Source organism: Schistocerca piceifrons, chromosome 7 (assembly GCF_021461385.2).
Source record: "Schistocerca piceifrons isolate TAMUIC-IGC-003096 chromosome 7, iqSchPice1.1, whole genome shotgun sequence".
NCBI classification, from domain to species: domain Eukaryota; kingdom Metazoa; phylum Arthropoda; class Insecta; order Orthoptera; family Acrididae; genus Schistocerca; species Schistocerca piceifrons.
This window is the reverse complement of record NC_060144.1, coordinates 185183515-185327693: the sequence shown is the minus strand read 5'-3', so window position 1 is coordinate 185327693 and position 144179 is coordinate 185183515. Positions and strand designations below refer to the sequence as shown.

At 41.6% G+C, this 144179-nt stretch overlaps 1 protein-coding gene across 1 annotated transcript; it reads left to right on the top strand.

The window, feature by feature from the left end:
• The first annotated feature begins 27208 nt into the window (after positions 1–27208).
• On the top strand, positions 27209–104899 carry LOC124804865 (zinc finger protein 330 homolog). The gene is made up of 7 exons (XM_047265228.1): positions 27209–27552; positions 27633–27652; positions 83029–83179; positions 84775–85006; positions 89996–90160; positions 94013–94114; positions 104695–104899. The coding sequence occupies exons 1-7, from the start codon at positions 27433–27435 to the stop codon at positions 104829–104831; spliced, it is 927 nt and encodes a 308-aa protein (XP_047121184.1). The 5' UTR covers positions 27209–27432; the 3' UTR covers positions 104832–104899.
• Positions 104900–144179: the final 39280 nt, after the last annotated feature.

Sequence of the window (144179 nt, the reverse complement as noted above, 5' to 3'; positions counted from 1 at the left end):
TCTATCTGCCTGGCTTATCCCACTCATTTTTATACAAATAACATGATTGATATCAGTTGTTATTCTAAGTCTTTGTTATTTGTTCTTCATCATTTGTTGTAGATTGAAAACATTTGAGGACAGCCATGTGGACTGAGATCATGTGATTTGACATGATGTGACAGGCTTTGTGAATACACCATGATCTGACAGTGTCATGTCATGACAGTGCCATGATGGCCAGTGTGAACTGCCTTTAAAAGAATCTATATGTATCTATTCCTGAGACAGTTCCATTTGTAACAAGGTGTTTTGGTTTAAAGAGTGATAATAATAGCGCTAAGAAATATTGATCACAGTCATGTGACAACATAATTAAAAGAAACAGCAAAAAGGGAAATATTTTCTAAAGGAAGAAGAAAAATACACGCGATATTCTAGCTATGAAGTAAATCATAGTATGAGCCTGCGGTAAAATTATTCACAGACATATACTAAAAGTAAAATTAGCATTTAATAAGACATATTGAAGATAATTCATGAGACCTAAATGCATAAGTATTTCATCTAAAACAAAAGACTTTGAATTATCATGGTCTCATAAATATTACTTTTGTTGTAGTAAAAGTCTGTGAAAACTAATGTCTTCTGAGAATTCACTGAAGACCTATACTCATATTAAAGATTTCATAATCAAATATGATTCAGTGCTGATAAGTACTGTTGTACCTGAGGTAATTATAGAAATGAGAAGCAATCTGTCCAATCAAGAATACTGCAGTAGGATATTTTGTAACTATCATCTCTAGTAATGAGAGACTTGGTGCATAGAGAGCTAGAGAGGAGTTACAAACTGGCGAACCTGCCAGAGGATTGTTAGAAAATATATCAAGTGGACAATTCTTATCTCAATACATGGATGGTCTGTACAGAAAGGAGGAAGCCGCGAGCTGAACCTGACCATGAGTGGGGGACATCTGTATAACATTGTGACAGCCAGTACGATGTGACAAGTCAACAAGCTATCACTCCAGTCATCCCACTGATAAGAACTCAGTCCTAGGAATGCAACTAGATAAAAATCTATCATGGGGATCACATATATAGCACCTTGCTAATAAATTGAATAGCTTAGCATTTGCAGTGAGGATATTGTACAATGCTACCAAATGGGCGTAAGAAAAGTAGTGGGTCACAGCTACTTTGAGTCAGTAATAAGGTATGGAATTGTATTTTGAGGTAACTCAAACCATATGTGTCAAATACTGAAACTTCAAAAAACCGTCATTAGAAATATGCACAATGTAGGGCGAAGAAAATCATGTCACTCTCTCCTAAGCAGTCTAAGTATATTAAGTGTTCCCTCACTATGCATATATGAGCTGATTATCCTTCTACACAGTAACCCTGATTTATTTGTAGAAAATCATTTTCAACATGATTACAACAGCAGAAATTAAAATAATTTTATGCTGCCCACTCGCTGTTTAAAACTGTATGCCTAAACTCCACATTATATGGGTATGAAAATTTATAACAAAGTGAAAGGAAGAGAATTGCTCAGCATAAATTTAGAAACACTGAAAAAATCCTTATAAGAGAAACTAGTGCAGAAATTTTACTTACTGTTCGGTAGAAGATTTCATAAATGACAACCTGAAAATTTGAGCAGGAGAGAGCAAGTACTTAGGACTCTTAACTTTTAAAAGTTTGCTACCTTTGAAGAAAAATTATTAATTGCTTAATTAAGTAATTATTCAGTACTGTATATTGTATTACTGGTATTATAAGGAAAATTGTAAACCAATTTTTGTTTTTTGAAGAGTCTTCTGTACATTAAGTCAATGGGTTGAAGTTATATGTTACAAGACAATAAACTTCTACTCTATTCTATTCTAAAACCTTGTGCATACATAAAGTAGAGGAGTGGATGTGAATCGATAAGTGTACATTGCAAAATGATCCCCGGTGCAGTTATTGATTACCTGTAACACTGAGTTGTTAGAGAAATCTGCTGCTAGATTAATCAGAATCTTTGGAAAACCATTATTATAGCCCAATGGTGAAATTAACAAAAATATAATTAGAAAACATAAATAGACAAATATCAGAATATACAGGGAACATAAAAGAATCTGCAAAGGGACAGTCATAAGGTTTTTCTCTTTAGGAGATGACTGTACAGGAGCTATAGTTATACCTGGAGTAAGTAACCAGAGGAATATAATATTAAACAAGATAATTTCAATTGGGGAACGACTGTTTTGAACTGTTCCATACATACCAGTTGTCAAGTCCGAGTAGTGTGAGAACTTGAGGCACAATGGCTCAAATGCTTTCCATAGGCAGTAATTTGATTCTTAGATGTGACTCTCAAGAGAGGTAAAGTGTAAAACTGATGAAGGATTAGAAGAAAAAGGCATAACATTCAAGGACGGATAAACAGGTGAAAATTGTGCTGCAATATAAGATGGTAGGAAGCAAGGAAATGGTCCTTGTGGTTGCAGTGACTATGGACAGGAGAATGCATTGGCTTAAGCAGTTTAAGTTGGCCAGTCGGACAGAATACGAGTATTGAGCTTTGTGGGCCAATCGGTCTAATAATCAGTTACAGATTTGCTCATGGGTTGAGCATAGGAGATTGCAAGGCATTATTTTGGAGCAGGTGTGTTTATTGTGTAAATAGTAGACTTCGTTTTAAGGCCTAGAAATGGGGTGATTGTCATCAAATCTCATATTTGGTAATGGAGAAGGAACAGCTACAGTAGCTGTTTGAAGACTAATCCATTCCTTGAGTTTTTTTATAGTAAAAGAGATCTATGTGATTGGAAGATATTCAACACAAAGAAACAACAATCTATTTGAAGAAATTTGAAAATCTTTGTTGTACCTGCAAAGTTTTTTGGAAAAGGTTTTATTCATAAGGATGATGGAAGAACTTTTAAAAAGATGAAATTTGTATGAAGTTATTTATAAGTAAGTATAAGTAATGTATAATTTAGGGAAATAAGTAAATCTTCTAGAACAGAAAAATAATATTGATATGTTACTTGGAACTGGAGGAGGTAGGGATTGTTACATTTATGTTAAGGGAATGGAATGCAACATTTTTTGAAAGGTGCTTGTGTGTAGCCTTTGGATCCCTTATGTTGGATTGTTTGGTCCTACAAATTGCAGACACAATTTCCTAATACCGCTTAATTTCTTGAAAGTGCAAAAAAGGAAGTAAACAATGATTTTATAAGAGTTGTGGGAACTGCATGGGAAATACATATCTGAATTTACCTAAGTATGTATTAAATGAAGTATATATGCTAAGTATATATTATAGAGTACTATAACAGGAAGGGTAACAAGTTACAGTAATGGAGGGTGGCTGGAAATGGAATTGTACGAAGAGGCTTTTCAATGGCCCAAAGTAGGAGTACCACAGTCATGAGAAAGAACTGTTGCATGATCTAAGCTACAAATAAATGATAAATGGTTATTGTTATGCTAACATACTTATGTGATGGCATCACTCTGAGATTATGTCATCTGTTGAGTTTCGCCCTCACCTTATCTAGCACAACAGATGGCATGGGGCAAGCTCGATGGAACTTAGAAATTGCTGATGGTCTTAATGTTATGTGGGCTTCAAAATTAGTGGCTCTACCCAGAGACCAACAAAAAATTGATCAAAGGACTTCAGCAATTCATCCAAGGTTTGCAATGGTACTGCCTGAGAAGCAAGGTTAATTTTATTGGCTGCTTCAAATCCAAAAACAGTGAAAGCATCATATCTGAAAATGTTTTCTGCCCACAGTTAATTTACAAACAAAAGCATGAGTTGGCATTCTGCATTTTTGTATTTGGCCGTGACTAGTTGTCCCTGTAAAGGAATCCACTGCCCTATTTAAGATGCAACTTGACACTGAGTGCTGTAAGGGGTGAGAGGGGGTACCCCAAATGGTGATAAGTATGTAAATTGATCACACTGACTGAGGCCTCTGTGTCTAACTGAAACTTTGCATTACACCCAGCTATCTCCAAGTCTACTACAGTATGATGCGGCTGTAGGTGCACTGACATGCTCATGGACTTGATTGAGAACTCAAGAACATTGTCCTGTGGCACTGTTCACCATTGTTTCCTGCACACAGATGCTAAATATCTTGGCATAAGCAGGCTCAACATATTGCAAAGAAACAGGGGCATTGTCTCCTCACACATAATGATCAACAGTCTAGGTAAGACTGCTGTGCCTGCGGGGGCAAGTCTGATGCCTTGGAAGGACAGCACTCTGCACCTGCTACAAACTCTGTGGGCGACTCTCGTGGCAGAGAGCAGTCTGCTGCAGCCCTCAATTTTGTAGCTGGCTGGCACCAGGATGCAGAAGAATCCATTCTGTTATTATGATGGACCGAACACCTTGATGTCTGAACAGCCTCGAAAGGGCACCTGTCCCACTGGTATGACTGATCAAGTTTTGTCACCTGCCATTCATGTGCAAACACATTTTGCACTGCAGCTTCACAATTTTTGCTACCTCATCTAACACCAGACCCAAATGTACTAATGCTTTAGTCTGTACTGCTCTTCTGGCACCAGTCCCACCACTGCTCCGTGAACTATGGAATCTGCATATAAGGTGCTACATTGTTTACGCTCAAAATTACATCTATATGCTAACCTCCATAAGTCAGCTCTCTAAGCTGCATATGACTGCTCAGGATACTTATGGTATTGATTAAACTATAAATGGGCAGCTACCACATGCATTTGCTCACTGTTGTAGTGCATTACTAATCTACACAGTGCTGCAAATCTAACTTTCTCAGAGTCTGTAAGTCAACGCCATTTCTATACTACCTGATACAAACTACTAATGGTCAAAAGTAACAAAGCACTCTGATTGACAGGCTCAATGATTTGCCTTACTGGAAAGTACAGCTTAAAATGATGGAAATAATTTTCCTACCTTTCTGTGGTCTCATCAAAACCTGGAAATGAGGCTGGTGGCAATGGTTGCTCAGCAATTGGATGAACTCTTGCATCTACTCCTGTTGCCATTTGTGCTATTGTTCCAACTACTGTTGCTACTGTTTCAACTGTTGTTATTGTTGTTGCTGTTTCAGCTGTTCCTCATGCACTTGCAGTTGTTGTCGCCAACACTCCAAAAATGATGTGGCCCTGATGGCCACAATATACAGCACTAACATGGAAATGAATGTACTTGTGAGAACAAATTCTCATTGTCAACTGCTACTTCTTACATAGCAAGATGATAGCAACTACAAAAAATGACTGGTAGTAGCATGGCATTCCACGATACATGGTGCCTATGAAAACACTGGGTGTCAACCTAGCCAGAGTGTCCAGACACATGGTCAGTGACAAACACAGAAAGTGTAAGAGCACAAAGAATTCACATACTTATGTAGGGTAAGGATAGGCTAAGTAAACTAGATCCACACTTGTGCAAGCATGCTGTGAAATTACCTACAAGATCTGTTCATAAAATTCCGGACCTTTGTCCACAAAATTTTTCTGTGCTTACCTTTTACTTATTGAGTATGGTCTCCCTTGAAATACTCTCCTTCACAATTGATACACCATTCCCAATGCCATTTCCACTTCTGGAAGCAGCCTTGGTATGTTTCTCATTGGATTGCATGTAGCTCCTTCTGCAAATTTTCTTTAATCTCATCTATCCTTGCAAATCTTTCTCTTTAGTCCTGGGTTTTCAACTCTGGAAATAGAAAAAAGTCCACAAGACCAGGTCTGGAGAGTATGGAGGAAGAGGCAGCACAGTGATTTCGTTTTCTGTACAATAGTCACACACCAATAGAAATGAAAGTGCAGGTGCATTATCACCATGCAAGAGCCATGAATTGTCTCACCACATTTCAGGCCATCTCCTTCTCACATTTTCTCGCAGGCATTGCAACACATCTCAATAGTACCATCAATTAATAGTTTGTCCCTGTGGCATGAATTCACAATGAATTAATCTTTCAGGCTCAAAGAAAACTATTGGCACGGCTTTGCCATTTTCCCTGACCTGTTGAGTTTTCTTTGGTCTTGGGAAACCTTTTCCAACCCAAGATAATAACTATAGACCCACATCTAGTCACCATTTATGATTCTCTGAAGGGACCTTCCATTCTCATTTGTGCAGTCCAAAAGCTGTTCACCGATTGCAAGGCGAAGATCTTTCTGGTCTTGACTCATGACCCTTGGCACGAACTTGGCGGCAGGGCTGTGCATTCCAAGATACTGTGTCAGTATTTCACAACATGATCCAGCTGAAATGTTACATTCTTCTGCAATCTATCGGACAGTCAGTCTTCGATTGGCCTGCACAATTCCATTGATGTTGTTGACATGAGCATCATCAGTAGACATCGAAGGGCATCCTGAACAAGGGTCATCTTTAACTTTCTTCTGGCCATTTTTAAACTATGTGAACCATTTGTAACATTGAGTACAGCTTAAGCAAATGTCACCATAGACTTCCTGCATAATTTGGTGTGTTTCTGCAAAGGTTTTCTTGAATTTCACACAAAATTTAATGTGGACACTTTGCTTCTCTAGCACTGCCATCTCAAAATCCAGAAACTGTGCAACACAATGTTCTACTCAATAGAGCACTGAACAATAATAACAGACATACAACAATGAACTTTCCAGCAGGTATGCATTAAACACAGGCATGTGCAGGGATGCCAACTGCAATACATCATTGGCGCGAAATTATGAATGTTCTGGGATTTTTTGAACAGACTTTGTACCTGAAAACTCGTATTCTGCACTTGGTGTATCATTGATGAATGTTTGTTGAATTGCTGTAAAACTAGTGTTACAGAAAATATTCCAATAATGTGTACCATAAAACTTTTAATTAATGTGACTTTTCCTGCATTTATTGTCACTGTAGAGAGTGTGATGACCAGTTACAGCTCTCACACAGGCAAAATCTTCATCCTACTTCTCATCAGTGGTAGTGGTCAAATACACACAGTCACAACTAAATTTCAGCACAACAAACAGCTTACAATAATGGCTTCAGTTTATGTATGTGATGGATATGCTTCGTCTTTTAATCAATGGCACAAATAAATGAGTGTCCAAGTTGACACAATACATAGTCAGAGTCAAAATTATTCACATATTTATTCGAAAAAGTTTTTATAAAGGTTAATACCAGTCGTTAGTTGTATTTGATACATTAAGTAAGTCACACAGATACACTGAATATGTGAGGACTGGTGACAGATGTACGTATGTTACTAGGATCTTACTGGACACGTTGCATAGATGTTAGCACAGTCCTGGCTAGGCACAGAGTTTACTTTGCAGACTTGCTACATGATGCTGCCGCTAACATTTCCAAGACTAGACTGAAGATTTTAGGGAGGCGTTGGCCTCTTAAAGACTGGCATATGAACATCTTAGTACTGGAGAAAGTATATAATAGTTTGAAAAACTGCTCACGCAATTTTTTTTTTAGTTTAGATTAGTTTTATGTTACAACAGTAATTGGGATTACAAAATACAGAGTGGGTTAGTAAAATGTAAAAGATTATGGGACCATTTTGCACACCTACACTGGGAATAATACATTTACGAGTACAGTTGCCATAGTGAAAATTATTAATTAATATTAATTATCTATTAAATTAATAGCTTTGAGGAAAATCAAAACATGTTACTGTAAAGTCTAGATGGCAGTCTTTTTAATGAGTAGTATCATTATTTCTAAACTGCCCATTAGTATTACTGGCTATAGTAATAATTTCAATTCTCAATTACTTTCGATTAATATGGTTTCCAGCATCTGAATAATAAATCTACATGAAGCACAACCTTATTAATGTTTTGAAACATTCAGGCACTAAGTAGATAACTAGATGAAACTTGAAAAATAAGAAGGAAAAACTTAATTATTAACAGAACGTGATCATAGTACATGGGGTGGTTCCAGTTTGCTATGTTATAATGCTGCTGACTTCAGAGTTTGTGTCAGCGAACCAAGAAAGCTATGGTTCCAGAAGAACTGCACACTGCAACACTAATCTCACTTACAGTGGAGTCACATGTCATTCTTACTCTCAACTGTGAACAACTACTCTTCTGCTGTACATGAGTCTGACAGGGATACAAAACTATTAAAATGCAGTAACAGCCTAACAAGGCATTATGTGAAAATATGTCTTTCAGTTACAAGCTTAATGTGCAGACTTGTTGCCTAGTACACATTGTATAAAACAAATCTGAATTGAAAAAATATTTTCCTAAATACATTACAAAGTTCTAAATTTATTATTACAACTGGAATAGTTTCTCAAAATAACCCACCATCTAACCCCTTACAAGTAAATTTCAATAGTTTTGAATTTATTATTACAACTGGAATAAGTTATAATAATAACCCACCATCTAACCCCTTACAAGTAAATATCAATAATATATATTTGAAATGATCAAGTTGGCATCTCTCATGTCACTGACAGCGCCAATATGTGGCCAAAATTTCTTTGTTTTTTAGCTTCAGATGGACTACACATGCAAATTATCAAAAAATTCCGGTGTTACATAGCTGTCTACAGGAGCTCATAACGTATCTCAGTAGTTCTCAGAATGGACCTCTGTATTATGGTATGTCGCAAACCAATTACTGACAATTAATCAAAGGAATAATGACATTAGCTGCTAGTGAACATTGAATTAAATCAATGGGGAAAGTTGAAAATTCATGCCGGACCAGGACTCAAACCTGTATTTTCCTGTTTCTCCCAAACAGTTGCCTTGACCACTTTGGCTATACAGATAAATTTTTGTCGGACCGAGACTCCAACCAAAATTACTCAATTTCCTGTGAATACTTACCCTGACCACTTATCCACACACTACTGCTGTAGTGCCCCTGCCAATTACCTGCAATACTTGCAGTGATTGCTGATTCCCATAGCAATATGGGCTTGTTTGTGCATTCTCTCTCTCTCTCTTTTTTTTTTTTTTTGACTTGTCTCAAAGCAAAGAACAAACACCACATATATATGACCATATGAGTGTCATCCTGGCTTAGATTCAAATATTTATACAATATTTATTAGCCCCTCTGACTTTTTTGTGTCATGAGCAAAACCAATGTACAAATATCCTTAACCCATATACAAATCTCCTTATAATTGCAGGTGCTTTGGCAATACATCTTCTGGGGGGACAATGGTTTTATATCTACAGGTAATACTGAAGGACAGATTTTAGTGTTAATGGGAGTAAAGAAATGTCTGTGTCAGCAGTACAGGAATGACAGATTATTAGTGTAAATTTTGAGATATGTCCATGAAGAAAGATATCAAGAAGTGCAAAAGACCATCCATAGTGGATTATTTCAAACAGCTATTCTTTTGTGTTTGAGTATAAAATTATTTAGCAGATGTATGTAATGTGATATTATGAGAGTCTTGTTAAGAATAAGCAAATAGAGATGGGATTGAGTAACTGTACAAGAACACAAGATTTTGTTGATAGCTGGGAAATGGATGTTTCCAAATGAGGTGTCATATGATTCTACAGTGTACGACTGTTAATGTGTGCAGTCAAGAACCAGCATCAGTACACATAATTTTTGAGGGAATGTAACTGGGTTTTATAGAGATGCTTGCTCTGTACAACCTTCCCTCAATCTAACATTATATATAGTTCCAATAAAAAGACTACTAAACAAATAAGCTTTCAGCCAGAAAGCTTTCTTCTCAATTAGAAAACATGCACACACACATTCACACAAATGCAGTTCACATACACATGGCTACACATCTAGCTGCAAGACCTGTCCCATACATCCTCTCACCACTACCTACTCCAGTCCAGTTACAAGCATCACTTATCCATCAAAGGCAGGGCTACCTGTGAAACCAGTAATGTGATCTACAAGACAAGCTGCAACCCCTGTTGTGCGTTCTATGTGAGCATGACAACCAACAAGCTGTCTGTCTCCAAGAATGGCCATTGCCAACCAACTGGTTGCTTAGCCTGCTGCCTAATACAACGTTCTTCGTTTCCATGACTGCCTCATAGCCTGTGGCATCTGGAGCCTTCCTACCAACACTATCTTTTCTGAAATGTGCAGGTGGGAACTACATTGCAATATATCCTACATTCCTGTAACCCTCGAGGCCTCAACCTTTGTTAGTCACTGTCCTTCATCCACCTATCCCCTCTCCTTCTCCCACTTCAGCACTACACAGCTTTCTATTCCAAAAGTGCATCCACAGTCTTCTTACTACTCTCCCTCCCCCCCCCCCCCCCGGCCCCCGCCCACTGCCTCTGCCTTACCTCCTGACTGCACCTAGCTGCCCTACCCTCTCTCCACCCTCCACCTCATCCCTGTATGCTCCTAATTCAGTTCAGTTCTGTTTAGGCTGGAGAGCAACATATTTGTAAAGTAGTTGGGGTGACAGTAAAGTATTGTAAAGGTGACTCTGTATTTACAGGTGCAGATAATTCTTTTCTTTCAAAAAAATATCAGAGTAAACAAATATACACTCCTGGAAATGGAAAAAAGAACACATTGACACCGGTGTGTCAGACCCACCATACTTGCTCCGGACACTGCGAGAGGGCTGTACAAGCAATGATCACACGCACGGCACAGCGGACACACCAGGAACCGCGGTGTTGGCCGTCGAATGGCGCTAGCTGCGCAGCATTTGTGCACCGCCGCCGTCAGTGTCAGCCACTTTGCCGTGGCATACGGAGCTCCATCGCAGTCTTTAACACTGGTAGCATGCCGCGACAGCGTGGACGTGAACCGTATGTGCAGTTGACGGACTTTGAGTGAGGGCGTATAGTGGGCATGCAGGAGGCCGGGTGGACGTACCGCCGAATTGCTCAACACGTGGGGCGTGAGGTCTCCACAGTACATCGATGTTGTCGCCAGTGGTCGGCGGAAGGTGCACGTGGCCGTTGACCTGAGACCGGACCGCAGCGACGCACGGATGCACGCCAAGACCGTAGGATCCTGCGCAGTGCCGTAGGGGACTGCACCGCCACTTCCCAGCAAATTAGGGACACTGTTGCTCCTGGGGTATCGGCGAGGACCATTCGCAACCGTCTCCATGAAGCTGGGCTACGGTCCCGCACACCGTTAGGCCGTCTTCCGCTCACGCCCCAACATCGTGCAGCCCGCCTCCAGTGGTGTCGCGACAGGCGTGAATGGAGGGACGAATGGAGACGTGTCGTCTTCAGCGATGAGAGTCGCTTCTGCCTTGGTGCCAATGATGGTCGTATGCGTGTTTTGCGCCGTGCAGGTGAGCGCCACAATCAGGACTGCATACGACCGAGGCACACAGGGCCAACACCCGGCATCATGGTGTGGGGAGCGATCTCCTACACTGGCCGTACACCACTGGTGATCGTCGAGGGGACACTGAATAGTGCACGGTACATCCAAACCGTCATCGAACCCATCGTTCTACCATTCCTAGACCGGCAAGGGAACTTGCTGTTCCAACAGGACAATGCACGTCCGCATGTATCCTGTGCCACCCAACGTGCTCTAGAAGGTGTAAGTCAACTACCCTAGCCAGCAAGATCTCCGGATCTGTCCCCCATTGAGCATGTTTGGGACTGGATGAAGCATCGTCTTACGCGGTCTGCACGTCCATCACGAACGCTGGTCCAACTGAGGCGCCAGGTGGAAATGGCATGGCAAGCCGTTCTACAGGACTACATCCAGCATCTCTACGATCGTCTCCATGGGAGAATAGCAGCCTGCATTGCTGCGAAAGGTGGATATACACTGTACTAGTGCCGACATTGTGCATGCTCTGTTGCCTGTGTCTATGTGCCTGTGGTTCTGTCAGTGTGATCATGTGATGTATCTGACCCCAGGAATGTGTCAATAAAGTTTCCCCTTCCTGGGACAATGAATTCACGGTGTTCTTATTTCAATTTCCAGGAGTGTATATTAACTTACCAACAGGAGACCCACACACACTGGACTCACATTCAGGAGGACAACAGTTCAAACCCAACTCTGGCCATACAGATTTAGGATTTTTCTCATTTCCCTAAATTGTTCCAGGCAAATAAAGGGATTGTGCCATTGAAAAGGCATAATCGATTTTCTTCCCCATGCTTGACATAATCCCAGCTTGTGCTCCATCTCTAATGACCTCAATGTCAACAGGATGTTAAACCCAATCTTCCATCCTTCTCTTTAGGAGGTAAACTGCAACAATTTAATACAACTGAGTGGCAGCTTCTTTTCTAATTTTCTAGGTTAAATTTTGTTGTATCTGTCTGACAGTTAATTCCTCCACATACGAGGTAGGCAGTGTGGGCAGCCATCCACCGGAATGACATGCATAAATGGTTATCAAAATTTCCCTGTATAGCCTGGGCTGTTTGCCACGGAGTTAGTCACCTCCACAGCATCTGGGGGCACCAACTTCACAGAGAGCAAGTGTGCCTGTTGTGGCAAAGAGCACTGTCTGCAGGGCACTATTTTGCTACATGCTATCACAGCACCATGTGGATATCCATCCACTCCCGACTATTTAGACCATGCCAGACCATGTGAAGTCAGTTACACCCTACAACTCAAGTCTTCAGTACTAGAAGTTCCATCTGGCCGCATCAGCATTTCAGTCACAGCACTACAATTTGGCAGTATCAATAGTTTCATCTCATTGCTCCCCAGTGGCAGTACTTCTCCAGTCTGGTACAGGTCATCTCATGCCAGACAAGTAGACATTGCTCTCAACGAAACCTGCAGGTTGATCACAGGTTGCTTAAGACCTACCCCAACTGCTAAGCTCTACTGCCTGGCTGGAATAGCGCCACCATGGATACACAGAACAGTGGCTGCCAACAAGGAGAGACTGAAAGTGGAACAGGACAGTGCCCATCCACTGCATGGACATAATCCACCACAGCAACGACTGAGATCGTGAAAGAGCTTCCTGAGAACATCAGAGAAGCTCACCATTTCACCAGAGAAGGCAAGGCTGGAGTTATGGAAGAAGTCGACGCCTCACCTGCAGACACCAGAAGCTGAAGAACTACCACCTGGACACAACGAGAGCTGGCTGGTGTGGAAATCTTTAAACAGATTATGATCAGGAGTTGGACGATCCAGAGACAACCTGAAGAGATGGGGCTTCATAACAGAAAATACGTCCTGTGATTGTCGACAAGAACAAACCACAAGTCACATGCTCCAGTGCCTTTTGTGCCCTACATCCTGCATGAAGATTGATCTCCTGCAAGCCACTCCAAGCGCCTTGGAGGTTGCAAAGTACTGGGCACATGTAATATAAATATAATTTGTGTATATATATGTACATATTTATTGATGTGTATGGCTACTGTAAATTTGTATGTTTCTGATTCGAGAATAATAATAATAAGTGGCAGAACTGACCCGTTCATCGTGTTCTTCACTGGCAGCACATCAGCCATCATAAGCTGGCAGCACCAGCCCAATAGTGTCACAGATCTTTACACCACTGCCTCATGACTATGGGGTTTGTTCTGTAGGCACATCACATACAACTCCTCAGGAGAAATATTTCTGTTGTATGTAGTTGTGTGGATATTCATCCAAGGACATTGTAATTGAGTTTCATTTTTTTAGTAAAATTATTCTTTTAAAAGTGTCTTTGATCACTACTCAATACAAGGATGCTTTATGGCAGTGAGGAAAAGGGTTTCATGCAGTGTTACTATGTTTTAATGTTTACAGGACTGCTGTTTTTTCCTCCTTGTCTTGTCTGCCACAAATTATTGGTGATGAGTCTCTGTCCACATGTGTGAAAGCAGGATGTTGTTGTTGTTGTTGTAGTTGTTGTTGTTGTTGTCGTCGTTGTCGTCTTCTCTCCTCTCATCTGCGATACTTGAATGGTAACAAGGTAAAAGTGCGTTTTGACATTGTCATCTCTCACAGGTTTTATGTTTCAGCTTTCTTTCAGTCTGTTTTCAAAGTTATTCTGTGTATTGGCTTCTTTGCAGGAGCAGGTTTTGTTTTCATGTTGCTCATCATGTGCTAATTAGTTTTGCTGGGGCAGTGTTTTCACATTTATTTTGTTCCCCCTGTCAGAGAGCAGTGTTCCTTGCATTCATGATTCTTACACCTGGGTACAGTTTTCCACCTCTGTGGCAAGTTTATTAGTAGTAGTTGTCTTTCCTGCTTAGTTCAGGTGGTTCATTCAAGTGTATCCCAGATTAAAATCTCTTTCATGCTTTAATAAAATGTCACGCTGTTGGTCTACATTGTTTTCAGTGTTGAAAGGTTAAAGCTTCTCATTTGCTAGCAGTGTTCTCATACAAAGTTTGTATGTTGAAGTGTATCAAAGTGTCTGTCTCATCATCAGAGCTGCTATTGTCTCAAGTTGTTTGCTTGCAGGAACAGCAGGGCATAACTCAGCTCACTGAGGTTTTGGCTACTACAGCCACATCTCATCACACCACTTGTGCATCTGCACCAGTTTTTTGTGTGTTTGATGGTCTAAAAGAGGACTGGGATCTGTACTGTCAACAGTTGGAGCTGCACTTTAAAGCCTACAGCATACAACTTGCACATTGCAGTGCTACTTTTCTTGCCAATGCAGATATTTTTATTTTGCGTTGTCAGTTTTTCTCCGACTCATGCCTGGAGAATTTAGACTATAATTCATTAGTGGAACAGTTACATGTATATTTTCATTGTGTCAGTCACCTCCAGCCAAACAATTTGCATATAATTCCCTTAGGTAATATCAGACAGTCTTTTCCACAGTGATCAAGTGAGCTTGTTCCTGAACAGAGTTCAGACAGCGCATCCAAGTTCTGTATGTGTGGCAAGCTGGGCCCCCTTCAGTCAGGTTGTTAACAATGTTGTGATGCTATGTAGCATGCTGTATCCTGTTTGCAGAGTTCTATGGTGGCAGTACTGCCACTCTTAGCCCAGCCTGTGCCTGTGACACCATCATACATTGACTTTCTCATTGTCAACATCAGTCCTGTCAGTGCTGGCCACGTCACTGTCAGCTCTCCTGTCAGTGCCGTTGCTGTCACGGACTGCTCTAGTGCTAGTGTCGTCACCAAGTCTGTGTGCAATGATGTCAGCCTTTCACTAGTCCGGAACTCGCTGATCCTGGGCTGGCTGACCTTGACCCGGCCTGCCATCCTATCATCACCACTTCTGTCTGTGATGACATCAGTCTTCTCGTAAGTTTGTCCATTGCCAGCCCCATCCTGGCCACACCTCATGTTTTTGACTGTCCTGCCAAACGGCACTACCAGTCATCTTGTCCATAAACTGTCTGGCTGGCTCTGTCATCACGACAAGTCTGCCTGCAATGACATTGGTCGTACTGTTTGTCCATCTGTCACCAACCCTGTCCCAGCTGTATCTTGTGTCATCACTGACTCTGTTCCAACCAGTCCTCAAGCTGTCGCCAGGCCCCATCTGTTCATCAGTTTTCTCACTGCTGCCCCTGTTCCGGCTGGCCCTCCTGACACTGTGAGTTCAGTGCCGACCCTGTGGCAGCTGTCCTCTCACTGCTGCTGTCACCACCACCATCCCTGTGGCCAGCCCGTTTGTTCCCACTAGCATTGCCACAGATGCTCCTGTTGTTGTTGTTGTTGTTGTTGTTGCTGCTGGCCTAGTCACTAGTTCCACCATTTGCACTGTCACTATTGATCCTGTCATGAGTTCAACCAGGCCCTGCGTAGCATCTTCTTGGAAGTTTCATTGAAAGCCCCGCCAATGCCTGGCCCTTTCCAGTCACTGCCTGAAGTGGTGGCCAGTCATTCACATCTACACCTGCATGGATACTCTTCAAATCACATTTAAGTGCCTGGCAGGGGGTTCACGGAACCACCTTCACAATTCTCTATTATGCCAATCCCGTATAGTGTGCAGAAAGAACAAACATTTGTATCTTTCCGTGTGAGCTCTGATTTTCCTTATTTTATCAGGGTATATTTTCACATTCAGAGGAGAAAGTTGGTGACTGGAATTTCTTGAGAAGATCCTCCACAATGAAAAACACCTTTGTTTTAATGATGTCCATCCCAAATTCTGTATCATTTCAGTGACACTCTCTCCCCTACTCCACGATAATACAAAATGTGTTGCCCTTCTTTGAACTTTTTCGATGTACTCTGTCAGTCCTGTCTGGTAAGGATCCCACACCGTGTAGCAGTATTCTAAAAGAGGATAGACAAGTGTAGTGTAGGCAGTCTCTTATTGTGCTCCATGGGCATGGCACACCTGTTTTGTTGGGATCATTTTCTTGTATTAATTAGTCATTCAGTTTGGTATTTCATGTGTGTGGTGCTGAGTTTTTGCAAAGTTTCTGTAGTATTCTTGTGTATCAAAAGTCATGGGGCCTACACCCCATGCTCAGCAGTCTTTTTAGTTGTCTCTTGCATTCTTATTCAGTGGTTATGTACTTTCCTATGTTCTTATAAACTGCCGGGAAAAAAATTAGTACACCTGGAATGACTATGTTGATTTTGATCCAATGATGGCATAAGCCACCTGGTGATAGCAGATGGGCTAATAATGGTTTCAACATCATCCACCAACAGATAGCATAGTGGCATAGCTACCAGAGTGCCATCTGTGTATACCCTTTAATAGGGAATGCTCACAGCTAGAAGGCTCAGTGTGGTGTAAACATCTGAAGCAAGGAGGCAACCATGCCACAGAAATGTCCTTGTGCTTCGTACAGCAAATTGAGCGAATTTAAAAGGGGTCAAATTGTGACCTTCTGAGTGGCGGGATAGTTCTTTCAGAGAATTGCCATCCAAGTTGAATGTACTGTGTCAGTTGTGCAACAATGTTGGTATCAGTTATCGCGTGAACATTCATACACCCTTGCGTAAGGTTCTGGAAGTCCATGCAGCACAGATGCCGGCCCGGATTGTCATTTCATAAGGGCAGCAGTGGTAGATCATGCAACTACCACAGTGAGAAGAGGACTTGCGGGACCAGGCATGTCAACTGTTGCAAACCAGTTATTGGCAGTGGGACTACAGGCATGTACACGTAGCCCATCTTCCATTCACGACATGGCATTGATGTGCACAGCTTGACTGGTGCCATCAGAGGACCACTCAAAAGATGGAATGGTACACTGTGGTCTTCGGCAATGAAATCATATTCTGCCTGCATTGAAGCAATGGTCATTTACATGTTTGATGTAAACCTGGTGAGCACTGTCTTGTAGACTGCATTCGTCCAAGACACACTGACCCCACCCGAGAGCTTTTGGTCTGAGGTGTGGTAAGCTATAGCTCTTGTTCACCTTTGGTGTTTCTGGAGGGGACACCCACTAGCACTCATTACATGCAGAATGTTGTTAGAGTGTTAGAGCCCCTCTTTTGCCATTCAGGCAAGAAGAAGGTGATGTGTTGTTCCAACGAGCTGATGCTTGCCAATACATTGCCATAAAACTCAACATCTTCTGCAAGCCATGCAGCAATCCCCTGGTGAGCATGATCCTCGGACTTGTTTCCAATCGAGCACATGAGGTATATGATGGGACAAGAAGTGACTTGTGTAACATGTCAACTAACAACTGTTACAGAAATACGTGAACAGGTGAAGCAGATGTGGCATAAGATCTCCCAGGAGAGTATTCACCATCTGTATGATCAACTGGATGCCAGAGTCAGTGCCTGCATTGGCACCCATGGAGACTACACTATGTACTAATATCAGTGTTTCAGTATGGGTAGATACCTGGTACCTCAGAACTGTTCACGCTATTGATCTGTAAATGTAATCATTTCATGTACTCCATATGCATGTTGCAGCAATAAATCTTGAGTGAATTGAAACCTCTAAACGGGTGTACTAATTTTTTTCCAGCATTCATATTCATATTATTTTTCTTCAGTTCACTGCTCATGGAATGCAAGTTTTAGTTTTTTTTTTTTATTGTCCATTCCCAGGTACACGTTTTCCTTTTGCTAACTTAATTGTAGATCATTCCATTTACAGAGACAGCACTGCTGGCGGGCGGCCTCCCGCTATGTGTGTGATGCATCTTTGAGATGGCAGTCCCATCTCTATTCAAGGAGGGAGGGGTGTTGCATCTGCCTGGCAGTCAATTCCTCCAAATGCCAGGCAGGCTGTGTGGGGAGCTGCCGCTGAGAGGATGTGCATAAATGCCTCTCATAATCTCCTTGATGGCCTGGTCTGTTTACCACAGAGTTACATATTCTAGGGGCACCAAACTCACTGACAGGCAGTGTTCCTGTCACGGCAGAGAACACTGTTGGCAGGACATTATTTTGTTATGCCATGTCACATGCCCACACAGTACCACATGGACATCCATCTGCTCCCAACTATTTTATATACAGTGTGAACACTAATAAAACCAACAAACTGCAAGGACGGATTTCTGACTGCAAATGGAGGAAAAAAGGTCCGATGAACATATGTCCGGAAATGTATCATTGCCACTGTAGATGGCACTGATGAATGACAGTTCCTCTGACCACATGCCATGTGTACCTTGCATGTTGCAGGCTGTACGATTGATGCAGCATACTGTAAGCAACAGAATGGTCTGGTATTCATGTCGGGAACAAACCGAGATGATGTTTGTGTATGGCTAAGCAGATGGAAACGGTTGAGAGGCAGCATGGTTACACCAAAAGAAGTGCCCTCACAGACACCAACCACATCACACAATATTTCAAGCCCTTTTTGGGCATTTGTGCGATTATTGGTCCTTTCAGATAGATGACCATGCAGCAGGGAGGCTGTGGACTGAGCATACACCAGATCTGGAGCGTGTACTAGGGTTTGCCTCAATATTCTGTAGAAACTGGTCTTCTGAAGCTGGTGTATGCATAGTCCACCTCCTCCCTGCATGTTCATCTGTCTGAAAGGACCCATGGTTATGCAAAATCTCAAAAATAGCTTGAAATGTTGTGTGATGTGGTTGGTGTCTGTGAGGATACTTGTTTTGGTATAGCCATATTGCCTCTCAACCATTTTCCATCTGCTTGGCCATACAAAAACACCATCTTGACTTGTTCCCAACATGAATACCGGACCAGTCTGCTGCTTACAGTAGGCTGCGTCAGTCACATGCACAAGGGACAGAAGACACATGGTCAGAGGACCTGTAAATTGTCAGTGCCGTCTACCTTGGCGATGAAGCGTTTCTGGAAATGTGTTCATAGGACATTTTTTCCCCCTTTACCAGCCAGGAATCTGCCCCTAGAGCTTGTTGGTTTTATTAATGTTCACCCTGTATTGTAATATTTGTAAGTGACTTGCACAACAACATGCATTGTAAATCTGTACTTTATGCAGATGACATAATACTCATAAATTCTGAAAAAGATGTGAACAAAGTGACACTAAAAAACAATGAATGTCTTAAATTTTCAAATACATGGTTGAAATTAAGGAATTCTATACTAGTTTTGAAAAGACTGACATATTATTTTCAGTTTATCCATTGTTGACATTGAGTGCACAACTGTTAAACTCCTTGGTATATATTTGAAATCAAAATTACATTGGAACAGTCATACAGAATATTTATGTAAAAAGCTGTGCAAACTACACACATGTGTTTCTGAAAACTGTTGTTTAGTTTCAATAATACTTCCTTTCATTGCCATCTGAGACATGGGACTCTTTTGTCGGAAGTTTTTCTGGGACAAAAAAAATCTGCCAGGAGGAGGCCATTAGGTGCTTGTCTGGAATAACATATCTTGGAGACCTTATGGTAAACAGTTAAATATACTAGCAGTCCCATCTCTCTTCATTTTCAGTTGCCTTTTCATATAAAGGAAACCCAAGAGGTGTTGCTTAATACAGTAGGTACATCAATGTAACATTCTTCAGACATATAAAATAAATACAGGTACCCACAACTAGATGGAATGAAACAATAATGTAGTTATGAAAACAATAACAAATTAAATTTTGTCTTGAAATTAAGTAGAATGCTGAGAAATAAGTATAGCCTTAGACTCAATATGTTACAGTCAATGGAATTATTACATTGTTCTTTTGTGCGAAATAATGAAGGCTTCTTCTTCTGTCTCTATAAGTGTAAGACTGCCATTTTTGTACGACTAAGTTAACTGTGAATAATAATGTTAATATTGGGTTAAAATGAGTTATTATCTTATTGAACATGCACCTTAACCATTACTAATTATCTGCACAGATTTATTTTACATTTCAGAAGCTTAATTCCACTGGGAATTGAAAGTTTAGTGATGGCTCGATTACATGCCATCAGCGTGCTATCACGTGCATGTTTGTATCCTTGCTATTAGAACCTAGTCCAAACTATTTTCTGTATGAGGTCCAATCATTCTTACTGTACACTGCGACATATTTTGTCACATCATATTGCATATTAACAGGGTCAACCATCACACAACCTATTGATGTCCTATAGCATTATCCACAGCCTGTTTCACCACAGCAGGAAATGTAACAGGTAACAATGTGCAGCTTCAGGTTAATGGTGGAATTTGAATCCAATTATAACTGCAAACTAAAATGAACAGTTTTACTCCTGCTATACCCTTTGCATTTTATCCCACCACTGAACGATTAGCTTTCTAGGGTAAAATGCAATTTAGCTTTCCATCTATATTCGGATCCTTTGATTGGATGAATCACAATAACTAGGCCTACATATAAAGCTTTATAAGATATTACCTTTGCAGGTACACCATGTCTCAATAAAATTCTTCTAAAATAAAACCCAAAAGTTACTCAAACAAAGGAATTTTTACACATTCAAAGGATTTGAAAACTGTTAGAAACTTTAACTGAATTAATAATTTTTTTGTAAAAGTGATTATACCTTTGTGGAGACAGCAGACTGCAAAGCAGTCAAAAAACACTGTAGTTACACTAGTTACACCTGACAAAGCAACCACTCCGACATTGTCCTGAGGTAGGTTAACATAGACTTCTTTGCTTCCAAAAGTTAGACTTTGATTATTAAGTTATAAATATGTTCTTTCAGAGTGTGCATGTTACTAGCAATAAAGTATCTTTTGTCAACAATCATTCCAGGTTGGTTGATTTGAGAGAGGGAACCAAACAGCAAGATTATTGATCCCATCAGATTAGGGAAGGAAGTCAGCTGCGCCGTTTCAAAGAAACCATCCCAGCATTTGCCTGAAGCGGTTTAGGGAAATCACTGAAAACCTAAATCAGGATGACCAGGCGCAGGTCTGAACTGTCATCCTCTCTAATGCGAGTCCAATGTGCTAACCACTGCGACACCTTGCTCAGTTCATCTCAAGTTCACGCATTTCTATTAACTTCCCTACAGTGATGATAACAGTAATGACCCAGGAGTACAGCAAATTTTGTTAGTTTTTTACCTATGAAGTGCATATGACAATGCTATGCTGTGCTCGAGAGTGCACCAATCACAAAGATAATGGAATTTTGGACAAATCATGCAAAATGCTGATCTTCTGTGCAACCTATGAAACATTTTTACAGGCACAGATGCAAGACTAAAAAGTGAAAGTGCAACCTCGATGTGTTATGTGTCCAATACTGTCAGTGGTTATCAGTGGATGTGAATGTTACATATAACAACAAGATTTACATGGTGATTTTATACCATTCAATCGAGATGCATCACAGCAACAGAGTTTATTCTTGTAGTGCATTTTGGTTGCTTATGATGGACATTCATGCACGTTATCTGGTCCATTCATGTTGGTCACTGGATATACCAACCCATTCGCAATTAATTATGAAGCCCAACCAGAAATATGTAATGTGGTTCCTATGAAACCGTGAACAACTCATGAGCTTTCACCTGACGAGCTTGAGCCTGTGTGTCAAGGACATAATACCCATGGAGTTCAGCTCAGACATGGACCGATCTCCAAACTACCAGTTTTCCAACTCGACCATGTGGCAATGGTTCCACATTGGCGACATGATCCTACAGGGTCACGGCATTACAGAAGTCACATCAAAATTTGCAGCATTATTGAGCAACTTCTCAGAGTCTGTGTATTTGGTAAGTGACATCATAAGTGCACTGCACATTACCAGCAGATATGATGCAATTAAAGCTGCACTCTTTCAATGTTTCGCTGAAGTGTGGAAACAACAGCTATGCAATTTATTTAATTTTTATTTATTTATTTATATTTTTTAAGAAGATTGACCCACAAACACCTTCACAATTTTTGAGACATCTTCAAGTAACACTAGACCATAGCTTCATGCCAGAATTTGTACTGTGGTCTACTTGGATGCTACGATTACCTCCCTCACTACAGTCGGTGCTAATTTTGAGAAAACAGGACCCTGATATTAAGCTAAATTTGGCAGATGAGCTTTATCCATTTCAACAGAGACAACAAGAAGTACCTATAAGGTTCAAAAACGCCATGGATTTTAAACCAGCTGCCCTGCGGTGGCAGCCACAGACTACGCAACAACACTGGACACCAAGCCAGCACAAGCACAGCCAACAACAACTGACTGCAGGATGCCAACCCACAGATACATGCGACACCCCTCCCACTGTAAACAATAACAGTATGACAGCTGAAGGGGGAAGGGCGTGGCCTTGTCTTTGCTATTTTCACATACACTTTGGCAGTAGAGTGCTCAACTGTTCAACTCCTTGTGAGTTCCCAAATTCCGGCGGTGTCCCATGATAGGCACACTGGATCACACAATAAATCAAGATGCTTACACAATGAGAAGAAATTCCAAACCATTTTGTCTACGTCTACGCTCAACACCCATGTCCATATCTTTGCTCACATGTCAAAGAAGTAATTCTCAGTGGATACAGGATTGGCAGTCAGTGTCATCCCAGGCAGAGCACCACCAACAGCAGGATCTTCACATACACAACTGAAAGCAGCTAATGACACAATAATGAGACAGCTTGGAACTGTCAAATTAATGGTTGAGCTCAGATTGGTGACAAAGTGCACATGGCAGTTCGTAAAAGCAGACATGTGTGAATCAATGTTAGCAGTGAATTTCCTTCATCATCTTCACCTTGTGCCAGATCTAATGATAAAAGTCCTTAGGTAAATGACTTCAAGTGAAATCGTAAACGAAAATGCTGATTTCATGCATTAGTTTCATCCACAAAATCTACCGACTTCTCCTCCTGCAAGAAAACCGAACCGCATACTGTCAGATGCAATCATGAGATACAAAGCAGTCAAGTGTGAAAGAATTCAACTTGCAGAAGGAGAATGTAGCACTTAAAGCTTCAACAGACAGCAGAAGAAGAATTGTGTAAGGTGCAAGCATGTCTCATGATGCTACAATGCAAACAGCAATAGCACCACAGACTTCAGCATCAGCAGCAACGTTGTACATCACAACAGCAACTGCAAAGTCTGTAATCCAGCACACTGTATCAAGAACAACAGCCATTTTGAATTTTCAGGTCAGTCAGTACCATATTCAGAGAGTGAAAGTGGCTCCAATGTGTGACCTTACATCAAACAATCACTTCAGGGTCCACAGCGTGTAGTCAACGATGACAGTGTGCATAATGTACACACTACACCTGGACCACCAAAGCATTTTAAAGTGTGGTGCCTAGTGCCAGTTAGACTTTGTGTGGTTAAAACTGTGACAGATGAGCGACTTCACATGGGAATAGTGTGGCCATTGGACAGCTCATGGGCTTCACTGACATATTTATAACCATAAAAGGGAGTTCATACAAACTTTGTGGGGCTATTGGTCTCTTAATGCTATACAGTACCAAATAGATGTCCAAAAATTTTCCCATATGTTAGCAGATGCCACCATTTGCAGTGTAATAGAGTGCAAGAAAGCATATTTGCAAATTCCTATGATGAGTGAAGACATGTCAAAAATGACTGTGATCACCCCATTCTGACTACAAGTTTTTGGTTATCTCATATGGATTAAAAAAAAGTGCCTCACAAATCTGGCAGTGCTTCATTGACAAGTCATTACTCCAATTTTCATTTGGCTTTTCTTACTCAGATGACATCCTAGTTTTCTCAGCTTTCCTGGGTGAACATGAGGATCATCTTTGCATGGTTTTCAATACACTAGAACAGCACAGCATGGTAATAAATGAAGACAAGTGCCAGCTCTGATAACATGAACCCATTTTCCTAGATCGTCTAATAAATCAGGCACACATCCACCCCATGCAGGAATGTACAGAACTTTTGGAAGCACCACCTAGACTTTCCACTTCTCAGAAACCGAGGAGATTTTTAGGGGCAGTGAACCTCTACAGGTGTCATTTGCTTCAGGCAGCAGCACTATTAGTACCTCTCGCTGATTTCCTTGCAGGAAAAAACAAACAGGAAAAACAACCATTGAAATGAACCTAAACAATGCAATATGGATTTGATGACATCAGGCTGTGCTTACAGCACAATCACATTAGCAATCCCTGAACCTGATGCTCAACTCTCTATCACAGCTGATGCAAGTAGGCTAATACAGTCATCAGTATGGTGCTGCAGCAGTTCATAGATGGTAAGCAACAATCAATATGTTTTTTTTATAGAAGTCCACACACTTGCAATGCAAATGGCCAGCATTCTGTTGAGAGTTGTTATCAGTATTGTTATTAGTATATTAAGTAATACACCATTTTAGGGTCAAATTGGAAGGTAGACAGTTGACTATCTTCACAGATCACCACCCACTAGCAGAAGCAATACGAAAGCCAGGCAGTGACTGTTCACCAAGGAAATTTTGACATCTTGATTATGTTCGTCAGTTTACAACTTATGTAGAGCATCTCAGGGGCGCCAAAAACATGGTGACTAACTATCTGTCATGAATTGGCAAGTGTAGATTATGAGGATCTTGCAGTGGTACAGGAACAAGGCCCACAAACTCAAGAACTTTCGCAGAACACAAACATCAGCCACAAGTTCAAACTTTGTACACTCCATGGTTTGGAGAAGCAGATTTGGTGCAAAATTTTGCAGTGCAGGGCCCACCCTTTGGTTTATTTGATTATGCGGAAACATGTCTTTGACTGCTTGCATTGACTGTCTTATCCAGGGGCATGACCCTCAACTAAAGTGATAACAGACAGAAGCATGTGCAGCATGTCAGAGAAGCAAAACAGGATGTCACACCACCCTCACCCAAGACCAATTTGAGGTCCCAACAGGCAGATTACAACATGATCACTTAGACTTGGTTGGGACCCTTATAGGGCCAAATGGTTACAAACACGTTCTCTTGGTGACTGATCATATGACATGGTGGCTGGTGGCAGCACCATTGGCAGACATTACCACAGAATCAACAACTAAAGCATTCATACAGTTGTGGATTTCTAGATTTGGTTGCCAGGATGTGATTACTACTGGCCAAGGATGTCAGTTTCAGTCATCACTGTTCACAGAACTATTCAGACTTGTGGTTTCAGGTGCTTTCACATAACTGCCTACCACCTCCAAAGCAACAAGCTGGCTGAGTAGTGGCATTGCACTCTTGGGGCAGCTTTAAAGTGCCACATGGGAAATAGTGCAACACACTCCCCTTGGGTGATGTCGGGTGTACACACTTCCTTCAAAGAGTATTGCATGGTGAACCCCTACAGCTCTTGGCAGCATTTGTTGAACCTGTTATCCACCAAATGCACTGGAGTTAATGGAACTAGACAGCAGAATATGAAAACCTATTACATGGGCCTGCAAACAGCTGCCACAATGACACAGTGCATCAATACTTTTCATGAAAAGGCTCTTGTACATTGTGACTCCATGATGTTAAGAGATGACACCATGCATCTGGCACTGCAGCATCATATCCAGGGCCACATAAAGTTCTCCTAAAGGGAGACAACATGTTTATCATTTTACTGTATGACATCTTACAATGATCTCCATTCACCATTTGAAATTAGTTTGGGTCCTCAACAATGATCCTCTCACACGCACACCAGACAATGCCATGAACCTGCCGGAGGAGCCTTAAGCTCCTTCACCACACTACATCAAACAACAAACATTGCTCCTAGCTGCACTCACATCCATGTGTTCGGACGATGAACAGCACTCCTGTTTCGGTTCCCTCCATCATCTTCTGTGGCTTTCATGGGATTACATTCTGGGCTCACCGAAGGCAAAGTACATTCTCCCTCAACTGTACTCCATACCATGGGGGGAGGAAGGGGAAGGGATGGTGGAGGAGGGGGTGGGGGGGACTCTATGATTACTGCATACTGTGAAACGGTCACAAAACATTACAAATGAACAACCTCTGGCGAAGAAACTTTTCTGATGTATGCCTGAGTCAGGTTAATGCAGGCATTCTTTGTTTCCAGCAGTCTAGCTCTGACTATTGAATTGTAAATATGTGCTTTTAGCTTGTGGAGGCTTATTACCAATAAAAATCTTTTGTCAACCATCATTTCAGGTTTGTGTACTCCTATTAACTTCGCTATGGTGATGATTACACCTCCATGAAAGAAATGATGTACGTTTTCTATTGTACTTTTCTGTATCTTTGGCTGTGTATAGTTTAGTGTATAAGTTGTAGGCCTATTAGGCCTACTACACGCTAAGTGCACGCTTTCTCCGACACGTCACTCCCCAACGTAAAAGTTATTTTTAAAATTAATCATGACAGTATCGATTGCATTAATTGTTTAAATTTATCTGAAGAAATAACTAAAAAGAAATTGAGCTGTAACACTCAGAAACGAAGGGAATACAAACTGAATTCATGAAACGACTATTGACCTCGATTTGGATGCTTGTGCAGACTGTGACTTGGGTCCTTACTTATCGATATATATTCATTTTAAGTAAATTATATCAAAAGTATGACAGAAGGCAAATATCAACTTCTCGGCTCCCTGCAAGCGCTAATTAGAAATGTATGTTGCCATTAACTTCCGCCTGCATCACATTTACCTTATTTGCAGCAGATCGCGTGAAGACACAAATTTAATTCAGAATTTTCTCACGGCCTCCATAACACGTAATGGAAATTAAAGGAATCAAAGTAAGCAAACAACGGTACTAGTAAAATGATGTAAAGTACAATGCGGAATATAATTTGAAACTGCGCGCCGTTAATTATGTTAACTCTGCTTAGGATCCGAAGCTATTCCACATCAAAAGCGACAGCCTAATATCCATGGTAATATCACAGGTAATATTTCTGGACAGGAATTTGCCCTGTGCACTTATACACTACTGCGGCTTTATGACAGTTACAGCTGACATAAAGTCGGCAGTTTTGTCCTACCTAGTATTACAACCGAAAAAGTGGGCTGTGATAGTACAAACCAAATATATAGCTGCACAGTTTTTGTAAAGGAAAGAGGTTCCGCTGTTGAGGAAACTGGGACCGAACATCTTTAAAGAGGAACAGCTGTGGATTTGGTTGACGTTGCTTTGGTGCGACGTAAGTAATCGTTCACTCGCACAGTAGAAAGTCGAGTACGTCTGGTGTAGTCCAACATGCCGAAAAAGAAGACAGGTCAGCGGAAAAAAGCCGAAAAGCAAAGGATGAGACAGAAAGAAATCCGAACGGCAAAAGATAATATGACCTTGGCACAGTATCCGTGTAATGCCGCGATGGTGCGTTTTAATTGTTTAATACATGTTTTACAGTTTGATCCTGCTAGTTACCAAGTATTAAACAGAATTTTTAATTTCAGGAATGCGACAGGTGCAAGAGGTATGTATGTACTGTAATAACAACGCCATTAAGTGTTTTAGCAAATTAGGACACTTGGCATGAGTTACCTAAACTGTTGCTGTTAAGTTTAGCACATAAAAACAACGGTAACCTCTTTGTATTTACATTCGTTGGTGTCATCATCTCAAAACAGTATTTTTTCTCCTACCGCTACCAATATTTTGTAGTGTGCACTATCACACTGAAACGAAAGATTTCAGTGCTGAAACAAATTTTTTCAGATTATTCGTGGTTATCGTTATTGAATGTATCCTAGGATTGCGGATGCCACAGCTTTCGTATCTAGATCTATTATGCAAACCACTGTGAAGTGCTTTGTAGAGAGTACTTCAGTCCTGATTACTAGTTTCTTTCTATTCCAGCCCGGTAATAGGTTACAAGAAGAATGATTGCTTAATTACTCCATTGTGTGCTGTAACTAATTTAATCTTGTCTGCAGGAGTTGTGCAAAGAATATCTCTAGTTTCTCAGGGTAATGGGTGTCTAGCTTAGACCGTCTGTTAATTCAGAATTTTCAGCATATCTGTGGCATGCTCCTGTAGGTCAAATGTGTGACCATTCATGCTAATCTTTGTATATATTCAATATCTCCTCTTGGTTGTATTTGGTATGTATCCCATGCACTTGAACTATATTTTCAGACGAAAACTCCAAGTTTGAGTTCACCTTCCTAATTTTCTAAGATGGGATGCTGCCTATACTTGGCTTATCTAGTACACAGTCTGTGGTATTCATTCCATTTTGTATCTGTACAAACTATTATATCCGTATATTTGAGTGGCTTGACTGATCCCAAATGTATTATTTTAGTGATGTAGTAGTCATTAGATCTTACTTTTTGGCGTAATCCGTATCACTTCAGGCCGGAGGATTACCTTCAAAGTCTCGGATGTTGTTAAATTTAGCATATGTTAAAATTCAGGGGTAAGAAAGAAAAGTGTAGTATTTTGTTTTCTCAACCCAAAAAAACAAAAAAAGAATCCTGCACCGAGATACAGACCTCCAAAGATGACACTGTGAACACCATTTTGAAGATGTGAATATTGAAAAAAAAAAATTAAAAATGCTGTATCTTAACAGTCCTAGGTTTTTTTTTTTGAAAGATTATGCTTTATGATTACAGTTGTATCCTCCGTTTAGACATTTCTGTCAAAGTTTGAAAATTTTTTTTATAATTTAGTTTTTTTTTTAAATGCCAATCCAGAAAAGTTGGATTTTCTTCTGTTGATCAGTACCATGTAGTACTATATCCTCTATAAAGGAGAGCTTCCATCTTTAAGTTGGACAGGTTTTATTTTTAAAAAATCATTCAAGGGTAATGTGTGTCTTCACTGAAGTTGTTTCTTACTAATTTCTTTGTTTCAATGTTTATTTCTATTGTCTTTGTTGCAGTCATTTCTTTTCATTTTCATTGTTGCAAATATTTCTTACTTTGTTGTAGTTTCTTGTCATTTTCCTTGCCATGGTTGTTCATTGTAGGTTTCTATATTGTAACTATTCAGTGCTAATTTGTTTACTGATGAGGCTTCTAAGAAACCTGAGACCATCAATGAGTTCTGTGTTTTCGTGATGAATTTGCCAGTTGACACAGTTTTAGTGTGTTTTGTGAAAAGGAGTGCTTGAAATGTCCTCTGACTGGGGCCACAGGAGAGTGAAGTGTGCTGACTATTTGTATATCCATAAAAGAGTGATATACAAAGCAAACAAAAAAAAACTTTGTTCAGGTTGGGAATAAGAGTTCTCATTTGAAGACTGTTTCAAAGTGAAGATGTTTCTAGTGACGACTTTTTGTGTTCTAAATGTTTGACAGAATAACAACAATGATAGTATCTGAACAAGGTGAAGCCTCCCATGGTGCAGATGTTGCAAATTTTGCATCAGTAGAGGAAGAATTAAATACCCTGAATCAGTCAACTACAGAGGTAGGTGTTAGTCCTGTTAAGAAACCGTGGTCAGTGAAGTCGAGTCATAAGCTTTATGTATCAAGAACGTGCAGAGAAATTATTAAAGCTGTGAATGAATACACTACAGCAAAACCGACCACACTCTTCAAAGTAGAAATTCCGTCTTCAGAAGAAAATGAACCAAACCACTCTTGCACCTCTTACCAGGAATTTTTCACAAATATCAATTCAGCTGTTGAATATTGTGCATCCTACAGTGAAAAGGTGCAAGTTTTAACTATTATTCCAGAGACATTTTCAAAGAAAACTATGTTGATCCACATTCCATCAGTATAAAAGCACATGGTAGACAAATCAAGAAATGTGAGGTCTGTAAAAGGAGTCTTTGGAAGACCAGATCCCTATTATGGTCATCCTGTAGAAGCAGCTCAAGTTCAAATAGTCCTTTCATTTTATCTAGAAGATAAATGGGACTTTTCTCACCAGAGTGCCAACAAAAAAGTACCATAACTGTAACAGTTGAAGGTCAAAAAGTTGTGAAAGTGAAGAGGTACATGACTCACAGTATTAAAGAACGTTTTGCAATTTATAAGAGCAACTATACAACTTCACATATTGGAAGCTCAAGATTTTATGCACTATGACCTAAGTGGGTAGATCCACACCCACCTAGAGATGTCTGTTTGTGTGTGTGTACTGCGTGAATTTTGAGAATTGTGTGGTAACTTTGAAGAACTTGCTGGAGCACATGGCATATGACACCTTGGTTGAGCGTGTGAAGTCATTAGTCTGTGACGTAAAGTGAGAGACTTGTTTGTTTCAAGAAAGTGGTGACTGCCCTGGAAAGGGAGGACTGTCTTTACAGACACTTGGCCTGGAAGACATAGCAGATAACTCTGCAGAAATTGCATATGCGACATGGGAGGAAAATAAACTAATTAAGAAAACTGTTGCCTTTGACAGTTTCATTGATGAACTTGGTAAATGGTCAGTGAAAGCAGTAACACACTAGTATCTGAAGAAATTGCAAAAACATCATGTTGCAGAAGTGAAAGGGTGTGTACAGGCTGAAGAACTGTGTTTAGTGCTTCACTGTGATTTTGCTGAGAACTGGTCTGTAATTCTCCTACAAGAAGTACGAGGATATCATTGGAGTAATGACAAGTTTCAGTTTTACAGGAGTGACATATTTTCAAAAAAATACCACAAGTGGTGCTGTTATTAGTGATGACATAGGACATGATGCAGCACATGCTTTGCTAGCAATGGGCAAAATTCTTCGGCTGCAAAAAGTGTCAGAGATGATCATCATTATTTCTGATGGTGCTCCTAGTCATTTTAAAAATCATTATCAGCTGTTTGATTTGAAAAAGTTGCTTGTGCCAAATGACTGCGTATACAGCGCTACTGGTCACGGGAAGGGGCTTTGCGATGGTGTAGGCGGCTTGCTGAAGCACCATGCTACGAAACATAATCTTTCCAGACCAAATACAGCTGTGATTCAGAATGCTTAGGATTTTACGAGCGTCGTGAAATCTTGCACATCCACAGCCCTCATTCTTTTGTCCAAAGAGGAAATCGAAGGATTCTGTGAGCAGAAAAAAGGAGAATGGTCCAAACAAACTACTCCTGTGAAAGGAATTCAGAAGACACATTTTTGGACTCAGTGATGGGTGAACTTATATTGCACGCAGGAAAGAGGAAATTTTGTTTGTTCGGCCAACACCTCAGAAACAGCAGGATAATATTCAGATTCATAACCTCTGTGTGTGTGTGTGTGTGTGTGTGTGTGTGTGTGTGTGTGTGTGTGTGTGTGTGTGTGTGTGTGTGTGTTTGGTGTGGGGGGGGGGGGGGGGCAGTGACTGGTGGATTGCAGAGATTAGACACCAGTTATGAGTTAAACGAAATTGTAGTGAAGTATATGCTACCACATGGACCAGCTGCTGGCTATAGATTTCCAGCTGAAGGACACCAACAATGCCATAAGTGCTCGCTTCCTGTTCACAATGTTTTGAAAATTGTAAGTGCTCCAGTTCTTATTGGTTCAACAGGACGGCATCATTCTATATCAAAGGAAGATACTGAAGCAGTGGGACACATTTTTAGTTCATTGACTGGCTAATTTCAATACAAAACAGAGTGCACAGAAGTTGTATAAATGGAAACCTTTAAGTCTTTGGACCTTTCGCATACATTTTGGAACCATTTACAATGCTTGAAAAATGAGTGTTTTACTCATCTTTCAAAAGTAAAATTATGTTAAATAAGGCTAGGTTTTGATTTTTATGAGCCTGTTATGTGATAATAAAACAGGTTTTATGTATGGCAGAAATTTCAGTTGCTTAATAAACCTGTTCAACCTAAAAGTGGAAGCTCTCCTTTTCAGGGAATGTAGAACTATATGGTACCAATCAACAGAAAAAAATCAAAATCTTATGAATTGGCAAAAGAAGTTCAAAATGCTATAGTAAAAGAACTTTGACAGATAAGTTCAAATAGAAAATTTCTTTGTAATCGTAAATCAGTTATCTCTCAAAAAAAAAATCTAGAACTGTTCCAGAGATAGAGTATTTAAAATTTTTTCTAAAATTTGCGTCTTCAAAATGCTATATGCGGTGTCATCTTTAGAGGACTGTATCTCAGAGCAGAAATTTTTTTGGAGAGAAAAAAAGAAGTATTCCTTACTTAGTCCCTTATTTTGATTATTTTAACTTAATGTTAAATTCAATAACATCAGAGACTATGAAGGTAAGATTTTTTCGTAGCCTGGCTGAGTTGATATGGACTATGCCTTTCTTCGTTTTGTTAAGTGTGCAGTTTTACATTGTGCATGTTATATCTTTGTACCACTTTGAAATGTTAACAAGATCTGACTAGATAGTTGCACAGCTTTTATCAGATAATACATCATTACTTACCATATAACCATACCATCTGCAAAAGTTCCAGTTTATTAAAATATTGTCTGCCATATCATTAACATACAAAAGGACTCTCAAGGCTCCCAAGCTCTTGAAGCATGCCTGAAGTTATGTCAACTTCTGAGATAATGTGCTTTGATCTCCCTACCAAGCAATCCTCAGTCCAGTCACAAATTTGTGTATCAGATACCATTGTATTTTCATTAATACTCTATGTAGGCATTGAAGGCTTTTTATAACTAAACACATTCAACCACTTCATAATCACTGTTACTACTTTGTTTGGAGACCCTCAGAGGTGAGTCTGTTGTTACCGTTAGATCTAACATATTTCCATCATGAGTGGGCTTCTGAAATATCTGCTCTAAGCACTTTTCAGAGAAGACGTTTAATCTTGTTTTGTGAGCTGTTTTGTCTTGCCCTCCACATACAAAACTGTAAGCATTCCAATCAATTGTTCATTGATTAAATTGTCCTCCAATCATGACAGCATGAATAGAGAACATACATACTAGTGAATTGACATTTTTCTGTTACATCTGCAGTTGAGTTTGGCGGTTGATAGAATATCCAATTACATGTCCACCCTTGATAATGAGTCTTGCCCTAACCATTGCACATGCAGACTTCTATCTCAGTGGATTTTATATTTTTGTCTACTACATAAATTTATTGGACACCACCTCTGTTTCCAGTTAGCTTGTCCTTTCAATGTACACTTGTATTTACACCAAAAATGTCACTGCTATCAATTTCAGGTTTTAACCAGATTTCTGCATCTAGTGTTACAGGAGTTGCACTGCTTTTTAGGACTACTTCAAACTCGTGCAACTTTGCTGCAAATGCTCCACTTCATGGTTTCACGTTGTGCACCCCTGACCCATTTAGGTCACCCCTGCAATCCTCAACCCTATGGCATAAATTCTGAAAGCCGTAGTCTAGCTTGTTCCAAATTTTCATAGTCTCTGGTTCCAGCCTTCCACTCTGCTCAGAACTAGCAGGCCATGATCAATTATGGAGGACAAGGGTGCAGATTGAGAGCTTTGCTGAAACTCTGCCCACAACTCTGGTCTTCTCAGTCCTCTCTAGCAGTTGCTGGAATGATGAAAGTATGAATTCAGACCCCAGATGACAGGCATTGATCATTCAGATGTGTGCCACAACCTGCAGGTGGTTGCACCTTCTTTCCTCAGTAGCTGCTGGGACAGTCCCTTCAGCATGTTGAATTAGGCTTCCAGGCTTACATACACTGTGCATAGTGTGATCCCTCCTATCCCTTCCTGATATTTCATTAAGGTTCTGTGACAAGACTGATCCTTATTGTAGCCTGAAGTCTCAAGTTAGATTGAAAGGTGGTTATTTGGTCGTATGTTGTAATAGCCAACAAATTTGGAATTGTGTGGAGAAAACATGACTGCAGTTGCCTGAACAGTCCAGGTAGTGAGTTTTCTCTATATCAAGTGCCACAACATTACTTCCATTGTTACGTCAATTTCAATGGAAGCCAGCAGGGAAGATGGCAAACATCTACTTCTACATCAACATGAATACTCTGCAAATCACACTAAAGTGCCTGGCAGAGGGTTCATTGAAACACCTTCACAATAATTCTCTATTCCAGTCTTGAACAGTGCGTGGAAAAAAAACAAACACCTCTAGCTTTCCGTGAGCTCTGATTCCCCTTATTTTATTATGATGATTGTGGCTCCCTATGTAGGATGACATCGAAAAAATATTTTCGCATTTGGAGGAGACAGTTGACTGAAATTTCTTAAAGATTACACTGCAGCAAAAAACGCCTTTGTTTTAATTATGTCCATCCCAAATCCTGTATCATGTCCTTGACCCCCCCCCCCCCCCCCCCCCGCCCTTTTTCATGATAATACAAATTGTGCTGCTCTTCTTTGAACTTTCTTGATGCGTCTCATTAATTCTGTCTGGACAGGATCACAGACTGTGCAGCAGTACCCCAAAAGAGGGTGGACAAGTGTATTGTAGGCAGGCTCTTTAATAGATCTATTACATTTTCTAAGTGTTACACCAATAAAACACGCTCTTTGGTTTGCCTTCCCCACAGCATTTTCTGAGTGTTCTTTCCAGTTTAAATTGTTCGTAATTGCAGTTCCTAGATATTTAGCTGAATTTACAGCCTTCAGATTAGACTATTTTATCATGTAACCAAAGTTTGATGGATTCCTTTTAGCACTTATATGGGTGACCTCACACTTTTCATTATTTCGGGTCAATTGCCAATTTTTGCACCATTCAGTTATCATAGTCATCAGTCCAGTCCAGGTTTGATGCAGCTCTCCGTGCTATTCTATTCTCTGCAAGCCTCTTCATCTTCAAGTAACTACTACAGACCACATCCTTCTGAATCTGTTTAGTGTGTTCATCCGTAGGTTTCTCTCTAAGATTTTCACCCTCCACGCTTCCATCCAATAGCAAATTGGTGATCCCTTGATGCCTCAGAACGTGTCCTACCAACCGATCCCTTCTTCTAGTCAAGTTGTGCCACAAATTTCTCTTCTCCCCAATTCTCTTCAGTACCTCCTCATTAGTTGCATGATCAACCCATATAATCTTCAGCATTCTTCTGTAGACCCACATTTTCAAAGCTGCTGTACTCTTCTTATCTAAACTATTTATCGTCCATGTTTCACTTCCATAATACATGGCTACATTCCACACACATACTTTCAGAAAATACCATTCAGATATCTTTTCTAAATCTTTTTGCAATTAGTTTTGACCTTCTGATGAATTTACAAAATGATAAATGACAGCATCATCTGAAACAACCTAAGACGGCTGTTCAGCTTATGTCCTAAATCATTTATATAGATAAGGAACAGCAGAGGGCCTGTAACACTACCTTGGAAATGCCAGAAATCACGTCTGTTGTACTCAATGATTTTCAATCAATTGCTACGACCTGTCACCCCTCTGACAGGAAATCACAAATCCAGCCACACAACTGATATGATGTTCCATAAACACACAATTTCATTACAAGCTGCTCGTGTGGTACAGTGTCTAAAGCCTTTTGGAAATCTAGAAATGCAGACTCAATTTGAAATCCCGTGTCAATAGCAGGGGTCAAAATATCTTGTGCCATGATGAGATAATTTAATACAGAGGACTAGCTCTAATCAAGGTCTAAAAGTACAAAATTCTTCAGCATGTGATAGAATGACAAGAAGCCGTGTCCTATGCACAAAAAATTCAAAATTAGAAGTACAAAGCAAAGACAATTTGGAGCATTATTAGACATGAGATGATAAACTCAGTAATGCAAATGAAACCTAATGGCAGTAGGAGTGAGCACAGATGAGTTAAATTTAAACTCTTGGTCACTACATTCCATGAATTCTTCCTAATAGCCGCTAAAAACACGGGAGAAAAAATATACCAATGAAAGTAGGCCCATGACTGGCATTGCATACTCCTCCACCAGTTTTGCCAAATCATCTGTTAGAGAGGCTACAAAAATCATTAGCCACTGAAACGCAGTAACTCTTCTGTTTATGATGGTATTTGAACCAAAGTACTGAAACCTTGTGCTGAATTGATAGTGCCCCCTCAAGTGTATCTTTGAACCAACCAATGAGACAAGGTGTATTTCATGAAAAATTGTAGATTGTGGTAGTATCACGTATCTATAAAACTGCAGATGAGCAACTTGCCTCTAATTATCAACCCATCTCCCTTGTTCCAGTGATATAAAAATTTTTGAGAGTGTAGCTTAAAATGGGAAAACTGAACCACATCTCTGACAACAGCATTTACAGAGTGGCTCAGCGTGGCTTCTGTAAAGGAGTCTTTACTGAAAAAAAGCAATATATGGTGTTGCTAAACGAGGAAAATTACCCCATTGGTATTTCCTGTGTTCCTGCCAAGTCCTTAGATTATGTATGTCACAAAATTTTGCAAGGGGAAACTAAACTAAATCTACATAAATGATTTAGCCAAGACACCGAGGGACTATTCAGAAAGTATGATATTTTCTGATGACACAAATATAATTATAAAGAGCCCAAATACACCCATGCCAGAGACAGCCAAGACAATAACAGAACAAGCTTACAGTTGCCTAGTCATTAATATGCAAATTAATGACGAGGGTCTCAACAAGTTTTCCTGGACACACCTGAAGTTACTTTTACTTTTGTTACTGAGTTTTCATCCAAGATAACATGCTGCATTCTGCCTACCAAGTAATTCTCAAGCCAGGCACAAATTTTGTTTGACACCCTGTGTAATCATAGTTTTGTTGATAAACAATGCTGCAGTACAGAATAAGATGTTTTTTGAAAGTAAAAAAATACTGCATCTACCTAATTTCTTTGAGCCATGGCATTTAGGATGTTGTGATATGTGATTTATTCATCTCATTACATACCATTTTCAAATCATTTGATTTGTTGTACAGGAGACATGTCAAGGTTTACAAAATAAACTTTTTCACTTTTTTTAAGAGAAATACAAAAGTTTACATTATATTTCACATTTCTAAGTTACAGCTACACATGTACATAAAATAATACATTTAATACAATCCCTGTGTTCAGAATGTGAAGCTGTCCACAATGACTTCATCGACAGAATAACAAGACTTTTCCACCAGAAGAGTAAAAAGCAATCTTTTCAGTGAAGCAAGCTCTATCTTAAATATATTGCTGCCTTTTGTTTTTTTTTTAAATTTTTAACCCCATATACTCTGGCATTTGGGCGTAAAGTTTTAAATGATGTGTTGGAAGTTTGAAGTTATCTCTGTGGGGCTCGCCACTCTTTGGCAGGTTCATGCTTGGCTACCACGGGGCCCCAGCCTTTGCAGCATTTTTTCCCTTCAGTGCTGCATGTCAATCCTCTTGCTATACTTTTACTCCTCCCTTGGGGAACATGTCTCTGGTGTTATTCGGAATCTTCTGCATTGTCTGTTGCTGACGTAAGGACAGTCCCACCTTTGTTTTTTGCTCCATTTTCCTTTCTTTGTTTCCCTTCTTCTCTTGTTCCTCTGCTTCGGTGTGTAAGGTCCCTCTTTTTCTTCTTCCTCCTTGTGCCCTCCTGAAGGCCGGCTCATGTGTCTGATACGTAACAGGTTACTGGGTAACATGTAGTCCCAGCCCCGGGTCAACAGGTAGGGTTCGCACATACCACGTAGTATAGGCCAGGCCCAGGAAGGGGTGATTGCCTGAGCTGCAACCTTCCCAAATTGCCGATTGGTCCCTCTCTCAGATATACGGAAGGTGTGACCTGAGGTGTGAACAATCACCTAAGGTGGGTGCACCCCCTTGTGAAGGGAGCCCCAAGTTGGAAGGAGTGCGCCATCAGAGATGCTGGCAATCGTGGGGATTTTCTTGCAATGAGTCAATCATACACCCCATCGATGTTGACGAAATGTAAACGTAATGAGGCTAATGATTCAATGACCCTTCCTGCTGCACCACGGTTCCTCATGCTCTCATGTACTGAAGACAGTTAGTCCTTTGCCACAGTCAATACATTTATTATTCAGAAAGGTGTTGATGCAATTGCTGGCCCTGTGAAATCCTGTTCTCATTTATGGAATGGCACTTTGCTTTTGGATGCTGCTTCTGATTCTCAAGCACAACTGCTTGCTGCCTCGCTTCTCCACAGCAACCCTGTCTGTATCGAGGCCCATAGAACTCTGAATTCTTCCCATGGTGTAATTTACACCAGGCTGCTCGATGGTCTAACCGAGGCCAACATCCAATCTTACCTCTATGATCAGGGTGGCATTGCCATTCATTGTGTAATGAAAAAGGTAGATTCCTCCTTAGTGCCCACCCACACTCTTTTCCTCCCCCTTGCTGTCACCCAAGATCAAAGCAGGCAGTGAAATTATCACAGTCTGGCTGTACATCGCAAACTGCTACCAGTGTCATCATTTCAACACACCAGAACGTCTTGTTGACACCCAGCCCAACATGTAACCTGTGGTAGGGATGTGCACAAGGGCGATTGTCGCCTCTTTCTCCTCACTGTATCAACTGCAATGGCGGCCATGTCGCTTCCTCAGGATTGTCCTGTGTATCTTGATGAGCGGGCAGTCCAAGAGATTCAAGCAAAGTAGCTCGCAAGTTATTGGCTAGTTGCAAACCCTGTGTTCTTCCGTCTGGCACTTAATAGTTCTGTTCTTGTTACCCCTCGCTGCACGAAGGACATAGGCACGCAAACATGAGACTAGAAGTTCGGCTCTGAGGTTGTGAAATCGCCTAGTGTCAAGGTGGCATCGCCACCCCCCCAGGACTCCCAGTGCTGGAAGTTCGGCCATATGTCTTCCCGCTGTACTTCCAGCCCCACCTGTAGAGATTGTGGTAGTCCATCGCATCCCAATACTCCACGTGCCCCGCCTCCTATCTGTGTCAACTGCAGAGAGCATCATTCACCTTGCTCGCCAGACTGCAGGATTTTACAGAAAGAGAGGAAAATCATGGAATATAAGACCCTGGACAGTCTGACCTTCACAGAGGCCAAGAGGAAATGTAAGCACCTGCATCCTGTGGCTATGACCCCTCCAAATACACTGCTGCTACAAGAACAGTTCTCACATCAGTTCCTCCAATTCCTGTCGCCTCTCAGAACTGGGAGACTATTACCTGCCTCCTTGATGGTGGGGGGCACTGCCCTCCCTGTTGCTCCCGCACCACCTACTTCTGGAGCAAACCCCCCCCCCCCCGCCCCCCCCCCCCCCCCACCCACACACACACACACACACACACACACACACACACACACACACACACAGTTGGGGATTACAGTCACCACTTCTGAGACAGAGAAGCGTAAGGCTTCTTCGGCTCCTCTCGATAGGAAGGGGTCCCTTGAGTCACTCCCTTCCCAGGTTTCTGCTAGTGGGAAAGATGACACCTGCCAACAGCTGAAGAGCCCAAAAGCAGCTGGTCGTAGGGCTTCAGGCTCATCCTCAGTCCCGGAGACTGAACCAGATAAGTCCTCCCAGCCAGGGACACCCAAGGAACACTGAGAGAAATCCAAAAAGAAAACCCCTAAGAACAAGGAACTTGTGGTGGCATCCACACAACCGCTACCCACAAGCTCTGTGTCTGAGGATGGGTCGGAACTTTGGCGTCCACTGAGGACCTAGATCTCACCGGACCCTCAGACACAATGGATGTAGACTGCTCTGGCAACAGGTGACCCTGAGCTGTAAACTGCCTCATTGAATGTTCCATGCGTTCCCAGTCTCACGATATCATCATCCTCCAGTGGAATTGAGGCGGTTTTTTTCACCGCCTGGCTGGGCTATGGCAACTGTTAAGCTTTACACCTGCTTTCTGCATTGCCCTCCAGGAAACCTGGTTCCTGGCAATGTGGACTCCTGCCCTCCGTGGCTATAAAGGATATTGCAGGAACCGTAGCGACTACAATAGTGTGTCAGGCGGAGTTCAATACGGACAACGCAGGAAATAACTGTCTGCAATGTATATCTTCCTCCAGATGGTGCAGTACCCCTGACTGTATTAGCTGCACTGATTGACCAACTCCCTAAACCTTTCCTACTTCTGGGAGATTTTAATGCCCATAACCCCTTGTGGGGTGACACCATGATTACTGGCCAAGGCAGAGATGTTGAAACTTTACTGTCTCAGTTGGACCTCTGCCTCTTAAATACTGGGGCCACCACACATTTCAGTGTGGCTTATGGTAGCTACTCAGCCATTGATTTATCAATTTGCAGCCCAGCACTTCTCCCATCTATCCACTGAAGAGCACATGACCTTTGTGTTAGTGACCACTTCCCCATCTTTCTGTCACTGTCCCGGTGTCAGGCCCATGGATGCCTACCACGATGGGCTTTAAACAAGGCGAAGTGGGGAAACTTTCACCTCTGCTGTCACCATTGAATCTCCCCCTCACGGTAACATCGATGTCATGGTTGAGCGGGTGATTACAATAATTGTTTCTGCAGCAGAAAATGCGATCCCTCGCCCGATGCATAAGACAGTCCCTTGGTGGCCACCTGAAGTCAGTGAAGCAATTAAGGAGCGTCAGCAAGCTCTACAGTGGCATAAGCGGCACCCTTCCCTGCCGCTCCGTGCCCGTGTTTGCCAACTTATCAAACGACGGAAGCAGGAGTGTTTACAGAGATAAGTTTCGACTATTGGGTGTCATACGTCACCTTCCAAACTCTGGGCAAAGATCAAATGTCTTTTCGGATACCAGACCCCAACAGGTGTTCCAGTTGTTTCCATAAATGGCGTGTTATCTACCAACGCAAATGCGATTGCCGAGACTTTGCTCGAGCCTTTGTGTTGGAGAATTAGCCCCCAGCCTTTCGCACTCTCAAACAGCACCTGGAAGGAAAAGTCCTCTCATTCACTACACGCCACAGTGAATCCTACAATGCCTCATTTACAGATTGGGAGCTTCTCAGTGCCCTTGCACATTGCTCTGCCACAGCTCCTGGAGCTGATTGGATCCACAGCCAGATGATTAAACATCTCTCATCTGACTACAAGCGACATATCTTAGTCATCTTCAACCAGATATGGTGCGATGGTGTCTTTCCATCGCAATGGCAGGAGAGCACCATCACTCCAGTGCTCAAACCCGGTAAAAACCCGCTTGATGTGGATAGCTATCAGCCCATCAGCCTCACCAATGTTCTTTGTGAGCTGTTGGAACATATGGTGTGTTGACGGTTGGGTTGGGTTGGGTCCGGTCCTATAGTCACGTGGCCTACTGGCTTCATGTCAGGGCGGCTTCTGCCAGGGTCGCTCTACTACTGGTAATCTTGTGTCCCTCAACTCTGCCATCCGAGCAGCCTTTTCCAGTCGCCAACACCTGGTTGCTGTCTTTTTTAGACTTACATAAAGCATACAACATGACATAGGAACTTCATATCCTTGCCACATTGTACGAGTGTGGTCTCCAGGCCCCGCTCCCGATTTTTATCCAAAACTTCCTTTCACTCCGTACTTTCCATTTCCAAGTTAGTGCCTTCCATAGTTCCATCCATGTCCAGGAGAATGGCATCCCACAGGGCTCTGTATTGAGTGTATCTCTATTTTTAGTGGCCATTAACAGTCTAGCAGCAGCTGTCGGGCCCTCCGTCCCACCTTCTCTTTATGCAGACTGCTCCTGCATTCCATACTGCTGCTCCAGTACTGGTGTTGCTGAGCGGCACCTACAGGGAGCCATCCACAAGGCGCAGTCTTGGGCTTTAGCCCACGGCTTCCAGTGTTCAGCCGCAAAGTCGTGTGTCATGCTCTTCTGTCAGCGTTGTACCATTTGTCCGGACCCAGAACTTTACCTTCATGACAATCTACTCACTGTAGTGGAGACATATCGATTGTTATGAGGTGCAACAATAAAGTAATGAGACTGATTTTCTTTGCAGGATGTGGCAATTCTGCAGGCTTGTGTAGGCACAATATCTTTGACCCTGGTCTATAAGCTGCTTGTAGTCCAAGCGGCACATCAATGCAACTGCTCAGTCGTGAGTTGCGCTGTAATAAAACACGTGTTTGTGACTCTCATAATGGAAATTGAACTGCATAATATTGCACAACTGTATGCCATTTCTTTTTGCGTTAAATTGGGTGAAAACGCGACAACAACTTACGGTAAGTTTCAGAAGGCTTTTGGAGAGGAGGTTATGTCAAGAGCTGAAGTTTTTTGTTGGCATAAAATGTTTAGTGAAGGCAGAACGAATGTTGTAGATGAAGACCGCAGTGGGCAACCATCAACCTCACGGACGGATGTCAACTTGGCCAGGGTGCAGGCACTTGTACAATCTGATCAAAGATTATCCATGATAATCATTGCAGAAAAACTCAACATCAATCGAGAAACGGTTCGTCTAATAATAACTGAAGATCTTGGTAATGAGAAAGATTTGTGCAAAAATGGTCCCCAAAAATCTCTCACCACAACAGCGAGAAACATGTTAAAATGTGGCAGCCGATCTGTTAGAGCAAATGGAAATCAGTCCAGAATTGTTGAGCCATGTTATCACTGGTGATGAAAGTTGGTTTTTTCGGTATGATCCAGAGACAAAATGCCAAAGTTCGCAATGGTACTCAAAGGGATCACCCAGACCAAAAAATAAAAAATGGATATCATAGTCAAAAGTGAAACGCATGCTTGTGTGCTTCTTTGATTCCGAGGGAATTGTTCATAAAGAGTGGGTGCCCCCTGGACAAACAGTTAACCAATATTACTACAAATAAATTTTAGAAAGGCTTTGTAAAAGAGTTATTCATGTCCGTGCCAACATTGCTGATAGTTGGATTCTGCATCACGATAATGCGCAATCCCATACTGCTGTCAGTACAGAAATTTTTAACCTCAAAACAAATTTCAGTACTACCACAGCCACCTAATTCACCAGATATCACTATGTGCGACTTTTTTGTATTTCCAAGAGTCAAAACAGCGGGCAAGGCATTGTTTTATTAGGAACAAGGGACCGATGACCTTGTAGTTTGGCCCTTCCCCCCTCTTTTAAACCAACTATCCAATCCATTTACATTTTTGTTGCCCTTCATCGTTCTTGTGATTTTTCCTTTCATTCGGTTTTGAGTTGTCAGTCTTATTTGTTTTATTCTCACACTTGTGGCATTGTTTTATTTGGAACAAGGGACTGATGACCTTGTAGTTTGGTTCCTTTCCCCCTCTTTTAATCCAACCAATCTCGCCTCAAGGGGCGAAGCCACCATCTTCTCAACCGGTAGGCAGGAAAGACAGGAGGAGTACTCCCTCCGTCCCTACAGCCAAACACCAATTGAGCCTTCCTCCAACTGGAAAGGCTCAAAGTAGTCCACCAAAGGCAAACGGTCTTTTCCTTCGCCAACTTGAACATCCTCTTCGACGGTGTCACACCATGGTACCTTAGTCCAGCCACCCTCCGTATCGCTGGTGCGCACCACCAACTGTTTTTCAGCTTTGGTCTCCACAGACTCCGCACAAGCAAGCCAAAGCTTCTGTGGACCCCATGGAGCGGGATCATCCTGCTTCTGTGCCCTGTAGTAATGACTCTACACCAGCTGTTATTCGGTGGCCATCGAGTTGACATTCTTATGTCTTCCTCATCATGTCTGTCCTCCAATGGAAGGTTCACAGCCTTCGGTCCCACAAAGAGGATTTACAGCAGCTTCTAGCATGACAGCATCCCCTTGCACTCTGCCTTCAGGAAATGAAATTGCGCTCTCACGACCACTTTGAGCTTTTGCATTTCTTACCGATTCGTTTTGACCTTCCTCCTGTGGCCGGCATTCCATCTCATGGGGGCATCGTGCTGCTCATATGGGATGACATTCATATTCAACCCATCTCCCTGACTACCCATCTTAAAGCTGTTACAGTTCGCCTTCTCCTTCCCCACCTGATTTCTTTTTCCCTTGGTACCATTTATGTCCCTCTGTCATTCGATGTCGCCAGGGCAGCCTTCCTTCAGCTTATTGGGCAGCTACCTCCCGCATTTTTGCTACTCAGTGACTTTGAAGCACATCATCCACTTTGGGGTTCTCTCAGGACCTGTCAGAGAGTTGCCCTCTTGGCTGACCTTCTTAACCAACTTAACCTCTTCTGCCTAAACACTGGCACACCCACCTTCCTTTCCAGCTTCTCGAACACCTCTTCCCATTTGGACCTATCCTTTTGCACTGCCCAGCTTGCCCATCGCCTAGAGTGGTCCGTTCTCTCTGACACCTACTCGAGCGACCATTTCCCATGCGCTATCTGTTTGCTGACTCTTATCCAATGCACATGCCCTCCCAAATGGCAGCTTACTATGGCTGACTGGTAGCCTTACTCGTCTCTGGCAACTTTCGATGAACAAAATTCCCCAGTTGTGATGACCATGTGAAATGTCTCACAAACATTATCCTTACTTCTGCAGAATGTTCCATTCCTTGCACTTCCTCTTTACCAAGTCGTGTCCCAGTCCCTCGGTGGACTGAGACATGTCGCAATGCAATTTGCGCATGGAGGTGTGCTCTCCACGTTTTTAACCATCATCCTACAATGGCAAACTGCATTAATTAGAAACAGATGCGTGCAAAGTGTCATCGCATTCTTCAGGACAACAAAAGAGCCGGCTATGTGGGCCAACCTCCAACTGCCGTCTGGGACCAAGATTGTTCCCAAATTTCTGACCTGACAGTAGCAGACGATGTTATTGTGGACCCTACAACACCTTGGGCCACCATTTTGTGGAAGTTTCGAGCTCTTCCCACTGTCACCCTGCCTTCGTCCGTCGAAAACGAGCGGAGGTGGCTCGGGCGGTACCCTTCTCTTCTCTGAATCATGAGTGCTACAATGCCGCCTTTACTATGAGGGAGCTAGTTCATCACAATCCACCCCAGGGCCAGACACCATCCACATTCAGATGTTGCAGCACCTTCCTCTTGCGGGCAAGCACTTTCTGCTTAACACGTACAACTGCATCTGGGCAGAGGGCACATTTCCCAGATGCTGACATGAAGCCACAGTCATACCCACACATAAGCTCGGTAAGGACAAAACCCTTCCTTCTAGCTACCACCCCATCTCTCTTACCAGCTGTGTTTGCAAGGTGATGGAATGTATGATTCATGCCCGGCTGGTATGGTGGCTCAAGTCTCGCATTTACTGATGAATGCACAGTGTGGATTTCGAGCTTAGCGTTCTGCAGTTGACCATCTCGTTACTTTGTCCACCCATATCATGGATGGTTTTCTGCGGAAATCGCAGACTGGCCACGTTTTTCGATTTGGAGAAGGCCTATGACACCTGTTAGAGAGCTGGTATCCTCCATACTCTTTAGATATGGGGCTTCCATGGCCACCTGCCCTGTTTGCTTCAGGCATTTTTAAAAGATAAAGTTTTCAAGGTGCATGTTGGTTCTGCCTTGACGGACACCCATATCCAAGAAAACGGTGTGCCTCAGGGCTTCATTCTGAGTGTTGTCGTCTTTGCTATCACCATTAACCCTATAATGGCTTGTCTCCTGCCTGGCATCTCTGGCTCCCTTTTTGTTGACGATTTTGCCATCTATTGCAGTTCTCCATGGACCTGTCTCACTGAGCGGCGTCTTCAGTGATGCCTTGATCCTCTTTACTCCTGGAGCATCGACAGTGGCTTTCGCTTTTCCACTGACAAAACTGTCTTTATGAATTTCTGGTGACGCAAGTGGCTTCTCCCACCATCTTTACGTTTTGGGCCTGTTGCCCTTCCATTCGTTGAAACTACAAAATTCTTGGGGCTCATGTTCTCTCTTGGTCTTCCCAAGTGTCTTACCTGGCAGCCCGTTGTACACGGTTCCTCAGTGTCCTACGTGTCCTCAATGGTACTTCCTGGAGTGCCAATCGAACCACCCTCCTCCATTTGTAGCTATCCTTTGTCCCTTTGAAACTCGACTATGGGTGCTTTGCTTATGCGTCTGCATGTCCATTCCTCTTACACTGTCTCAACACTATCCACCATCGTGGCATCAGTTTGGCCACAGGTGCCTTTTACACTAGGTCGGTTGAGAGTCTCGATTCTGAAGCTGCTGAACTAGCACTGTCATAGACAGCCTCGGTCTATTACCTTGAGTTTCACACCCTTCTCATGGAACTTCGTGATAGTGCCTTTGTATACACTGTTGGTTCTCGGACTGACTGTGGGGTCGGGTGTGCCTTTGTAATTGGCACCCCTGTCTTTCAATATCGGCTTCTGGCACACTGCTCAATATTTGCAGTTGAGCTCTTCACCCTGTATCAGGCCACGGAGTACATCCAGCGACACAGCCTTTTCGATTGTATCCTCTGCTCAGACTCACTCAGCACCCTTCAAAGTCTGTGTGCGCTGTACACCGCCCATCCCTTAGTGCAATGGGTCCAGGAAAACTGTCACTTGCTCACTCTTGGTGGAGCCAGCGTTATGTTTCTGTTAGTTCTTGGTCATTTCAGTCTGCCAGAAAATGTGCTGCCAAGGCTGCAGTCCTCGTACTTCAGCCTGTGAGTTCCTATATTCCCTCCAGTGATATCTGTGTTGCTGTCTGTCAGGAGATGGTGTCGTTTAGGCATCGCCAATGGTCCTCGCTTCATGGGAATAAGCTCTGGCTTATTAAGCCTCTCCCAGTGGCTTGGATGACCACCTCTCGGCCCTCCCACTGGGAGGAGGTCATTTTAAGTAGGCTGCATATTGGGCACTGCCTTTCTAGCCATTGTCATTTGCTGAGTGGCGCTACCCCACCACTTTGTACACTTTGCGCCCAAGTTTTACTGTCTGCCACTTCCTGATGGAATGCTCATTTTTTAACCGTTTATGTTCCCGCTTGGGTTTGCTGTCTGAGTGATCGGCCGTTTTAGCAAATGACGCATGGGCTGTCGACTGCATTTTACTTTTTATCTGTCAAAGCAATATGGCGAAGGTCATTTAATTTTTGGTTTTGGATCTCTGTTTCCATATGATGTCTTTTTTTTAGCCCTTTTCCACGTGTCTGTTTTTAGCGGTCTTCTTTCATGTCCATTGGGACTGATGTATAGTCGTTTTATAACTCCTCTCTGTCTTCGTGTTCTATAGTTTTGACTTAGTTGCTACGACCCCAGTTGTTTTTTGCTCCCTAAAACAAAACCAAAAACAACAAGACCTCTAAACAAGTGAGCTTTTGGCAAAAGGCTTTCTTCTAAAGTAGACACCACACACATGTGCACACAAGGACAACTCGCACAGACATGACAACTCTGTCTGGCTGTTAAGGCCGGACTGCGATCAACTGCACGTGCTGGGAGAAGCAGTCTGGGTGGTGGGGATAAAGAGGAGGCTGGGGTGGGGAGGGATAGAAGTGTAAGGATGGGGAACAGAAAGTGCTGCTTGTAGTAGCATACAGGGAAGTGGTGGGGACAGGGTAGCACAGCTAGGTGCAGTCAGAAGAACAAAGGGGGGGGGGGGGGGGAGAGTAAAGAGACTATGGGTGTGTTGGTGGAATAGAAGGATGTGTAGTGCTCTCATGGGAGCAGGCAAGGGGGGTAGGTGAATGACGAACAGTGGCTACAATGTCTGAGACCAGGGGGATTACAGGAATGTAGTATATATTGCAGGGAGAGTTCCTGTCTGCGTAGTTCAGAAAAGCTGGTGTTGATAAGGAGGATCCAGATGGTGCAGGCTATGGAACAGTCATTCAAGTGAAGAACATTGTGTTGCGCAGTGTGCACAGCAACTAGATGATCTTGCTTTCTCTTGGCCACAGTTACACAGAATGCAGCATTGTGGTGTCAGCTTAGCTTGTAGAACACATGACTGGTTTCACAGATAGACTTTGACTGGATAGGTGATCGTAGTGATTAGACTGGACTGCGTGGTAATGGGAAGGACAGGTCTTGCATCTAGGTCTATTACAGTGATATGAACCATGTGACAAGGGGTGGAGTAGGGCTGAACAAGGATCTTGAATCTCAGGGGCTCAGCATTGATTTGCTGGGTACAGGCTTGGTGACCCCAGGGTTCCTGAGCTGGGAATTGATAAAAGCCACCAATACCCTGTCACTGTAAGCTCTGGGCATGCTTCAGTGAGCATCGTGCGGTGTGGTGGTGGAATGTTATGTGTCTCAGGTAACGGGGATCTTGGCTTGACTGCCTGGATCGTGAGAATGGGCTAAACCTCTATAAAAAAAAAAAGGTCAATCACAAGGTGGCTGCCTACTGATGGGATGCATGGTTGTTGAGGTGGAACAGTCATTAGCGGGCAACCTCTGAGGAACTAGCTGCACCTCAGTTGTATAAGGCTTACTCAGACACATGGGGCTCTGTCTGAGTGGACCCTTATTTCTCTAGCTGCTTGTGGGACCCTCGAAACCTACTTCTCCTCCTCCTCCTCCTCCTCCTCCCAGCAGGGAGGGTGTACCACCTGGAAGTATTCACACCCATTCATCCAAGAGAATGAGAGGGGCAAGTCCTTCTGATACTAAGAATACTTTGGACTGCAGTAACAGGACCCATTGAGTCATGGATAACTATATGTTTCTGGTGATAAAGAGGAAGGAGGGCACATTTGAAAGTGTCCCCCTTTTATATCCATAAGGGTTTGGAAGGCCTTGCTGGAACATTAAAATCTATAAAATGATTGCGCAATGGCTCGTTGTTGATCGAAACTAGCAGGTCAGAGCAGCTACTCCTTCTTAACAAATCGCAGAAACTGGGTGGCTATGATATCATTGTTGAGATGCACACCTCTTTCAACTCCAGTAAGGGTGTTGTCACATGCCGAGATATCAAGGGCATGGACATGGACTTAGCAGAACTGAAGCAAGTTGATGTGGAGCAATGAACTCTAAGGAATAATGGAGCAACTGAAAATACTGCCACTTTCATTGTCACGTTCAGTTTTCTGACACCGCCTGAACATCTTATGGGGGGTTCCTTTGTCTTAATGTTTGGCCTTACATTCCAAACGCTATGCAGTGCTGTGGTGCTATAAATTCCAGTGTTTCAGCCATACACCCATGAGTTGTGGAGGTGAAGCAATCTGCGGAAAACTGCTTGTGAAGCTGGGACTGACTACTCATCTCCAGCGATCTGCATCAACTGCTCTGGGAACCACCCAGTCTGGAGCAGAGACTACCCTGTTTTTGCTGAAGAATACAGGAGATAAAAGTGAGCAAGCGAAGCTCCTATGCCGAAGCCAAAAAAGAATATAAGGCGGCGAAACCCCGTCATTGCTACCTCATTTTCTTCTATGGTGCAGAAACCTATTCCCAAGGCGGACGCTTCCACACAGACGATGCCTAGTGTGCTTGTATCCACCACAAGCACCAGTACTTGAACGTGTACATGTCAAGGGAAAAAGAACAATCCAGGCAGCTGCACCAGGAAAGACCAACAACAGTTCTGCAGCGAGCATCCAGAAGGTACAAGAAAAAAAGTGTACCTCTCAATGCCCCTTTTCCCCCTCATCCTCAGAGGGACAAGGTCCATGGAAAGGCTCACAATGATAGGTTCAAAAGCTGTCCTGAGTGTCGTGAGACGTCATTCTTTCCCATTTGACTGGTAAGGATATCATGGAGTTAGGTGCATTGGGTCCAGGCAGCCCCTCCTCTCCCTCGCTCATAAAGTGCTTCACCTCCCTGGTGCAAAGTAAATTAAATCCGTACCGATGACATGGCTTCCATACCACAGTGGAACATGAATGGGTTCAGTACTCATGTGGAGGAATTGAAACTCCTAGCACAGGCACGTCCCTTGTCTTTTGTTTACAAGAAATGCATTTTTAGGATACAGCTGCGCCTGTGCTACAGTGATATAAGCTATACCACAAGGATGACCTGTCGGGGAAAGAGCCAGTGTTTGTCACTAATGTGCACCACTCCTCTGCTCTCCTCTTGGCTACTGACCTGCAAGTGGTTGCTGTTCAAATTCATGTGCGTTGAAAGATCACTGTTTGCTCACTCTATTTACCTCCGAAAGATGCAATAGACTCTGAGGTTCCCACAGATCTTATCACACAACTCCTGTGGGAGACTTCAATGCTCATCACGTTCTGTGGGGCTCGACCAATACTTGCCCTTGGGTTCAGGTTTTGGAGGGCCTCCTGACATCTCACGAGCTGTGCATCCTCAACATGGGTACTCATACACGTCTCTGATGCTACTGGGTCATTCTCTGCCATCGACCTCTCTTTCTGTTCTCCTGTCCTCACTGACTTTGTTCAGTGGGAGGTCATTGGCAACCTTCATTCCAGTGATCACGTCTCAATCTGCCTTCACCTATCCTACTCCCTGGTCGTCTTCTGTCTTCAGGAAACAAAACTACATCCCCATGATCCCTTTGTCTTCCCTCATTTCCAATTGATCTGTTTTGATCTCCCCTCTGTTGATTGCACTCCGGCACACAGAGGACTTACGTTTGTTCTCCATGATACTGTACATTATTACCCAATCCCCTTAAACAGCTCCTTACAAGATGCCACTGTATGTCTTTCCCTTTCTGGATACAACTTCTCTCGTTGTACCTTATACATTCCATTGTCCACACCAATGGCAATACCCAATCTCCTTCATCTCCTTGGTCAGCTCCTGCCCCCTATTTGCTGGTAGGGGACTTCAATGCCCACCACCCGCTTTGGAGAAATTCACATCCTTGTGCGCAAGGCTCCCTATTGATTGAACTCTTCCACCAAGCAGTTCTTATTTGCCTCATCACTGGGGAACCTACATTTTTGTCTGCCTCTATGTCAAACTTCTCTCATTTGGACCTTTCGGTTGCCACTGTTCAGCTAACTCGGCGCTTTGAATGCTTCACTCTTGCTGATATACACTCAAGTGACCATTTTCCATGTGTCCTTCGTTTACAGCCACAACTGCCACCTCCCAAGCCGATTGAACACTTCTCCTCTCAAGCAACATTCAATGACCATCAATTTCCTAGCATCGATGATCAGGTCACTCACGATATGGAAGTTATTCTTACAGCTGCGGAACATTCAATACCTCGTACCTCCTCTTTGCACTGGTGTCCCCCAGTTTCTTGGTGGAACGAGACGTGCCGTGACGCAATACGTGAGTGGAGACATGCTCTTCGCGTCTTCCGCCACAATCCTACGTTGGCCGAATGTATCCGCTATAAGCAATTACGTGCGTGATGATGTTGCATAACCCGTGACGGCAAGAAGACAAGCTGGGACTTATTTACCAGTTCCTTTAACGCTTTCACTCCCTCTTCTGTAGTTCGGAATCGAATTTGACGGTTATCCGGCATATCTAGTTTCTCCCTGATCTCTGGGCTCACTGTCGCACATGGTACCTTAGTGGACCCAGTTGCAATTTCTTACTCATTGGGTCGACACTTTGCTGAGATTTCGAGCTCTTCAAATTACCTGCCAGCCTTTCTCCCAAAGAAATGAGCAGCGGTAGTGCAACCTCTTGCTTTCTCCTCTCAAAATCGTGAAAGCTATAATACTGTTTTCTCTGTGCGGGATCTCCAACACACACACACACACACTCACTCACTCACTCACTCACTCACTCACTCACTCTCTCTCTCTCTCTCTCTCTCTCTCTCTCTCTCCCTCTCTCCCTCTCACTCTTTCTCTCACTTTCCCACCCCCAGGACTGGATGGCATCCACATCCAAATGTTGCTGTATTTATCATACTGTAGTCTGCATTACCTCCTTCACCTTTATAATCGAATTTGGATTGATAGTACCTTTCCCAAAAAATGATGGGGAACTATCATCATTCCTGTTCTGAAACCTTAAAAGTACAAACATCTCCCCCCTCCCTAGCTATTGCCCCATATCTCTCAAGAGTGGTGTACGCAAGGTCTTTGAGCGTATGGTGAATTGCTGTTTAGACTGGTGGCTGGAGTTCCGAAACCTTTTAACACCTGCCCAATGCAGTTTCCAAATGCATCATTCTGCAGTTGACCATTTTGTTGCTCTCTCCACTTCTGTCATGAACAGTATTCTCAGGAAACGCCAAAAGGTAGCAATATTTTTTGATATGGAGAGAGAGCATACAATACCTGTTGGAGGACAGGTATCTTCCGCGCACTGTTTTCTTGAAGCTTTCGAGGTTGGCTACCCCCTTTTTATTCATGAATTTATGACAAAGCGCACCTTTAAGATGCGGGTGAACGCTACTCTCTCCCGTACTTTACCGAGCGAGGTGGCACAGTGGTTAGACACTAAACTCACATTTGGGAGGACGACGGTTCAATCCTGCTTCTGGCCATCCTGGTTTAGGTTTTCTGTGATTTCCCTAAATTGCTCCAGGCAAATGCCGGGATGGTTCCTTTGAAAGGGCACGGCTGACTTCCTTCCGTAATCCGATGAGACCAATGACCTGGCTGTCTGGTCTCCTTCCCCAACCCAACCCAACACTACCCTCTCCCGTACTTTCTCCCAAAAAAACGGAATGCCCCAGGGCTCCGTGCTAAGTGTTGTACTGTTTGCCATCGTCATAAATCCAATTATGGTTTGTCTCCTTCCCATTGTCTCGGGCTCCCTCTTTGTCGACAATTTTACAATCTACTACAGCTCTCAACAGACCAGCCTTCTTGAACGACGTCTTCAAGGATGTCTCGATTGCCTCCACTCACGGAGTATCGAAACCAGCTTCCGCTTTTCTCCCAGTTAGACCATCTGTGTAAATATTTGGCATCACATGGAGTTTCCTCTGCCTTTGCTACACCTAGGCCCTGTTCACCTTCCATTCGCGGTCGTTGCCAATTTCTTGGGACTTATGTTTGACAGAAAACTGTGCTAGTCTTCCCACATTTTATATCTTTCAGCTCGTTGTCTGTGATCCCTCAGCACCTTCTGCGTTCTGAGTGGTACCTCCTGGGGAGTGGACCGAGTGGTTTTCCTCTGCCGCACCTTAGTGTGCTCGAAATTGGACTATGGAATCACAGTTTACTCCTCTGCACGGGCATCTGTTCTTCGGCATCTCGACTCTGTCCACCACCGTGGATTGCGTTTAGTGTCTGGAGGTTTTTAACACCAGCCCTGTGGAGAGCCTTTACACTGCGACTGCTGAACCTCCGCTGTCCAATCAACGAGCTGTCCTAGTGAATCGTTAAGCTAGTCATCTGTCTTCCATGCCTGCCCATCTGACCTAGCCATTTTTTTTTACGCCTCCTTGGATTTAAGGTATGCTGGCCGCCCTTCCTCTCTACTACCACTGGGTGTCCGCTTCCGTCAACTGTTACATTCTGTTTACTTCCTCTTTCCTCGACTTTCTTGACAGATGGGGGTGTGGTGCCACCTTGGCTTCATCCCCGGACCTCTCCATGATGTTTGTCAGCTTCCCAAGGATAGTAACCCCCCCCTATAGTTTATCGTCGAGCATTTGCTGCTCTATGTGCCAAAATGGAGGATACCACATTTATGTATACTGACGGCTCAAAGACCACATTTGGTGTTGGGAGTGCCTATATTGTTGGTGACGCACTTAATAGATTTCAGCTTCGGTTTTTACTTCGGAGCTTTATGCTGTTCTGGCTGGTGGCCATATCTCGTGCTCTTGAGTACATCTGCTCATGCCCTGGCGAATCATTTCTCCTGTGTACTGACTCATTTAGCAGTCCACAAGCTATCAACCAGTGCTAACCTCACCACCCTCTGGTAGCATCCATTCAGGAGTCCATCTATGCCCTGGAACAGTCCCACCGTTCCGTGGTGTTTATGTGGACCACGGGACACGTCAGAAACCCCGGCAACGAACTTGCTGACAGGCTGACCAAACAGGCGACATGGAAACCGCTTCTGGAGATAGGCATCTCTGAAGCTACCTGTGTTCTGTTTTACACAACAGGGTTTTCCGGCTTTGGGAGACGGAATGGCATAAAAGCATGCACAACAAACTGTGCGTCATTAAGCAGACTGAGTGTGTGGAAGTCTTTCATGCAGGCCTCTTGCAGGGAATCAGTTGTCCTCCGCCAGCTCCGCATTGGCCATACGTGGTTAAAGCAGGGTTACCCACTCCATTGCGAGGACCCACCTCAGTTTTGCTGTGGCTCCCAAATGACAGTTGTCCACCTCTTGCTGTACTGCCCACTTTTAGGTGCTCTGTGGTAGACTTTTAACTGTCCCAGCACCCTGCCTTCAGTGTTGGACGACAATGCCTCCACAGCAGCTTTAGTTTTACTTTTTATCCGTGAGAGTGGGTTTTATACTTCTATGTAGGTTTTAGTGCGTGTCCCTCTGTGTCTTCCACCCTTGTGCTTTTAGGGTGGTGGTTTTAATGTGTTGCAGAGTGGCTGACTTTCCCTTTTTATTCTCGTGGTTGGCCAGCCACTGTAATCTGCTTTCATGTTTTACTCTCCTCTGTTTCTACTGTCTCTGTTGTTTTCTTGTCCTCTTTTGTTCCTTTTAGTGTTCATTGCCTTCCCTTCATTCTTGTGGTTTTTCCTTTCTTTCCGTTTTGTGTTATATGTTTCGTCTGTTTTATTCTCACACTTGTGGGATTGTTTTATTAGGAACAAGGGACCAATGACCTCATAGTTTGGTCTCTTCTCCTGCCTTTAAACCAATCAACCAATAGTAGTTTTCTAAGATTTCCTTCCATTTTTAATTTCCCTCCTTCTTGAGTTTCGCTCCCATTTCTGCTGATTTAACATTCGGTTTTTTTACCCCTCCCTAAGCCATAGAATGGGCACTTATGACTGTAGCAGTTTTGCACCCTAAAACCATAACAAAAAAGCCTTCACCTACTAAATGACTCACCACCCGAAGTTAAGCCCTCAAAGTGGACGGTCAGCAAGGCTAACTGGACATGTTTCAGCCATCTGGTTGTGTTCAGACACTGAGACAGCGTCCAAGGATGGGTGGACCACATCACACAAGTGATCCATCATGCCACGGACCTCTCCATCCCACAGTCCTCAGGTCATCTTAGGAGGCAACCAGTACCTTGGTGGACAGAAGAGGGCCGTCCCACGATCCAGGAAAGGTGTGCAGCTGTTCGACATTTAGTCGCGAGGGCCAAGTCTCAACGCGTCATTAGGGAGATCAAGAAAAGGTCATGGCAAGCTACCCTCGACTCAGTCAATTGTTTCACTTCCTTCTATAAAAGTATGGGAAGCCATCCAGAGGATTTCCAGTAAATGCAGCCATTTACCAATAGCAGTAGTGCTGAAACAGGGGTGCCTCCAAACAACACCCAGAGATATTGCTCAGATGCTGACTGAACATTCTGCACGAACTACTGCCAATGCAAGCCAGGATCTGCTGTTTCGTCGCTATCGTGCGACTGTAGAGGGCAGAAAAGTTGGTCTTTAGATCCAACAGTTCTGAGGCCTACAACTCCCCTTTCTCCATGTGGGAGCTCTAATCGGTACTGATTGAGATCCATGACACTGTACCCAGTCACTACCAAATCTGGTACTGCATGCTTCAACATTTGCCAGCAGCATCAAAGGAAATCATCCTTGAATGTTTTAATCTAATATGGCAGACAGGCAACTTCACCAACTCATAGAGGGAGGCAATTCTGATCCCTCTCCTCAAACCAAGAAAGGACTGCACATGCCCCAGTAGTTATCGGAGTGTCGCTTTAACGAGCTGGGTAGGAAAAACGCTGGAGTGAATGGTTAACCATCATCTGGTCTGGTTGTTGGAGACCAGGCAACCCCTTAGCCACTCTCAGTGTGGATTCTGAAGATTTTGGTCCACTGTTGACAATTCTACTCTCTTCTGTAAGCAGCACTGTATTGGCATATTCTTAGATATGAGTAAGGCATATGATACTTCTTGGAGACACTATATTCTCGCCCAACTACATCAATGGGCTTTCGTGGCCACCTTCCCATCTTCATATGGTCTTTCCAGTCTCAGCGGTTCTTTAGGACCCACGCTGATAACACACTGTCTGATCAATTTGAGCAGGAGAATGGTGTTCCTCAGGGCAATGTTTTAAGTGTTACCCCCTTTGCCCTAGCCATCAACAGTATCACATCTACAGTAAGGAGTCCTGTATAGTGCTCTTTATTTGTAGATTATTTTGCTGTTTTCTGTTCCTCCTCCAGTGTTGCAACAGCAAACTGTCAGTTGCAACTTAGAGTGTGGAGGTTAGAGGAGTCGGCTCCAAAGATGAGTTTCCAGTTTTCTGCAGATAAATGTGTGTGTGTGTGTGTGTGTGTGTGTGTGTGTGTGTGTGTGTGTGTGTGTGTGTTCATTTTAATCCTTCTCATCATCCTTTCAATTTGTCTGCCTTGAGTATGGGGGACACCATCCTAAATTTTAGAGACACAGTGAGGTTTCTGGGCCTCATTCTTGATGCCAGATTGCCATGGTTACGTCATCTGCAAGACCTGAAAGCAAGGACCCTGAAGGCACTGAACATCATAAAGTACTTAAGCCACAGGTCTTGGGGAGCAGACAGCATGCATCTCCTTGAGTTTTATTGGGCTTTTGTGCATTCACGGCTGCACTATGGTTGCATGGTGCATCGGTCAGTGAGGCCCTCTAACTTGTGGATCATCGATGCTTTCATCATGAGGGGATTTGGCTGGCCATGGGTGCTTATTGGACCAGTCCTGTACTTATTAGCATCTGTGCTGAGGTGGGGGAACCACCACTTACCATATGGCACCAGCTCCTCATGGTACATCTGGCTTGCAAGTTCCTTGCAGCGCCAACTTCACCCGCACGCTGTACTGTTGCTAGTCCACCTCTTGAATGCTTTTTTCCCAACTGTACATGAGCCACAATGCCATTTGGTATCTGCGTGCAGCGTGTGCTGGAATAACTCAGTTTGGAGCCAGTATGACCCCAAATCCAGGGTTTTAATCGGCTGCTGCCCTGGTTACTGGAGTGACCCAGGGTGCTGTACAAGAGAGATAGCACTACTGCTTTCATTTTTAATGTGATATTCTCTGATATTTTAACTTAGTATCAGAACCATGTAGTTGTTTTTTATGGATGTGTGTAAGCAGGGGAACTCTGTTGGTTGTTCTGTCATTTTCCTGGCTCATGTCCTCAATGTCAGACTGCCTCCAGAGTTTACCGTCTTCGACGCAGGATTATGTGTGATCTTGTGAGCACTGGAGCAGATGAGATGTTCCCCTGGTGTTTGTTCAGATTCTCTGAGTGCCCTTTACTCTCTCTAATGTTTGTACCCAGCAGATACAGTAACCCAGAATATCCAGGATGCCCTCCTACAACTATGACGACTAGGGAAGGAGGTGTCTTTCTGCTGGGTACCTGGCCACATTGGAATTGCGGGGAATGAAAGGGCAGATCAAGCAGCCAAGGAGGTGTGTCGTGATCCTCTGGTATTTCTGTGTGCTATCCCCCTACATGCTATCACCTCGCCATTGAGGTACAAAGTCAGGTGTCAGTGGGAAGACGAGCAGCTGGCAGTGACCGATAACAAACTCCGTGTCATCAAGCCCACAACTCGGCCTTGGAGTTGTTCCTTCCAGCCACATTGGTGGGACAGGGTCCTTCTTACTGTCTTTGCATAGGCCACAGCCCTATGACACGTGGATTCTTACTCCAGCAAGAGGACCCTCCAATGTGTGATGCTTGTGGTGTGCAGATCACGGCGCACCAAATTTTATTGGACTAAATTTTATTTGCCGACAAGTGTACTGTGGCAGATTTGCCGACGGATCTGATGTCTTTTTTATGTAATGATCAAATGAATGTGGAGAGTTTTAAAGTTTTGTGAATTGTCCAACTTTTTAACAAGATTTTAGGGAGATATCCTTAATGTGTCAAAGGGTGGCTGGCTCACCCTAATTTTTTTTTGTAAGTGGCCAGCCAGTCATGTTTCCCTGAGCTTTTCTTTTAGTCCTCCTAATTCGTTTTAGTGCATGTGCGAGTGCATGCAGTACAGAGTGACTGTGTTGTCATTTCCAGTGCATGCATGTACAACACTTTCAGTTCATCTCCACATTCGTTTGTTTTCATAAGTGTAAGGGTGTTGATGACATCACTGCTGGGTGCCCATCAGATCCAGACACACATACATTATCGGTTGTTTTGTAACATTCCAGCTTTTTCTTGTAGTCATTATTTTACACTATGTTTACTTCAGTGTGTGCGCACACACACACATACACACACCAGGATCTTGTGTAGATTTGGTGAGCAGCAGAGTACCACTGTGGGAAGGGTGGGAAAGATAGGGGTAGTATATTTCTCATTTCAGACCATGAGAGATAGTCAAAATCCTGTGGGAGAATGAGTCAGTTGCTCCAGTCTTGGGTTGCATTGAGTCATGAGCAGACTGCTCCTTTGCAGCTGGACTGTGGAACTTTGGGAGGTGGTGCATGGCTGGAGAGAGGAGGCACAAAAGACCTGTTTCTGTACGAGGTTGAGAGAGTAATTTGTCTGTGAAGGCCTCAGTGAGGCCCTTGGTATATTTGGAGAGGTCCTGCTACACTACAGATGCAACAGCCACAGGTGGCTAGGCTATATTGAAGGGACTTCTTGGTATGGAGTGAGTGGGAACTGTTGAAGTGGAGGTATTGCTGTTGGTTGGTAGGTTTGATGTGGATGGATGTAGCCATCTTTAAGGTGGAGATCAACATCAAGGAAGGTGGCTTGTCGGGTACAGGAGAACCAGGCGAAGCAAATGGAGAACATTTTGAGGTTCTGAAGGAATGTGGATAAGGTGCCTCACCTTTGATCCAGATCATGAAGATGTCATAAGAAAATTTGAACCAGGTTTGGGATTCTGTATGGTAACGATGGGCTCCTTTAGACAGCACCTGAGTACATAGGCATAAAATGATGCCGTGTGGGTGCCTATTGCCCTACAATGGATTTGTTTATAGGTATGCCTTCAAAGGTGAAGTAATCGTGGGTGAGGATATAGTTCATTATAGTGACCAGGAAGAAGGTTGTAGGTTGGAATCCGTCAGGTGTTGGGAAAGATAGTGTTAAATAGTGGCAGAGAACTAATGTTAGGGATTCTCTCAGGGGTGGAACAGCAACCAGCCACAGTGGGACATCCTGGGTGGTTGGGTTTATGGACTTTAGGAAGCATGTAGAAGGGAGAAGTTCAGGGAATTTTAGAGATGAGGAGAAAGAGCAAGAGACATAGGAGAGGCTATACTGCCACAGTGACCCTATTCCATAAATCCAACAGGATCTCCAGTCTGCTGTCATATCCTTAGGCCCATCCCAGAACATACTAGTGGCTGAAGGCCTGACCACACTGGCTTACATACAGTTGTTTGCTGCACTGTCTGTGCCACTGTGAGACAGCCTCTTTAGGCTTGTCATGGAGGCACACGCTGTCAATGATGCGTGCTCACTGTATAGGGTTGGGCTACAGCACTCTTTTCCCCCTTGAGGAAAACTGTTCACAGTGGAGATGTCCATGTCTTCATTGGAAGGGGACCACTGCTGGAGCAGCTGCCATGCCGTTGCAGGAGAATATGGTCTGAAATGGTGTATATATGGACAGGCGTGGTGTCCATTTCCCCATCAGAGACCTGATGATTGAGGCGCCACATCCAGGTCCACCTCCAGGCAGGCACTCAGCGAAGAAAGCAGCAGAGGAGACAAAGGCAGCAGTAGGAGAGGCAACAGTGACAGACTGTGAAGATGGAGGCAGCCTGTCACTAAATATTCCACCCGACAGGTGCTCTATGGGGGCCAGTGCGGATGAAAGAGGCAGCCGTAGCAAGTAGTCTGTCAGATGTGGGTGGAGCTGGTTGCAGTGCCAAGACACGGAGCCATTGGAAGTGTGTACGATGCATGGGTGGTGGCCTCAGCAATGAGGGATGACCACTGATATCCACTTACAGTGCTGGCCAAACCCTATGTCCAGACAGCGGAGCCTGGATGGAACTGTTGCGAGGTGGGTGCCAGCAGGTAGCTGGGTGTTGGGTGAAACAGATGAAGCAGCATATAGGGCTATCAGCTGTGAAGCAGCTCCACTGGGCTATGGTCTCCAACGGGAGTGAACCTAGTGAACCTAGAGGAGCTAAATAACCTATTGAGAGCTTCCTCATTAGAAGATTGTCAGGTGTATTTTTTGGTCTGAGTTTTGAGAGTACAGACCAGCCCCTCCACATCACCATTTCACTGAGGATGAAATGGAAGGGCTGTAATATGCTGAATACTACTCTTTATAAAAAATCTTCAGAAACCTGAGACACAAGTTGAAGGCTGTTATCCATCGCAAGCGTATATTGTTATCCTTCCAAGGAAAAAATCTTTGCAGGGACTGGGACCGTAGTCACTGTGGATTTGGACAGACTATGAACCACATAAGAAAATTTTGAGAAAGTGTCAGCTGGAAGGGACACTCAAAATCTGCATGAGTATGCTCCCAGAAGTGTTGGAGTGGTGGGCCATGGGGAAAGAGAGGACTGTGGTGCCACCTGATGGGTGGCATACTGCGGGCAGGCCGACACAATATGCGTGAGCTCAGTGTCTGTACTGGCCAAAACACGTGGCAGCAGGCCAGCAATATTGTATGAGAAGCACTCCACTGATCCAGGCGGAGAAGGTGCATAATGTTCTGCCACTATCCAGATGGGATCACAACCCTGGGTGCCGACTCTTCAGTACCCAAGAGTACCACACCATCAAAAACTGAGAGGTGGGGCAGAGAGCATAATAATTAAGCAGAGGATCTGACACTCAGCATGATGATTTATCCAGCCAGCTGTGGTGGACAAACTGAACAGACTGACATAAGACAGGATTGGCCGCGACAGCCACCAAAATCTGAGAACTAGTAATGGGGAAAATCATCCACAGTGTTTCAGGCTTAGACATCTAAATGGGAAACATAGCAGTTCATCATAATCAAATGCTAGATTGGGGTCAATTGGCAACTAAGAAAGAGCATCTGTATTAGCATGTTGTGCTGTGGGGCATAAGTGAATTTTATAACGCAACAAAAGCAGAGCCTAGCATTGCAGGCAATGGACTGTTTTGTCTGGAAAACACACTGAATGATGGAATAGAGAAACTAGAGATTTATGATCAGTAATCAAATGAAATTTAAAACCACAGAGGAAAACATGAAATTTTTGGAGTGTGTACACAATAGCAAGGGCTTCTTTTTCTGTGTGGAAGGGCTGATTAACAGTTTTGCAAGTGTTTGCAATAGGGCATTCGGAGCTGTCCACATTTTTGTGTGCAAGAACGGCCCCAGGGCCATACCAGCAGGTGTCTGTGGGCAAAACGAGGTGTTGGCCTGGTTGGAAGGTAACCTAGCAATGTGCTGAGTGTAATTTGGACTTCAACAGGGTAAAAGTATGCTTGCAGGTGGGCAGCCAGTGAAAAGGAACACCTTCACATAAGAGAGCATGAAGGTGCTGAACCACCATGGCCACATCAAGAAGAAATTTATGGTAGTACACAATCTTTCAGAGAAAGGTGTGCTACTCCTCGACATTGGTAGAATGTAGCAAAGCTGGTGCAAGGGCATGACACCAGCACGAGAGACTTCAAAACTGTGATAGACAATTGACACCTGAAAAAATAGCAGTTTATCTAAGTTACATATCAACCCGATGGCCTGCAGCACCGTGAACGAGGTAAGAATGTTCCACAAGTGTTAATCTGTTAAAGAACTGGAAACCACAATATCATCCAGGCAGTTAGTGCATCCCAGCGCAGAGTCCATGAGTTGATCCAAAAATCATTGGAAAATAGCGAAGATGCTAGAGAAACCAAATGGCAAGCACTGCTGTTGGTATAACCTGAAGAGGATATTCTCTTCAAAGATACATTTCAAATTATCATCCAGAAGCAGTTGCAAATAGAATTGACATGTCTATTTTGGAAAAATATTGGCTCCTGGAAAGCTGTGCTAAGAGTTCATCCTGGCAATGTAAGTGATAGGTATCAATAACAGAATGCGAATTTACATACTTCAAATCACCTCAGAGCTGAAAGTTTTACAACAATTACCAATGGAATAGACATTTCACTAGAGGAGACAGGCGTGACAATACTGAAGGATGTAAGTTGATAAAGTTCTGCATTGACTAGCTCCCATGAAACATTGGGATTCAGCAGGCACAAAAAAAGGGGCACACCATCATTTTATGACGTTAGCCTTGAAATTGGTAGCACAGCCTAAGCCATCTGGAAACAGTGAGGAATCTTCCAACAAGAGCACATCCAGTTGTTAGTGTGGAATTTGATGTGATACCAGATGCATTTCACCAGAAAAAAATAATCCAAAAATTCTGACTGTGTCTAACCCAAGTAAATTTTCAGTGCTGGTACCATCTACCACCAAAAAAGTTAAAGGTCGAACAAGTGCTTTATACATTATAGGAGAAGTAAACAGTGCCAGTATGGGTATATGTAGTTCGTTGTAACTCGAAAACTGACAAGAGATGGAGGATGATGAGTGATCAAATATCCACATAGGTTTGAGAATTTAGCTGTCACTGCCACACCCGTGTCTACTTGCATTCTCAGCAGCTTGTCTATAACACGTACTTCAGTATAAAGTTAGGAGCTACCACCACTTGGGAAACTAGTGACATCCATGTTTGTCTGGTAAATGAGATTGAGAATTGTAAACATTCAATATTCCTTTTTTTTTTTACATTGGTTGTGCGTTGGCCAAAGCTTTGGGCACATGGCCCACTCATGTTGAACAAAGCAGTAAGGGCATGATGGGAGATGAGCACAGGGCCGCTGATGCAACACTGAGTGCTGTTGCTGTTAAACAGGGTGTTCCCCCATGTGGCACAGAGACTGCGACTGTGACTGTGTGGCTATGGGTGGGCTGTGATGCGATCTCCAGCCTTCCCTCGCTTGTGGCCGATGTAGAGAAGCAACAGCAACTATCACAAACCATCGAATCAACTTAAGAGTCCCAGTGAGCTTCAGTAACAAACTGCCAACTATGGCTAAGTCCATGCAGTTCTGCTGTCTAAGCTCTGTACGACTGTTGCAACCACTTTTGACAGTGGTGTAACTCAATGCAAGCACCGATAATATAAGTACATTTGCAATGATAATAGAGAGCAGCTGACACGTTTCGTCAAAAGAGAGACTGCCAGGTTCCTACACAAAAGGTGATAAACACAAGGAGAAATCAATGACTGAAACAAATCCTTATACACATTGTTATCAGCAACACCAAAAGCTTGGAAAAGATTGCCAACGGCATTTTTCACATGTGTCCAAATCTTCTGCAGTATCATTTTATGGAGGAAGCAGTGGAGATTGTGTCAACAGCAATTAACCCTGGTGTGTCAACAAAGCTGCCAATTTGTTTAGTGCCACGGAAAGAGCCTATTGCTGTCTGGTGAGAGCTTGCTGCTATTCAACAAGAGATCGAAGAATTTCATCCATCAACATATTGGCCGTAGCAAACTGTGAAAAGAAGCATGCTGAGTAGAATACTGCACACATGGTCAAAATATTGTAATGCTGCGCGCGCGCACGCGCGCACGCACACACACACACACACACACACACACACACACACACACACACACACACACACACACACACACAAATATCCTACAGGGCTATTACAAATGATTGAAGCGATTTCATAAATTCACTGTAGCTCCATTCATTGACATATGGTCACAACACACTACAGATACGTAGAAAAACTCGTAGTTTTGTTCGGCTGAAGCCGCACTTCAGGTTTCTGCCGCCAGAGTGCTAGAGAGCGCAGTGAGACAAAATGGCGACGGGAGCCGAGAAAGCGTATGCCGTGCTTGAAATGTATGCGCAGTTTAAAGCTTCTGGATGCCTCTGTAAGGGGAAATCAACAGGTCGGCCTGCAGTGAGCAAAGAAACGGTTGAACGCGTGCGGGCAAGTTTCACGCGTAGCCCACGGAAGTTGACGAATAAAGCAAGCATGGAGCTAAACGTACCACAGCCGACGGTTTGGAAAATCTTACGGAAAAGGCTAAAGCAGAAGCCTTACCATTTACAATTGCTACAAGCCCTGACACCCGATGACAAAGTCAAACGCTTTGAATTTTCGGCGCGGTTGCAACAGCTCATGGAAGAGGATGCGTTCAGTGCGAAACTTGTTTTCAGTGATGAAGCAACATTTTTTTCTTAATGGTGAAGTGAACAGAGACAATGTGCAAATCTGGGCGGTAGAGAATCCTGACGCATTCGTGCAGCAAATTCGCAATTCACCAAAAGTTAACGTGTTTTGTGCAACCTCACGGTTTAATGTTTTCGGCCCCTTTTTCTTCTGCGAAAAAAACGTTACAGGACACGTGTATCTGGACATGCTGGAAAATTGGCTCATGCCACAACTGGAGACCGACAGCGCCGACTTCATCTTTCAACAGGATGGTGCTCCACCGCACTTCCATCATGATGTTCGGCATTTCTTAAACATGAGATTGGAAAACCAATGGATCGGTCGTGGTGGAGATCATGATAAGCAATTCATGTCATGGCCTCCACGCTCTCCCGACTTAACCCCATGCGATTTCTTTCTGTGGGGTTATGTGAAAGATTCAGTGTTTAAACCTCCTCTACCAAGAAACATGCCAGAACTGCGAGCTCGCATCAACGATGCTTTCGAACTCATTGATGGGGACATGCTGCGCCGAGTGTGGGAGGAACTTGATTATCGGCTTGATGTCTGCCGAATCACTAAAGGGGCACATATCGAACATTTGTGAATGCCTAAAAAAACTTTTTGAGTTTTTGTATGTGTGTGCAAAGCATTGTGAAAATATCTCAAGTAATAAAGTTATTGTAGAGCTGTGAAATCGCTTCAATCATTTGTAATAACCCTGTAGAATTACCACCAACCAACTTTTAATGTGTTTCCACATAAGGGAACACACACACACACACACACACACACACACACACACGCGCGCACACGCACACGCACACGCACACTGAACGATGTGATGATAAGTAACGACACACAAATTGGAGAATAAATAAGGCACAGTCTAATAGTGAAGCATTCCATACCCTTGAAAACATTAGAGCGGCGAAGGGCATGGCGCGCCAGCTTATATAAGGTGTTTGCACATGGTGCAGAGCTTGCTGCACTGTCTGTGTTGCTGTGAGGTGGCCTGTTTAGACCACACATGGAGGGTCATGCTTTTGAGTTATGCACCGTGTAGGATTACAATAATTATTCCTATAGTTCACTCTCCAGTTCTTGCAATACTGTTCAGTAGGGAGTAGCTATCAAGTGATATCATTCCATTCTGGCTCCATCTCTGAGAAGAATTGTGGGAAGTGGAAAGATAAACATATTTGAATACTGAGACATCGTTCAGATCTGGGTGAAAACAACAGTGGTGGAAATGCCATTCACACGAAAATTGTGAGGACATGCTGTAAGGCGTCCTATGACAGGATGGACTGTGTTCCTCTACATTGTAAATGGTATTCCACAGTTTCAGGTACAATCAGTTGGTCAAGAACCTCACACCCTGAAATGATTAAACCATTGTACACTATGCTCCGAAACATGAGAGATTCCGAATTCCAGGAATGTAAAGGTAATTCCACTGATTGCTGAGTGGAACTGTTGAAGACAGAAAAAGAAGTAACTGAGACATCATATGACTCAGAGCAAAGAGATTTCTTTATGCCCCACAATGTGACAAAAAGTGAGTGATTTCTTAGGTTCCAGCAGTGTTGAAATTAAAAAAAAAAACTGACCCTTTTTCATGGTAAATCACATATTACATTGTCTTTGCTTAAGGTAATTTTTCAGGGCCATCTCACTCTGTCTCAGTACCACATTTTGTTTTTCTGTCCGTAGTTCAAGGAAATCCTTCTCCTCTGAAGTAACAAAATCTCGTGCAGTGGGCAATATCTTGATGTATGAAAGAAACTTTTATGATCCCTGTACTCAAAACAGGAAAGTGCTATATGTGTTCTAGTAGCCATTGCAGTATAGTTCTGAGTAGTTTTCCATTAAGATCCTAGGGCACACGATTAACCATTGTCCTGTTTGAAGTTATGAAACAAGAGATAATATCAACTTACCTCCCACCCACATTCAGTCAGTACCATTCCACTCGTCACTCTTATTCGTTATATCAATGTGGCTATCCTATCTCCAGCCTTAGGTGGCTGCACTTCTCTCTTAAAGAAAATACCTAAACATTCTCAGGAATCTGTATTTGGAAATTTCTCAAGAGAACCGTGTCCTTCACTAAAATGTTTAGATATCACTTTGTTCATTGTAGACATGAATATCTTATTTGCAGTCACAAGTAAAATCATCGGTTGTTTTGTAACATTCCAGCTTTTTCTTGTAGTCATTATTTTACATGATGTTTACTTAAGCATGTGCTTAAAGAGGTTGGATTAATGGAGTGGAATAGGAAAGAAAGAAAGAAATTTATTTTTATTTTAACATTCACCAGCCTATTCCCAATTTCCAACAGTTCAGTTGAGGAATATATTCCCTCATTTAGGAAGGTGCTGACATTCTTACACTTCAGATTTGGTGAAAAGCTATGGCTGCATCTAAGAGTATATACTGCAAACCACTATGAAGTGCATGGCAGAGCATACTTTCCATTGCAGTTTTGTTTTGTTCCATTCGCATTTAGTGATTAGAAGATTGGGTGTTTTAATGCTGCAGTGCACACCATAATTAGTCTTCTGATCTTCGTAATCCCTATGGGGTACATTCATTGAAACATTGTAAGTAGGCTTTCACTGGACAGTTGGCATCTGACTTCAAGCATTTGCCTTTTCAGGTTTTTGAGCAGCTCAGTAATTCTCTTCCATGGTTCGAATGAACCTGTGGCTATTTGTGCTGCATGCCCCCCTGTTAATCCTATACTCACTTGAGCAAGTATTTTTTAAGCAATCTCCTATTGCATTTTTGCAATATCTTACTATTGAACTGAACTGAAATGTACCACCTGATTTGTGTATTACTGATCCTAAGCAATCATTCCGATTTGTATGCCTACAGATTGTCCAACACAGACATTTGCACAAATTTACTTACTGCAGTTGTGGCTGATCATACCATAGACATGTCATACAACATTTTTGCATTTTGTAAAGTGTAAAATTTTGCTTATTTTGAACATTTAAGGGAACTTGGCAATATTTGCACCATCTTGAAGTCTTAAGAGCTGGCAGAATATTTACACAGCTTCTGGCATTACCAGCCAATTACAGATCTAAATAATCATATTAATTATTTGATATAAAGATTGAGTTTGTAACTTTATCAGAACAGCTAGCCAACTGGCATTACTGAATGATGATAGCATAACACGGTAACATAAAACAAAATAAGTTTTATAAAAATACTTATCTTTGAGGTGTAAAGAAATCGTGCTGTGTGTTTTTCAAGTAAATTAATAACCTGATACAATACTAGAGAAGGAAAGTTGCTACTCACCATATAGCGGACATGCTGGGTCGCGATAGGCACAATAAAAAGATTCACACAATTAAAGCTTTCGCCATTAAGGCCTTTGTCAGCAGTACACACACACACACACACACACACACACACACAGTCTCAGAGAGCTGAGACCACACTGCGAACAGCAGCACCAGTGCATAATGGGAGTGGGTGGCGACTGGGTGGGGGTAAGGAGGAGGCTGGGGCGGGGAGGGGGAGGGATAGTATGTTGGGAGTGGCGGACAGTCAAGTGTTGCAGTGAAGACAGAGGGAAGAAGGGGGGGGGGGGGGGGGGGGAGTGGATAAGTAGTGGAAAGGAGAGAAATAAAAGAAATTAAAAGACTGGGTGTGGCGGTGAAATGACAGCTGTGTAGTGTTGGAATGGGAACAGGGAGCGGGCTGGATGGGTGAGGACAGTGACTAATGAAGGTTGAAGCCAGGAGGGTTACAGGAACGTAGGCTGTGTTGAAGGGAAAGTTACCACCTGCGCAGGTCAGAAAACCTGGTGTTGGTGGGAAGGATCCATATGGCACAGGCTGTGAAGCAGTCATTAAGATCAGGGATATCATGTTTGGCAGCTTGTTCAACAACAGGGTGGTCCACTTGTTTCTTGGCCACAGTTTGTCGGTGGCCGTTCATGTGGACAGACAGCTTGTTGGTTGTCATGCTTACATAGAATGCAGCACAGAGGTTGCAGCTTAGCTTGTAAATCACATGACTGGTTTCACAGATAGCCCTGCCTTTGATGGGATAGGTAATGTTAGTGACTGGACTGGAGTAGGTGGTGGTAGGAGGATGTATGAGACAGGTCTTGCATCTAGGTCTATTACAGGGGTGTGAGCCATGAGGTAAGGGATTGGGAGCAGAGGTTGTGTAAGGATGAACGAGTATATTGTGTAGGTTTGGTGGATGGTGGAATTCCACAGTAGGAGGGGTGGGAAGAATAGTGGGCAGGACATTTCTCATTTCAGGGTATGACGAGAGGTAATCGAAACCCTGGCGAAGAATGTAATTCAGTTGCTCCAGTCCCGGGTGGTACTGGGTTACAAGGGAAATGCTCCTCTGTGGCCGAACTGTGGGACTTTGGGAGGTGGTGGGAGACTGGAAAGATAAGGCACGGGAGATTTGTTTTTGTACAAGGATGGGTGGATAAGTACGGCCAGTGAAGGCTTCAGTGAGACCCTCGGTATATTTTGAGAGGGACTGCTCGTCACTGCAGATGCGACGACCATAGGTGGCTAGGCTGTATGGAAGGGACTTCTTGGTATGGAATGGGTGGCAGCTATCGAAGTGGAGGTATTGTTGGTGGTTAGTTGGTTTGATATGGACGGAGGTACTGATGTAGCCATCTCTGAGGCGAAGGTCAACATCTAGGAAGGTGGCTTGTTGGGTTGAGTAGGACCAGGTGAAGCAATTGGAGAAGTAGTTGAGGTTCTAGAGGAATCTGAATAAGGTGTCCTCACCTTCAATCCAGATAGCAAAGATGTCATCAGTGAATCTGAACCAGGTGAGGGGTTTAGGATTCTGGGTTTGTAGGAAGGATTTCTCTAGATGGCTCATGAATAGGTTAGCATAGGATGGTGCCATGCGGGTGCCCATAGCCGTACCATGGATTTGTTTGTAGGTAATTCCTTCAAAGGAGAAGTAATTGTGGGTGAGCATATAGTTGGTCATGGACACTAGGAAGGAGGTTGTTGGTTTGAAATCCGTCAGGCGGCGGGAAAGGTAGTGTTCGACAGCAGTAAGGCCATAGGCATTAGGATGTTAGTGTACAGAGAGGTGGCATCAATAGCGACGAGCAGGTCACCGTGTGGTAAAGGGACAGGAACTGTGGAGAGTCGGTCGAGGAAATGGTTGGTATCTTTTATATAGGAGGATAGGCTCCGGGTAATAGGTTGAAGGTGTTGTTCTCCAAGAGCAGAGATACTCTCAGTGGGGGCAGAGTAACCGGCCACAATTGGGCGTCCTGGGTGGTTGGGTTTATGGACTTTAGGAAGCATGTAGAAGGTGGGAGTGCGGGGAGTGGTAGGGGTAAGTAGAGAGAAGGACTCTGGGGAGAGGTTCTGATATTGGCCTAAGGATTTGAGTAGTGACTGGAGATCCTGCTGGATTACTGGAATGGGATCACTGTGGCATGGTTTGTAGGGGGAAGTATCTGACAGCTGACAGAGTTCTTCTGCCACGTAATCCTTGCGGTTCAAAACAATGGTGGTGAAGCCTTTTGTCAGCAGGTAGGATTATAAGGTCAGGATCAGTTTTTAGGTGGTGGACTGTGGTTCTTTTTGTGGATGTAAGGTTAGTTTGCATGTTGAGGGATTTGTGGAATGATGTTGAGGCAAGGTTCGAGGTTAAGAAATTCTGGAAAGTTAACAGGGGGTGGTTTGGAGGCAGTGGGGGTGGATGATGGTTGGATGGAGGAGTGAACTGAGTTAGGCAAGGTTCAATATTGGTCCTTGGTTGAGTCTGATTGGTCGGGTTGGTAGTGAAAAAGTGTTTCCACTGTAGGGACCAGGAAAAGGTCTTTAACTAGGCCTGCATGGTTGAATTTGGGAGTGGGGCAAAAGGTGAGGCCTTTGGAAAGGACTGACATTTCAGTGGGACTAAGGCTTCTGGAGGAAAGGTTCATAACTGTGTTGTGGGTCTGTTTAGGTTCTGGGTTCTGTGTAGTGGTGGGAGGGAGTTTTGGAGGGTAGGGTAAATGTAGTAGGTCTGCGAGACAGGGTTTGTCAGCTATGAGGGGTCGTGGGGGAGGTTTGCAGGTGGTTGTAGAAGTGGTGGACAGTGGTACTCGGAGGCAGGAGTAGGAAGTGAGTAAGGTGGAGATCTTTTTGATGTGGGGTTGTGCATGTTGTTAAAGTTCCTGCAGGGCATGAGTTTCAATGTGTGTTATAGGTTCCAGGAATTTGGAATTGCATAGCAGGAGAATTTTGTGGATGGAGAGAAGGTACTGCAAGGAGGATTGGGCTTGGTTGATACGGTTTTGCAGGACTATGCTGGTGAGAGCTAAGGATTGGTGGAATCTGAACAGGTGGAGGTCATTGTGGAAGGAGGGGTGGCAACCAGAGATGGGTAATTTGATGGTAAGGCCATTAGGGGGGATTTCATGAGCCAAGCAACAATGCAGGAACAGTATGTGGGACTGGGATCTGGCTAGGTGCTACTCACCATATAGTGGAGATGCTGAGTCGCGATAGGCACAATAAAGAGATTCACACACTCGTAGCTTTCGGCCATTAAGGCCTTTGTCAGCAATAAAAACACACACACACACAGAGAGCTGAAACTACAGTTTCTACTGTTTACAGTTTCTGGTTCTACTGCAGACGTGTGTGCAAGTTGCGTTTGTGAGAGTGTGTGTGTATGTGTGTCTACTGCTGACAAAGGCCTAAATCTCTAACAACTTAATATTCTTCATAGTACCTTGAGAATATTAACTTAGCCAGTGGATCTTAGAGTAAATTCTAAACCCATTGTTTGTGCTGAGGCAGAGAAGTCGCGTGCCATCAACTCATAGCATGTAATACCAAGTTCTTACAAATTCCAGTCATTACCAGAATTTTGTCCTTTCCTGTAATTATTAAAGTGCGCAGATGTTTGCGGTATTTTCCAGCACGATCAACATTGCCATTTTGAGTTTGAGCAGCATAGCAGCAGTTCATTAGTTTCAACCAAACACATAAAAACACTAACACCTCCACTGGTTCTACTGTAATACGTGATATTTTGTACACAAAACTACTTCCGTGTAATGGTAGTACTGTTCAGTTTACAGAAAGTTCTTGCACCTAAATATTCTCTATATTATGATAGTAATTAATGCGTCGTTACTCATGTATATTGTTGTCACATTGTCCCGTGTTAGATTTTTTCTAACAATGAGATCTTGCACGTTTTTGCTCTCTTTATACCAGACAAAGACGTGTTATACACTACTGGCCATTAAAATTGCTACACCAAGAAGAAATGCAAATGATAAACGGGTATTCTTTGGACAAATATATTATACTAGAACTGACATGTGATTACATTTTCATGCAGTTTGGGTGCATAGATCCTGAGAAATTAGTACCCAGAACAGCCACCTCTGGCCGTAATAATGGCCTTAGTACACCTGGCCATTGAGTCAAACAGAGCTTGGAAGGTGTGTACAGGTACAGCTGCCCATGCAGCTTCAACACGATACCACAGTTCATCAAGAGTAGTGACTGGCGTATTGTGATGAGCCAGTTGCTCGGCCACCATTGACCAGACGTTTTCAATTGGTGAGAGATCTGGAGAATGTGCTGGCCAGGGCAGCAGTCGAACATTTTCTTTATCCAGAAAGGCCCGTACAGGACCTGCAATATGCAGTCGTGCATTATCCTGCTGAAATGTAGGGCTTCGCAGGAATCGAATGAAGGGTAGAGCCACAGATCGTAACACATCTGAAGTGTAACGTCCACTGTTCAAAGTGCCATCAATGCGAACAAGAGGTGACAGAGATGTGTAACCAATGGCACCCCATACCATCACGCCAGTATGGCGATGACGAAGACACACTTCCAACGTGCGTTCACCGCGATGGCGCCAAACACGGATGCGACCATCGTGATGCTGTAAAAAAAAAAACCCTGGATTCATCCGAAAAAATGACGTTTTGCCATTCGTGCACCCAGGTTCGTCGTTGAGTACACCATTGCAGGCGCTCCTGTCTATGATGCAGCGTCAAGGGTAACCGCAGCCGTGGTCTACGAGCTGATAGTCCATGCTGCTACAAACATCATTGAACTGTTCGTGCAGATGGTTGTTGTCTTGCAAACGTCCCCATCTGTTGACTCAGGGATCGATACATGGCTGCGCGATCCATTACATCCATGCGGATAAGAGGCCTGTCATCTAGACTGCTAGTGATACGAGGCCGTTGGGATCCAGCACAGCATTCTGTATTACCCTCCTGAACCCACCGATTCAATATTCTACTAACAGTCATTGGATCTCGACCAATGCGAGCAGCAATGTCACGATACAATAAACTGCAATCGTGATAGGCTACAATCCGACCTGATAAAGTCGGAAATGTGATGGTATGCATTTCTCCTCCTTACATGAGGCATCACAACAACGTTTCACCAGGCAACGCCAGTCAACTGCTGTTTGTGTATGAGAAATCGGTTGGAAACTTTCCTCTTGTCAGCACATTGCAGGTGTCACCACAGGTGCCAACCTTGTGTGAAGCTAATCATTTGCATACCACAGCATCTTCCTCCTGTCGGTTCAATTTCACGTCTGTAGCACTTCATCTTTGTGGTGTAGCATTTTTAATGGCCAGTAGTGTACAATAAATAATTTCTTTATTATTACCAAAGCATTATAAATTAGTATAAACATGGTATGGAACATGTAATTTGCTAAACTTGAAAATATTTCAACATGCAAAGATTACACAAACTTTTTTGATTAGTTACACCTTTGTGAACAGCAGTTCTTAATATTTATAGCAAGTGATGAATTAAGGTTAACTACACTCCTTTGTACTCGTCAGATTCAGATATGGCTTTTTGTGACTTACACTCCTGGCAAATAAGAACACTCGATGCTGTATGTTCTTTACAGATAGGCGTTGGAACAATGATGGCAGCGATGCTGTGTGAATCTGGTTTCCCTGTAGGGCAGTAGTGGCATCTTGTTTTTTTCATTTGATTTATTTTCTTCTTTAGCTGGCAGTAGTTTGCAAATGTGTACAACACCTTTTATTTTCTCCTTGGAATCAACATGCATTTCATCCTGTGGGCTTTTTGTAAGCATCACAATCAATTCTGTGATGAATCTTCTCTGTGGAACTAAGTCATTTGTGTTTACCTTATATATTATCTGAGCATTTATTGCTTCGAAGTTCAGCAAGCTGAAAAACAGTGTAAGAGGCCAGCAGTTGCTTATTCCTGAAACAGAATATTCTGATTTCAAATGGTTGACAACATCTACACTTCCTTTTGTGAGATTGTAAAATATAATGACTTCAGATTTGTTCACTTCGCCACTGCCAGCATCTGCAGCATCGTTGTTGTGCATGGTTGATAACATTAGAACTTTTTTTTTTAGGGGGAAGGGGGACGTATGAGCAAATAAAGTCTTTGTTGCTTGGTTTTTCTCCAAACGTGAATATGCTGCTGTTCAGTTGCCTACACTTTATGTCCAGAAGTTCCGGTGGAATTTCTCTTTTGTTCTTCTGTAGAGTACATACTACTGTGAGTTGATGATAGGCGTACATTTTGTTAGCCCATGGTATAGATGTAAAATAATTGTCCATCGTCACGTTTCTTCCTGTTTTGTACATCGTTCGAATCCATCGTAACACCACATTCTCTGCATCATTGGGTACTTGATATGGCCCAATAGGCTGTTTGCCTGCACATACTTCCATATTTAGCGTATAAAATGTTCTGGCATCACGGAGCGCATATACCTTGATGTCATATTTTGCAGGCTTGTTTGCTATATACTGCCTGAATTTACAATGTCAACGGAATGGTTAAACATCTCATCTATCATTTCCAATGCACCAGCACCATGGCTCTTCTTGCAAATATCCACAAATTTGCCAAATATTTCTCTAATAGGTGCCAGATTATCTGTTTCCTTTCTCTGAGCTCTCGTAGATTTGTCATCAAAACATATAGCTTGGAGAAGTGTGTGGCACCTTCATTTGCTCATCGATGCAATAAAGAAATCCAGTGCAGTCCCATCAGTAGCCCATAGTTCATCAGTATTGAGATGCTGTGCCATTTAACTCTTCAAAATCTGTCTGTGAGCAATCTCAAGCACTCCATGAATAAGATGCTGCCACTCTGTCAAGTTCTTGGTTTGTCTATTCCACAATGCAACCAATTACACTATCTGGAAAAAATAATTTCCAGCATTCCAAAATTGTTTTTGAATTGTTTGCAATGCCCTCCACACCTGGAAGCTGTTACAATATTCTGACAGGCAGTTTTTGCTGGAGGAGCATGTTGCTTCAGCCATTGTGTTATTCCACCCTTACCAAGAAAGGTTTCACGATCTGTATATTGAGAAAGAGCTGTAGCAGAAGTATCAGATTTTCTGACTGACTGATCTGTTGCAGTATTGATCTCTTCATGCTCAGAGGGTGCATCAGTATCTGATGACAGACCCTCTATGTAAATATCCTCGTCTAGTGGTTCATCTAGCCACATCAATATCTGTTCCTCTGACATGACTTCTTCCCTGAAAAGTTTTATATATTTTCATATCTGACAGAGAATGTCATGTACTCTGTATAAACAATTGCTTCAATTAAGTTCGTAAAACCCAATAAGAATACTTAGAATACTTACTTTTTGTATAAAAGATGTAACATACCACTTTCAGGAGAAAACAAACGAACACAGCCACATATTACAAGTACAAGAAACAGACTAAAAGTGAAGCAAGGTGGTATTCTACAAAAGGAGAAGTAATTGTTACATAAAGACTTCCGTGTTAGAAAGAAATCTAACACTGCGCACAACTGGCCAGCTATTTTTGAAATTTGACTGTCAAGCCACAGATTAATTGAAGCACGGGATATGAAAGAAAGCATTTATAGATTGTCAGTTCATTACCTTTGAAATGTGCTGGAATATTTAACTAAAATCATAAATGTTAGATATTTTCTAGCAACGCGAGTGATCATGGCTTAAACACGTAGCTTCTAATAATGTGGTAAATACAGAACAACCTCTGTTTTTAATGTGAAAAATGTTTGGATATGAATATTAAAGTCTGTACCTCTGATAACTCTGCTGAGGTTCATTTTAAAGCATATCACAGTCCATAGTACAAGGCTCAAAGCGATCAACGGAACTATGGGCTGGATACTGAAACTTAACAGATTAATGACCATTTAATATGTCTCAAAACTGAAAGTTGATGTACATAAATTGTAAATGCACTGGAAGGTAGTTAGAAACTGTAATTTCAGTAAATGAACCAGTGTGTTGTGTTGTATGTTGTTGCAGTAATATTTCAAGGTGTTGTAACATCATGCATAGTTAAGTGTTAGTGCGATTACAGAAGTATATAACAATTTTCTATGGAATATTTTGTTACTAATTAAAAATGTATCAGATGAAAATGGCAGTAATGTTTCCTTATTTTTTAGTGTTATTTCTTCTTCAGAACATGCAAATAGGTAAAAGTGCACTTACAGTGTCAGTGGCTTTTTCGCTTCCGCACTGCTGTTGGTTACAGTTTGCATGATGAATAATGGGAATCCAATATGAAGAACTGAGAGATATGTAGTTAGCCAATTGGATTCTTGTTCATAATTTCTTATCATTTATCTATGGGTAGAATTCAACCACATAGCTGGAATTTTTGGCAAAATCTAAAATAAAACATACAATTAGGTTGCTGCAATGACAAATGCATATCTTGGGCTGTGCTACACATCTATCTATTATGGCAATCTTATTTTCGTGTTGAGATTCGTTACTTTTGGTAACTCGTAAGCAGATTGTTGCATTCCAACCTAACCTAGGTCTTGGGCTGTTCTATAGGTCAGTCTTCCACCACAACCAGGGTTTTTGATACGTTCACTGGCTTTGGCATCCCACAACAAGATTGTCTATTTCAATCTAATCTGGAGCTCAGGCTTTGTTACAAATTAGCCCGACAGCACACCTTGGTTTTTTCAGTCGCCAAAGGAATATAGGAATCAATAAGTGACCGGAAAGTTCTTAAGGAGCAAATCAGGAAAAGTTAGTCTGGCACTCTGTGTATAAAAAAAAAAGTCATTTTGTATTTTCTGCTGAAAGAAATATTGAGCTTCATCAATTGTGTTTGGCTATGACCACCATCAATGAATTGTGAACATCTACATGTGACACAAGAATTGCAGACACTGGAAGTGCACTTTAGCCTGTAAACATGCATATCATGTCCTTGTAGTCCTAGAAATAGAATGAAACTGTCCCTTTCACAAAAGACTGAACCAAATAAGTTACAATATTTCATCTCTGAGAAGCAGTATGTCAATCTTTTTTTACAATCCCTGTAATTATACTAATCAGGAAATATACTCTGTGGTGTCACCGCCAGACACCACACTTGCTAGGTGGTAGCCTTTAAATCGGCCGCGGTCCGGTAGTATACGTCGGACCCGCGTGTCGCCACTGTCAGTGATCGCAGACCGAGCGCCACCACACGGCAGGTCTAGAGAGACATACTAGCACTCGCCCCAGTGGTACAGCCGACTTTGCTAGGAAAGGTTCACTGAGAATTACGCTCTCATTTGCCGAGACGATAGTTAGCATAGCCTTCAGCTAAGTCAATTGCTACGACCTAGCAAGGCGCCATCACCAAGTTATATTGAGATGATAATAGGACCTCACGCCCGCCTGTGTGAGTTTAAGCGCGTGCCTTTCAGCTTCCTCTCATTGTGTCTAGGCTGTCTTGCCTAGACACAACATACTCCCTTCATTTTACATCTACATCTGCTCTATGCAATCTGTCTTACAGTGTCTAGCACAGGGTAATTCAGGTACCACTATCTTTTCGACCCGCTCCCTGATGCGTGGGAAGAATGACTGTTGATAAAATCTGTGTCAGTTCACATTCTCTTACTGTAAAGAAGTTACATCAAGTTGCAGACAGGCATGATTAAAAGACCCTCACATGTAGCTTTTGGCCACAGTCTTAGTCAGTAAACACACACACACACACACACACACACACACACACACACACACACACACCATGCACACATGACCACCAACTCCAGCATCTTGGGCCAGAATGCAACATCACGTGGGATGCAAGCAGCAGTCTGGAGGGGGTGGGGAAGAGGAAGGGATAGTAGTGTACAGGTGGGGAGAGAGATGAATGCTGTCTGGTGGAGTGTACAGGGGCTAGTCTCCAACAGCCGCAGTGTGAGGATGTTGTGGAGCAGGGAGGTGCGTGAAAAAAGAACAAAAAGTGAGAGGAGCGGGGAAAGGTGGGTGGATGCGTGCATTTGCAGAGGGCTGCAAATAAACAAGGTGGGAGATGAGAATGAGGGGGAGTGATAGGATATAGGGGGTGGAAACTGTTGGGTGGAGGGTGTGGGGACAGTATGTTACTGTAAGTTGAGGCTAGATGGCTCGGGTAGTGAAGCAACCATTGAAATCAAGTGTGTTATGTTCAGCTGCATGTTGTGACACAGGGTGGTCTTACTTTACTCTTGGCTACAGTTTGGTTGTGGCCATTTATCCTGGTGGGCAGGTGGTTGGTAGTTACACAATATAAAAAGCTGTGCAATGATTGCAGCAGAGCTGGTAAATGACATGGCTGCCTTCACAGGTGGCCCAGCCACTGATTGGGTAGGATAAACCTATGACAGGACTGGAATAGAAAGTGCTGGATGGGTGGATTGGGTAGGTTTTGCACCTTGGTCTTCAACAGGGATATGATCCTTGTGGCAAGGGATTGGGATTGAGAGTGACATACGGATGGACTAGGATGATGTGGAGGTTGGGTGGGAAGTGTCTCAGGTGGAATGTCCCCCATTTCAGGGTGCAATGATAAGCAAAGGATGTGGTTCATTGGTGAGACTCTCGGCATACTGCAGATTAACTGTCCCCAGGTAGCCAGGCTATACAGGAGGGATTTTTTGGTGTGAAGGAAATAACAGGTGTCAAAATGCAGGTACTGTTGGTGCTTGGTGGGTTTATTGTGGACAGAGGTGCTGATGGAGCCATCAGTGAGGAGGTGGTCAACATCTAGGTAGGTGGTACCTTGGGTTAAGGTGGACCACATGAAGCGGTTGGGAGAGAGGTTGTTGAGGTCATGAAGGAACAAAGATAATGTGTCTTGGCTCTGGGTCCAGATCATGAAGATAGCATCAGTGAACCAGAACGGCTGCCCGGTGTGGCCGAGCGGTTCTAGGCACTTCAGTCTGGAACCACGCGACCACTATGGTCACAGGTTTGAATGCTGCCGCAGGCATGGATGTGTGTGATGTCCTTAGTTTAGTTAAGTTTAAGTAGTTCTAAGTTCTAGGAGACTGATGACCTCAGATGTTAAGTCCAATAGTGCTCAGTCATTTGAACCAGAACGAGGGTAGGATTGGTGTTTTGGGAGGCTAGGAAGGTCTCCTCTAGATGGCCCATAAAAAGTTTGGCATAGAGGGGTGCCATGTGGGTGGTCATAGCTGTGCTGCCAATTTGTTTTTATACCTTCCCTTCAAACGAGAAGTTGCTATGGGTTAGGATAAAGTTAGTAAGGTGTAAGAGGAATTGAGGTATTGGATTTGGAGTCCAAAAGATGTTGGGAAAGGTAATATTCATTAATGGTAAGACCACGGGCATAAGGGATGTTGGTGTATAGGGAGGTGATGTCAACAGTGATGAGTGGCGATCCAGGAGGTAAAGGGGTAGGCATGGTGGAGAATCAGTGAAGGAAGTGGTTGGTATCATTTACATGGTAGGCTAGATTACAGGCAGTTGGTTGGAGGTGTTGGTCAATGAGTGCCAAAATTCTTTCAATGAGAGCACAATAACCAGTCACAAAGGGGCATCCAGCATAGTGGGGTCTGTGGATTCTGGGGAGCACGTAGGAGAAGGGCATGTGGGGTGTCATAGGGGTGAGGAGGGAAAATTCAAAGGAGATGTTCTGGGAAGGGTGTAAGGTGTTAAGCAGGGATTGGAGGTTTTGTTTGACTTCTGGAAAGAGATCACTCTGGCAAAGTTTATAGGTGGTGGAGTCAGACAATTGGCAGAGGTCTTTTGCCAGGTAGTCACCATGATTCATGATAACAGTGGTGGAAGTCTGCAGATAGGATGGTTAGGTCAGGATTTGTTTTGAAGTTGTGTATGGCTGTTCTTTCTTCTACTGAAAGGTTGGTGTTCTCAGGAAGGGACGTGGGGAAGGATGGTGAGGTGAAGTTGGAGGTTAGGAATTCCTGGAAGGTGACCATTGGGTAGTTAGGTGGGGAGGAGGAGGGGGGAAGGAGGATTGTGGTTGGATGGTGGTACGAACTGTAAGAGGCAGGATTCAGTATTGGAATTAGGGTGGTTTTGGTTGGAGGAATTGACAGCAAAGAAATCCATGGCACAGCCATGTGCACCTGCACGGGACCCTTCTATGCCAACCATTTTATGGGCCATCTAGAGGAGACCTCCATAGCCTCCTAAAACACCAAACCCCTAGTCTGGTTCAGGTTCATTGATTATATCTTCATGTTCTCGACCCAGGGCCAAAACTCTATCTTTGTTCCTTCACAACCTCAACACCACTTCTCCTGCCCACTTCATATTGTCCTTCTCAATCCAGCATGCCACCTACCTAGATGTTGACCACCTCCTCTCTGATGGCTCCATCGGCACCTCTGTCCACATTAAAACCACCAAGTACCAACAGTACCTGCATTTTGACAGCTGTTATTTCTTTCCCACCAAAAAATCCCTCCTATATAGCCTGACTACCTGGGGACGGTGAATTTGCAGTATGCTGATGGTCTCACCAAGGCATGCACAGAGAGGCACTATTCCCCAGGCCTAGTCCACAAATAGATCCCCTGTTCCATTTCCCTCACAATCCCAATCCTCCCACCACCCCCAAAAACCAGCCACAAAGGAGTTTTCCCCTTTGCCACCCAGACTGGAACAACTGAACCACATCCTTTGCCAGGGCTTTGATTACCTTTCATTCATTGCACCCTGAAATGAGGGACATCCTATCTGAGATACTTCCCATCTCTCCTACAGTGGGATTCTGTCACCCACGCAACCTCCACATCATCCTAGTGCATCCCCATGCTACTCCCAATCCCAACCTCTTGCCTCAAGGATCATATCCCTGTGGAAGACCCAGGTGCAAATCCTGCCCAATCCATCCAGCACTTCCTATTCCAGCCCTGCCATATGTTCATCCTACCACGTCGGGGGCTGGGCGACCTATGAAAGCAGCCATGTCATTTACCAGCTCTGTTGCAGTCATTGCACAGTTTTTATATTATATGACTACCAACCAGCTATCCACCGGGATGAACGGCCACAGCCATACTGTGGGCAAGGGTAAAGTAGACCATGCTGTGGTACAACATGCAGCTGAACACAACACACTTGATTTCAATGTTTGCTTCACTACCCGAGCCATCTGGATCCTTCCCTCCACTACCAGCTTTTCTGAACTGTCCAGATGGGAGGTATTCTTACAACACATTCTCCGCTCCCGTAATTATCCTGGCTTCAACCTGCTGTGAGATACTGTCCTCACATCCTCCACCCAACAGTTTCCACCCTGTATGTCCTATCATCTCCTCCCCATTCTTGTCTCCCACCCTGTTTATTTGTAGCCCTCTGCCACTGCATCCAACTGTCTTTACCTGTTTCTCTCATATTTTGTTCCCTTTTCCCTCACCTCCCTGCCCCACAACCTCCTGACACAGCAGCTGTTGGACTCTGCTCCCTGCACACTCCACCAGACAGCATTCGTCTCTCCCTACACACGTATACTACTATCCCTTCCCCAACCTCTTCAGATTGCTGCTTGCATCCATTGCATTCCAGCCCGAGACGTGTGTGTGTGTGTGTGTGTGTGTGTGTGTGTGTGTGTGTGTGTGTGTGTGTGTGTGTTTTCCTACAGTCCATTGCGTGAGCTCACATTCTCTGATTTTTATCATTATGGTTATTTCACGAAGGTGCATTTGGAAGGAAACGGTATGATACACGATTCTTCTCGAGTCATACTCATTCAGAATTTTAACAGCAAGTATAATGGAAAACACCTGTCTTGAGCTGTCTACCACCGGAGTTTGTTGATGATCTCTTGCGATTATGACAAAATGTGGTGTTCTTCTTTGGATCGTCTCTATCAATCCTAATTGATAAGGGTCCCAGTTTTGTGAACAGTGTTCAAGAATCAGCCAAACAAAAGTTTTGTGAGCTACCTTTAATGTGATTGAATTAAATTTTATTAAATTCTTTCATCTGCTTTCCCTACAACTGGTTTTATGTGGTGCCACTTAAGACTCTGCAGATGTGTACTCAGAGATATTTTACAGTTGTTACAATTTCTAATGATGTTACATTAGCATTAATTTACTTATCCTGTGCACTAATTCATTTCAAAGTACTTTGCCAAATCCTTACTCTATGGATGCATTTGTCTTGGTAGGTGTTCTGAGTATTATTATACTATGTAGGTAGGGGTAAACGAGGATAATGGAATGTAGTCGAGTTAAGTCGGGTGATGCTGAGGGTATTAGATTAGGAAATGAGACACTTAAAGTAGTAAAGGAGTTTTTCTATTTGGGGAGCAAAATAACTGATGATGGACGAAGTAGAGAGGATATAAAATGTAGACTGGCAATGGCAAGGAAAGCGTTTCTGAAGAAGAGAAATTTGTTAACATCGAGTATAGATTTAAGTGTCAGAAAGTTATTTCTGAAAGTATTTGTATGGAGTGTAGCCATGTATGGAAGTGAAACATGGACGGTAAATAGTTTGGACAAGAAGAGAATAGAAGCTTTTGAAATGTGGTGCTACAGAAGAATGCTGAAGATTAGATGGGTAGATCACATAACTAATGAGGAAGTATTGAATAGGATTGGGGAGAAGAGAAGTTTGTGGCACAACTTGACCAGAAGAAGGGATCGGTTGGTAGGACATGTTCTGAGGCATCAAGGGATCACCAGTTTAGCATAGGAGGACAGCGTGGAGGGTAAAAATCTAGAGGGAGACCAAGAGATGAATACACTAAGCAGATTCAGAAGGATGTAGGTTGCAGTAGGTACTGGGAGATGAAGAAGCTTGCACAGGATAGAGTAGCATGGAGAGCTGCATCAAACCAGTCTCAGGACTGAAGACCACAACAACAACAATAGGTAGGGGTAATAAATCCATTATTATTATACTGATTTCATGTTCAGTACATTGATGTTTATGATGAGCCAAATTTTTATCTAAGAAGCAAAAGACAGTTCCAGTTGCAACTATGTATCATTCAGCACAGAAGGCTTCAACATTATGCCCTTATAAAGTGCTACATTTGACCTCCTGAACATAACCAGTAGCAAACAGTCTTACTGTACTGCATTTAATAAGTGCTGCAGCTGGTCTGTATGACATTCAGCTGGTGAGGCTGATTGCTCAGTTATGTTCTGGCAATGAGGCCTAGCACTTGATGTTGGCATATTGCGAAGACTGGCTTCGCTACATCATAAAGCCTTGAGACCAGAGCTGTCTTACTTTTCTTATATTGATACAGTTGGTGTTTATGCTTGTGCTGTTCTCAGTGGACAGATTTATAAAAAGCAATCATGTGTTCCAATATACGAACTAGTTTCCTGATTTTTCTTTGTGATCACCGAAAGAATGTTTTGGTGGGGTATGTATGTTCTTTAGTGACACACTTCCAGAACCACAGAGACATACTTTTATGTGATAAAAATAATGTATTTGATATTAGTTTTTACAGTATGTGAACATCCTTACAGTCCTACAAACTAACAAACGTTAAAAATTTTATCAGATCTGTTCCTTTAATAAATTTGATGTTTCACCTGAGGTTGAGTGGAGGAAAGTAGTTAGATGGTTTCATGCCATTGTATTTCTGTTTGCTACAAAAACAGGCATAACTCCAGTTAAAGAACTGGACTGCTGAGTTTGCAGAGTCTGTGTGATAATAACTTCAGTGCTATGTGATTGAGAAATTAAAAATGAGAATGTATCGGACCATAATTTGTCTAGAATGAGAAATTCTTGCTTCTGCTAGTGAATTTTGAATTTATGAATTTGCCTTTTTTTTATAGGAAACAGAAAAACCGTGCATTTTGCTACTTCTGTCAAAGTATCCAGAGACTACCCCAGTGTGCCCAATGTGGAAAAGTAAAATGCATGCTCAAGACTGGAGATTGTGTTGTACGTCACGCAGGAGTTTTCACAACTGGCCTTGGCATGGTGGTAAGTTTTTCTGTTTCTCCAAATAACACAATGTCCTATGGAACATTTCATATGTTGCTTAATTCTCAGAGATTCCTAAAACTGTTTTTTACTGGTCAGTCCTTATATTCTTTGGTTAAGTTATATACAATGTTAAAATTCAAGAATGAGGTCAGGCATATAATTTACAAGCAACAGCAAGATTAAAAGTGCAGTGAAGGATGTCACAGTGTGTGCTTCTTGACTGTATCTGCAGCTTATAGGATTAGTTTCTTGTGCTTGAATTAATGGTCATAGACATCAATTAGCTCACATAAATTGAGGCATATCTTTACCTATTCTGCAGCCTGTCGGACAAATACTGTTACTTCTAATTGAAACATCCTAGTGACAAGTGCTTTCCTTGTTACCATTTTCAAAATGATTGCTTTGTTAGGAAGTGTGTTCAGGTGATATTGGACCTCCAGAGAGGAAATTTCAGCAAGGAGAACTTTGCGTGTATCTTTCAGGCAGAACAAAAATGATAATCTTAGGAAGTTGTTAAAAGACAAACAGATGAAATATCTTTGTAGAAAAGTTTAGTAGAATGTAAATACTGTGGTGTAAAGGGACCACTCACCGAAAACCAGAATCATTGACAGGCACACACAAAAAGGAAAGAAAACTTGCTAACTTTTGGATTAATCCTTTTTCGAGATAGAGATTGTGTGTGTGTGTGTGTGTGGGGGGGGGGGGGGGGGGGTGACGAGAGGCCAGAGAAAAGGAAAGGGAAACTGTTGTGTAGATGGTGTGACAACAGTGAGTTACCAGCGATTGAGGCCAGGAAGATTAAAGGAGCATGGATATGTTGCAGGGATAACCCCCATCTGCATAATTCAGAGAAGCTGGTGGTGGAGGGGAGGATCCAGATGATCTGGGCTATGAGGGAACAATAGAAATTGAGCATGTTATCTTCGACTGCATGTTGTGCCACCAGATGATCAACAAAGCTTCTCTGAAATACACAGATGGAAATTATCCTTGCAACTCACCTGTTCCTCCTGTAATCATCCTGCTCTGTCTTCAGTAACCAAGTGACACCACCCGCTTCACCCAACAATTTCCCCTTCCTCTGTCCTGCCAGCCCCCCCCCCCCCTCCCCCTTTTCCAGTTCATTTCCTCAACTCATCTTCAGTGTGCACTGCTCCCCACCGGCTCTAACAAATGTGCATCACATGCCTAGCCCATGCACTTTTCATCTCTCTTGCACATTCCTACCTGGAAAACCAGCCACCTCCCTCGAAGCCATTAGTCTCCCACTGTCAACCCCTTTCCCTGCCTCCCAGCTCTCTCTTCCTTTATGCACACCACATGACGCAACTGCCACTCTGGCAGCAGTACTATTTTTTTCAAACTAGTGTCATGGAGGAACATAATTTGTGTGTGTGTGTGTGTAAGCGTTAATATTTTAGCAGTCTTTTTCATTATACCTGTGTATGATGCCTCCTCAGTGTGGTAATTTGTAATGTATCCTTTCCATATTGCTTTTATTTAATTGCAGTTACATTTTGTTGATCATTTTCATTATAATTTTTTCATCTGTAAAAAAATTTGTCTTCACTCATATTTGTTTTTAGGGAGCCATTTGTGACTTTTGTGAGGCATGGGTATGCCATGGGCGGCGTTGCCTCACAACACATGCATGCACATGTCCACTACAGGATGCCGTTTGCATTGAGTGTGAACGAAGTGTTTGGGATCATGGTGGGCGGATCTTTTGTTGTTCATTCTGTGGCAGCTTCTTATGTGAAGATGATCAGTTTGAGCACCAAGCATCATGCCAGGTTCTTGAATCGGAGAACTTTAAATGTAAGTATATGATTTCATATTTCTTCTGTCAAATTATCGTACACTATGTGACCAAAAGTATCAAGACATCTGGCTAAAAATGACTTAAAAGTTCGTGGCACCCTCCATCAGTAATGCTGGTTCAATACTGTGTTGGCCCACCCTTAGCCTTGATGACAGCTTACACTCTCGCAAGCATACATTCAATCAGGTGCTGGAAGGTCTCTTAGGGAATGGCAGCCCATTCTTCACGGAGTGGTGCACTGAGGAGTGGTATCCATGTCGCTTGGTGAGGCCTGGCATGAAGTCTGTATTCCAAAACATCCAAAGGTGTTCTGTAGGATTCAGGTCAGGACTCTGTGCAGGCCAATCCATTACAGGGATGTTATAGTCGTGTAACCACTCCACCACAGGCTGTGCATTATGAACAGTGCTCGATTGTGTTGAAAGACGCAATAGCCATCCCTGAATTGCTCTTAAATAGTGAGAAGCAAGAAGGTGCTTAAAACGTCAATGTAGCCCTGTGCTGTGATAGTGCCATGCAAAAAAACAAGGGGTGCAAGCCCCCTCCATGAAAAACCCGACCACACAATAACACCACTGCCTCCGAATTTTACTGTTGGCACTACACACACTGGCAGATGACATTCACCGGGCATTTGCTATACCCACACCCTGCCATCGAATCACCACATTGTGCACTGTGATTCGTCGCTCCACACAACGTTTTTCCACTGTTCAGTCATCCAATGTTCACCCTTCTTACACCAAGCGAGGCATCGTTTGGCGTTTACTGGCAAGATGTGTGGCTTATGAGTAGCCACTCAACCATTAAATCCAAGTTTTCTCACCTCCCGCATAACTGCCATAGTACTTGCTGTGGAATCTGTTGCAGTTTGGATTCCTGTGTGATGGTCTGGATATATGTCTGCCTATTGCACATTATGACCCCCATCAACTGTCGGCAGTCTGTCAGTCAACAGACGAGGTCAGAGTGTACGCTTTTGTGCTGTGCATGTCCCTTCACATTTCAACTTCACTATCACATTGAAAACAGTGGATCTAGGGGTGTTTAGGAGTATGGAAATCTCGCGTAGAGATGTATGACACAAGTGACACCCAATCACCTGACCACGTTCGAAGTCCATGAGTTCTGCTGAGCGACCCATTCTGCTCTCTCACGATGTCTAATGACTACTGAGGTCACAGATATGGAGTACCTGGCAGTAGGTGGCAGCACAATGCACCTAATATGAAAAATGAATGTTTTGGTGGGTGTCCAGATACTTTTGATCACATAATGTAGTTTGAGATTTTCTAGTTTTTATTTCAGGTTCAATTACATTACCAGTTGGAACTGTGTTAGAAGATGGAATGAAAGTATAGTCTTTGACATGAAACCTGGCTGGCTGTTGCAATGACTATGTATATGCTGTTCATTTCAGATGTTATTAAACTTTGTCATCTCTCAGAATCGTAAGTCTGGCTTTCTGTGTGATCTGCAACAATATGGGACACAGGAGTTTCTGTGTGGTTTCATGTTAAAGCTGCTCTAGTGCTGTATCTGCTTATGGTCTAATGGTAGACTTAGCACAGTGTGAATGCAAATTCATTTATTCTAACCTACTCCTTCCTAGGTTTATTAAACTTTATTTTGTCCGTATGCTGGAAACCAGTCTGATCAAAGCAGAGACAACTTTTCACTTTTTTACCAACCAATAATAGAAAACGCACATAAGACATTTGTGCAAAACAGTTTGTGGCTGTTTATCCAGCTCAGAACACTTTTTCCTTAAGTTTGCCCACAGTGCAGTATGTTTTTCCAGCTCGGAACACTTTTTGCTTGAGTTTGGGAAAATAATCAATTACAAATTGCACTTTGTAAAGCCAGTCAGCATTATCTGGTTTTTTATTGTTGTCAGTAAATGCAAAAATGATAATATTTGTCTGAATCGGTTGCAGGACATCGTTTTGCAAAATATCGGTGTGTCTATCAACGGATTCATTCATCAGTAATCATCGATCCTTGCCCTTTTTTTTTTTTTTTTTTTTTTTTTTTTTTTTTTTTTTTTTTTTTTTTTTTTTTTTTTTTTTTTTTCTGTTTCCATAAGGATAGAAAGCTGAAACCATTTTCTAAGTTCGGGTTCTGTAACATCAACAAATTTGGCACTTTTTTATCCGGTTTCCTTCTATTGCAGTTTTGACAGTAGTACTCGTTTGTTTTGTTGCTAACATATTCAAATAGATTGTTCCCATTATATAATTCTACGATATCGTCGATGCTCTGTGTATCTTTGGGAAATATGTTTGGACCCGGAGTTCCTTCAAATTTATTATTGGTCCTCAGTAAATCAGTCTGACCACTGTGCATTGTCTTTTTCGTCTGATTCATACGAGTGAGTCGGCTACTGTAGCGTTCACTGAATTCTTCTTGAACATATTTCACTATCTTCAGACGATTCTGCTTCACTTTCAATTTTTTTGATATCCAATGTCTTCTTGACAAACAGCCAAATCATCCAGAATGCCAGACAAGACGTGCGCATATTCATCGTAAATAATCGTATCATCTCTTTCGTCTGCTGCGATGAAAGGGCACGTGTACTTATAAAAACAAAAACCATGTTGACATGTGTAACTTATTGTTACCTAAACAAAACACCAACAGAATGCAAAAGATACTAACGTGCTGTCGCCGGCCACTGAGTGACACCATGCACACAACACCACTGCGGTGTCGCCAGCCATTGACTGCTATTTCGCGCACAACACCTTTGTGATGTCACCAGATGGCATAGTGTTAAGAAAAACTAGAAAGACATCAAACTTCCTGGCAGATTAAAACTGTGTGGCAGATCGAGACTCGAACTCAGGACCTTTACCTTTTGCGGGCTAGTGCTCTACCAACTGAGCTAGCCAAGCACGACTCATGCCCCATCCTCACAGCTTCCCTTCTGCCAGTACCTCATCTGCTACTTTCCAAACTTTACGGAAGCTCTCCCGCAAACCTTGCAGAACTAGCACTCCTGAAAGAAAGGATATTGCGGAGACATGGCTTAGTCACAGCCTGGGGGATGTTTCCAGAATGAGATTTTCACTCTGCAGTGGAGTGTGTGCTGATATGAAACTTCCTGGTAGATTAAAACTGTATGCCAGACCAAGACTCGAACTCGGGACCTTTGCCTGCAAAAGGCAAAGGTCCCGAGTTTGAGTCTCGGTCCGGCAAACAGTTTTAATCTGCCAGGAAGTTTCATATCAGTGCATACTCTGCTGCAGAGTGAAAATCTCATTCTATAAAGACATCATGGTGTAACTCTCTTATACAGCTAAAACCATTCAGTAACAAGTCTATCAGCATACTTCATACTTTTTGACTTCTTCCTTTAATTTGGACTAGTGGAATCCCAAACACTTGAGTAATAATGTGAATGCTTTACTCAAGTGTCCTTATGTGGTCTTTTTTACAGGTGCCATTCAGTTTCTCAGACCTCTCCCAATAAATCATAGTCATTTTTAATAATATAATGTAACTGGATGGATAAAAATTCTACTTGCCAAGTGGGGACAGGAGAACACGCATAAAACAAAAGTCACCTTGTCACCACATGGTAGATAGATTTTTATCTATCCAACTACGTAGTCGGGTCATTTGCTTTCCTTACAGCTGATAACTGCCCATTCCAATTTGTATTTGGTAAAATTTCACCAAAATGTCAAATCAATCTGACAGTCAAGCAGCATACCACTAATTATGTATTTGAATATTCTACAAATGTTTCTTTTACCCATCTGCATTAACTAGCTTCGTCACTGTTGCATCAGACTTGAATTCTGTCAAAGTTATCATGACGTCATGAATCCCTAAGTCAGTCACATTGACAGCATGTTTCAGTATGCCAACAGTGCCATCGACAAACAGCCTGCCAGCTGTTCACTCTTCTTGACAGCATTTATGCACATGGAGAACAGGATTAGTTGTATTACACATCTCTGGAACATTCTGTATGTTATTTTTATCCCTGGTAAACTAGCCATCCAGGACAATTACAGGGTTCCACTTACAAGCAAAAACTCGTAAAGCCATTCATGTATTTGAAGTTGTTTTGTGTGTGCTGATGCCTTTCTTTAAAACATTATACTTTATGGTTCAGTTTCAAATGATTTCACTCAAATTTAGGAGTTGAGTGTCTGCAATATAGTCTTGCTCTGATAGTTCACAGCATATCGTATGAATGAAAAGGGCGCTGTGTTTCACAAGATGCACACCATTCAAGCACACAAGCAGGCACACCTATCGCACACATGATGACCAACTTCAGCAACTTGGACCAGAATCAGACATTCTGGCCTGAGCTGCTGATGTTGGTGGTCATGTGTGTGTGAGGTGTGCGTGCTTGTGTGAATGAATGGTGTGTGTTACTCTTCTTCCAACGAAGGCTGTGGCTGAGAGCTTTGGTGTAAGTGTCCTTTAATTGTGCCTGTCCACAATTTAACATGTCATCTTTATGGTAAGTAACAATCTATCTTTTCCTACCTTGCTGAATAGCATTCCATATACCCATGTGTGTTGATGTATGATACACCATTAGAAGTAAGAGGTAAATGTCTTCTACCATTTACCTTTGTCTGTATCTGTATCATCACAGTAACAGTTTTATCTTTACACAGAATTGAGAGAACGAATGTTATGTCTGTAATCACCGAATAATAGAAAACAAATATTTTATTATAAATTTCAGCAAATATGTTAATAAGTTTGTAGTGTTTGTTTCATTTATTCAAATTACTGAATGCTTCATGAAAAGCCACAGTAACAGTGTTCAAATAAAGACCAATCTACAAGAAGGTGTGGTGTCAATCCTCAAATATGTTACACAAAATTAATACATTACATTGCAACTGATTATCATGTGCAATCTATTGCTTTTAACAATGTTGAGGAAAGTGATTTGAGTGTTAGAGGAGAAAATATTAAGAGTGATAAATATGCGTGTTTTAATTGCTTCTTAGGTCAGTCGTGCAATAAACTGGGACAGTATTCATGTCTTCGCTGTAAAACCTGCTATTGTGAGGATCATGTTAGGAGGAAAGGCTTCAAGTATGAGAAGAACAAGCCAATCCCATGCCCAAAGTGTGGATATGAAACATCTCAGACCAAGGATCTCAGCATGTCCAGTGAGTATGATGTATATGCTATCTGTAATGTCTCTTAACTTTAAGGATAACTGTGACAGACCTGGTTAATGTGTGGTCTGACCTGTAATATTTTTGTCATAACTTCGTATATGTATGAACTTGATTGATTTTCAACATGTGGAATATCTATTTAGGTATTAGAGTGTTACTGTAGTCTTCTCCCTTGTGTAGTAATTGCTTTAAAGCTGTTACATTGTATGTAATTCTACTTGGCAAATTAAATTATTATTGCAATTATGCCATAACAGAAATCAGTGTGTCTAATTGTGTCACAGGCAAGAATTACCGCTTTTGTTTGTGGCCTACATAAATGAGCTTCCATTGACTTTAAAGGACAGTTCAAAAACTGTAATGTTTGGTGATGACACAAGTGTGCTAATCAAGGTTAAGATTCAACCTTAGCAGGCGCAGTTCACATGATAGCTGAACGTGCCTACAAGTAGTTCACAAGTAACAGTTTAAATCTTAAGCTCACAAGGCTCATACTGAGTGTTTCCAAACAAGCATTAATGAGAGACAGTAATGATCAGACACTAAATGAAACACCCTGTGTAAAGTTTCTTGGGTCAAAAATCAAACACTGGGGAGTCCAGGATGGAATAACAATAATATGGAAAGGATAAATTGCTACTCACTACATGGAGGAGCTGTTAAGCCGCAGATGAGCACAGTGAAAAAGACTGCTAAAATAATTATGCTTTTGGACAAAGTCCTTCTTATTCAGGGCAGCCACAGCATGGATATATCATTTTGAAGGTAAAACTATTTCAGCTGTATGCATTTTATCTATAAACCTGGCTGGTTTCACAACATTATAGCTACATCATTGGGTGCAATATGTACAAAGTAATAGACAAGAACTAATTAATGTAAGGCAAGAAAAAAAATGAAAAGATTTATGGGATGAATGTACTCAGAAAATCAAATCATGTTCTACTACAAAAGAGAATGAGATGGCCCAGCATTCAAAATCAGCAATTTTTTTGCTGTGTAGTGGACATCAGTTATAAAATAGCATACAAAGACACAGAACATTCCTGTGATATGGTCCTATGATATCTACGAAGAACAGAAGCTAAAGTGAGAACTTCATACTAACAAACTAGTGGGCAGATAATCTTCTCACCACTCTAGGTGAGCTAACTGGTCACCATATACCGAAAAAGTGGTCAGAAACGGTTCGTATATGATCATCTATGGGATTATTTAAAAGTAATCAGCACCAGTTCTTCATGTACCTGAAAAAGTTTGAAAAAGATACTGGTAATCCAATCGAAAACCATTTTAAGGCTTAGCATGAAACTATGAGCACTGGGTCATCTCAGTCTCTTTTTTGATCAGAACTTGATTTGATTTTGCGATTATGTTCATCCTGTAAATCTCTTCACTTTTTATGTTTTCTTGCTTTACATGAATTCTTGTCTGTCACTTTGTACAGATTGCACCTCATGATGCAGCTTTAACGCTGCAAAACTGATAAGGCTTATAAATTAAGTACATACAGCTGAAGTGGTTTCATCTTCAAAAAGTTCTTGACAGAGACTCTGTGTGTGTGTGTGTGTGTGTGTGTGTGTGTGTGTGTGTGTGTGTGTGTGTGTGTGTGTTTTTGAAGTAGTACTTTGCCTGAAAGCTCAATTATTGTGGCAGTCTTTTTAATTGTGCATGTCTGCAGCTCATTGTCTCCTGTATTTGGTGAGTGACAATGTATCCTTTCCATATTGATGTTCCTTGGGTTCAGTTGGATAAAAAGTTAAAATAGTCAACACACCGACAAACTAACCAAGGAGCTCAGGTCAGTTTGTAGAAGCATCTCTCAGTGATTTGACCTAAAAGATGATTTTGCAGATTTTCGTTTCCCATTCTCTTATGGACTTGACCTCTAGGCAGTGCATCTAAACTAAATACAGTATTTATTTGTCAGAAGTAAGCTGTAAGAATATTGTTTAAAGTAGGTAACTGGTCATCTTGCAGTAGACTTTCAAAAGATCTTGGAATTCTCACTCTCTTTCCAGTACATTAACTTCTCAATGTAGTTTGTTGCTAACGGTAGGAAACAGTTTCAGCTTAACTGTGACTTACACAATCACTGGAGGTTGATGCTTGCCATGCCTGTGTCACTCAACAAGCCACATGTGCCAGCCGGGCCATGCTACATGGTGGACACCTCAGGGTGCACATAGTCATTGGCTGGGTACGAGTTTAACAGTCCTGGTTTTCCTTAGCTGGGTATTGGCGAGTGCTGCTAGTCCTCTATAACAGTAATTACAGGCAAGCTTCAGCGACCGCCATGTGGTGTGGTGGTGGAACATTGTGTGTCACAGGCTTACCTGCCTGGGTCATGAGGATGATAAAAACCTTTACGAAAAAACTCTGTCTCAAAGTGTGCAGCTTGCTGGTGAGATGAATGGCCATTGAGGTAGAATGGTCATTAGAAAGCGATCCCTAGGGATATTGCTGCACCTTAGTTGGATGAGGCCTGCTGAGGCAAGTGGGGCTCTGCCTGGGTGGACTTTTGTATCTCTAGCTGTTCGTGCAGACGCTGTGGTGAATCCACAACATAATAGAACACAGTGGGTGTACACACTCAACCAAAAGACCGAGAGAGGCTAGTACTCCTGATAATCATGTCATCTTTAGTGACGGGGCTCAAGAAGTCATAAGCCAAAATGTGTTAATGTGTCGAAGTGATCAAGAGGAAGGAGACTTTAGAAAAAGTATCCACTTTCTATATTCATAAAGGTTTAGAACGGCTTGCTAGCACCTTAAAGTATACTGAAAGATTGCAAAATGTTTCCTTGCTGGTTGAAACTAACTGGTCAAAGCAGGTGGAACTTCTAAGGAAGTAAAATAATAGCTGGGTTTGAGATGCACAGCTCCCTCAACTCAAGCAAGGATGTGGTCAAATGTTGTGATATTATGGACACGGATATATCTTGAAATTGAATAAAGGAAGGACATCACAGGGGATAATCGTCGTCGTACAAAGGACACCAAGAAATACTGGAGAGAGAGTGATGCAACTGTCATTGTGACATTCAATTCTCTATTCTGTGTGAACGCACCATGGCAGTGTTCCTCCAACTTAGATTTAAGACCCTACATACCTAAACTTATTATGTCAAAAATACTATAAAAAGGGTAGATTACTACTAACTGTAAAGGTGAACACGTTGAGTTGCAGAAAAGTATAGATTTTTATGTTGGTATGATGACCATCCATCTGTCCATCAGAATGAATGTTCACTACCAAACTGTGCCTCCCAGTGGCACAACAGCTGTCTGCACGCAACATGTCACCTGTACAGTGAGTAGCAGTCTATCCTTTTCATAATATTGGGGGAGGGGGGGGGGGGGGACAGGGCAATGGCTTTGACAGCATTGCTTCCCTGGTTTATATCTTTTATTTATACTTAAATGATATTGATTAGTCACTTCTGTGACTTCTTTTTTGTTTTCTGAATATGAGAAAATAATTTGATGGAATGTAAAGTTAAATCCTTATACAGTGTATAGGGACTGCTGAGCACTAAACTGGGATAACATTATTCTGCAGCCAGGATACCTCTTTTGTTCTACATTGTAGTTGTGTTTAGCATTCTTTGAGCTTTATATGTAGTGACTTGTCCCATTACTTTGTCTCAGATGGTCCCACAGAACCTGAAGACAAAATTTAAAACATCTTTATCAATGTGTGTGTGTGTGTGGGGGGGGGGGGCTAAATGAGATTTTTTCCTGTTTAATATATCTTTCCCCATCTGATTCTCTTAGTGGGAACTGTTTTCTGCTTCTTTCATTGTTTTTAATGCAACTTGAAAATTGGTGTATTTTCAGCGAGAAGCCACAAATTTGGTCGGCAGAGTCAAGCTGTTGACGAAGATGATGATGGAGACTGTACTCAAGGAGGAAATGGTTATTACGGTGGATATACTGAAGGTAAAATATTCTTTTATTTGTGGTGTAGGTGTTTGTTACGTATAAAAATTAGTGCAAAACTCAGTTTTATTTGCAATTTCAGATGAATACAATTTTTGAATTTTTTTACTGTTAACACAACATTATAGATAGTGAATTTTTGTGAAAAGTAATACTGCCATTTTTTTTTTAAGAATAAGTAAGGAGCTGAATGTGAGATAGTACCCCCCACCTTATTTCATGCTGTGTAGAACTGTGTATAATTGTCTATTTTGGCCCTTGCTAACCACGTTCTAGTTAACAATGATACAGTTATTGTCTTCTTCTGTTTCTAAAAAAAAAAAAAAAAAAAAAAAAAAAAAAAAAAAAAAAAAGGCAGCTGCATTGAGTCAAAAGCAGCTACAGAATTTATGGACATGACAAAAGAGCAAAAGTTTGTGGGTCAGATTCAATGTGAATACTATTGTAGAATGTTACAAACTTGGGCGTATCCATTCCAGAATGTAGTAGTTCTGTACATTGATAAAGTTTTGTAAAATGCACATGGCACGTAGACCATCAAATGCACATCAGGTTTTTAAAAACAGACAGTCATCAAACTAAATTTTAGTTTCATCTCCACTTTTCTTTACTAGTCAATGCCTTTATTGTAAATTGTGTGCCAGAATCATTGTGCAGATTGACATCTTTGACATGTGCAAAGCATTGCCAGAGATTAAAAGTTTATTAAGGGCAGTAAGAATAGAGGATGAACCCTTGGATTCTGACACCTACCCATGAAGACATAATTTATCTCAGTTATTGGTTGTCTGTTGATGTCAAGGGAAAGTGGGTCTGTGTCCACCATCTCTCACTGTTCTGCTTCCAGAAATGTCACACATTATGTTGCCATAAAATTTAACAGTACACAATGTAAGTGGTTTTCATTTTCAACTGGAGTGACAAGCAGCTGCCACATTACAATTCATTGTAGACATTAAATTACATCCAGTATGATTTCCATAAACTATTTCAACATTTAATTTGTGGTAAAACCCACAAACACTCTAGATCTGTTTCATATAGAACTGGTTTTCAAGTAAATTGTAGGAGAAATTTTTCAAAGTGTGAAGAGGTTTCAATGTGAGCTTACCCCAAATGTCTAGTACTGAATCTCTGTACACAAGTGACATACACCTGTTTGGTATGCCCTTCTGGAATACAATACTTTCATTTTGATGATGGTATGTTTAGTTTTAAATAAACCAATCTGCCCTGAGATGTATTTTCCGATACACATGAACTCACATTTAGTTTTAATGTACATTAACTGTTTACAGGTGTCTGTATCAGAATACATATTCTAAAAAGAAAGATGATGAAACTTACCAAACAAAAGCGCTGGCAGGTCGACAGACACACAAACAAACACAAACATACACACAAAATTCTAGCTTTTGCAACCAATGGTTGCCTCGTCAGGAAAGAGGGAAGGAGAAGGAAAGACAAAAGGATATGGGTTTTAAGGGAGAGGGTAAGGAGTCATTCCAATCCCGGGAGCGGAAAGACTTACCTTAGGGGGAAAAAAGGACAGGTATACACTCGCGCACACACACACATATCCATCCACACATACACAGACACAAGCAGACATTTGTAAAGGCAAAGAGTTTGGGCAGAGATGTCAGTCGGGGCGGATGTACAGAGGCAAAGATGAAGTTGAAAGACAGGTGAGGTATGAGCGGCGGCAAATTGAAATTAGAAATTAGCGGAGATTGAGGCCTGGCGGATAGCGAGAAGAAAGGATATGCTGAAGGGCAAGTTCCCATCTCCGGAGTTCTGACAGGTTGGTGTTAGTGGGAAGTATCCAGATAACCCGGACAGTGTAACACTGTGCCAAGATGTGCTGGCCGTGCACCAAGGCATGTTTAGCCACAGGGTGATCCTCATTACCAACAAACACTGTCTGCCTGTGTCCATTCATGCGAATGGACAGTTTGTTGCTGGTCATTCCCACATAGAACGCTTCACAGTGTAGGCAGGTCAGTTGGTAAATCACGTGGGTGCTTTCACACGTGGCTCTGCCTTTGATCGTGTACACCTTCCGGGTTACAGGACTGGAATAGGTGGTGGTGGGAGGGTGCATGGGACAGGTTTTACACCGGGGGCGGTGTAAAACCTGTAAAACCTGTAGGCAGGTCAGTTGGTAAATCACGTGGGTGCTTTCACACGTGGCTCTGCCTTTGATCGTGTACACCTTCCGGGTTACAGGACTGGAATAGGTGGTGGTGGGAGGGTGCATGGGACAGGTTTTACACCGGGGGCGGTGTAAAACCTGTAAAACCTGTCCCATGCACCCTCCCACCACCACCTATTCCAGTCCTGTAACCCGGAAGGTGTACACGATCAAAGGCAGAGCCACGTGTGAAAGCACCCACGTGATTTACCAACTGACCTGCCTACACTGTGAAGCGTTCTATGTGGGAATGACCAGCAACAAACTGTCCATTCGCATGAATGGACACAGGCAGACAGTGTTTGTTGGTAATGAGGATCACCCTGTGGCTAAACATGCCTTGGTGCACGGCCAGCACATCTTGGCACAGTGTTACACTGTCCGGGTTATCTGGATACTTCCCACTAACACCAACCTGTCAGAACTCCGGAGATGGGAACTTGCCCTTCAGCATATCCTTTCTTCTCGCTATCCGCCAGGCCTCAATCTCCGCTAATTTCTAATTTCAATTTGCCGCCGCTCATACCTCACCTGTCTTTCAACTTCATCTTTGCCTCTGTACATCCGCCCCGACTGACATCTCTGCCCAAACTCTTTGCCTTTACAAATGTCTGCTTGTGTCTGTGTATGTGTGGATGGATATGTGTGTGTGTGCGAGTGTATACCTGTCCTTTTTTCCCCCTAAGGTAAGTCTTTCCGCTCCCGGGATTGGAATGACTCCTTACCCTCTCCCTTAAAACCCATATCCTTTTGTCTTTCCTTCTCCTTCCCTCTTTCCTGACGAGGCAACCATTGGTTGCGAAAGCTAGAATTTTGTGTGTATGTTTGTGTTTGTTTGTGTGTCTGTCGACCTGCCAGCGCTTTTGTTTGGTAAGTTTCATCATCTTTCTTTTTAGATATATTTTTCCCACGTGGAATGTTTCCCTCTAGAATACATATTCTGTTGAACAAAAAAATTCCAGACTTTCTCCACAAATTTTTTTTAAACTTGTCTTTTACATATTTTGCATAGTCTCCTAAATACTCTCCTCCCAACATTATTTCCACTTCCGGAAGCAGTCTTGGTACGCCTGTCTCTTTCTGAATTGCATGAATTGCTGTCATTGCATCCTTTCAATGGTATTTTCAACTTTGGAAATACAAGAGTGTCCACTGGGACCAGGGCTAGAGAGTAGAAGTTTGAGGCAGCCCAGTAATTCCATTTTTTGTGTAATACTTGCATGTCAACGGGGATGAATTTGCAGGAGCATTATCATGATGCAAGAGCCATGCATTGTACCATATTTCAGTCTGTTTTCATCTCGCGTTTCCTTGCAGACATCACAACATGTCCCGCTAGTACCATCAATTAACAGTTTATTCCTGTGGTGTAATTCATAATTGACTAATTCTTCAAAGTCAAACAAAACTACCAACATGACTTTGACATTGCACCTGAGCTGATGAGCTTTTTTTGGTCTCTGAGAACCTTTCCTGAGCCATTGTGAAGATTGAACCTTAGTCTCAACATCATAACTGTAACCCATGTCTCATCATCAGCTATGATTCTCTTAAGGAGCATCTCATTCTCATTTGTGTGATCCAAAAGCTCTTCCTAAATTGTAAGGTAAAGGCAAAATGTCTTGACTAAAGAGCCATTGGGTGAACCTGGTGGCAACACGACGCATTCTATGATGCTTTCCAGTATTTCACGACATCATCCAACTGAAATATTACATTCTTTTGCAATCTCTGACAGTCACTCTTTGATTGGCATGTACAATTTCGTTGACATTCCTGACATGAGCATCATTAGTAGATGTTGAAGGGTGTCCGGAATGAGGGTCATCTTTAACTTGTGTTTGGCGATTTTTAAAGCGTGTGAACCATAAGTAACACAGAGTATGGCTTAAGCTCTCATCACTGTATGCTTCATGGATCATTTGATGTGTCTCTGTAAAGATTTTCTTGAGTTTCACGCAAAATTGAATGCAGACATGTAGCTCCTCTAACTCTATCGTGAAATTCACAAACTGTGTGACACAACATTCTACTTATTACAGCACTGAACAATAACTAACGGACATACAACAATGAAATTTTGGGCAGGTGCACGTTAAATATAGGCATGTGCAGGGATGCCAACCGCATTTCACTCCAGCACACAGTTGGCACTAAATTACAAATGTTGCAAAATTTTTTGAACAGGCTTTGTATAAGGGTGTGTGGGTACTTTCAGAATAAAGATATTGACTGAGCGAGGTGGTGCAGTGGTTAGCACACTGGACTCGCATTCGGGAGGACAACGGTTCAAGCTTGTGTCTGGCCATCCTGATTTAAGTTTTCTATGATTGCTGTAAACTGCTTCAGGCAAATGCCAGGATGGTTCCTTTGAAAGGGCACAGCTGACTTCCTCTCCCATCCTTTCCTAATCCGGTGGGATCAATGATCTCGCTGTTTCATCCCCTCCTCCAAAGCAAGCAAGCAAGCAACCAACCAACCAACCAACCAACCAACCAACCAACCAACCAACCAATAAATATGTTCTTGTGTATTCTGGGGTTGTAATGTGGATGGGAGTGAGTTAGACTGGAGACAGGTGAAGATCAACAGTAAGAAAAGAATTATGGGATTCAGAGAAAATTGTGTAAAATTTACTGCCAAGTAGAAGTCAGACTATTTAAGAAAACTACAAAGTTAAAGATTTGTCAAGAAAAGTCTAACAACATTGCTGTCATTTTGATGCATATGAACAAAGCTACCAGTTCAAAACAGGTGAATGAGAAAATTAAAACAAAAAGCTACAGTGATGTAGGGAAATCAGGATGTGCAAATCTCTTGCACTGAAAGCTCTTTCTTTTCCAAATTTTTCGAGGTGGTAGTATGGACCAAAACCAAAAAGAATGTGTCCAGTAAATCTGGGCTCTAAAGTGCATACCTTAGAGCTATGAGCACTTTTTCATCTTCATTTCTGTGAGAAACATCACATCTACTGAACAGTTGCTCATAGTTCTAAAGGTATGAATTTTAGAGCCCATATTTACTTGACAGTGTTTTGTTATTTTAGTCCATACTAGCTCTTCCCAAAATATGGAACGCAAAGGAGCTTGCAATAGAAGAGATTTTTTTTATTTGTGTGTGTGTGTGGGGGGGGGGGGGGGGGGTGCAGTATCGAAGATGAAGTAGTGCTCATAGTTATTAAAGTTTTTTGGAGCCCATGTTCACCAGACTTTTCCCCTTCAAATGATCATTCCTGTCCTATCCTACAATATTGAACATTCCTCCTAGGGCACCCTGTGTTTCATAAAGTACCAATGGTTTGACAATGCAGTCATACTGTATAAGAATCAGGAAACTAGTAGAAGTTATCACATCTATGGTCATGGTTGTGGTAATAATAATAATAATGCCATAGCTGTGGGCCCTCCCTTCTTCACTGCGAGTATTTCTCAGATACTCAGAAGCTAGACATGTGTGGGGTGGCAGGAGGTAGTGTTCTGTTCTTCTAGAGAGAAAAATAAATTTTTAGGAAGTTGATTTCAAGAATCCAATTTGGTGAAAGTGAAGTGTGTGCCATGATCTTTTGCAATACCCCTTCCTTTGAAGAAAAAAAAGAGCTCCTATACAAATACATCTGGCTACCTTCTCAGAAGCATCTTGGGATGTGGTTATAAACTTTGCACAGTAAAAGTCAAATTTGTGACAAGCCTTTACCTGCAAGCTTTAAAGTAACTGTTGGAATACATGAAAAATATGCTGAAAAGGGGTGCTTTGTTATGAGCCAATCAGTACCAGAACGTTCACTAACCTTAGCTACACTTAAATCATCATCAGTACTTCCTGTTCTGGATATAGATCTCACTGCTCCAAGTAAAGCTGTGAAGTTTATAAAGTTGCACCTGCTTGTTCTCTGCCATCTGCAATTGCAGCATTATTTGAGCCAAAAAAAATTTATCACCAAATTATCATCGCAAAAATAAATTATTTTTCTAACGATGAAAAATGGAGGTTGGGGTATCAACAGTTTACTCACTGTAAAGTTGACAAGTTGAGTTGCAGAGAGACAAATAACAAGACTGTTACACATGCTGCTCAGGCTGGAGCAGCCATAGCATTTTTATTTTGTGTGTGTGTGTGTGTGTGTGTGTGTGTGTGTGTGTGTGTGTGTGTGTGCAAGTTTTTTTATTGTGCCCTCTGCAACTCAATGCGTCATGTTCACTGTGAGTAGAAATCTATTCTTTTCATAATTGTTGAATTCTTTTCTGATACGCACCCATGGCCTCAGCTGCTTTGCACACTTTGTTCAATGACCAGAGAGACTTGTTTTGTGGACTTCATCAATGATTTCTTCAGAAACTGCGTGTATCAGGCATGTGGGGTATTCCATATGAAAATGTTTCTCCAAATTTAAAATTGTTGAATCAACATGTAATGATTGTCATTGGCTGTTGGTCACCATATATAGCATCCAGTCTCACTTTTATCTCGTCAAGTTTTTGCATTGAAGAACAAAAAGTGAATCAATGAAAGATTCTGCACTTATTCGTAATGAAAAGCGACTGACAAATCCAAATTATTGGGACAATAAGTGTCATTTTTGGTCCAGTATTGTTGGCACACCAGCTGCCATGTTTTCTTCCAGAAGGAAAAATTGCTCCGTTATCGTCTTCTAGTGAGATTTTCGTTCATTTATCAGTTTTCGTAAATTGTGTAGGCATTCCACCTCGTCGTCGTGTGCATCTCGTTACACAGATCTTAATGATTTATGTGTAACATTGCATATTTAGTTTTAAAACAAATCTTGCTATTCCAAGTCATTCAGTTTTGTTCAGAGGGCCCATATTTGTGTTAATTGAGACAATATTTGTGTAGCAAGGTATTAAAATAGACTTGTTGATCTGGTTCTGTGACATACAGATATTTCCTGTTTTATCTCAGCCAGCTATTTCCAATATTATTTCACCCATGCCACAATAGTCAGCCCAGGATACTGTAAGTTGTCTCATACAACATTACCAGTAGAACACTGCCCTGTCAGGGTCCAAAGAGTTTGGTGAAACATATGAACTGTGCTTAGCCTTTGCAGAGCTATGGTCTCACCATAAATCTATGTGTGATTGTAGATCTCAGAAACAGGAATCAACACAATCAGATCACATATCAGCAATAATTACATTGTCTTGCTTGAGGGTTTCCTGGTGGGCCAATTATATAAATGGTTCCTGGGGGAGGAGTCAGATCTCATTGTGAAATATCTACTATGATATCTGGCATCTCACCTGAAGCCAATTTCTATCATAATTACAATGATTATATTCCTATTTAAGGACATGAACTTCACGTAATCAAGTTCATGTCTTGGGGTGTAGTTGCTCTTAAATTTTTGATGATTACCACCTAGCAATCAACAACATACTTGAAAAGTTGTATCTACTTTATTATGAATTGTAATAATACTGTGGTGAAAAATTACTTTAAAAATTGCATCCATCTTCAAGATGTGGTTTCCACTATGTGGTCACCCTCATTTCCTTCTTAGAGATGCAGCATACAATGAAATACTTAATCCCCAAGAATTAAATAAGTCTCTGATTGCTATATGCTCTATCTCACTAGTATTAAACAGTAATACACTACTACTGCCTTTCTTCCAGCATATTATATTCAGTGGTGGTATTCTGTAGGATGATGTGACATTATTTCATTAAAGTGGCAACTCATGTGTGACACTATCCAAAGGTGCGTGTGGATACCCACAAGGGTAACTGGACACCGTATAATCATTTATGCATTTTCCAAAATTAAGACCAAAAATGAATATATAGTGAACAACTTCATCAGTGATAGTTAAGTGGCTTTGTGCATGTGCGTGCCTGTGTGCGTGTTTGCATGCATGTTGTGTAAGCTCACATTTTGAAAATCAAACTTTTTCTGTTGGTAAAGTTTTCATTTGAAACATACATGCAGATATCAATAAAATATCTCGTACCTTTTTCCTTTTATGACACACGATGTTGGCACAGGAAAAAGCCTCCCAGTTTTTAATTACAGAAATGATCATGTCAAATTGTTATCAAAGAAACTTCATGAAGTGTTGTAGGATAGTAAGCAAATTGAAGCAGCGCAAATATCCAGATGTTGTGTTCTGTCAATTTTGTTTATAAAACCACATTTAAGACTGCTCTCATTTCATTAAATTTATTTCCTTGACGAGTAACTTTAATCATCACAACTTGATTCGTGTTAATCAACACTTTTTAATTTTGCCGAATATGCTTTCAGATAAAAGAAATATCGAATGACACCTTCACTGCACTTTCTTTATTGATATCTTACTGAAAAGACTTCCATATACAGCCTCCTGTCTTCAAAATCAAATACAGGGTGATTCAAAAAGAATACCACAACTTTAAAAATGTGTATTTAATGAAAGAAACATAATATAACCTTCTGTTATACATCGTTACAAAGAGTATTTAAAAAGGTTTTTTTTTCACTCAAAAACAAGTTCAGAGATGTTCAATATGGCCCCCTCCAGACACTCGAGCCATATCAACCCGATACTCCAACTCGTTCCACACTCTCTGTAGCATATCAGGCGTAACAGTTTGGATAGCTGCTGTTATTTCTCATTTCAAATCATCAATGGTGGTTGGGAGAGGTGGCTGAAACACCATATCCTTAACATACCCCCATAAGAAAAAATTGCAGGGGGGTAAGATCAGGGCTTCTTGGAGGCCAGTGATGAAGTGCTCTGTCACGGGCTGCCTGGCGGCCGATCCATCGCCTCGGGTAGTTGACGTTCAGGTGGTTACGGACAGATAAGTGCCAATGTGGTGGCGCTCCATCCTGCTGAAATATGAATTGTTGTGCTTCTTGTTCGAGCTGAGGGAACAGCCAATTCTCTAACATCTCCAGATACTGTAGTCCAGTTACAGTAGCACCTTCGAAGAAAAAGGGACCAAAAACTTTATTGGCTGAAATGGCACAGAAAACGTTCACCTTAGGCGAGTCACGTTCATACTGAGTTGTTTCCCGCGGATTCTCAGTGCCCCATATACAGACATTGTGACGGTTGACTTTCTCGTTAGTGTGGAAAGTTGCTTCATCACTAAACACAATCTTTGAAACGAAAGATTCATCTGTTTCCATTTGAGCAAGGATAAAATCACAGAAATCGATTCTTTTAATCTTATCAGCTGCAGACAGTGCTTGAACCAATTTCAGATGATAAGGTTTCATAACTAACCTTTTTCGTAGTACTCTCCATACAGTTGATTGTGGAATTTGCAGCTCTCTGCTAGCTCCGCGAGTCAATTTTCCTGGGCTGCGAACAAATGCTTGCTGGATGCGTGCTACATTTTCATCACTCGTTCTCGGCCGTCCAGAACTTTTCCCTTTGCACAAACACCCATTCTCTGTAAACTGTTTATACCAACGTTTAATACACCACCTATCTGGAGGTTTAACACCTTACTTCGTTCGAAATGCACGCTGAACAACTGTCGTCGATTCACTTCTGCCGTACTCAATAACACAGAAAGCTTTCTGTTGAGCGGTCGCCATCTTAGCATCAACTGACGCTGACGCCTAGTCAACAGCGCCTCAAGCGAACAAATGTACAACTAAATGAAACTTTATAGCTCCCTTAATTCGCCGACAGATAGTGCTTAGCTCTGCCTTTTGTCGTTGCAGAGTTTTAAAGTCCTAAAGTTGTGGTATTCTTTTTGAATCACCCTGTATATTAACAAGTTTTCTGCCAGTAAACAAAAAACAGTGCTGTCAAAAAATTAGTAGATACATTTGCACATATTTGAAATGACTGCTTCTTTCTTAATTCAAAACAAAGTAAAAGGCAAACTATTAAGAACAAGATTTATTGGAGAGAAGGAAAAAGTCTCTCGGGCGTGTGCGCGCGCTCTCACACACACACACACACACACACACACACACACACACACACACACACACACACACACAAAATTTGTGTGTGCCTTTAGATACATCTTGACATAGCCTTATGAGTGATTTTTCCCTCCATCCGTTATCTGTATTGTTTTGCAATATCGTTTCCTACATCTGTAATTTTTTCCCAATGAAACACTTCTAGTTGCAAAAGTTACATGTATGTTGTCTTTCCATATGCACATATGCAAGAATCACTTGTTTAGTTTTGTGATCTAATGAAGGTAAAGTACCATTCCTGTCCTGTCCTACACATAGTTAGTTAAAAAGTTGAACAAAAATTAGCTCAATATCTAAGATGAACAATATTACTCAACATCTCAACAAATAGATTGCTAGAATTTTATGGTTGTTGAATTTGTGTGGAGACTAGGTGCAGTTGGAAAATTGAGAAGTAACATTAAAATATGATCATTCATGCCCACAATACATTTTCTTTCAGATGCAGCTGATGATGATGATGATGATGAAGATGACGATGATGACGACGATGATGATGATGATTATGAGGGATCAGATGATGATACAGAAAGTGAAGAAGAAACAAAAGATGAGGAACAAGATACCAAATCAAAATGAGTTTTTTTTTGCAAATTCAGTTATAAAGAAATGTACAAGTTATCCAGCAAATATATATTTGTTATAAATTTTGTATAAAATTATTGTTTTCTCTTGAGGTCAAAGAATATGCTTCCTTTGTTTGCTTTATACAGGGTGTTACAAAAAGGTACGGCCAAACTTTCAGGAAACATTCCTCACACACCAATAAAGAAAAGATGTTATGCGGACATGTGTCCGGAAACGCTTAATTTCCATGTTAGAGCTCATTTTAGTTTCGTCAGTATGTGCTGTACTTCCTCGATTCACTGCCAGTTGGCCCAATTGAAGGAAGGTAATGTTGACTTCGGTGCTTGTGTTGACATACGACTCGTTGCTCTACAGTACTAGCATCAAGCACATCAGTACGTAACATCAACAGGTTAGTGTTCATCACGAACATAGTTTAGCAGTCAGTGCAATGTTTACAAATGTGGAGTTGGCAGATGCCCATTTGATGTATGGATTAGCACGGGGCAATAGCCGTGGCACGGTACATTTGTATCGAGACAGATTTCCAGAATGAAGGTGTCCTGACAGGAAGACGTTCGAAGCAATTGATCGGCCTCTTAGGGAGCACGGAACATTCCAGCCTATGACTCGCGCCTGGGGAAGACCTAGAATGATGAGGACACCTGCAATGGACGAGGCAATTCTTGACGATAACCCTAATGTCAGCGTCAGAGAAGTTGCTGCTGTACAAGGTAATGTTGACTACGTCACTATGGAGAGTGCTACGGGAGAACCAGTTGTTTCCATACCATGTACAGCATGTGCAGGCACTATCAGCAGCTGATTGGCCTCCACGGGTACACTTCTGCGAATGGTTCATCCAACAATGTGTCAATCCTCATTTCAGTGCAAATGTTCTCTTTACGGATGAGGCTTCATTCCAACGTGATCAAATTGTAAATTTTCACAATCAACATGTGTGGGCTGACGAGAATCCACATGCAATTGTGCAATCACGTCATCACAGATTTTCTGTGAACGTTTGGGCAGGTATTGTTGGTGATGTCTTGATTGGGCCCCATGTTCTTCCACCTACACTCAATGGAGTACGTTATCATGATTTCATACGGGATACTCTACCCATGCTGCTAGAACATGTGCCTTTACAAGTCCGACACAACATGTGGTTCATGCACGATGGAGCTCCTGCACATTTCAGTCGAAGTGTTCGTACGCTTCTCAACAGCAGATTCGGTGACTGATGGATTGGTAGAGGCAGACCAATTCCATGGCCTCCACGCTCTCCTGACCTCAACCCTCTTGACTTTCATTTATGGGGGCATTTGAAAGCTCTTGTCTACGCAACCCCGGTACCAAATGTAGACACTCCTTGTGCTCGTATTGTGGACGGCTGTGATACAATACGCCATTCTCCAGGGTTGCATGAGCGCATCAGGGATTCCATGCAACGGAGAGTGGATGCATGTATCCTCGCTAACGGAGGACATTTTGAACATTTCCTATAACAAAGTGTTTGAAGTCACGCTGGTACGTTCTGTGGATGTGTGTTTCCATTCCATGATTAATGGGATTTGAAGAGAAGTAATAAAAAGAGCTCTAACATGGAAAGTAAGCGTTTCGGGACACATGTCCACATAACATATTTTCTTTATTTGTGTGTGAGGAATGTTTCCTGAAAGTTTGGCCGTACCTTTTTGTAACACCCTGTATTTAATTTACTTTTGTTATTACTTCCTGTGATTACTGCAGTTCTTGTCGACTGTTCTCTACAGGTAACAATTGTTTTTCTCTCTCCCTACTGAAATAATTTGATTCTGTAAGAGAATTCCATTGTTATTCCAGTCATAGTAGGACACTGAAGTAGTAACAAATGAAGTGGAAATATGTTGGGAGCTCATAAATTTAAATTTATTTTTCTCCACTACAAGGCATTCTAGCCAACAATTGTTCTTCGTGTATGGAAGGCCCTATTTGTTTCCTCTCCATCATCCTTATCAGAGATTTTGCTTTTAATAATGGCACCTTTACTGGAATGCCATCATATTAATTCATTTTATTTTTGTAATTAGACTGCATGATACACAATAATTCATATTTTTTAAATGGAGTCTTTGTCCAATTACTTAATTAACAGAAAGTGACATATTCAATAAGAGAGTTGTGGTATGAGGAGTGTTGACATTTGTAGCTTTCAATCTACCCCATTGTCAGTGTTCAGCTTTGGATGAACAAAAGTTTGTTTGTCATTTGAGGTGCTACTGAACTGCTAATAATTGATTGCTGATATAGAGTTTAGATGAGAGAAGCAGAGAAATAGAGCACACAGCCACTGTTTGTGGTGCCATAAGGCATGGGAGAAAGATGGGAACATTCAACAAAGGGTGCACTACAGTTGAAAGTGGAGGAAGGAAATGAGTTAAGAGAAATATAGTGGTGGTTGAGATACATCAATTCATATTATTTGATGGATTGACATGGATGGATGCTAAACTGGATTATGTTGAGTTGGAAGTAGTGTGGAGTGCTAGCAACTGCAAACTTCAGAATTCTCAGGACGATATGATCTCTGTATGTGTTGGAAGAGGCACAGCTTTTGCATCCATATATAATGGTCACATTATTAACAGGCCATTTCGTGAGAGCTCGTGTCTTAAAGTTCATAATCGCTTGATAATGCAAAAAATCAGAGAAAATATTGTACACAATATTTTGTTGTGAACTTATAAATTACTAAATTATTTGAATGTTCTAGAAATCCAGTTCATGATATCCTGGTGATCCTATAGACTGTTGGAAAATTTAGGGAATCCAGGAGTTGTTAATGAAACTACAAATATGCTGTTGCCTCCTCCATGTATTTTAGGGAATGTGAACAGAAGGTTGTTTTCATTACAACTAATGCAGATGCTTGTTTACAGCTGTGGTTCTCATGCTCCATCTTTGGTCTCTTGTGAGTTAAACACTATGCTGTTAAATAAAAAATGTTCATTACAGTTCTTTAAATATCCTGTAACATAAGTGAAATGGCAAATAGTGGAGCTGCAGATGTGCTATGCATATTAGCAAATCATTTTGAAGTCACAGAAACTTAGTAGACTTATGTTGAAGGATGCAGACTAGTAAGAGGAGTAACTACATAACCAGCAAGCTGAAATGACTCAAATGTCCTGGACTTCTATGAATCTGTGTTGGGACTGATGAAAGCTGTGCTGTATTATGGTCACATCAGTGGATCTGGGAACACACTATCCCAGCAAGTCTGAGGTATTTTAAACATTTTGAAACAACTAGAAAGAATATAGCCTCGTATATGAAAACTAGTACAGTGTTATATGTAGGAAATTAAATATTTGACTTCATCAGATAGCATTTACTGAGGGTTTGGAGGGATTTTTTGGAGCTCCTCAACCAGGTCCAGAAGGCCCAAGGGATCTCAACTGGCCCCAATGTTGTTGTCTGCCATTCAGCATCATGCAGATACGGTATGGAGGGGCAAGTCATCAGCACACTTCTCTCCTGGCCATCTTGCTGACTGCCAGACCTTGGAGCCACTACTTCCCACTCAAGCAGATCCTCTGTTGGCATCATGAGGCTGAGTGCATCATATAACAGCTCCCCCACTAAGGAAAACTCCTTTATAGTATCAGGAATCAAACCCAGGTCCTCGGTATGGTGGCCATCTATGCTGATCGCTCAGCTATGAAGGCAGGCACTTGTTGAGGTACTTTGGCAGTTTCCAGTGATTAAGGGTGGCAGTGTGGTACTGGTGTGCAAGACTTGCACTCCCCCTTGGCTATCGAACTTATTTGGAGTTGCTTTGCTGATCTTCTTTTCATGATAGCCAGCCGCTATGTCCTGAACAACTTCTTCTCCAAAGATAAGATGCTACTTTGGAGGCATTTTTTATACTTTTAAAATAACTATGTACCGTCGAGAATACTTTGAACTCAATCTCACTGTATTTTCATCACACATACCAGTTTGCATACAACTAAAACATTTTTCATAAGCTCGACACCTCCTGGTCCGCCGGAAACTATCACATTCATTTTTCCATAAGTACAGTCTACAAATCTCTCCAAGTTTAACAAGACAACTGTCCAGACCATACGAAAGTAAGAGAATGAATGAATAAGTAATTGTCTCTTCTCTTCTTTCAACAACATTCAAATGTTCACACAATGATGTTTGACGTCGCACGGAGTATGGCGTGTTTATTCCTTGAGCTGGTCGTGTAACTTCTTAGGCGGGGTTGGCAACTACCTGCCCACACCGATCATCTGTTCGATACACATCCATTCTGCACACACACAATTGTGCTGCAGTAGACCCAGTTCTACTTACCCACACTCATTTCTAAAATACCGCATGTTCGAAACTGTGGAAATACAAGGGTCTCTAGAATTTACCCCGAAATTCTCGAGGCAGTACATATCCCTCCCCTTAGCTAGAACACACGATATTTTATACATGTTCATAATGAACATCAATATTGTATTCATATAATATTACTTTACATTTCCATCAATTTATATAACATTTTTCCTAGGCATCGGGTACTTCATATATCTCTCTCTTTCCTTTTCCATGTTAACAGCATTATAATCATGGACCTTTTGATCAATGTAAACTTTGTAGGGACAAGAATCTTTCTGTTCCCTTTCCAATTGTAAATTCAAAGTGTGCACTACCCCAGTGTATGGTATTGTTTGCTCTTACTTCGTGTACAAATTTTTCCAAGTAAGGATTTATTCAATATCTTTTACAGTCTGGAGGAACTCTGGGTAAATAAAGGTGTTCTTTTCAATGCATGTAACTTCACACAAACCTAACAATGTGAGTGGAAATGAGAATTCAAACTTTGCAGAATAATCTCCACAAAATGTGCAACTTTTGTCACGATACAGCCCTTTTCCTTTAGGCACAGTACATATACCTCACATATGGGTTGATACTGTAAAAGCACTTCCTCCTTCCATTTTGGTAGGTACATCCCTTTAAACAAATTCCTAATATACTGTGGTACAGGTCAATCCCCTTCTTGGTGCCCCTGCCCGCACAGTGTAGGTCAGCCTTTCTTGGGTCTGCCTACCTGTGCTTTTCCATCCAAACAATGCTGGGTACACCCTCCTTCTTCCTGCATAGGCTCCATAGTCCATTGCCCTAGCATACATCTTTATGTACCCTAGAATTCTAATACCTCTTAGAGAAATTAAGATCCTACTTCACTCCTTAAACTCGTTTCTCAATACTTTCTTTAACCCTTTAGAGTCCTCCATTATTCTTCCAGTCCTATGTTCCCAATAGACCACACTTCCCCACGCACACACACTTTTACTTATACTCTGTTTGCCCCATTATCCTACAATTCATCAGAATAGTTAGACTGACAGCAAATCCAAATATATTTCTGTACACTTAAGTATACGATGTAACATGGTCTCCTTCTCCAATGTACACATACTAGTGTAATATCATTGTCACAACCATAAACACTCTTAGCTCTTACATATATAAATATATCCCTGTACATAATTTGATGTGATATGGAACCATCACCTCACATAACCAGGTGCGCATACCTATCGATATGTGCACAATGTTCCCCCTCCAACACATGACGGTTCCCACATTATCTTAAACTGTACTCTTCCTGTTTGTATCTTTGTGTTTCATTGTGTGTATGCATTTGGGTAGTCGTGTAGCCTCATTCTTCGGCCAGCTTATGGAAAAAAAGTTGAAAGTTATAGAAAACCACGGAAATTGAGGAGGACTTCAGCAATAGAATTGTATGCATATGGACAGGGGGAAAGATAGACTGGTACTCGAAAGAAAGTAAGAAGGGAAAAAGTAGAAATAGTTGGTAAGATCGAAGAAGAGAAAGAAGATAGCCCCAAAGACAGGAAACTCCCCCCCCCCCCCCCCCCCCCCCCCACTTTCCCCTCACCTTCCCTTCCCCAGGATCCCCGCTTCACCAGTACTTGAGTGAGAAGCTGGAGGAGGTATGATGTTAAACATCTCCTGCAGAACGGACTTTCTCACCTTCACCTTTGAAGTCCCCGAAGAAAGATCTTAGCAACTTCTATGAAACGGCAATGGTGAAGAGTCAGTCACACTTGTCTGCGAGGGTTGTGTGAAAGGTGTGGGGTGTGTGTGTGTGTGTGTGTGTGTGTGTGTGTGTGTGTGTGTGTGTGTGTGTGTGTGTGTGTAGTGTTAACCTTGTGTACCTACACTACCCACCCCTTTGGAAATTGATACAAACCCTTCTCATTCATATGATATCTCAACAAAAGGTATAAAACATTCTATAAAAATAGAAAATTATACACTGTAATCAAATAGTTGTTCAGCTAGTCACTTCACACTATATCGTTCTTAAATATACTACTCCTATTCATTATATATCATCGAGATAGCACTCTGCTTACCACCAGATTATTATTCTGTTTGACCCATATTATGTCCAGAGATCACTGGTTATTCATGATTCCCTAAATTAATCATAATCATGTAGTCATGTTCGGTCACTTAAATACTAATATGATAGGATAGTTTAAGAGGTTATGAATAGATTACAGAATAGTCAAAGATTTGAAGGGAATTCAGTGTATGAAAACTAATGTGGAAGTAACACCGAATTCAACTCGGGAACCAACGGTCATCACTCCACCCGTTAACACAGAATGTTAACATCCCTGGGGTATGTACCATTTTATATCCTTAACATTATATTTCCCTTTTTCTTCTCCAGTTGTAGGGGCCACTGAAAATGAGGTTTTTGGGTGGATCACCGACTGTACTGGGTAAGGCCCACATACTTTTGGAAAAATTTATGCGTTTCTTTCTTCAGGGCCGAGCCCTAAAGATGTTCTGCTAAGACGAGGTCATCGACCTTATACTGAGGTTCTACAGCCTGCTCGTTATGCCTGCCTACTCGCTGTTGTGCTCTCTTAACAAAGTTTTTAGTAATTATCATTTGATTCAGTTGGTAATCAGTAGTAGTTTGTTCTGGCCAAGTAAAACATTTAAAAAGTGGTTCACCTACAAAGGGTTTACCCAATACTTCCAAAGGTGTTAGTTCAGTTGATAAAAATGGTAACTCATTTTAAATAAGCTCGAAATCTTTAATTTTTGTCGCCCATGGTGTATAGTTTTCATGGCAGTAAGTGCGACATAGTTTCCTAATTTCCTTCATAATTCTTTCACACGGGTTAGAAGATGGATTATAGGTGGATATTAATATTTGACGAATTCCTCCCCAAGCTAAAAATTCTTTTAACTCGTTATTAGGAAACTGAGGTCCATTGTCAGAAAGAAATTGCTTTGGTTTACCTACTTCATGAAAGTATTGTTGTAGACAATGTATCACTGTCGGTGTGTTTGCTTTTTTAATTGGGTAGAATTTAACATACTTCAACCAACACACTATGAGGACAAAAATGTAGGCCAGTCCTCTTTCTTTTGGAATTGGTCCAAAGAAATCTGCAGCCATTAGATCACGTAATGCTTTAGAAATAATTGGATACATTTTATATTTAACATGGGTGTTATCCTCTTTTTACTTTCTGACAAATCTCACAAAGGTTAATGACATGCTACTTTATGTCCTAGCTTTTTAAAGTAATAGAATTTATTCATATGTGCAATACATTTCTTTATACTGAAATGTCCATACCCCTTATGAATGTACCACACCAACTTGTCTTCTACTAAATTTGGTATACATAAACGCCAATGTTTCGTTGTCCTACTGTCTCTCCAGAACAGATTATATTGTACAATCTTCCCTCTTGATTAGGCGGTAGCGATTTCCTAACACACATAGCAAAGATGTCCGTAACAAAAGGGTCATGTTGGATGTTCTCTCTTATTTTCTGAACCATCTCTTGCACCTTGTTGCGTGGGTATTCTAATGTCAGAAAATTAATCGCAAAGATTATGCCAGGTCCTTCCGAATGCTTTAGTTCTTTCATGCCGCTGGTAGCTGAGACAAAGCATCGGGTACAATGTTCTCCAAACCCTTTACATACTGGATCTTAATGTCATGCTCTTGAAGAAACAACATCCACTGTATCAATCTACTATGTAGCAATCGGCTGTTCATTAGAAATGACAGAGCTTGGTGACTGTATAGACATATATCAGTGTTTGGAATTTTTGTATACCCCCATACTATGGCTAATAATTCCTTTTCTGCTGCTGTATAATTTAATTCATGTTTGTTGAGACTCCAGCTAGCGAAAGATATTGACCTATGGTCTATACTGTCTAACCCCCATTCACTTTGGAAAAGTTCTGCGGCTATACCATAGTCTGATGCATCGGTCAAAATCTTAAATAGTTGACCTGTCACCGGATGGTGCAGTCTCGGTGATTCTGATAGTGCCCTCTTTACATTTTCAAATGCATCATGTGCCTCTTGGTTCCAACTCCATGATATTCCCTTTCGTAATAAACGCAAAAGTCGAGGATAGTTCAACTCTTTATTCTGTAAATATCATCTATAATACCCTGCGATTCCAAGAAACCCCTTCAATTGTCTTTTGTTTCTAGGTGGTGGACACTCCTTAATAGCCTTTATACATTCTGGGTCTGGCTTAATTCCTTGTACACCTATGATATGTCCCAAGAATTTTAGTTCTTACCTTGCGAAGTGTGACTTAGACAATTTTATTGTAATACCCTTTTCTCTAAATCTTTTTAGGGTTTTCCTCAAGGTCAGGCAATGCTCTTTCCAGGTGGGTGATATTATCAATATATCATCAACATATATAATTAAATCCTTTAATAACTCTCTCCTTATCGATTCGTCCAGAGCGCGTATAAACACGGATACCGAGATATTTAGCCCAAATGGAAACACATTAAAATGACATGATTTTCAATCAAAAAGGAATGCTGTATATTTCCTTGAATCTGGATATAATCGGATCTGCCAGTACCCATCAGTCTGGTCCATGAAGCTAAAGTACTGTGCTTTCTCAAATTTGGATAATAACTCGTCAATGTTAACAGGTCTCTCTCTTTCAGTTTCTATATGTTTATTCAGGGTGCATGCATCCAGTATGACTCGCACACGGACTGCAGCCTTTTTCACCACAACCAAGAGAATTTTTATAATGCTTGTACTGAGTTCTATTATTTTATTATCTACCATTTTATTTATCTCCTCCTTAATTGCTTCTTTCAAACTCACCGGTATCGGGTACGGTTTACAGAGGAATGGTGTATCATCTTTGATCTTAAATTTACATACGTAGTCACTAATACTACCTGGACTATCCGAAAATACCATTTCATATTCTAATAGAATTTCGGCTAAATCTGTTTTCTGGTCATTGGTTAATATTGGCAATTCATTTACTTTATTTTGTATGTCAGTTTGTTGTGATGCATGACTTACGTTTTCCATGTCTGGGGACAATTGTGCTGTCGCAGTTAATCATAAACTCTGGTGTTCAGTTGTTTGTTTATCAATATAACTGTCTGCTAGAAACTTAACACAATATTTATCTTCCCCCAAGTCCAAAATAAAGGCAGCTCTCTTCGAAATGCAATATAACGTTAAACTCTGACAGCCAATCTAAACCAAATAACACCTCTCTCTCAATATTTTCTACTACGTGCAGTGTTTGCCGGAACGTAATATCACCGATGATACAGTTTACTTGGGTTTCGTATTTAACAACCTAACTTTTAGTTCCAGTTATACCGATTATATATACTCCTGTTACTGGTAATACATGTAAGTTACTGCTAGTTCTTAACGTATTAAAGAATCCACTAGAAATAAGTGACATTTCACTACCAGAATCAATAAATTTGTCCACTTCGAAATCTTCTACTTTTCCAACTATAATCGGTTGTGGAGTAACTGTAGCTATGCCAGGTTCTTCTAATAGCAACCATTCTTTTGTTGGTATTTTATGTGAAAAGGAAACTTACTTATTATGAGGTAGGCCTCTTAATTTATTTCCATGACCTGGGTCCAGATCATCCTCAATTTTCCTCACTATTTGTAATCATCGGCTGGTTACTAAACCTGTGTATGATGTTTCCAATTTGAGCCCTGTTATTGCCAAGTACAAATTCTTGTGTAGTTGCTGGGCCTATATTCGAAGGAGGACGTTGTTGTTGTTGTTGTTGTTTTTTTTTTTTTTTTACCCGTATTCCGATTATATCGGTGTACTCTAGCCAAATTCGCCTCATGTCATTTGAAATTACCAGAGCTAGTATTATTACTCCTCCTGTAGTTTTGATTCTCATTTTGGCGAATATTCTCATTTCAGTCTTTATTTATTGCATCCACAAAGGATAATAACTCTTCTTCTGTCTTCCACCTGCTACATAATATGTCTTTCCTAGCATAAGTGGGTAATTGCCTTATCAAAATCCATACCAATCGCTCTTCCTCCTTTGGTTTATCTAAATATTTGGCTCTTGTTAAATGCTGGTCAAAATATTTTGTCATTGTACCCCACGTACTATTGTAATACTTTGGGTCCCATAAATCGGATATAACTTCTCCTGGGCACTTGATAACCAATATTTCTCCTTAAACCTCCTCTGAAAGTCCACCCAAAACGAGAAATTTTCTATATTCACTGTGCCCCATTCAGAAGTCTCTCGTAGAAGGTAACCTACAGCAAATTCAATCTTTTTTGTATCTTCCAAATATTTTGGCAAGGCTTGATTAAATCTTTTTAAGAAATGGGTTGGGTGCACGTCTCCATCTGGTCTAAATTTGAGTAATTGTCTGGCGAGTCCAGAATTTGCTCCCCACTGTAAATCTGTTACTACTTCACTAGTCAATGCTACATTCTGTGAAGCTGCCCCCTTCTGTATCTTATTCTGGATAAGTTTAAATTCCTTCCACAAATCGTCTATGCCTTTTTTAGTATCATAAAGTTCCGACGCTAAATGTGGTGGAACATTGTCTGTGTTTACCCTTTCGGCAACTTTCCAGTCGATTAATTCCTCTAACTGTTCCTCCAGACTGCTTATATTTGTGGTGTCTGAGGTTGCTAGCTTTTCATTAAAATCTCTCTCTACCGCATCTACACGAGTGTTGACCCCTGCAATTTGTGATTGGACAATAGGGATCAGTTTGGCGTGTCTTTCAATGGTATATTTTAAGGTATGTAATCTCTGTTCCACTGAGTCGAATGTAACATTACACACACTTTGAAATGACCCTAACTTCTCATTAAATTCCAACTCTATATTGGTACACTTGTCCTCAATATCAAATTCTAATTTCTGGGTCAACTTCTGAAATTGATCATCCTGCTTTTGGTTAAAGTCCATAAACATATGATTCATTTGTACAGTTAAAGAATTACTTAATTCATTCTTTAAATCTACTTGTAACTTTTCCACTTTATCATTTAACACCTCAAATTTAGAATTTAAAGCTTCATCTTGTGCTTCTAGTTTTTCACTTAAAGAAAGATTTTGGTCACTTAACTGAGTATTCACTGAGTCTAACTTCAGACTTAGTCCCTTAATTAAATTAGCCACTTCAGTCCAGTCTGGCATGACCTTAGTCACTGTCATTGCCATGGCTGGTTCTGCAGTTTCTGTAGGTTGTTGTTCCGTCTCCATAGTCCTAATTTTCTTTGATAATGTGATCATTAAAAAAACACCTCTGTAAATAATGACCACCCTAATTTATATTCAAATAGTTATTATCTTGAGCTCACCTGGCGTAGGTTTGTAGGCTGCTTCGGTGAGGTGTAGAAATGGCACCAGTGAACCACACGGGCACTGACAGCATCAAATGTTGCTCGCGACATTGGCGGGCACGAATTCAGCAGCTCAAACAGCAACCAGCAACGATGGCAGGTTACTGCGACTGCATCGGCTGGTTACTGCATGTGTGAGGATTGCTTCCTCCCCACAACGAAATCTTCTTAATCGAATCTTGCAGACCAAGTTTTTCGTCTCGTTATTATATGTTGCTATGGCAACTCTCAACTTTTTCTCATCTCAATCTTCTTCAAAAAATTCCTCATTTTTATGTCCTGCTCATTTTGGTCTCCGTGTTCTGGCGGTTTTGACTTGACAATTTACTTTAGCAGTTAATCGATTAATTATGCAATAGCTATTGTACACTTCAAGTGGACAAAGCAATTATACACACTGAGATTCTCTCAATCCTTTGACACATGAACATTGCCGTTTAGTAAGTTCCCATATGTCTTCTTATCATCAGAAACTATTACATACCTTTTCAATAAATACAGTTTTGAAATTATCTCAAGTTTAACAAGACAACTGTCCGGACCGTATGAAAGTAGAAGAATGAATGAATAAGTAATTGTCTCTTATCTTCTTTCAACAACATTCAAATGTTCACACAATAATGTTTGACGTCGCATGGAGTATGGCACGTATGAGCCATGGCTGATATCCCTCAGGTTACCTGCATTTACCTTTAGGTCTTTCTCCTTCTCTGTTTCCTGCCACCCCCCCCCCCCCCCTCCCCCCCCCCCCCCCTCCCTTCAGCACATCTCTTTATGCAGTGCCTAGACGCCCTCCGTTCTATCCCTGCCATGGCTCTGCATGTTCACAGACAGCACTATAGCATCTTCTTCCACACCCACCCTGCTGTTCAACACTGTTCATATCCGCATTACGCATATCAACCCAGATGAGATTGCTACTCACAGCCAGTGGGGCCACAGGCTGCGTGTGTGCGCACGCGCACACCTTTAACACAGAGTGTAAAATTCTATGTTAAATAACTAATTATGCTTTTCTAAGCCATAATAAAAAGGGGAAATCTACAAGAGACAGTATATGAATTTATGTAAATTTCCTTTTTACTTGCATCATTTTGAATTCGCTTTGAAGACAGGAGAGGGGTAATCAAGACAGGAAAGATGGCTGGCACTTCTTCCGTTCAGAATGTACCATGAAAGGAAATTACTTTATCTGCTTTACTGTAAAATTGTAAACTTCCTAATAAAAAAGAAGAAAAAATGAATGTATATGCTACATACAGAAGAATGTGTCTTAATATACAGGGTGCCCTGAAAAGAGTGTATATATTACAAAGTATTATGTTGTGAAAACTGTTGGTCGCTGCACCATGAATGTGTTATTGGAGGAAAGAACAAATTGTCTAGTTTACATTCATTGCTACTAGATGCCGGTTGTCTTCTGTTTGCCTGATTACAGTCACATGTTGCCGAATGGGTACTCCACAGCAGAAATCATTTTGTGTTCTCAAGTTTACGAAGTGTAATTTTGTGGTTACAGTGCAAAGATGTTTAAAGTTGAGGTACCAAACTGATCCTCCAAACAGATGGGACATTCATGGATGGTACTGACAGTTTGTAGACACGCAATTGCTATATGTAGGAAAGAGTCCTCGCTACTTCTTGTTTCTGATGAAAATGTCGCACGAATTCAAACTGCTTTCCAATGCAGTCCTACAAAATCAGCTCGTTGCATCAGTTGGGCGTTACAATTGCCCACAAGAACAAGTTAAGTTGCTGTGTCTTCGAGGCATTAGTTGGTTATGAAGTCATACAAGTTACAGCTGTTACAGGCTCTACATCATGCTGACAAATACAGGTGTGTGGCATTTTGTGATGAGCTTCAGAATGCTATTGACAATGATAACAAATTCGCACAACACCCAATGTTGAGTGATGAAGCGACTTTCCATCTTAGTGAGAAAGTGAACAAACACAATATTCAAATTTGGGGCCTACAGAATGCGCATATACACAATGAACATGTATGAGGTTCAGCCAAGTCAGTGTATTTTATGTGATACCCCACTCATCTGTTTAAGGCTCTTTCTTCTTTGGTGGAAACACAGTTAGCTGTCAGCAGTATCTTGCTATGTTACAAAACTGGTGGTTTCTGAGGCTGAACAAAAACAAATTCATTTTTGAACAAGATGGGGCACCCCCTCACTGAAGTCACCAAGTGCATGAACATCTGAATGAATGAAACTATATTGAGCCGTTGGAGTGGTTGTCAAACAGCTGGCAACTCAGCACTTCTAAGCTCCACAGTCACTGGACTTCATGCCCTGTGACTTCTTCCTGAGAATTCATTGACAGCATTTATGCACCATCACTACCACAGAATTTAGAAGGGTTGAAGAACTGGATCTGTACTGCTATAACATCACTGAAGATGGACAAGCTAACCCGTGTATGGGAGGAATTCGACTATCAATGAGACACGGTTCAGGTTGCTGGTGGAGGACACATTGAACATTTGTAAACTAAAATTGAGAGTTTCATAAATGAGCTGCTCTGGGGAACAAAATGGTAAGTGCCAAAATCACAGTTTCAAGATAAAGTGCATCTAAAGTTTCAATTGATCTGCAAATCTGAATAATTTTTTTTGAACAGTCCTTTTATTCTGTAGTGATTCTAACATCTATCTTATACTATACAGACATAAATGAATCGCAGAACTGACTAAAACAAATGAAATATACAAAAATTATTACATTACCATACACCATCAACAACACATAGTGATAGAACATTACATATTAAATTTTACAGTAAGTCTTCAACACTTTAATGAAACTGCAAAATCGGTCATCACTCTCATTACTAATGTCTTTTTCATCCAAAACTGTTGGCTTTAGTGACAGGATAAATCCATGGTGGACAGGAGATATGTAATTTAGGAGCGACAGGACGTCAGCAACTTTCTTCTTTTTAATAAGCCTTGGCCCATTGTATTTAAGTCGAAGCGTAGGAACTGGTCCTTGCCTTCCATGTTTCCTGAAGCTTATTTCATGCCAAATGTCATGACAAAATGTCTCGCTGATGAATAAAGATGATGGATATACGGAGGTCACCTTCCACCTACATACTTTCCTTAGGTTGACATCTCGACCATCAACTGTCTTCTTTCTGAAGACAAACGCTTCTTTAGAGTATCATATTTAATAGAAATCCTCTCTTTTCATATTATATACAAGCAATGGATTCTTCTTAGCCGACTTCTTGATGATCTCGCACCACTGATCTGGACTGTACACATCTTGTACTTGTCAGCGAACGTAATTTTCAATTGTCGTGAAATCTCTATCGGATGGCAACATTGTGGGCCCGCTCACGAGGAAGTGGTGTTCAATCACACGAAATCTACCAATTGAAATTAGATATTTCCAAAACAGTACCATGTTCCAGTTCTTATTTTGGCCACAGCAGCACCTTTTCCAAGACGACCTCTTTGTCTGTTCCTGAATGGTTTCTGCAGGAGCGATACACTGTTCGTTGTTTTGGGCAATATCATCTGATTCGCTATTAACCTGTATAACAACGAAAACTACTATTACCACTACCATTATTATTATTATTACATGTAACAATATAAATGAGAAATGCGCATTCACACACCACTTAGCCAAAAAAATGTAGCCATTCTAAAATAACCTCAAAATTAACGTACTTCAGGAACATAATGGTATGTACATGCACTTACCATTATGTTCGTGAAATGTACAAAAGACAGTATATTTACAAAATAACATACCTCTCAGTCATCTGAATCATTAGGAATGTATTCTGGATCACTCTCGAAGATATTAGTATCATTGGAAGTATATTTCTCGTCTTCTGCCATGTTCACTGTTGCCATAATCTCAGAGATGTTTTTACTTGCCACCATTCTCTCTGTCACTTACCTTTATGTTTCCGCAACAGACGGACAGTGGCACTTACCATTAAGCTCGGCCCTGACATCTGTTGAGTGAATTTGGAGCTACTAGTAAGTTTACTGCATTGTGCATCCCACAGGTGGTGTTATGAGCCATCTACCGCAAAATACATGGCGATGGCGCTTACTATTGTGTTCCCCCAAGCAGCTCAAATGTGTATCCGAAGTTTCATAGTTGTATGTCTTATAGTTTAATAAATATATGCTTTTGAAATATATACATTCTTCTTCAAACACCATGTATTATCCAAAGCAGCCCAGCATCATGTGGTGAACTTTATGTAAAAATACTGGATACACGGAATAACTGAACACTGATGAAATTCATGAAAACCGACATTTCGCAATATTCCCACCATTGGACATCTTTCAACAGGTTTCTCAGTGTGTATTACATGATGTCATGACTGAACAATCAGGGTAACGTATGTTCTGTACTTTTATTTATTTCCAAAACTCCCCTCACATAACTGAATGGGTGATAGCTTCTCTGCAATTCCTTTTTCATTATGACTTAGGTGGTGAAGGCTTACTGTAAAAAGTAAAATATGTAGTGAGAATGTGAGGCTGACATAACTTAAAACATGAGCAATTTTGTATAGAAGCATGGACTGAATTTCAGGTATATGGCAACTGTGCTATCAGAACTGTACAGATGTACCTGGTAATGTCCAACAGAACTAGTTGAGGTAATATACTAAGAATGTGTAAGAGGCATGAAGTCACAAAACATTCCATTTGACACTAATGAAACTTTTACAGCTAATAATAGCAGAATCATCATTGTCCTGGAAACCGACCACACACAAGTAGCAATAGCATAAAACCAAAGGAAGAGTAAGACAAAACATTACTAAAGGCACAATGTATTTCATCTCAGGTGAGCTATAATGAGTACAGGCACAAAATACTTCTGTCTAAAGGAACTTCGCAGTATATGCCATTTTCTGTGAGCTAAGTAGGCACAAAAGGCACCAAATACAAATGTTGACTTCTTGTAGGAAGCAGTAAAACTCTACTTGGTACAATCAGCACAGTTCCTTTTAGTTTCTCTGTTTTAAATATGCCCTTCTGAAACAGTTTTCTCTCATATAATAATCTTTGCATCTTACTATTTTCCATTTTAGTTACTATGCAAACTTTCCATTTCCATAATTCTACTGCTGGAGGTCACAGAAATCTATCAAAATCTCGTAACTGCACATAGTCATACAACAGAATATCTAAAGGAAAAGGATAGATTGTTACTCTCTCTGTCCGTGAGGTATGTTTGGTTCTGCAAATCTCTCTCTCTCTCTCTCTCCCTCTCTCCCTCTCCCCCCCCCCCCTCTCTCTCTCTCTCTCTCTCTCTCTCTCTCTCTCTCTCTCTCTCTCTCTGTGTGTGCGTGTGTGTGTGTGTGTGTGTGTGTGTGTGTGTGTGTGTGCGTGTGCGTGTGCGTGTGCGTGCGTGCGTGTGTGTTTTTCCTTTTCTGAAGAAGGCTTTAGCAAAAGCTAAAAGTGTAACAGTCTTTCCGTTGTGCATGTCTGCAATTCAACAAATTGTCTTTATGAGGAGTAGCACTCTATCTCCTACTAATAATTGTTCATAGTACAGCCCAGAATTGACTAGCTGCTTCACATCCGATAACTTACATTGCTGTGGAAGGATACAAACGGCACTTAGGAAATTTGCAGGTTACAGCAGTTTTTCTGGGCAGTAGATTCCTATAAGTGCAGTTATTGTGACCACAGTTTTCCAGACTACTGCATGCATTTAAAAGAATGCAAATGGCAAACCTATGAAATGAAATGAAGAAAGATTTGTAGTACTCTCACTGCTGTTAAGTTGTACCAAAAATCACCTTTAAACTTCCACGCAAGAGTAACTTTCCTCATAATATTACTATCAATAAATGTTTAAAAGGGAAACTAATTACCACAGAAGCCCGTCTAGGGACAAAATTATCCTTCTTGACCATGGATATCCACTCTGTATACATGTCGTCATTGGTTGGGAATATGAAAATGTAAACTTTGTTATCCTCACCATGATTACTGTTCTCACCGTACTTACCAGCACAGCCAAGAAACACCACTTGTTCACCATTTTGAATATTATTGCTTAATTGTGAAATGTAGTATTTACGTAGGAGGCTACTATGAAGTGCAAAAGTACCAAACCATTTAAAGTGCTAACAACTGTCTCTGTTTAACTATTGTCCACCCACATGGTGCACCTGTTAGCCAGAAGTACATGAAGTCATATGCAACAGATGTAAGGCCTTATTCTCTAAGTAACTGTGTTGTCTGAATACAGGCAGCAGATGTCATTACTGCCAACAAGACCCATGATTTCCATACTAAGGCTTAAGGCGACAATTGTGTAGCATCACACACATTCCCTTTCTGCCCAGAGATGTGTTCAAATGGTTCAAATGGCTCTAAGCACTATGGGACTTAACATCTGAGGTCATCAGTCCCCTAGACTTAGAACTACTTAAACCTAACTAAGGACATCACACACATCCATGCCCAAAGGAGGATTCGAACCTGCGACTGTAGCAGCAGCACGGTTCTGGACTGAAGCACCTAGAACCACTCGGCCAGAGATGTGTGACCTGACCACTGTTTACATTCATCTGAGGGCAACCCAGACACTCGGGCACACTGGAAGCTGCAGCAAGATAGTGGGTATCCATCGGTGCCACAGCTTTTGCCACAGGTAGCCATTGTTGGTGCAGTCCAAGGGAGCAGGTTGTTGACCATGTCAGACACAGCTTTTAGTGGTTTCCAGACAGCAGCCAAATTCCATTTGTGATTACACACAACAAGCACCATCCCTGTCTATATTATTCTATGCAAAATAGTACACAGACAAGTGAAAACATTGTTACCAATGCCCAATGTGAGTATGAATGCCACCTGCTGGCGTTGTGGTCAAGGTAATGAATGTATATAAGTGGAGCAGACACAAATGGGGAACAATGCTAAGGGCTGGAGATGGAAAAATACACTGATATGAGCAGCTTTAACAAAGTATAGGTTCTCATGACCTGATGTCTAGGAATGAGCATATTAAAAATGGCAAAACTAATCACCTGTTTTTGTGCTTCCATTGTGAACATATATGGAAAGTGCAAGGAGGACAGTGAATTGACAATGACATAACAACATGATGGAAATCCACACTGTATCACAGTATGTGCAGATCTGAGAGTGCCTGCTCTGTAGAACAGGTTAAGCAGCCACCTGTGGCAGATTTGTCAACAGAGTGCAGTGATGGTGCAGGCACAATTTTTTCAGAGCATACTATTCAGAACACATTGTTGATTATGGTGCTCTGCAGCAGGTGTGTCCTCCGTGTTCCCAAGCTGATGCAATGACATTGTCATTTATGATTGCAGTGGATGCAGGATCGTAAAGATTGGCCATCAGTCAGTAAAAACATGTTGCCTGATCAGACGAATCACATTTCTTGTTAAACTAGGTTAAATGATTGCATCCAGATCCTCCATAATTCAGGCGAATGGCTGCTTGTAACATACACCATGCAATGGCTGCAGGTGAGTGTGGGTAGTATGATGCTAAGGGGAACTTTCACCTGGGCTTCCATTGAGACTGGGCTAGTAACTGAAGGCACCACAACAGATGTGAATTACATGAACATAACTGTGGACATCTGCATCCCATCAGGCTTGATGTCTTCTCCGATGCTCTTGGTGTCATCCAGCAGCATAAGTGAGCACGCCACAAGGCCAGTTGTGCTACATTGATTTGAGAAACATTAACTCATTTTGATGTCGTGGCCACAAAATTTCTATGATCTGAACCCAATGAATCACATCTGGGATACTTGAGGTGCCAGCTCCCTGCTCATAACCACTCGCCCATAATTTAATGGGAATTGTGTGACATGAAATAGACATGTGGTGCCACATACCGCCAAAAACTTTGTAGATCTGTGCTATGCAAAATCACTGCCACATTGCATTCCAAGGTGGATCAGCATGCTGCTAAGCAGGTTATCATAATATTTTGGCTCATTATTGTATAAGAACATGAACGAATGAGCTACTCAAGGAGTTAGAGACTGAGAAACTCCAAGGAGGCCTCAACAACACAGAATAAATACAAGCCCTGGCATTTTTTAGATGGTGGTAAAAGGAAGGAGGACGAAGAGGTGAAGATTAGTGTTTAACATCCCATTGACAATGAGGTCATAAGAGATGGAGCATAAGCTCAGATTAGGGAAGGCTGGGGGGGAAATTGGTTGTGCTCTTTCAAAGGAACCATCCTGGCATTTGCCTGGAGCGATTTAGAGAAATTATGTAAAACATAATTTAGGTTAGCTGTATGAGGGTTTGAACTGTCATCCTCCTGAATGCAAGTCCAGTGTGCTAATCACCGTGCCATATCACCTGGTCAGGTGGTGGTAAGGGCGATACATTTAAATACTTTCACAATAACAACTGCTGTATGACCACTGGCATACAGAGCACTCGTGCCCAGCATGAATTGTGTATTCTTTACTGAGCATCAATAAAAGTGTATGAGAACTATTTAAATACAGTAATGGTGACTCCACTATGTATGTATAAAACAAGTGATGAAGTTTAGGATGTTTCAGAGAGGATGACAATCATTTCTGCTGCACTAAGTTATTCAACAATTGCAACATTGTTCACATCTTGTCAAAGATTTTATGATAATTTTCAGTGAAAAAAAAAAAAATCCCATCCATAATTTTCTCTGGAGGCTACACTGCCATTGTCTGTGTAAACATTAATATTTCACCATAGAGACTGACAGTTATCCCATCTTTCTGACAGAAAAAAATATCGTACACACTCATGAATCACACAAAAACTTTATTTTAGTTGATTCTTTATTATTATTTAGCAAGTTGTTTGTTCATTAACACATTATGTTTTACAAGTGTACATTGTGTGCAATGCTCTTTTATATATACATACTTGCAAACAAGTTAGCTGATAATGCCAAAGCTAATGTTGCACTATGTGCTATCCCGTTTTGCTACCCTCGTGTGATTTGAAGGAAAGAATTAGACTGTGCATTTTATTGTCATCTTGAAAACAGTTTTAAATAATGAAATATTATGCTGCATGTGAGTGAGTGAAGCACCACCAATGGTACAACTCTGAATCGAATGGAACAGTGCTATATACTCTTTTGCAGATTGGGGAAGTTTACTCCATGTATCAAAATTTTGATGAAGGAGTAAGCATTGTGATATACCTTTTGTTGGAGTCATGAATCTGAGAGACATACATATTGCAGACTTCTTGATCTTTTATTTTATCAACCATTTATTGTTGCAGCAGACATTGTAATAATTTTGTGAATCTTGAATTTCATTTCAGCCTGTGGACAAGCTTGATAAAGATTCACGTTATAAATGATAGGGAACACTTATATTGATTAATGAAGAGTATACACTGTAGAGCCAAAAAACTGGTAACCTGCCTAATATCATGTACGGGCAGAAATGCCGCAACATAACGTGGCATGGATGCAACTAACGTCTTAAGTTGTGCTTAAGGGAACTGATACAATGGACCCTGCAGGCTACCCATAAATGCATATGAATACAAGGGGGTGGAGATCTCTTCTGAACAGCACATTGCAAGTCACCCTACATTTGCTCAATATTGTTCATGTCTGGGGAGTTTAATGGCCAGCAGAAGTGTCTAAACTCAGAAGAGTGTTCCTGGAGCCACTCTGCGGCGATTCTGTACATGTGGGGGTGTCTCATTGTCCTGCTGGAATTGCTCAAGTGCATAAGAATGCACAATGGACATGAATGGATGCAGGTGATCAGACATGATGCTTACGTACGTGTCACTTGTCAGAGTCGTATCTAGACATATCAGGGGTCTCATTTCACTCCAACTGCACATGCCCCACACCATTACAGAGCCTCCATCAGCTTGAACAGTCCCCTGTTGACATGCTGGGTCCATGGTTTCATGAGGTTGTCTTCATACCCGTACATGTCCATCCGCTTGATACAATTTGAAACAAGACTCGTTCGACCAAGCAACGTGTTTCCAGTCATCGACAGTCCAATGTCAATCTTCATGGGCCTGGGCGAGGTGTGAAGCTTTGTGTCATGCAATCATCAAGGGTACACGAGTGGGCCTTTGGCTCTGAAAGCCCATATTAATGATGTTTCCTTGGATGGTTCGCACACTGACACTTGTTGATGGCTCAGCATTGAAATCTACAGCAGTTTGCAGAGAGATGCACTTCTGTCATATTAAATGATTCTCTTCAGTTGTTGTTGGCCCCTTTCTTGAAGGATCTTTCTCCGGCTGCAGCAATGTCAGAGATTTGACGTTTTACTGGATTCCTGATATTCATGGTATACTTGTGAAATGGTCGTACGGGAAAATCCCCACTTCATCACTACCTCGGAGATGCTGTCTCCTATGACTGGTGCACCGACTATAACACCATGCTCAAACTCACTTAAATCTTGATAACCTGCCATTGTAGCTGCAGTAACCAATCTAACAGCTGTGCCAGACACTTTCTGTCTTATTATATATTGATGCAGCTCTCCATGCCACTCTATCCTGTGCAAGCTTCATCTCCCAGTATGTACTGCAGCCTACATCCTTCTGAATCTGCTTAGTGTATTCATCTCTTGGTCTCCCTCTAAGATTTTTACCCTCCACGCTGCCCTCCAATACTAACTTGGTGATCCCTCGATGCCTCAGAACATGTCCTACCAACCGATCCCTTCTTCTAGTCAAGTTGTGCCACAAACTTCTCTTCTCCCCAATCCTATTCAGTACATCTGCATTAGTTATGTGATCTACCCATCTAATCTTTAGCATCCTTCTGTAGCACCACATTTCGAAAGCTTCTATTCTCTTCTTGTCCAAACTACACTCCTGGAAATGGAAAAAAGAACACATTGACACCGGTGTGTCAGACCCACCATACTTGCTCCGGACACTGCGAGAGGGCTGTACAAGCAATGATCACACGCATGGCACAGCGGACACACCAGGAACCGCGGTGTTGGCCGTCGAATGGCGCTAGCTGCGCAGCATTTGTGCACCGCCGCCGTCAGTGTCAGCCAGTTTGCCGTGGCATACGGAGCTCCATCGCAGTCTTTAACACTGGTAGCATGCCGCGACAGCGTGGACGTGAACCGTATGTGCAGTTGACGGACTTTGAGCGAGGGCGTATAGTGGGCATGCGGGAGGCCGGGTGGACGTACCGCCGAATTGCTCAACACGTGGGGCGTGAGGTCTCCACAGTACATCGATGTTGTCGCCAGTGGTCGGCGGAAGGTGCACGTGCCCGTCGACCTGGGACCGGACCGCAGCGACGCACGGATGCACGCCAAGACCGTAGGATCCTACGCAGTGCCGTAGGGGTCCGCACCGCCACTTCCCAGCAAATTAGGGACACTGTTGCTCCTGGGGTATCGGCGAGGACCATTCGCAACCGTCTCCATGAAGCTGGGCTACGGTCCCGCACACCGTTAGGCCGTCTTCCGCTCACGCCCCAACATCGTGCAGCCCGCCTCCAGTGGTGTCGCGACAGGCGTGAATGGAGGGACGAATGGAGACGTGTCGTCTTCAGCGATGAGAGTCGCTTCTGCCTTGGTGCCAATGATGGTCGTATGCGTGTTTGGCGCCGTGCAGGTGAGCGCCACAATCAGGACTGCATACGACCGAGGCACACAGGGCCAACACCCGGCATCATGGTGTGGGGAGCGATCTCCTACACTGGCCGTACACCACTGGTGATCGTCGAGGGGACACTGAATAGTGCACGGTACATCCAAACCGTCATCGAACCCATCGTTCTACCATTCCTAGACCGGCAAGGGAACTTGCTGTTCCAACAGGACAATGCACGTCCGCATGTATCCCGTGCCACCCAACGTGCTCTAGAAGGTGTAAGTCAACTACCCTGGCCAGCAAGATCTCCGGATCTGTCCCCCATTGAGCATGTTTGGGACTGGATGAAGCGTCGTCTCACGCGGTCTGCACGTCCAGCACGAACGCTGGTCCAACTGAGGCGCCAGGTGGAAATGGCATGGCAAGCCATTCCACAGGACTACATCCAGCACCTCTACGATCATCTCCATGGGAGAATAGCAGCCTGCATTGCTGCGAAAGGTGGATATACACTGTACTAGTGCCGACATTGTGCATGCTCTGTTGCCTGTGTCTATGTGCCTGTGGTTCTGTCAGTGTGATCATGTGATGTATCTGACCCCAGGAATGTGTCAATAAAGTTTCCCCTTCCTGGGACAATGAATTCACGGTGTTCTTATTTCAATTTCCAGGAGTGTATTTATCGTCCATGTTTCACTTCCATACATGGCTACACTCCATACAAATACTTTCCGAAATGACTTCCTGACATTTAAATCAATTCTCGATGTTAACAAATTTCTCTTCTTTAGAAACGCTTTCCTTGCCATTGCCAGACTACATTTTATATCCTCTCTACTTCGACCATCATCAGTTACTTTGCTCCCCAAATAGCAAAACTCCTTTACTACTTTAAGTGTCTCATTTCCTAATCTAATTCCCTCAGCATCACCAGACTTAATTCGACTACATTCCATTATCCTCGTTTTTCTTTTGTTGATGTTCATCTTATAGCCTCCTTTCAAGACACTGTCCATTCCGTTCAACTGCTCTTCCAAGTCCACCGAGCGAGGTGGCGCAGTGGTTAGACACTGGACTCGCATTCGGGAGGACGACGGTTCAATCCCGCGTCCGGCCGTCCTGATTTAGGTTTTCCGTGATTTCCCTAAATTGCTCCAGGCAAATGCTGGGATGGTTCCTATCAACGGGCACGGCCGACTTCCTTCCCCGTGCTTCCCTAATCCGATGAGACCGATGACCTCGCTGTCTGGTCTCCTTCCCCAAAACAACCAACCAACCATCTTCCAAGTCCTTTGCTGTCTCTGACAGAATTACAATGTCATCGGCGGACCTTATAGTTTTCATTTCTTCTCCATGGATTTTAATACCTATTCCGAATTTTTCTTTTGTTTCCTTTACTGCTTGCTCAATATACAGATTGAACATCATCAGGAAGAGGCTACAACCCTGTCTCACTCCCTTCCCAACCACTACTTCCCTTTCATGTCCCTCGACTCTTATAACTGCCATCTGTTTTTTACCCCTGCCACCTTCAGAATTTGAAAGAAGAGTATTCCAGTCAACATTGTCAAAAGCTTTCTCTAAGTATACAAATGCTAGAAATGTAGATTTGCCTTTTCTTAATCTAGCTTCTAAAATAAGTCGTAGGGTCAGTATTGCCCCACGTGTTCCCATATTTCTACAGAATCCAAACTGATCTTCCCCGAGGTTGGCTTCTACCAGTTTTTACATTCGTCTGTAAAGAATTCGCGTTAGTATTTTGCAGCTGTGACTTATTAAACTGATAGTTCGGTAATTTTCACATCTGTCAACGCCTGCTTTCTTTGGGATTGGAATTATTATATTCTTCTTGAAGTCTGAGGGTATTTCGCCTATCTCATACATTTTGCTCACCAGATGGTAGAGTTTTGTCAGGACTGGCTCTCCCAAGGCTGTCAGTAGTTCTAATGGAATGTTGTCTACTCACGGGGCCTTGTTTCGACTTAGGTCTTTCAGTGCTCTATCAAACTCTTCATGCAGTATCATATCTCCCATTTCATCTTCAACTACATCCTCTTCCATTTCTATAATATTGTCCTCAAGTAAATCGCTCTTGTATAGACCCTCTATATACTCCTTCCACCTTTCTGCTTTCCCTTCTTTGCTTAGAATTGGGTTTCCATCTGAGCCCTTGATATTCATACAAGTGGTTCTCTTTTCTCCAAAGGTCTCTTTAATTTTTCTGTGGGTAGTGCTGTATTCTGCCTTTTTACATCTCTCTGTATTTGACTACGCATGCCTATACCAGTACCTTTGGCGCTTCAGTTGACATTAGGACCATTGTGATTCTACTCACTTTCCATTAAAATTTTGATGCTTTTCCATTTGTCTAAAAACCTTGTGTCAGCTTCAGTCCATAATGAAGTCTTTAAGCTCAGATAGCTGGAAAGAATGTTGGTTGTACTTTTAATAGATACGGGGCTGTGATTTTTCCAATAATACATTATCCTGTTTATTTATTTACCCACATGTACACAACAGATATTAACAGATACTGTATGAATGTTGTCCAAATGTACATGTAAATTTTATATGAAGTCATTGCAAGGAAGTGTAACATGCCAATATATACATAAAATAATACACACAAACTAATATAACATGATACAATACATAGTAATAGAAATTGATATACATACATGCTTCGATAATTGCACAAGTTTCTGCAGGTAGAGCCAGTTAACGTGAAAGTTTTCTTTGTATGGTACTCCATTATACTATAAAAACTGTTATTTGTGAAACTAATATTTTGGCCACTGTAAAAGTAACTGAAATGGTTTAACTGTAATAGTTTTTTACCATATGGCGTTTACCATACCCAGAGAACTTTCAAGTTAATATATGCCTCTATTATTAAAAATATTGTCAGTTCTTCATAGGTCTTTACCTTCATCCTTCACATAACAATGATTCAGTAAAGGTTTTGCATTATACAACAGCTCTTTGTTCTATATGTAAATCTAACAAAAGCTAATGTTAAAAAACAATATTTTTGATTTTGTCTTGTACAGGCATGAGACATAATTACCAAATAACTTTATTCATAACTCACTGTGTGGAGGATAGCACAAAACTAAGAACAACTGACTTGAAGACATGTGGATAACAACATCTATAGTAACCAAAGATATTACATCGCTATGTAATATCTTTGAATCTCAACATGTCCCCTCAGTTTTTTCAGACACTTATAAAATAAGAAGTGAGTCTTAAGTTCATAGTTTTAGGGTTCAAGTACAAGTTCTTCAAGACACTGTTCATGCTTTTATGTTGGAGGAATCTTCTCCAGTACATCTGCTCTCTTATTTTGTTTTGGCTGATATTCTGGTTTCAGTGGATATGCTTGTAGAGCTGACATATGAAGTGATATTTTATATGAATGGTCTTCATCTTTGAGTGAAGAATAATTTTATGTGCTAACTTTCCAGTTGACTGATCGTCGTTGAACAAGGTGGTGCACAACAGTTTACCTAAACCCGGGTCCTTTATGAATGTTTACGGTTTACTCATTTCCTTTGCTGCTTCGGTGAGGCTGATGCACTCAGCTTCTGCTGATGAAAGAGTAACAGCCCTCCACTTGTGTGACTACCATAAGACTGCAGATCTGGATAAGGTGAAGTTGTAGCCTGTATAAGACTTCCTATCAGTATCGGAACTTCCCCAACAACTGAAGATTCCTTCCTTATCCTCAATATATGTCACTTTCTTGTTTATGGTTCCTTCGAGGTATCTAAGAATTCACTTAGCCACTTGCTAGTGAACAAAATTATTGTTATTATACTGGCTTAGCTTATTGAGTGCATAGCATATGTCGAGTCGAGTACTGATAGTGTCGAGTACTGATAGTGTTGTGCATCAATAGTCCAACCATTTCTCTGCACTGATAATGAGTGCCATCTCCTGTATTCATAGCTGTTGCATCCAACTTGCTGCCAATAGCCAATGAAGTCCTTACTGGCCTACAGTCATGCATTCTGAATTGGTGTAAAACTTCTCTCACCTAATGAAATTTTGTCAACAGGTTCACAATGCCAAGTTCTTTGACATCAAATCTGACAGATAACACATCTTTGATATTTTTATGCGCTTTGGGTCTGCTGAATTGATTATAATGTCATCTATGTAAATGAGTAGGAAGACTGGGTGTTTTCCTACATTGTCTACAAAGGTGGATGGATATGAATTTCTGAGTTGCAATCTAATCAACATTAGGGTTTTATTCAACTTGGCATACGAGCTTGGTAGAGCCCCTAAATGTCTCTTCTGAGTTTACACTTTATCACCAGATTTCAATGTTTGGAGCGTGCACTTGCCTTCTTGAGTGTATTTATCGTTCTCCAGATTTTTCATCTTTTGTGAGAATTTGACCAATCAATCTGGCTGTTCTATGAATGTTTCTGGGTCAGTTTCACCTTTGAGCATTGCAGCAATGATATGCAGTTGGGAGACATGCAAGTAATTTTTCACGTGCAATGCCATGAGTTTTATAAATGATTCAATTCTTGCAACTGGAGGGAATGTTTTCCCAAAATCAACTTCAGACAGTTGGTTGAAGCCTCATGCAATTATTTTTGCTTTTCTCCTCAACTTGCTGCATTTATGCCTCAAAATAGTCCTACAGTCAATTACCCTTTCATTTGTTGGTCTGTCTACAATGTACTAGGCATCTTTTTCACCAGTAACATGATTTCTTTAGATATAGCCTCAAACCACTCTCGATGGTATGTACTACATAATGCATGATTGACACTGATTTCTGTTACATTTAAAATGAAGTTATCATTATGAATTGAAACATCTGATGTATCTACACACAAAACAAATTGTGGGGCAGGTGTGACACTTGAAGTGTTATTGTCTTCATCACATGGTAAGTTATTATAGGAGATGAATCTGGTCTCCTTCAAAGCCTTAGAACAGTTCACTGTCTGACTGTGGCTCTGATTCATTGTTTGCATTACCATTGAAATCTCCTCCCATGGAATTCATGTTGACGCCTCTTTTTTGGTGATGATCTGGTTCATCTTCACAAAAGTCTGGAAAAGTTTGTTTGGGCTCAGAATTGTCATGATCAAGGAACTTGACATGTGAATCCTGGAGCTCTTGATAACCGCACACAATAGGCTTTTCAACAGCCAGAATAGCTTACAAAGATCTCTTCTTTGCCCTTAGTATCAAACTTTCCTTTGTTTGTTGATTTATCCAGATGACAAATATTTGACCAAATTCATAAAGATGAGATAGATAACATTCTTGTCATCAGCCACTTATCATATGGAGTCCCATCAGACCGCTCTTTCACTAAGCAATGATTTCAGATGTAGTTAGCTGCATTGATGGCTTCAGCCCAAAATGATGATAGTAGTCCTGACTGCTGCACAAATCCAAAACTTCATTGCAAAATATTCTGTTACTCTAAACAATCAATTTGGTTTTCAGCAGGGGAAAAACACCATAGATGCAATAAACAATTTCATTGAGAAAATAAGTACATCATTAGACAAGAGAAATAGGTGGCAGGAATTTTCAACAACCTCACAAAGGTGTTTGATTCTGTAAACCATGCACTGCTTGTTTACAAACTTGAAAAGTATGGCATTAGCGGCAGTGCCCTGCAATGGCTGAAATTCTACTTACCCAACAGAAATCAAAGAGTTAGCGTCTCTTCAAATAGCGCATATTATTTTTCTGACTGGGGGAAAAAAAAAATCTCAGGGTGTTCCACAAGACTCCATATTAGGCCCAGTCATATTTCTCTTCTTTGTTAATGACTAGCCGTTAAATATCAACTCCCCATCAGTCTGTCTTAGTTGAAGGCCAGGATTTGGAAAAATTCCCAAATCTGTGGTCAGTACCCTCAGTGCCCTAGAAATACAAAGACATAAAAACACAAAAAAATTTGTAATTTTTACAGTAATGCACAAAACATTAAATATGGAGTTCCTCAAGGGTCAGTCCTTGGGCCAATTCTTTTCATTCTTTATGTTAATGATTTGTCAGAAAAAATAACTAAAGGGACAACAGTACTTTTTGCAGATGACACAAATATCCTAATCAAATCATTTGATGAGGAAAGCCTACAAAAAACAGCTACAGGTATAATACAAAATTTGATACAATGGTTCAGAACAAACAAGCTAATAATAAGTAATGAAAAAACAGTGACAGTCAATTTCCACAATTCACAGAAACTACATCCTGCAAGACCAATTTTTAAAATTGATGGAAAAACTGTCTCATCTGTGAGCGACACAAAATTTTTAGGTATACACATTCAGCAAAACCTAAAATGGGAGACACATCTTAACCATGTAAATAAAAAGCTAAACACACTTACGTATGCAGTAAGAATCCTTGCACAAAATACAAGCCGTGCGTCTGTGATCACAATGTATCATGGCAGTATTCAGTCACTGCTGATGTACGGCATTATCTTTTGGGGTAACTCCGTAGGTACAAACAAAACATTTAGGCTACAGAAAAAGATTGTTAGAATAATAAACCATGCTAAGTACAGAGACTCCTGTAGACCAATATTTAAAAATCTCAGTATACTGCCTCTTCACTGCTTATATATGTATGAAATATTAAATTTCACAAAAGGAAATATTTTAAAAGATGGAAATATCTTCAAGTATAACTGTGGTTACCACCCTCATGATACTAGGCAGAATCATTACTTGCATGTCAATACAGTAAGTACAAACATTTGTAAGAGAGGAGTGTATCATACTGGCATAATGCTGTACAATCACTATTTGAAACAGATGCAAAATTTAAAAAAGTTTAAAGTGAAACTGAAAGAGTACTTGCTTGACAACTGCTTCTATTCTGTTTCAGAGTTTTTAGAGTACCAGAAAAGTGTAGTGTAATTGTTCAAATATTCTTAATAAGTATATCATTTTATTTTATTATATTAAATTTGTCATCAATATTCAACATGTATTGAATAATTTTTAATTATTTATCCTTTCAAAATAACAATGTGTATGATGATGTATATACTGTACCAGCCTGACTTGTCCTACATCGTTTGTGTAAAATATGTACCTAAACATGATTTACAGGACCAATAAAGAAATACAATACAAATACAAACTTGGTTTCAGCTAAATGGTTTGAATCTAAACATATCTAACACTCACATGATGCAGTTAAAAACCAAGCAGTCAAAATGTGAGCAGATTGAGATTTTACACAACAACCAAGATATACAAGGTGTTGACTCAGTCAAATTCTTAGGTTTAAATTTAGATAAAAATTTGAGCTGGCAGCCACACATAGAATACCTGGCAAACAAACTGAGCAACTTTGCATTTGCAGTGCAAATATTACCAAGTGCAACTGACATGGACACATGGGGAAAAAAATGGTTCAAATGGCTCTGAGCACTATGGGACTTAACATCTGAGGTCATCAGTCCCCTAGAACTTAGAACTACTTAAACCTAACTAACCTAAGGACATGACACACATCCATGCCCGAGGCAGGATTCGAACCTGTGACCGTAGCGGTCGCGCGGTTCCAGACTGTAGCACCTAGAACCGCTCGGCCACCCCGGCTGGCGACACATGGAAAGTAGCATATACAAGCTACTTTGAATCCATTATTAGGTATGGTATTGTTTTTTAGAGTAACTTGACAAATATAGTGCGAATACTAAAAATACAGAAGAAACTCATTTGAAATATGTGTACTGCAAATCACAAAGAACCATGTCGACCATTATTTAGAACACTTAAAATATTAATTCTGCCATCTTTATACATAGGCCTATATGAGATTATTATATTTCTGTACACCAGACATGAATTATTTGAGGTAAACCATTGTGTCCATTCACATGATACTGGAAACAAAGAAAACTTTATACTTCCCACCCACCACCTCAGACTATATGCACAGGGAACTCAATACATGGAAATGAAAATTTGTAATAAATTAAAAGGGAAGAAGTTGATGCAGATGAATTTAGGTTCACTTAAAAGAAAACTATATGAGGTATTGAAACTGAAGCGTTATTACTCAGTGGATGAATTCATGCAGGACAATCTGGAAATTTGAGCTGGATACAATGTGTTACACATTCCAAGAAATATCCTTATAATGTTATTATTTATTGTAGTGCTTTTATTTAGTAATGTAAAAATCATTGTAGCTGTATTATAAATGCTTGACATGTCTCCTGTACGCAAATCAAATGGATTGCAAATGTATGTCATGAGATGAATAAAACACAATTCACAAAATCCAAGCAGCATGCAATGAGCCACTTCAACTAATGAACGTTTCTTTTGTTCAGTGACACCATTCCAAAGGCACATATCATTGCTGGACCAAAATTTATGGAAAGTGATATGCAACTTAGCATCCTCAAATAAGTCATTTGAACTTGCAAGATACGAACAAAATGTTTAAAAATGAATATGTGACAGGTTTGAAATCAGTAATGTTGATCTCACTAGATGCACTATGTGTCCTGAAAGAAAATCACATCCATTCCCTTCAATAAATGGAGAAGGGAACTCAAATGAACTTTTGGAGCTAATCCACTCTAATATCTATGGTCTAACGAGTGAAACCTCTCTTGGTAGTGTGAGACAGCAGACAGTGCCTAGTTTACTTCCGTCAATATAAAGAAGAATTTGCTGATGAATTTGTTGAATTCAAAAATGTAATTGATTATCAGACTGGACACAAAATTAAATCCTTTCGTTAGTCAATGGAAGGAGTAATGCAATGAAAGGTGCAGCGTTCGCTGGGTTATTCAGTGGTTTGGTATTTAACTAATTTGTAAATGAAAATGATAATCTTATTTTATTACATTGAGTAGTTACTAAATAAATTTTCTCCCGGCTGAAGAATTGGTCAAGTTGCTAAAGAACTCCAAGTTAACGTCGTGTCAAAGTGTTGTCTGTAAGTTGTGTAAGTGTCACTAAATCACAGTTCATACAACAGATTCTATACAACTATGGATTATGATGGAAACAGTTATCTTCAGCAAAATGATCATTAAAACCACCGAATATCAGCCGCGCACAACACTGACGTATGTTACCTGAAACAATATTCTTCGCAACTCATGCGTAATTAATTTCGGCTCCATACATCAGCTAGAAAAGTTTGTTATAACGTTCATGCTATGAGCACTGTTTTTTAAGAACCAATCTGATTCGAATCATTTTCATTAAAATGAGTTCGAGACCACCGGTGCACATTTATTTTTACACATTTGTATTACGTTCAGCATTTATGTCTCCAGAGTTGCGTAATTAGAATTTGCCGCTGTGATAATTGTTAAGATGGCGGCAGACAATTGATGGAGACTTTCTATTGTTAGAGCAAATAAGTATTTTAAATGCTTATTGAACTTTACAGAAACTCTACTTTCGTATTGCGCACTATTTAGACTTCATCAAGCAAACATTTGATTTGTTTCTAAGGAAAACACAGACAAAAACGCGATACAAATCGCTATTATCAATGGCTGCGCTCCTTGCAGCGGAAAGAAACAATTAACACAGATAATGCTTACTGAGAGAGGTATTACAGTTACAAATAATTATTCACTCATGTTTATAATAATAATGAACTCTATTTTCAACTAATAATTAACAAATAATTACAATTTCTTAACAGACCTCAGTTTGATATGCGTCTTGCGTGCTGAACCTACAAAAGCCATCCAACAAGAGGTAAAAACAAAGGAAGACAAACGCAGATCATAAAAGGAATTTACAATTATCATTGTCTTTGTATGATACACATCAATATGTCCAATTATATCGTAGAGTATTATATAAATAATTAATTCACTATAAGTTTTCATTGTTTTTTTTCATACATCGAATACATAATGTTTATAACTGTTAGAGGCATAATTTCCTCTTGTCGCACTGTAGCCAAAAATTTATCACGTGGATGTTACAAAGGATAGACTCAACCTTCTTGTTTGGTGAAAGGAGTGGATGTGATTTTTCCTTCAAAACAAGTAGTGCATGATGCATTACCTAAACTGTGGACCCCCACCCCATAACCCCAATGGCCTAACCATAAAAATTCCTTTTTTTGGACCCCATGCTCCCTTCATAAAGACGTTCACCTTTTCAGATTCCATCAGTCCTTCTCCTTCACAAACCTGGTACCACAAAAACCCACCTCCATGGTACACACACCCAGAACCACCTCTGCTCCCTCTGCACAATACTGCTAAGTGTCACATCTCTGAAAATGAATCCCTTGCATTCTAACCTGAAAATGAATCCCTTGCATTCTAGCACCTGGAAGAGCACTCAAGACACCACATCCATAAGTTATCCAGTCTCCTGACATCCTACTGCCACTTTGGCACAGCACTGTTCAACCCCTATCCTATCCACAGTGTTTCTCTTCATCAGCCCCTAATAGCACCCAGACCCTGCTAGCTGACCATTTCAGCTTACCACATCCCTGAAAGCTCCCTTCCAACACCCCACTAAATTCAGAGCTGAAACAACCCCTGAACATTGCTGGTAACAGTTCCATCAAAACCCTCAGCCCCATAGAAGTTTCAGTGCTATTCATAGATCTCACACTCAGCCCTACACCCAAATGTAACCACACTGTATTTGTTAAAGACCTACTCTCCTTCTCCCAATCACTTTTTTGCTATAAATACCCCCAACCCAAGCTACCTGATCCCAACCATCAACCTTGCCTCTCCTAGTTTGTACCTCAATTAAACTGTGATCCTCTCTCCCTCCTTCCACCTAACCACCCCCTGGTCACCTTCCAGGAATTCCTTGCCTCCAACTTTGCCCCACCGTCCTTCCCCATGTCCCATCCTAAGAACACCGACCTTTCAGCAGAAGAGAGAACAGTCATACACAGCCTCAAAACAGATGCTGACCTAATGATCTTACCTGTGCACAAAGGTCTCACCACTGTCATTATGAATTGCAGGGACTATCTTGTGGAAGGCCTCCACCAGTTATCTATAAATTCTTTCAGAGTGATCCCTTTCCTGAAGTCCAACATAACCTCCAAACACTACTTAAAGCCTTAGGCCCTTCCCAGAACCTCTCCCTTGAATTGATTTGCCTCCTCACCCATATCACACTCCACATGCTCACATCCCACATGCTTCCCAAAATCCACAAACCTCACGGAAAGAATTTTGACCCTCATTGGCCAACACCTCCAAGCTATTGTTTCAAGCTACTGCCCAAAATCTAACCTCCCTCATCAAAAATACCAACCAGTTCCTTCACTGACTCTCCACTGTCCACACCTTTACCTCCTGGATCCCTGCTCATCCCTGTTGATGCCATTTTCCTATATACCAACATTCACCATGCCTGTGGTCTTGCCGCAACTGAACACTACCTCTCCCAACATCCTTCAGACTCCAAACCCACTACCTCATTCCTCATACACCTTACTAACTATATCCTAACAAACAACTATTTCTCAATTGAAGGTAAGGTATACAAACAAATCTGTGGCACAGCCATGGGCACCCATGGTACCCTTCTTTGCCAACCTGTTTATGTGCCATTTGGAAACTTCGCTTGTCTCCCAAAACCTCAAACCCCTGGTCTGGTTCAGATTCATTGATGATATTTTCATGATCCATACCCAGAGTCAGAACATGCTATACACATTCCTCCAAACCTCAACATCCTGTGGCCCAATAACGTCACTTGGTCCTCCTCAATCTAGCATGCCACCTTGCTGGACATTGACCTTCTCCTATTTATGGGCTCCATCCAAACCTCTATCCACATGAAACCTACCAACCACCAGGAGTACTTGTGTCTCAACAGTTGCCATCCCTTCCACACCAAAAAATCCCTCCCATACAGTGTAGCCACCTGCAGATGGCTACAGTGACAGAAGCTCCTGTGTCCCGTATGCTGAACATCTCACAAAGGTCTTTACACATAGGCAATATCCTTAGACCTAGTCAGGAAACATATTTTCCACGTCACATCCCCACAAACCTCATATCCTTCCACCACCCCCAAGAACCAGCTACCAAGAAGCACTCCCATCATCACCCATTACCATTCCAAAATGCAAGAAATGAACCACAATCTCCATCAGGGCTTTGATTATCTATCATCATGCTGTAATATGACGGACATCCTACCCACGATCCTTCCCACCCGTCCTAATGTAGTGCCCGATCACCCATCCAACCTCCATGACATCCTAGTCCCTCCCTATGTGAGTCCCAATCCCAACTTACTGCCAGAAGGATCATATCTCTGTGGAAGACCCAGGTGCAAAAGCTGCCCAAGCTACTGACCCAGCACTTCCAGCTCCGCTGCAATCATTTCTCAGCTTTTTATATTGGTATAACGACCAGCCAGCCATCCACTAGGATGAATGGTCACTGCCGAACGGCAGCCGAACGTAACATGCTTGATTTCAGTTACTAATTCACAACATGGAATACTTGGTTCCTCCCCTCCAGCACCAGCTTTTCTGAACTGCACAGATGGGAGTTGTCCTTATCAACACATTCTCCTCTCCTGAAATCATTGCAGCCTCATCCTATGGTAATCTACTGTTCCCAGTTCCTCCATCCAACAGTTTCCACTCCCTCTGCAGTCACACCACCTCACACTCACTGTGCATTGCTCTTTGCCAATGCGACCATTGATATTTCTCCCTACTCTGCTCCTTTTTTTTGCTCCCTTTTTTCCCCTTCCATCCCTCCACTGTAGCCTCTTGACATTGTACTGGGAAGCATTGTCTACCACCTCTAGTCCCTGCACACTCCACCAGCATCACTGTTTTCCTCTTCTTTCACCCACACCCTACCATCACTCTCCCGTCCTCCCTCCACTGTGGATTGTTGCTCCCATTCAATGCATTTCAGTTTCAGTCTGGCCTGAGCAGCCATAGATAGTGGTTATGTGTATGTGAGGTGTGCTTTCTTGTGTGAATGCAATTGTGTTTTTATTTTCTGACAAAGGTATTAGCCATGATCTTAATGTGTGACTGTATTTTTTGTTGTGCCTGTCTGCAACTCAACACGTCATCTTTATGGTGAGCAGCAGTCTATCCTTCCCATAATATTTGATATGCCAGCCTGGACTTTCAATTGTTCAAATACACTGCAGCCATTTTCACAAGTCTTGGAAAGAACAACCAGAGCTTTAGGAATGACTCACTGAGTGTGACATCTACTGGCAATGGCAGGTACTTGGTGGCCTGATATATAAAGCACATTTGTTAATATACAGTGAATGTATTGTTAGTCTTTTAACCTTTTTCAGCATGGGCTTGCAGTGTGTCTGTGAACTGTTTGATATTATTCAGATTCTCATTTTTTATAACAAAAAAGATTGTTTTAGGCAGCAACTGTTGAAATTACAAATCATTATCCAATGTGTTGCAAGAGAATGAAAGTAGCCAAAGTATGCCATCCTGGCACCTTCTGAGGCACAAATGTTTGTGGTAATTCTAAGAGCAAAGCAGACTCAATTCTGTGCAAGTTTTATTACATTGTCATTAAAATTTTAATTTTCATCAACTCCAGTATTATCTCCAGTAGTTTTGTAGATGTCACTCTGTATATGGCTTTGTCAGCCGGCACTAGATCAAGATCTACATTTTGACTTGTTTTCCCTAATTGCAAATCATTTGTTTTATTTACATTTGATGACAATCTGTTTGCATTAAACCAAGAGTAGACATACTTAAAGACTTTATCAGTAGCTGTAAGCAGCAGTTGCTTAGGTGCATGTACTTACTACCACACTAGTATCATCTGCAGATATCATGACATTGGCTGCACTATCTGGGGTGTTTGTATCATTTATATAACTTGCAGAACAGTTTAGTAGAGGCATCTCGGAAGGGTTACAAAGGACTCTTCATCCATGTACATACAAATTCTCTTAGAAGCATCACTGAAGAGGAAATTGTAAGTGAAACAAGAAATTTAATTCAATCTTCCAGTAACCTATATAAAACATGTAGAATCATGGTGAATGGTATTATCTGCAGAAGACCAGTCAGTGATCAATATACTGAGAGAATAAACCATGATTTAAATGAAAACTGAAATTATCTAGGAGCTGTGTTCATAAATCTTAATAAATTCTTAAACAATAAATATTTGGGTAAAGATGGTCTGCTTTTAAATAGGTTAGGATCCAAAATTGTTAGCAAAATGTTCACTGATACTTGTAAAATTCTGCAAAAAAGGGGAAACCTATAAGAAATGATGGGGATGAGAAACAAAGTTTGGTAATGAAAATGGCAAGACCGAAATGGTACCCAGGAAAAGGTATGCTTGAGACCATAAACAGAAAAGAATGTTCCTACATAAAGCGTTTGAATATAAATGGTCTAAGTGCTTACTTGTCATAAGTTGGACAAATTACACATTATTATATCTGAATGTAGAAATATCAAAGTTATTTGCCTCAATGAACATTGTCTTATAACTGACAATATTAAAATTTTTAATAAAATTGAAAATTTTTAACTAGTCAACAGCTTTTGTAGATGAGAAAAATCACAAGGAGGCTCTTGCATACTTACTCATTCTGATATAAAATATGAAGTAAAAAATGACTAATCATTTGAATGAAGAGCGTATATTTGAAAGTTGTTGTATCGAGTTGAGGGACCTAAATGTCATAATAGTTTCTATTTATAGAGTACCAGAAAAACTACAATTGAAGCTTTCCTGGTGAAATTTCATTGCCCGCTTGGAAATCTCAGTAAAGAAAAAAGGAAAAAGATAGTAATAACTGCTGATTTCAATATTAATATAATAACTGAAAGCAATGACATGTCCAAATTAACTGACTTAACAAAAAACTTTGGGGTAAAAATAAACTTCATGCAACCCACTAGAGTAAATGCACAGTCAGCTATTTTGTATTGATAATATTCTAACAAATTATGTATTTGAAGATGATAGATTTAGGAACCTCTGACCACTCTGCATTATTCATTGGATTACCAAAAATTAAGAAAGGAATTTCATGTAACAAAAGCCATATGAAAAGGAACTTCAATGAAAAAAATTTAGAAATAAATTAAGAGGGGTTGAATTGCCTTACAACAGCTGTATTTTGAGTAATAGTAAATTTAACAACTTTTTAAGTACCGGTAGCTTTCCTGAGATATTTAATGAAACTTTTCCCCTTAGAACCACATGCAACAAACCAACTAATAAAGTTAAATGGATAACCCAGGATAAAAAAACTTCTAGTGCCAGGAAGAGGAAACTCCACAATGAAATGAAATATAATAAAAATAGAGTATGTTCATCATCATAAATGTATATTTAAAAAAGTAGTGAAGGCAGCCAAACAAATGGCAAACAAGAATTTAATTGTACAACATAAAAGTAAAACAAAAGCAGGGTGGTCTTGTTGTCAAATCAGAGTTAGGTATTAGAGTTAGTAGTAATGAAATATCTAGGATTAAAGTAGATGATAGGTTTATTGTAATGCCGGCTCAAATGTCAGAGTGTTTATATGAATTTTTCATAAATGTGACAAAGCCAAATGTTGATGTAGTAGAGTACCAGAGTAAAGTGAATCCCTTTGGAATCCACTAAGAAGCTGAGAATCTTATGTATTTTAAAAAAGTCACAATAACTAATGTGGAAAATGTTACATGATTAAAAAATAAAAACACTGCTAGATGGGATGGGATGGTGGATGCACTAAAGTGATTAAAACAGTGGGTGGCGTAATAGCACTTCTCCTAACTAAAATATTCAGCCAGTTTTTTGAATGAGGGTGCCTTCCCGATGTTTTGAAGTACGTACGCCGAAGTCAGACCTCTGTTCAAGAAAGGGTCGAGGGGAGACATGGGAAACTATCAGGCTATTTCTATTCTTCCAGTCCCGTCAAAAGTGTTAGAGAAAGTAGCTACAAGCCAGACCATAAACTTTATTGTAAAAAATGATATTATTACAAGTAACCAATTTGGATTTAAACCAAGAAAAAATACTCTGTGTGCAGTGAAT

What these genes read in the sequence shown, in the direction of transcription:
- LOC124804865 (XM_047265228.1), top strand. Translation starts at nt 27,433, where the DNA reads ATGCCGAAAAAGAAGACAGGTCAGCGGAAAAAAGCCGAAAAGCAAAGG. An exon ending in GAATGCGACAGGTGCAAGAG is followed by an intron (nt 27,653 to 83,028) that starts GTATGTATGTAC and finishes TTTTTTTTATAG; the next exon opens with GAAACAGAAAAACCGTGCAT. An exon ending in TGAATCGGAGAACTTTAAAT is followed by an intron (nt 85,007 to 89,995) that starts GTAAGTATATGA and finishes ATTGCTTCTTAG; the next exon opens with GTCAGTCGTGCAATAAACTG.